This window comes from Balaenoptera ricei, chromosome 14 (genome assembly GCF_028023285.1).
Source record: "Balaenoptera ricei isolate mBalRic1 chromosome 14, mBalRic1.hap2, whole genome shotgun sequence".
NCBI classification, from domain to species: domain Eukaryota; kingdom Metazoa; phylum Chordata; class Mammalia; order Artiodactyla; family Balaenopteridae; genus Balaenoptera; species Balaenoptera ricei.
This window is the reverse complement of record NC_082652.1, coordinates 86,580-230,758: the sequence shown is the minus strand read 5'-3', so window position 1 is coordinate 230,758 and position 144,179 is coordinate 86,580. Positions and strand designations below refer to the sequence as shown.

Below are 144,179 nucleotides of genomic sequence, written 5' to 3'. Positions count from 1 at the left end.
TAAAGTCCCCTACTATTGTTGTGTTACTGTCGATTTCTCCTTTTATGTCTGTTAATATTTGCATTATATATTGAGGTGCTCCTATGTTAGGTGCATATGTATTTACAATTGTTATATCTTCTTTTTGGATTGGTCCCTTGATCATTATGTAGTGTCCTTTTTTGTCTCTTGTAACAGTCTTTATTTTAAAGTCTATTTTGTCTGATATAAGTATTACTACTCTGGCTTTCTTTTGATTTCCATTTGTGTGGAATACCTTTTTTCATCCCCTCACTTTCAGTCTGTGTGTGTCCCTAGATCTGAGGTGGGTCTCTTGTAGACAGCATGTATATGGGTCTTGTATTTTTATCCCTTCAGCCACTCTTTGCCTTTTGATTGGAGCATTTAGTCCATTTACACTTAAGGTAGTTATCAATATGTTTGTTCTTATTGCCATTTTGTTAATTGTTTTGGATTTGTTTTTGTAGGTCTTTTTTTCCCCTTCTTTTGTTCTCATCTCCTGTGATTTGATGACTATCTTTAGTGTTATGCTTGGATTCCTTTTTCTTTTTTGTGTGTATATCTATTATAGATTTTTTGGTTTGCAGTTACCATGAGGTTTTTGTATATCAGACTGTATATATATGTGATTGTTTTAAGTTGCTGATCTTTTAATTTCAAATGCATTTTAAAAACCCTGCATTTGTATTCTCCTCCCCTCACGATTACTGTTGTTGATATCATATTTTACATCTAATTGTTTTATGTATCCCTTAACTGCTTATTGTGGATATAAATGATTTTACTACTTTTGTCTTTTAACCTTCCTACTAGCTTTGTGTGTAGATGATTTCCTACCTTTACTGTGTGTTTGCCTTTACTGGTGAGCTTTTTCATTTCATAATTTTCTTGCTTCCAGTTGTAGCCTTTTCTTTTTCGCCTAGAGATGTTCCTTTTACATTTGTTGTAAAGCTGGTTTGGTGGTGCTGAATTCTTTTAGCTTTTGTTTGTGAAGCTTTTGATTTCTCCATCAAATCTGAACAAGAGTGTTGCTGGGTAGAGTATTCTTGGTTGTAGGTTTTTCCCTTTTATCACTTTAAATATATCATGCCGTATATGGCCTGCTGAAAAATCTGGCCTGCTGAAAAATCAGCTCATGGTCTTACGGGAGTTCCCTTGTATGTTATTTGTTGCTTTTCCCTTAATGCTTTTAATATTCTCTCTTCATCTTTATTTTTTGTCAGTTTGATTACAGTGTGTCTTGGTATGTCCCTTTTTGGGTTCATCCTGTATGGGATTCTCTGCACTTCTTGGCTTAGGTGACTGTTTCTTTTCCCAGGTTAGGGATGTTTTCAGCTGTTATCTTTTCATATATTTTCTCAGGTCCTCTCTCTTCTCTTCTGGGACCATGTACAGGTTTTTGTATGAGCATGTATTTATTTCTCTTGGGTACATACCTAAGAGTGTAATTGCTGGGTTGTATGGTAAAATTATATTTAACTTTTAAAGAAGTTGCCACAGTTCCAGTGTCTGAACGTTTTATATTTCTTCCAGTATGTAGTTCCAGTTTCTCCACAACTTCTTGAACACTTGTTATTTTGTCTTTTTGATTATAGTCATTCTAGTGAACATGAAGTGGTGTCTCATTGTGGTTTTAATGTGCATTTCCTTAATAAGTAATGATGTTGGTCATCATTTCATGTGCATATTAGCCATTTCTGTATCTTCTGTATTAAAATGTATTCAAATATTCTGCCTATTTTTTAATTGGGTTACTTATTTTTTATTATTGAGTTTTTAAAAGAAGCTTTTGGGTCAATTCTTTATCAGAAATAGGATTTACAAATAATTTTTTTCAGTCTGTGGCTTGTCGTTTCATTTTTCAGTTATGTTGGTTGAAGTGCAAAGTTTTAAATTTTATTTTGCCACTTCAATAGGAATGCAGAAACCTCACCACTGTCTAGGCCCCTCACCCTCTTTCCTTTATATCGTAACCGTCTTACACAATTACACCTGCATATGCTGAAAACTCCATCAGAAAACATTATGATTTTTGCTGTCAACCATGAAACATATTTAAAGAACTGAAGAGGAGAATAATGTATTTTATTTGCCCATATATTTGCCATTTCTGTTCTTTCTTCATTCTCGATTTTTTTAAGTTGCCTTCTGGTATCATGTCCATCTGAAGATTTTCCACTAGTAAATCTTCTAGAGCAGGTCTGCTACCCTTGAATTCTCTTAGTTTTTCTTCATAAGAAAATATTTTATCTCACAGTATTCCTTTTTTTTTTTAATAAATTATTTTATTTAAGTTATTTTTGGCTGCATTGCGTCTTCGTTGCTGCATGCAGACTTTCTCTAGTGGTAAGTGGGGGCAACTATTCATTGCGGAGCGCAGGCTTCTCCTTGCGGTGACTTCTCTTGTTGTGGAGCACGGGCTCTAGGTGCGCGGGCTTCAGTAATTGTGGCACACGGGCTCAGTAGTTTTGGCACACGGGCTCAGTAGTTGTGGCTTGCAGGCTCTAGAGCACAGGCTCAGTAGTTGTGGCGCATGGGCTTAGTTGCTACGTGGCATGTGGGATTTTCCTGGACCAGGGATTGAACCCACATCCCCTGCATTGGCAGGTGGATTCTTAACCCCTGCACCACCAGGGGAGTCTCTCTCATACTATTCCTGATGAATATTTAAGCTGGCTACAGAATTCTGGCTTAGCAGATCTTTCCTTTCAGCACTTCCTTCTGGCCTCTTTGCTATTTAATAAGACATTTGCAGTCATTTGAATCACTGTTCCCTATAAGTGATGTGATTTTGTCTTCATTTTGTAGAAGTTTGGTTGTGATGTGTTTGGTCATGGATTTCTTTGTGTTGATCCAGTTGGGGGGTTCACTGAGCTTGTTGAATCTGCAGGCTTATATCTTTTGCCAAATTTGGGGGAGCATTTAGCCATCATTTCTTCAAACTTTTTTTTTCACCATGCTCTTTCTTTTCTCTTTCTGGGACTCCCATGACATGCATTTGCTGTGTCTTGCAGTGACCTGAGCTCTGTTCATTCTCAAGTTTTTCTCTCTTGGTTGCTCAAAATGGGTACTTTCTATGGACTGTCTTTCAGATTCCCTTGCTACTCTCAAAGTGTGTGGTGTGCTGTTTAGGGTCAGGTTTCTTATTTTCTGATGGTATTCTGGATTTTTTAAAAAGTGTGTTTGTGCTTTCTTGTCGTCTTAGGAGACTTTGGGACAGAAATCCATCTTGATCTAAAAATCCAGATACCTTTCTAAAACTTATATTTGGTTATATCACTTCCATCCCGTAAAAGCTCTAGTGGCTAACTGTTAGCAGCAAGAAAGTGGTGTGGTCACCACGTCTGCCCTGCCCCCACTGTGGCCTGCAGTCCAGTCACTACCCCACGCCCTGTGACCTTGTCTGACTGAACTATTTGTACCACCTGAGCCCTGGCAGCGCGGGGCCCCGTATTGGAGCTGCTGTCTCTCAGAATGCTTTTGCACCCCCTTTTCTGTAGAAAGCACTACTAATTTCCTAAAACTCGTTTCAAGCTTCACCTCTTCAGTAGAGGCTGATGTGACCACAGGTGGAGTGCCATGCTCTCTGCTCCTGACCCATGTCATGCCCTCCCTGTCTTTCTGTCTCATCTCTTAAAGCAGTTTCTTTTATTTATAGGTGTACATGTTTGCAGCTGTCTACAAACTGGGCAGTTTTTTAGGATACTATTTTATTATCTTTCTTTCACTGCCATCTCTTCTAGTGCCAAATTTGAGGTTCAGTAAATATTTTGTTGGTGGTTTGGAAGATTTAAAGTCGTGTATTTCAGTTCTCATGTAAGTGGAAGGAGGAAAGAATGCATAATGGCATTTTATCCCACAAAATAAGAGTGCAAAAGTAGGGACCCAGTAGACATTCTGTAACTTGCCTTGGTGAGAATGATGTACTCAAGCTCTGGTACTTCTTTCCCACATCACCTAGTGATACCTGCTTCTGATTCACTGGGATTGTGCTCTTACAGGGGTCGTTCTCATTTGAAGATTTATCTGTGGACTTCACCCAGAAGGAATGGCAGCTACTGGACCCCTATCAGAAGGACTTATACAAGGATGTCATGTTGGAGAACTATAGCAGCCTCGTGTCACTGGGTAAGAGAAGCTGCCTAGGAATTCCCTGGCGGTCCAGCAGTTAGGACTCTGCGCTTCGACTGCAGGGGGCAAAAGTTCGATCCCTGTTTGGGGAACTAAGATCCCGCAAGCTGTGAGTGTGGCCAAAAAAAGAAAAAAAAAAAAAAAAGGAAACTTGCCCAGAGGACCTCATATTGTGTCTAGTACCTGCTGTTCTTTTTTAGTTGCTGAGAGCTCTGGGACTTCCAAAATTTTTAATGATTTTGGACCTAAATTTAGGAGATCAAAGTTTCTGGACTATGACTTCAGGGAAAGTATTTGGATCTCACCTTCCAATAATGAAGTCTTAATTTCATTGTGCGGCCTCTGAAGCTAATAGTAACAGTGGTAGTGGTAGCTCCTGAGGCATGTAATTTACCGTATTTCACATATCGTGCATATATTGGCTCACTTAATCATAAGAGCAATCCTGTGTGGCAGGTGTGTTACCTTCCTTTTTTTTTTTTTTTTTCTAATGAGGAAATTGAGGTAAAGGAGGTTTAGTAACTTTCCCAAGGACTGACAACTACTAAATGAACGAGCCCGAATTTGAACCCCGGCAGACCGTCTACAGAGTCTCTGAACGGTTTATGGTTTTGGACTTGAATTATAGAAGTCAAAGATTCTTAGACCTTATTAGCCACTGGGGAGACCATTACCATTCCTCTGAGAATTACTTACTCTGTTGGTATTCAGATGGGTGGCTTCACTGGGTCAACTAATGCCAAACCTTGCTCATTCTTCAGAGGCCCCAGAGGCCAAGCAGTGGGGGCCAAGGCCTTTGTGATTTCCCCTGAACAGGGTATGAAGTTATGAAACCTGGTGTCATCCTCAAGTTGGAGCACGGAGAAGAGCCGTGGACAGGAGATGGAGAAATTCCAGGTTCAGACTCTCCAGGTGAGTGTGTGAGGACCAGACCGAGGGGAGAAGGTGGAAGTTCCGTCTCAGCTAGGTAGGGGTTGGCATCTTTGAAATGTGCCTTAGAGAGCTCTTCTCAAAATCTCCAGCCTTTGATGGCGATTCAGAACAGTTGATGTGAGCTACTCAGGTAAAGCACATTTACATGTGGCTTCTTTGCTCATAGCTTGAAGTGAAATATTTCCAGTTGGTCTGGGCCATGATGTTATTCCCTGTCTGTCACATCTGAGACTTCGACTTCTCGTTAGGTATTCTGTCCCCTGATGTGCTTAATCTTCTTCTGTCCTCCCTCCTTCTGTGGTCAGAGACACCTGTGCTTGTCCATCAGGGCTTTATTTTCCCTCACTTTGGGCATCTCTGGCATGAAGTGCTCTCTGTTCAGTCTCATTATGTCAGAAAATGGATTTTCGTTCCTCCCAAACCATTGGTCCATTTCTTCCCTTTTTTTTTTTAAAGGAATGTAGCACAATCATTTTTTTTTTATTTTAAAAAGTTTTTTAACAAATTTATTTATTTGTTTATTTTTGTCTGCGTTGGGTCTTCATTGCTGCACACGGGGTTTCTCTAGTTGCGGAGAGCGAGGACTACTCTTCATTGCGGTGTGCAGGCTTCTCATTGCGGTGCGCAGGCTTCTCATTGCGGTGTGCAGGCTTCTCATTGCGGTGGCTTCTCTTGTTGCAGAGCACGGGCTCTAGGTGTGCAGGCTTCAGTAGTTGTGGCATGTGGGCTCAAGAGTTGTGGCTCGCAGGCTCAGGAGTTGTGGCGCACAGGCTTAGTTGCTTAGTTTATCCCACGGCATGGGGGATCGTCCCAGACCAGGGCTCAAACCCGTGTCCCCTGCACTGGCAGGCAGATTCTTAACCACTATGCCACCAGGGAAGTCCCATCTTCCCTTTTTAAATTAGGTTCTGGTGTGCTTTTTCTGTGGCTTAGACACCATGGAGTACCTGGAATTATCTCTTCCTAACATGTTTTCTTATTATTTAAGTTTTTTGCCCTTTGGAAAACATCTTTTTAGACTTCTCAATTCCCACTTAAAACTGGGCCTAATCTTGAACTTCCCAAATTGCTAGATAGATCCAGGTTCTCATTTCCTTTTGTAAGTTGTCTTATGCGACACCACCAAGCATCCAGCAGTGCTCTGATCAGCTGGACCTCCCTCCACTTTCCCTGCTGTGTTATTGACTTACTTCAAGGTCCCTCAAAAGCAGACCCTGAGATACTTATCTGAGTGCAAGAACTTAGTGGGGCTGTGACCCCACAGTGTTAGTGGGAGAAGGGGAAGTGAGATGGGGTGGGGGAAGAATGCACAAAGGGTGTGCTGCTGGGAGCCCTCTGAGGGACCAGGAAGCTGGTATCACCCTAACCCTCCTGTCTCTCAGTGACTGAGCACTGCTGCAGGGAACATTAGGGCTCCAGAGTGTTTAGCATCCCTGCACCCGGCCCAGACATGCACTTGCAGCCCACGAAAGGTCTTGGTGGAGAGATGTGGGCACCTGGGGTGGGCCCCACAGTCAGCCTGAGCTGCAGTGTCCTCTGAGTGTAGCTGAGGGAGCAGGTGAGGCTGAGGACCCACGGAGTGAGCCCATGTGGCCTGTTCAGCTGTTTCTCCCTTTCCCCCAAATTGGTGGTCAACTCCATTCAAACTTAATCTACTGTCGGCTTTCTGTTCTTGTTTACAGTGTTTAAATTTTTTTGCAATGCCTAGAGGATAGACATTGTATTCAGACTGGGAAACTAAGCTTTAAAAGGCATTCATTCCCTCAGATAGCATTTCTAGGTTTCATTCAGCAAGCACAACTATAGAAGGGTTCACAGGGTTTTTTTTTTCCTAGAACAAGTCTTGCAAGTAAATGGTCACATCACTTGGCACAAGGATAACCAAGAGAAGCTTAAAAATATGAAACAAGATCAACAATGTGATGCACTTGGAAAAAATTTCAATCTGAGCATGAACTTTGTTCCTTTAAGGAAATCAAACAGTGAAGATGACATAGGTGGATTAATTTTAAAACATCATATAGATTTACTTATTCCAAAAGCAGATTATGGTAAAACAGAACCAGCTGACTTAAACGTATTTGATAAATTGTTTCTCCATACCAAGACTGAGGAAACTGATACTTGGTTAAAATACTATGAATGTGATAAGTATGATAAAGCTAGCTGTAAGAAGTCACAGATTATCATATATCACAGAACCCGTTTAGGGGAGAAGCTCTATGAATGCAGTGAATGTAGGAAACGCTTCAGTAAGAAGTCAAGTCTCATTAAACATCAGAGCAGACACGTAAGAGAAATAGCCTATGGCTGTGGTAAATGTGGCAGAACCTTTCCCCAGAAGTCACAGTTTATTACACATCACAGAACGCACACAGGAGAGAAACCTTACAGCTGTAGCCAGTGTGGGAAAGCCTTCTCCCAGAAGTCACAGCTGACATCCCATCAGAGGACACATACAGGAGAGAAACCGTATGAATGTGGTGAGTGTGGGAAAGCTTTCTCCCGGAAGTCACACCTCATATCACACTGGAGGACACACACAGGAGAGAAGCCCTATGGATGCACTGAATGTGGGAGAGCCTTTAGTGAAAAGTCAAATCTCATCAATCATCAGAGGACTCACACAGGAGAGAAACCTTTTGAATGCAGAGAATGTGGGAAAGCCTTCAGCAGGAAATCACAGCTCGTCACACATCACAGGACCCACACAGGAACAAAACCCTATGGATGTAGCGATTGTAGAAAAGCCTTCTTTGAGAAATCAGAGCTCATTAGACATCAGACAATTCATACTGGAGAGAAACCCTATGAATGCAGTGAGTGTCAGAAAGCCTTCAGAGAGAGGTCCAGTCTCATTAACCATCAGAGAACCCATACAGGAGAGAAGCCTCATGGGTGTGTCCAGTGTGGGAAAGCCTTCTCCCAGAAGTCACACCTCTTATCACATCAGATGACACACACCGGAGAGAAACCCTTTGTATGCACTAAATGTGGGAAGGCCTTCAGTAGGAAATCCCAGCTTGTCAGACATCAGAGAACTCACACAGGTGAAAAACCCTATGAATGCAGTGAATGTGGGAAGGCTTTCAGTGAAAAATTAAGCCTCACTAATCATCAGAGAATTCATACAGGAGAGAAGCCCTATGTTTGCAGTGAGTGTGGGAAAGCCTTTTGTCAGAAGTCACATCTCATTTCACATCAGAGGACTCACACAGGAGAGAAACCCTATGAATGCAGTGAGTGTGGGAGAGCCTTTGGCGAGAAGTCAAGTCTGGCAACCCATCAGAGAACGCACACAGGAGAAAAACCTTATGAATGCAGGGATTGTGAAAAAGCCTTCTCTCAGAAGTCACAGCTCAACACTCACCAGAGAATTCACACGGGAGAGAAACCTTATGGATGCAGTCTTTGTCAGAAAGCTTTCTTTGAGAAATCAGAACTAATTAGACATCAGAGAACTCATACAGGAGAAAAACCTTATGAGTGCAGTGAATGTAGGAAAGCCTTCAGGGAGAAGTCAAGTCTCATCAATCATCAGAGGACACATACAGGAGAGAAGCCCTTTGAGTGCAGCGACTGTGGCAAAGCCTTCTCTCGGAAGTCACACCTCATACCACATCAGAGAACCCACACAGGAGAGAAACCCTATGGTTGCAGTGAATGTAGGAAGGCCTTCTCTCAGAAGTCACAGCTTGTTAATCATCAGAGAATTCATACCGGAGAGAAACCTTATCAATGCAGTGAATGTGGGAAAGCCTTCTCCCAAAAGTCACAGCTCATTAATCATCGGAGAACTCATACAGTAAAGAAGTCCTAGGAATGGCATTAACACTAGTCTTTGACAGAGATCTTAACCGCATTGTACTTCAGAGGATGCAGTTATGGTAAATCTTCCAGGTAATAGTCGCATCACTTTACATGTCTGAGTCCCTGTTTAGGGTAAGAATTCTAAGTGAGTTTCAGCAGGTTAACATGTTTATTATTACATGTTAAAATGCAAGGAGGAGAATGACCCTATGAAATGCAGTGGATTTCAAAAACCTTTCAGACCATACTCAAACCTTACACAGCAGAGAACTAACAGCAAAGAAGAATGCTGTGAATATCAGGAAGCCTTCCAGAGATCAAATCTCATTAGCTGTCAGAAACATTCCCACTGGGAATGAATCCTAGTCCAGTGAGTTAAGGAAAACTTCATGAACACAGCAAGTGAGGTAATGTTTTCATCAAGAAATGAAGCTTATTGTACACAAAAAGATGCCCTCAGGAATGAAAATCGATGAAAATACTAAATATGGGACAATCTTCAGAAAGTAACCCCACCATATTGTATTCTGTGGGTAAACCTAACAACTTAAAAACATTAGGAATATGTGCCCCTAGAAATAATGCTATAATGGAAAGCCATGCATTCTTTATAGACATGGGTACCAAAAATACCCAATTCTAAATGATATTTAGGCAGAAGTATGACGTTTTAAAAAATATGTGACTAAATTGTGTCACTGGAATATCTAAATAAGAAATTTCTCAGTGGTATGTAATTATGGCTTATTTTCTTGTGTCACATAACGTGTTTTGTATTTAGGAATTGTGTATGGTAATGTAATTGGGAGCATGAGATGCACATGCCTTGTAGTGCCTCTGATGTCTGTCAAGACACACCACATGCCACTGGTTTTTCTATTTTAATGTTAACTATAAAAATGGTAACTCATACATGTTTTGTTGCTCAGTAAGTAGTATGGGTAATATCACCACATTTCCTTTTCCTTATGATTTGTTGGTTTATAAAAGGGTCTATTGTTGTTACTGACCTTTCTCTTTAGTAACAAAAGCCAACATTATATAAAGTCTTTTGCATCTCCAGAGTCTGAGAAGCAGTTTATATAAAACCTGGTTAACAAGTATTCAAGGGCAGAACCGCAGAACAGCACAAGTGACTCGTGAGCAGAGGAGAGGAGGTGTGTGGACTGCGGCTCTGCGCTCACCCTAAATGGCGGGACCCTCTCCTCATGGAGTGCGGTGCCCCCCTGTGTCGTAAGTGCCATGTCACCCAAGTACAACTTGTATTTTAACTTACTGTGATGAAATAGCATGGATACTGTGTGCTGCTATTATGTTTTTGGTGTTCTGTTAAATATCTTGTAAAAAAATTAGATGCAGAAACCAGTTATTTGAGAATTTTGTGGTGAGAAATATATTTTTGATGTATTCAAGGAAGTGTATTTTGCCTTCCTGCAGATTTCTGTGATTAGTGGACAAGTATTAGGAAACAGGTTTTTTATTATTTCATCATTTGAAATATTTGTGTTTCACCGGCCTTTCACCTGTTACATCATGCACACGGGAAAGTTACCATTGCATAAGTGTGGTTCCTTTTGAAAATGCATGAACTATTCCTGAGCTTATTTAGAATTTTGTAGTAATCTCTCTATAATGTTGCTTGACAAAGTTAACTGTATTTTTTGTGTGATGGTGAAATTCAGAAAAGTCCAGGATTGGCCTTGTTTCCAAACTTGGAAAAATCAGGCCTTCTCTCATGCACAAGTTGTTTTATCAGTGTGGTGTATGGTACCTTTGATTCTAGCAGTATTTTTCCCTCTGATTACCAATTTTACATGATGGTTGGAAAATTGGGACTTTTAATGATAGTAATTTTATGAACCATTGTTCCAGAATTTCAACAGCCAGATAATCCTTTTTTTCCACATGGTAATTTTTAAAAGTCCCATTTCCCAAATTTTTATTCATACTCAAATTTATGGACTTCCTACTTTTCTCCCTAATACCTGAAGGTCATTTTACCAGGTGAGGGAAACAGAACTTTGTAAAGGAACAAGTAGTTACAGTGTGGTGTTTTACTTTGTGGTTTTTTCCCATTTTTTCCTTTCCATCTATCCTGGGTCTCTTTCCTCAGCCTAGAGGTTGATTCGTTAGGTCTTTGATTGAGCTCAGGAGTCTGTTGTCTAAACACTTTCTAATTTTGCTCACTCCTATTCTAGATTATTCTATTAACTATTAAGCACTTAAGCTTAGAACTTCCTTTACGAGTTGATGGAACTTCAGCACTAGCCTCTTGATTGAATCCGAAGAGCAAATGCGTTTTCTAAGGGTCTGGTGTTAGTCATCAGGAGGGCTGATGCTGGCAGCAGAGGTTTTGTTTATCAAAATACCTGAGGTGGAGACCCAGGTGTGTTGTGTAGAATTCACTGGGAGCTCTCTCTTCTGAAGGGTCACAAGAGGGCTCTGATTCTGAAATTGGAGATTCTTAGTGTCGCGTTTTAAAATTACCTTGGTAAACCACAAAAAAATGTGTCTCCACATTTCCCTTCATTGATTCCTACCACAAATGCCACATCAAGAAGAAAGCCACTTTTAAAGTTAGACTGGGTTTACTTGCGGTTTCATGAAGCACAGTAAATTACAGTGAGGTTGAATACGTGAGGGGGAGCATCTCCTTTCCTTTCCTCTTTCACCACCCAGTTCCCTCCACTGGCCTGGGGATGATCCTGCAGAGCACAGTTTCTGTTGTATCCCTTTTACTAAGTAGTAGATCTTCTGGAGGTCCCGTCTGTGAATTTTGAGACCTGTCTCAGGACTGCCTTGTGTTCAGCCTTTCTTTGTGGGCTTTGATATCTTCTGACAGTTATCTGTATGGGTCCATGTGTTCCTGACATTTTGGTTTCAAGAACATCACTTGTAGAACCTCGAAATAAAATGAACCTAAAGAATACCAGATTTATCTACCAATACCTGTATTACATAGCAGAATATACATTCATAGACATTTGGATTCTACACTTGAGACCTCAGTCATTTGGTCATTTATTCCAGCAATACGTGCCCAGGTTGTCAATTTCAATGAGGTTGTTAGTCTACAAACATGGTACCAACAAGCTTTCAGATGTTGAGCACCTAGTCCTGGCCTACATGCTGATAAACTAACTCAACCATGACCCTTGCAGCTGTATGCATACTTTTTGCCCCTTTACTTTCATCCTTTTTTAGTCCATTTTTCGCACTTATACATAGTAGTTATTTTAAGATGCAATTCTGATTATATACGCCTGTGCTGAAGTATCGTGTGGCTAATTGTGGACTTAAGGTGTAATATCCTCATGGTACGTGAGGACTTTTACCCATAATTTCTGAATACTTTATCTTTCCTCTTACACAGTAGTTTTTTGGCTTTCTTGAACTACTCGCAGTTCCTTGAGATTTCTACAATCTCATCGTATGCTTTTTGCAAATCTGCTGCCACCGAAATGCCCTTGTTACTTGTTAACACCTATTCAGCATATGTGAACCTGTACATGTATTTGTCACTGGTGATATTATCATTGCATGTTTTATCTTTCCCATTAGAAAGCTTCTGGAAAGCTGGGACTATCTTGTTTGTATAATTATAGCAACTGAAGCTTTAGTACATAACTGTGGGTGGTGTCAGTGGCTGTGTTTTCTACCACATGGGGAAATGTAGTCTGCAATGAGAGAGAAGAGTGAAGCCACCATGGAAGCAAAGTCATGAGCACCCTGGCTGCGCCCCAGGATCTGGTTCTTGTCTTGATGTCCGGGTTCATCTCTGCCCTTTTTCCTGCCTTGGTTGTTGGATTGTTCTGTGAGATATCCCAAATATCCTTCTAATAAATCCCCATGTTTACTTCAGCTGGTTCAAGTTGTGTTTGTTACAACCCAACTAACAGCGAGGTCAGGCCGTGTCGTAAGTTGGGGCTTCTGCAAGCAGATACTGAGATGAAGTTTGGGGTGCAAGATGTTTATTGAGGATCAACATGAAGTGATGGGAGAATAAAAAGGAAAGGCTTGGTCAGAGGAAGAGGTGACACTGCACTGTAGGTTGTGGAGACCTTGGCCAGGCCAGCGGGGGCACTGAAGCAAGCATCACTCGTAAGGGCGTCTCATATTTGGCCAGGATGCTCAGGCCTTTACAGCCCTGAGTGGTCAGTCAGCAGAGGCAGGCTGCCCTGGGAAGGGAGTGACCTCAGGTGAAGCGGCTCTTTTCCCCCTGAGGCCAACTCTGGACACACTGGCGATGGGGGGAGTCCCTGTCTCTGGGCAGAAGGTCATTCCCTGAAGAGGGACCTGGGTGGTGCATCTCCATGACTGCACAGAGCATCCCTTCCCAGTGCTGGGCGTGTCTAAAGAGAGACGAACAAAAGGGAGATCAGGACAAACTACAGCCCTCCTGTTGCAGTTGTTTCCTCTCATCTGTTACCCATTCCAGATTCTCACACAGCTACCACCCATGCTGGCGTCAGCATGAGCCAGATCCTCGAGGATCTGAGTGGGGTCTGAGGCCTGGTCACCGTGCCCTTCTCAGATCCCAGCTGCTGAGTTTCTCCAGGTACCGTTACAAGTGGGCAAGGAAGCCCCAAGAAGCCCCTCGATGGGTCACCCGAGTCCACTCAGACTCCTCCCGGCCCAGCTGTAGCAGCAGCCTGTTCTCCCCGTGGTGTGTCAGACACCCCTGCAGAGACCGTGGCTTCACTCTCCTGATGGTCCCTGGGTACAGGCACACAGTCCCCAGGTCATGGGCTTCTTATAATTAAGTAGAAGATGCTCTGTCCCTGTGAAAAGTGTGTCCCTTTTGGGGTTCAAGACCTCTAACTCTGCAGAGCCCAGAGTGGACAGTACTGGAAGCACAAAGGCCCCTGGAGGGTCGTTGGTAGCGGTGGTAGGTGAGGCCTACCCTCACTTCAGCACCCAGACCCATGGGTTCTTCTACTTTGAGGACACAGCACCATATAAAGGGCTTTTGTCCAGTTCATAGGCTGTACTCTGAAGGGTGGCACCCTGTCCTGACAGAATATTGCTTCTGAGCTGGGGCTTCAGCTGTGCTTTCACTAGGCTGTTGTAAAGCTCTCTTGCACAAGCAGCTATGGGTGCACCCAGTGGGTCCTTTTGTGCTGGGCATAGTCTTGCACACCCTTTGGCTGCAAAGTGGGACCTCTGGTCTGATGCAGTGTATGTGGGATCCCATACCGGCTGATCAGACATTTCATAAGCCTCTGGATAGTGGTGCTGGCTGAGGCCCTGTGGTCAGGAAAGAAAACGCATACCTGGAATATGTGTCTCTCCTGTGAGAAACACACCGGACTTTTGAGGGCCACCATAGTCAAGTGCCAGTTGGTCTCCCCAAGGAATGGTGCTGTACTGGGGCTCAGTCTTGGTCTCTTATTTTAGACATTCCGTAGTGGCCAAATCAGCCATGGTGAGAGAGGCTCTGTGCTGTTGGATGGTGTGGACATTCTTGGCAATTAGAGTAACGCTTGCATTGGATCCCTGGCCTTTGGTTAAGGGCCACCATGGTGGGGAAGGCCAGATGGATGGCTCTGAAACTTACTCCCCAGATAAGATAGTAAATAAAAACAATACTGGGACTTCCCTGGTGGCGCAGTAGTTAAGAATCCGCCTGCCGATGCAGGGGATACGGGTTCGAGCCCTGGTCCAGGAAGATCCCACATGCCGTGGAGCAACTAAGCCCGTGCGCCACAACTACTGAGCCTGCGCTCTAGAGCCTGCAAGCCACAGCTACTGAGCTTGTGCTCTAGAGCCCGCAATCCACAAGTACTGAGCACGCGTGCCACAACTACTGAAGCCCATGCGCCTAGAGCCCGTGCTCCACAACAAGAGAAGCCACCACAATGAGAAGCCCGCGCACCGCAACGAAGAGTAGCCCCCGCTCACAGCAACTAGAGAAAGCCCGTGTGCAGCAGCGAAGACCCAACTCAGCCAAAATAAGTAAATAAGTAAATAAAAATAAAATAAATTTATTAAAAAAAAACACTACTGCCTTCCAGGTAGGGGCTGAGAGGGAGGGTGGCAGAGATTAGTGCTGTTCTTAAAGACCTGAAGGGTGCCTGGGGGGTGTCCCTATCATGTCCCTGTTTGATTCGGTACATAGCCCGGGTAGAAGCCCGACGTATCCTAGAGAATGACTATAGGCTAAACACTAGGCTAGACCATAGCCAAGTAGTGGTCCAACTTGCACACATGGCCTTGTTTCTATAGCAGATTTACGTGCCCTTGGGTACATAGCATGCAGCCTTTGATTTGACAAGAGCACCCTTTTTATCCTGCTCAGGAAAAAGGATCAGAAAATGTTTGCATTACCGTGGAGCAGACAGCATTACACATTCACAGTTTTATCCCAGGGCTGTCATAGTCTGAAGAGATCCAGACTATCTGGACGTGCATAGCATCAGCGTGCTCCACTGAGGCAGTGAAATCACTCCGGTCAAGCAGGATGCACATGAGGTGGCCAGCAGCCTGGGGACCTGATGCACTACACGCATCCCAGAGGCTGGGCGACACCCTGTGAAGGGTTAGCAACTTACCACAAAGGTAGCATAGGACTCACATTGCTGCACACTACTTTATAGATTATTCAGGAAGTTTGGGGAGGCTGGTTTTCTAGTCATTTACACATTTATTGACATCAAGTTATAGATATTTTCTTACTAATTTTGGAATTTTCTCTGTATCTGTAGTTATGTTGATTTTTCTTTTTGAAAAATTCCTCTTTTTTTTTTTTTTGGCTGCGTTGGGTCTTCGTTGCTGCACGCAGGCTTTTTCTAGTAGCGGTGAGCAGGGGTTACTCTTCATTGCGGTGCGTGAGCTTCTCACTGCGGTGGCTTCTCGTATTGCGGAGCACGAGCTCTAGGCGTGTGGGCTTCAGTAGTTGTGGCATGCGGGCTCAGTAGTTGTGGCTCACGGACTCTAGAGCACAGGCTCAGTAGTTGTGGCACACGGGCTTAGTTGCTCTGAGGCATGTGGGATCTTCCTGGACCAGGGATCAAATCTGTGTCCCCTGCACTGGCAGACAGATTCTCAACCACTGAGCCACCAGTGAAGTCCTAAATTTTTCATTAATAATATTAGTGAATTCCCTTTTATTCTTGTTCCATCTTGGCAGAAGTTTATTTATTAGCTTTTAAAATGAACAAGATTTTGATTTTGTTGATATGTCAGTACCTTTGTTTCTGTTCAGTTAACTAGCTGAAAGCTGGACATGGCAGAGGCCAATCCTAAGGCACCAGAAATTCCTTGGCATAAGTATTTAAAGAAATATGATTGTTGATCTAGATTTATCATGAGTAATTCACTCACCAATTCCTCCAATTTTGACCCCCAAGAGGGACCAGAAGACACTTCTTTTACCCGGGCACTGAGACACTACGGGGAGATGGGAGTCTCAGCATCCTATAACAATGTGCTTGTTTTCCAAACTGCCCCCCATACCAGCCTTAACCACGGATCTGCTGGCTTTTACGTTATGCCAGGTCTAGAATTTTTGATAAATTGAATCTTATAAAAGAAAATGTGCTTATTGGCTAAGGGTGAAGAGGGAAGATGCTGCCACTGAAGTGAGACCCCTGCTATCAGAGGGGAGTGTAGGATTCTGGGAGGGAGCAGTCCTGGTAGCAGAATTTAGTTTTGAGAGGCCAGGTGGGCATGGTTACTGTGTTACCGAACGTAAGTCCAGGTACCCAACAGCACAGTGAGACCAAACAATAACAAAATGTCAGAGTTTGGAGCAGAGGAAGGTTTATTGCAGGGCCAAGCAAGGAGACGGGTGGCTCATGCCTTAAAAACCCTGAACTCCTGGAAAGCTTTCCCCAAAGCCCTTTTATAGGAAAGGTGAGGGAGGGGCCTGGGTAGCTGTTGCAAACTTCTTGGTGTCAGATCCTTTGTTCTTGAGGTCAGGTCACCGTCAGGTCATGATGTTCCTGTAAACCTCTAACAAAACAGTTGCTACTCTCTGTTCTGTTTCCAAGCCTCCTGGTGGCTTTTAACACTTAACAAATCCCATAAGCAAAGCAACATCATTACCCCTCGTTTACTTGTTCAAAGGCCCAAGGCTTGACTTTCGCCCCCAAGGTCCAGGTCCTGCCTATGAGCAGAGGGTCCCTGCACGGGCTGGTCACCCTGCCTCGGAGTGCTCGTCCAGCACCCGGTCTGGGTCCTCCCGCCAGTACCCAGGCTCAGCTGAAGAGGCAGATCTCAGCTGGTGGCACCCTCAGGGCCACGTCCCCAGACCCTGCCCAGCCATCATCACTGAGGGAGCCAGGCTCCCAGGACCCAGCCGGCCCTCAGCTCACCCACCAGCCCCAAGGCTGGAGGACCCGGAGGGCCCTGGGGAGAAGGCTGCCATCCACCTCTCACTGCACTCTCTGACCCAGGACCCCTGCGAGTCTGACTGTTGACCCAGTGGGACCTCTAACCGCCAGGCTAACGGTCCCGAGCTAAGGGTCTCTCCGTTACGGTCATTCGCTAATGGCTGCTCACCTGCCCCGCCCCTCTTATAACTGCAGTGGGTTCAGGCCATGATGGTAATCAGAATTGCTGGACCTATAGAGACCTTTGGAAGTGGTTAACTGCTCATGGGATCTTAAGGTCCAAAATAAAGGGACAGCTTATGAAGGTCTTACCTTTGTAATAAAAAATATAGAAGCTGGATATCCTTGAGGATAGACCCTGTCATTGGGTCACAAGTACATACTATAAAACTTAGGAACCGTCTACAGGCCATTTTACTGACTGTTTCTGGGTAAGCAGATAAATGTTAACACCGGTGGACTTACCCATGATCACCATCCCATTATTACACTATCTTTGCTTAAAATGGGTCGTTGGATCTGCACAAGATGAGTCACCCTGTCCCGTTTTCTTTCTCTGCCTCTTCTCGGCATCAGTGTGAAACACAAAACCCCACATGCTTGATGTCCACGAGCAAAGTGCCAAGCTCAACCACATGGCCTTTCCCTCATATTTCCTTGTCCCTGCTGTCCCAGTTTTGTTCCTGTCCGGATTCTAACAACCAGCCAAGTCAGTTACTTCTGCCAAGAAATTGGTCCATATCCGTGTTCCCAGCCACCCCTCCTCCCACATGAAGCAGGGCTCCAAGCGTCCTGCCCACAGCTTTGACCACTGGGAAGGTTTCCCTTAAAACTGTCCTTTAGGGTCTTCACAGAATGGGGGCTGCACATCATTGGTCCCTTCCAGATGGTGCTGATGCATCTGTGAGCCAGGCCTGAGTTGTCTCCTCCTCGGCCAGTGGTCGTAGGGAGCCCCCCACGAGGGACATAGGGGTCTGGACTCCCCATTCAAACATTTTACTTTTGGACTTTCCAGGGCGCGGTCCCAAATAAATCATTTCCACAACACGATGAATTGCAGCAGCAGTCAGCGAACCCGATAATCCACCTGAGGATGGCCGTCACTGGTCAATGACTGCACAGCGGTGAGGCTTGGTCTCTTAGAGCGTGTGGCACACCGGAATCTGTTTCTCCAATGCAGAGTCGTTCTCTGCCACAGAAGTCATGGCCTTGCTACTGAATCCGAGGGCTTTGTAGCTCTATTGGAGACTGAAGTAGGCTCCCCACAGCATCCCATCTGCCTTGGGTCCTAACACAGCAAGAGCTGCGGCATCATGTGGCTTCATCCGGAGGATGAAGCCCTGGGCCTTGCTGCCAAGCTCTTGCTCTGGGCTCCGCTCAAAACTGGAAGCATTCCAAGATACCCACAAATTATTCACAGTAGAATTTCCAAGTGTGTCCCAAACTGCCTTCCAGATTCAAAGTGTTGTACATCTTTGTGGTGTTGGGTGTGAGTTTTAGTACCTCATCCCTTACTTTAGAGGGCTGTCCCAGCATTGCTGGTTCACTAAACTTCGAAAAACGTCATTGATATCAGGCTCCTAAGTCTTTGTGGGGGGGTTTACCTCACACCTTTTGGGGCATGTGTGCATTATCAGGGCATCTTGGGTACTTGCTACCTCTTATAAAACACAATAGATCTGTCCTCCACAGGGCCCAGGCTCTGATCAATTGCTGCTTTCTACGGGGTTAGACCTGCTATTTTAAAGATTGTCCCTTTAACAAATTTTAGTCTATCTATCTTCATTCTTTCTTCAGAACCACATTTTAAAAATAAATTTTACTGATAAAATGTACCTATTTTAATGTAGAGTTCAAGTTCCATGCTTTTTTTTTTTTTTTTGGCTGCACCACACGGCATGCGGGATCTTAGTTCCCCGACCAGGGATCAAACCCGGGCCCCTTGCAGTGGGAGTGTGGAGTTCTAACCACTTGACCACCAGGGAAGTCCCGAGTTCCATGCATTTTGATAAATATCTGTGCCTGTATAACCACCATTCCCACCAAGATGTAGAACATTTCCATCACTCAAAACGTTCCCTTTTGCCTCTTCCCAGTCAGATCTCACTCCCACCGCTGACCCCAACCATTGATCTCTCATCTAACGCTGTAGATTATTTCTATCTTTTCTAGAATTTCATATGAATGGAACTATACAATAAGTAATCCTTTGTGCCAGCCTGATGTTTTTGAAATTTGTGCATGGTGCTGTGTGTATCGGTAGTCTGTTTTGTAATTGCTGAGTAGTCCACTGTATGGTTATGCCAGTTTGTCCATCCATTCACCTATTGATGGACATTCGGATTGTCTCATGTTTTTAGAAGAAACAATTAAGCGGAGATACCACACGACACTCATCAGAATGACCAGACATAAAAGACTCCAGGACAAAGTGTTGGCAATGATGTGAGGAACCAGAACGCTCATACATCGCTGGTGGGAATGTAAAACAATGTACAACCACTTTGGAAAACAGTTTGGCAGTTTCTTAAAAAGTTTAATGTGTACTGACCACAGGATTCAGCAGTACATGCCCAAGGAAAATGAAAACATACGTCCATAAAAACTTGTACACCGTGCTCATAAGGTTTGGTTTGTCTCTTGCTTCTGATCCCTGCTGCTGAAACTGTGGTCATAGAACAGGAAAAAGTTAGTCAATAAAAGGAGAAACCTGAGGGGGATGTATTTATATTCTTATTCTTAAAAAATATGTTCAGAAGTTAGCTTCATGTGACAGAGTCTGGGAGCCCGTTTGAACAGAAGACTTCTGGTTTGTCCCTATGTGATCTCTGGGCCACTGAAGAAATTTGATTTAAAAATTAAGAGCAGGATGTTTTATTCAATACATGTTTTTGGGACCTACAACCAAACATTTTGGACAAAAGAATAACACTGCATCCCTATATCACACTAAAAAATAGAAATTCCAAAAGGGATAATTTTATAATTGCAATATAAGAAACAATAAAAGCATCATATACAATTATATGAATACTTACAATATCATGGGTGAAGAAGATTCTTCTAACATATATTGAGATCAACTATAAAGCATAGATTTCACCTCATAAATTTAATGTTATAGACTATAAAATTGTCTTCTGTTACTTGTCTGTAGTTTTATTTTTAACATTTAAATCTTTTATCTATTTGACTAATTTATGATAAATTGATACAATGCAAGTGTGCATATTTACAAAAAGATACTTACTGAATATATTCAGTTATGCAAAAAATATTTTATGAGCCTATACATACCATGTGCTACCTATCATGTACCACAGTTCTAGGCAATGAGGTAAAGGTCCAAATAATACAGAAAAGGTTTCTGATCTCAGGAGCTTATATTCTAATGAGGGGAGATAGACAATAATCATTAAAAATTTTTTTAAAGAAGAAGATATCTAGTAAAAATAAATACTATGATAAAAACAAAACAGGGCAGTATGATGTAGAATAAGTTGAGTGTGAGAGAAGCTGCAATTGGGTGGGTTCTGAAAGGACTTTGTGAGAAGATAATTTGAGTGGAGACCCTACAGAGTGCTGTAGGCAGAGGAAAGAGTAATCGGTGAGAATTTTTAGTATGTTTGTGAAAGAGAAGGAAAAACAGCAAAAAAAAATATAATCACATCTAAATAGGTGTGTGTACTGTTTTTGTACATAAACATACGTTGGGACTTTTAACATTTTTTGTTCCCTGTTTCTCATACCTCTTTTCCATTTTCTTGCTTTTCTGTGGGTTACTTGAACATTTTTTAGAATTCTATTTTTTTTAAATTAATTAATTATTTATTTTTGGCTGAGTTGGGTCTTGGTTGCTGCGTGCGGGCTTTCTCCAGTTGCAGCGGGGGGGGGGCACTCCTCATTGCGGTGTGCAGGCTTCTCACTGCGGTGGCCTCTCCCGCTGCGGAGCGTGGGCTCCAGGCGTGTGGGCTTCAGCAGTTGTGGCTCACAGGCTCCAGAGCGCAGGCTCAGCAGTTGTGGCACACGGGCCTAGCCGCCCCGCAGTATGTGGGATCCTCCCAGACCAGGGCTTGAACCCGTATCCCCTGCATTGGCAGGCAGACTTCCAACCACTGTGCCACCAGGGAAGCCCAAATTCTATTTTTAATCGTTGAAAGTATTTTTGAGTGTGTCTCTTTATGTATTTTGTGTGTGTGTGTGTGTGTGTGTGGTTTCACTAGGTATTACAATATATACACCCTACTTAACACAGTCTACGGGTATTGACATTTTACCATTTTGACTGACGTGCAGAAACCTTACCTCCATTTAAGTCCCTTTACCCTCCCCATGCATTAATATAACTGTCTTAAGTTCCACATCAGATGGTATTATAATTTTTTGTTTCAACCGTCAAATGTGATTTTGAAAACTCATGAGAAGGACAGTCCATTATGTTTACCCTTATTTCCACTGTTGTTTTTTCTTTTGTTACCAGTTCCTTTATAATTGTAGAACCTCTTTAGCCAGTCTTTTACAGTTAGGCCTTTTGGTGACAAATTCCTAGCTTTCCTTCATCTGAAAGTCTTCATCATCTGGAGGTCTTTATTTTCCCTTCATTTCTGAAGAGCATTTTTGCTAGATAGAGAATTAGGGGTTTACAGTTTTGTTTTTTTTTCAGCACTTGAAAAATGTTGTGCCATCTCTTTCTGGCCACCATGGTTTCAGATGAGAAATCCACCGTCATTCAATTGTCCCCTCATAGGGAATGCATTGTTTCTATCTTCAGATTGAATAGTCACAACTGAATTTCTAGTGAATTTGCCTAGGGAATTAGGCAAGATGATTCTAAAATTTATCCAGAGGCAAACTCATAACACTATCCTAGAAAAATTAAAAAAGAGAAAAAGCGGGTACATGCCCTCCCAGAAAGCTATAGTAATTAAAACCATATTATATGTACAGGAATAGAAGAACAGATCAGTGGGACAAAACAGAGGAAAGAGACGCAGATATAAGGGGATTTAGTATTAGAAGAGTATAGGGTATATTTTAAAATTTGGTATGTGGTTACCCTTTCTAAATGAGAGAAATTCAAAAGTCAGAAGGGAAAAGACTGATAGATTTGACTGCATAAAAATTTCAAAGTACAGCATGTACACACACACACACACACACACACAACCCCAAAGGGAAAATACAAGTAATGACTTTTGAGAATATGCTGTATCTGAAACATACATATGAAAGTTATAAAATCCCATCACACTAAGAACTCCTACAAATCAATAATAAAAACACAGGGATCCTGATGAGGATGAGTATAATTTTTGTGACTTTCTGTCTGAATTAAAAAAAAAAAAAAATTCCACAAGGACTCAGAGGCAAAGAATATACAAATCAATTTTCACTGCAAAGTAAAGGAGCTGTTACAGTGGAGGATTACTGGACTGAATGTCAATACTATGACATAGTATGAGTGTGTTTCATGTTTGGTAATTGCAATCATTGTTGCTTTTGTTGTGGTCATCCATGTACAATGCTTGGTGTCAGTCGATTTATCTCTTGTAAAAATAAAATACAGTGTGTGTGTGTGAAAAAAAAAAAAAAAAAAAACACAGGGATCCTAATGGAAAAATAGGCAAAGGACATGAACAGGTATTTCACACAAGATAAATAAGACCTAGTCAATAAACACAGTTGTTTAGTCTCACAAAAAGTACATTAAAGCAAGATATTTTCACTCACCATGTGACAATATTAAATTTTGATGCTGTCCATTTGTCGTTCAGTGAGCCCTCACTCTGTGGCAAGCAATGTGCTAGTTATGGGCATATCTCATAGTGCTTATAGGCTAGTGAGGAAAATAATTACTAACAAATAATCACAAATACACATAAATAATTACAAATACAATTGCAAATTATTGTAAATGATAAAGAGAATAAGTATAGGATTCAAGGAGAGTTTACAATCAAAGGAACCTTATTTGGTGATCACACTGGGATCAGAGAACACGTCTCTGAGTAAGAGTTGCTTGAGCTGAAATATGAAGGAAAAACTGAAATGTACTAATTATGTTATTGTATGAAGGGATAGATAACCTTTTCAGGGGTAGAGAAAATAAACATGCTCAAAGGTCCTGCAATGTATGGTATATAGGGAAAGAAGGTTAGCACAGTCAGAGAGGAGGGTAATACCATAAGAAGAGCTTGAAAAGACAGGGGTAAGATCATGCAGAGTATTGAGGACCATGTTAAGGACTTTTGCCTTTACTTCAGAGCAATCAAAAGCCATCAAATTATATTAAGCAGAGGAATATATTTGGAATTGCTTTTATAAACATGAGGCTGACTTCTGTATAAAGAAAAGATTTGGAGGAAATTGACGTGAAGTTACAGCAAGATTGCAGGTGAGAAATAATAGTTTGGACAAGATTAGTAGTTAAGATTAAACACGGACACGCCGATCTCAACATGTCCCAAACGAATCCATTTCTTCTATCCTAAATTTGTCTTTTCCTGTGTTTTATCGTCTTAGTGAAATATGATGATTAATCAAAATATCTGGGCAAGTTGTATAAGTGGAAGTTGAAGTCATGAGAGTGGATAACAGTGGTAGAAGCGTTTTTAAAGAATGTACTTCTGGAAGCATTTCACCCAAGCAAGAAACCTAGTTCCTCCATCTATCCAGTTCATTACCAGGTCCTTTACAGTCTTCTTTTAAATTGTTTCCTGAATCAGTCTTCCTTAGCCCCAGCTCCCGGGCCACAGGATACAGAAGCATTGCCTTCAGTGGCCTTCCTGGCTCAAGTCCTTCTTCCTGTTGGTTCACTCTTACCACTCTGCACCACACTGCACATGAGACGTCACAGCCTCTTTAAAACTCTTCATTGTCCTGTCACTTCACAGCATGCACGTTCCTTCACAAGGATGCTTACTTTTTCAGTCTCTTCTCTTTTCAAGCCACCTCTCCTTTGACCTCTTTTCACCAGGCCAGTGAATTTCTTTCTTCCTTTTTTCTCTTCCAGTTTTTATAGTGGACTGTAACCAAGCAGGACCCCATGGGGCCTTCCCAGGACAGACTCTCCCCCAACCTCGTTCTCCACCTGCCTCTTATTTGTAGAAAAACTTTAGCCTCCTAGGTCTTCCCCAAGTTCCAAAGCACAAATTTAATCAGAGAAGTGAGAAAATGCAGAAAGAAAGGAAAATAGTCAAACACGACAAAATAATAATAGTTTAGCCATTAAACAAAGTCAAGGACCTTTAGTTCCTCCTCAAGGGCTGTAGATACTATTCTGAGCCGTGTCCTTTGAGCTGTTTTGCAGCTCTGAAACCCCTACCAGGTGGGAGAAGTAAACTGTAGGCTGCCCGCAAGCACGTAGACCCCAGACCAGCTGGAACCAGAAGGTTGATGATGCCGACTCCCGATTACCTCACCACCAACCAATCAGAAGGTCCACGAGCTGATCACACACCACACAACCCCCCTCCCTCACCCTGTCTTTAAAAACCTTTCCCTGAAAGCCTTCGGGGAGTTCAGGCCTTTTAAGCACTAGTTCCCTGGACTCCTTCTTGGCGCCTGCAATAAACGCTGCGCTTTCCTTCATCACAACCCAGTGTCAGTAGATCGGCTTTACTGCGGGCAGGTGAGTGGACCCAAGTTCTGTTTGATAACACACCATTTTCCTTTGTTGTCTCTAATCTTTTTTTCATAAACTCATAAACTGTTGGCTCCACTTAGAACAATGTTCCCTGATTCAGCGGGCCCACTCTCTCTCCTAACCCTCCCATTTCAATACAAAACTTGCACCCGGCCTCCCATCCCCTGGGCTTGGAGCTCTGTAGGTGCTGAGTCCCGAGACCTCCCCACGTGCTCGGGACCGAGCCACCAGCGCAGGGAGAAAGAAGCCCCCAGGAATCGCGGGCTCCCACGGCAGGGCTGCAGGGGGAGCCCGACTGCCTCCTCTGCTCACGCAGACAGGTCGCCAGTCCAGGCTCAGCGTGCGGGCGGTCGCCGTCCAGGCCGCCATGGCTGGGCCGCCCCGCGGGGCTCCAGGCTCTGGGAGTAGTGACCCCGCGGGGCTGCGGGTCCTACTACTGTCGTGGTCAGGGCTGGAGGTCCTGAATGGAACGGCTGGGGCCGCAGTCGGTTCTGGGAGTTGTAGTCCGAGCGTGTAAGGCTAGGCCGCAGGCTGAGGCCGCGGTGGACCCTGGGAAGTGTAGTTGTCTGAGACCCCCGTTCTCCCTGTCACGGGCGCGGGGCGTCCTGGGAGTTGTAGGGGGGTGGGGCGGGCACTCTGTCCGCGACGCGCCGAGGCCGCGGTGGGTCCTGGGAAGGAGAGCTGTCTGAGGCCCGGGGCCTGGTCGCGGTCGGTCTCTGAGGCTCCGGAAGGCGCAGTTTGCGGGACGCTGGCCCGGGGTCCCCGTCGCAGAGCCGAGAGCCTTGCTTGCGCGGGCCGAGGTAGGGGAAGGGCCCGCCCTGCCCGAGCCTGTCCCCGCCGGGGGCCGGGGGCGGTGGCCCTGCCCCGAGCTCGGGAAACCTTGGTTGCCCGGCCAGCAGCGCGGAGGAGACGCCCCAGCTGCGGCCCTGTTAAAGGCGGGGGCGCGGGGCGCGCCCAGGCTCGGAGCCCCCGCCGCGGCGGGGAGGGAGCTGTCGCGGGCGTCCCTGACCCTCGTGACGAGGGCGGTGGATGCGGAGCCTGGGCGCCGGCCCGCGCGTCAGCTCGTCGCTCTCCCCGCCAGCTCCGCCTTCCACGCTCGGTTCTCCGCGGGCCCTGCCGTGAGCCATGTCTCAGGTGAGCTGGTGTTTCCTTTCTTCTTCAGCGCGGCTGTGTTTTCCGGACGTGGGACACAGGTTTTTCTCCCCCTGCCGCCTTTCTGGCGCCTAAGAGGACGTGGGAGGGCTGGCGGGGCCGGGCGCGGGGCGGGCGCTGACCGGGCGGCCGGGTCTTAGAGCAGGCTGTCCTGCGCCTCCTTTCCCCGGAATTGGAACGAGGAGGGCTTCACTCTGCCCCTCGCCCCTGCTGCCGTTCATTCGCTGACTCCTGCTTCCGTTGGGCGTCTGTTTCCACGCCTGCATCAGTGGTCTCAGTGCGTGATCCTGGATCAGCTCTGTTGGCATCACCTGGTAACCTGCTGGACTTGGGTATTCGCGAGCCCCACCCCAGCCTTGTGAACCCGAACCTGTGCGTGTGCGGGTTGGCAGTCTGCATGTGAACAGTCTCTCCACGTGATTCTCCTGCACGGCGCTTCCTAGGTCCTGGGGATCAGCGGGGAGCAAAACAAAATCTCCGAACTCACCGAGCTCATTTTTCAGGCAAGACGTGAAGTTTCTCTAGCAAGGAACACTGATTGTTGTTGTTTTGGTGGAGGGTAAATGCGTGGCTGGCAGTTGTGCTTCACAGAGGTCGGGGATAAGAAGGCCCGCCCTTCCAAATTAGTCCGTCTGGTTTTAGTGTCACTTCTCTGCCCTACTTTCTGTCGTACTTGTCTCCAAAGCCAGAGGCTCTCCAGCTTTTGCTGGAAGTCCAGTTTCCTTCCGTTCTGTAGAGCCCACTGTTTACATTAGGAAACAGCTTCCTTTATTAGTCAGTAATCTATAACAGATTATAGGCACTTAAAAAATTTTTTTAAACTAAAATATAACTTTGTCATACCTCTGGGGCTGTTACTAGTTTGGGACTTTTAAAAATCCCTCTTCATGCCTAACAGCTATGTGGGTCACTCAAGTGCTGCAAAACCAGGCTGAAAAGCAGGGGCTTATTACTCCTCCTAACCCTGAGGGAAGAAGCTGCAGGTTCCATCCTGGGAGGCCCTTGTACTGTAGCTTTCATCGTCTTGTTCGGCGACATTGCTAAGTATCACAGCTATTTCTTCAGAAACGGGGTTAGCTGTGGTAAACTTGAGTGTGTGCCCCTTAATCGGGAGCTGCTGCTCTCCGCTACAGCCAGTTGTGCCTACGAAGAAATTCTTGGCAGATCATATTAAAATAGGCTGGTATTAAGGAAAATACACTTTCCCTATTAGACATAAAGGGATTGTCTTCATTATTCATAAAGCGTGGTGAGATCTTAAGAATTTTTACAACCAAAGCCAGAAATCCATGTTGTTCACATGTATAGTCCTTTATCGTTCACAAAATTGTAAATTATCTCAGGACAAAGCATGTATTTTTTTTTGTCTTTTCTCCAATTATATAATAAAACAAAACAGCTAGTCTCTTACTTATACTCTTAATAATTACTCAGAATCCTGAAAACTGTCATTGCGCTACTTGTATACAATGTCCACCCTCCACAGTGGGACTCATTTCACTCCTTGATCAGGGCCTTTGGGAGCATGGGTGCTGGTTGTGCAGATGTCTGTGTGTCATTTCAGGGGTCAGTGACATTCAGAGATGTGGCCGTAGACTTCTCCCGGGAGGAGTGGGAATGGCTCCAGCCTGCTCAAAGAGATTTGTACAGACATGTAATGTTGGAGAACTATGGCCACCTGGTCTCACTGGGTAGGTATTTCTTCTCATCTCCCCTCAGTCAGAATTTGACCTTTAGGATGGCTGTTGCGAATCTTGATTACCTGGCTGAACATTCCCAAGGGAGGTAAGTTGTTTTTTTTTTTTTTATAAGCTTTTCTTTTTTTTGGCTGCACTGCATGGCATGGGAACTTCCCTGACCAGGGGATCGAACCTGAGCCCCCTGCAGTGGAAGTGCAGAGTCTTAACCACTGGACAGCCAGGGAAGTCCTTTATTAGTTTTTAAGAGGGGGATTAGAACGTCACCTAATCTTTAGAAATCTTTCATACTTACATCTGGCATTTCTAATAACGGCCCCTCTTTCGTAAGGATCCAGGGACTAATTGTGAATTTATTTCATTTCCGCAAGCAGGTCTTAACATTTCTAAGCCAGATGTGGTTTCCTTACTGGAGCAAGGGAAAGAGCCCTGGCTGGGGAAAGATGTGAGCAGAGGTCTGTTTTCAGGTGAGTGAGTTAGAAGCTGGTGGGGAAGTTTTTAAAAATAACAACCCACCCAGTCAATGAGAAAGCAGTACTTTGTTATATGCTGGATGGAAAGTTTTCCTTTAAAGGTACCAGAGATACAGGGACTGTGAAGTCTTGCCCACAGCAAGGGGACCACTCACACCCACTTACCTGTCTGCCTTCAGTTCTCATCCTTTCCTCACTTTCTCACAGATAGCTGTGTCCCTTCTTTTCATTATTAGCTCTGTCTGGGCTCTGAATTTTATTTCTCTTTGGTTTCTCTTCCCTTTCTTTTTAAAAATTGACATATATGTTTCCATTGTCTAAGTTAAAAGGTATATATGTTTTTCATTATACTGTTGTTCTAAGCCTCTTGAAAGAGTGATTCATTACACTTTGGTTAATTGATGGGCTTATTCCTTCAGTCATATGTTATTCTAACAATTTTTTTAAAAGGTTTATTTATTTATTTATTTATTTTTGGCTGTGTCGGGTCTTAGTTTCGGCACGCGGGATCTTCGTTGAGGCATGTGAGATCTTTCATTGCAGCGCGTGGGATCTTCATTGTGGTGCGTGGGTTCCAGAGCACGTGGGCTCCGTAGTTTGCGGCAGGTGGGCTCTAGTTGAGGCGCGTGAGCTCAGTAGCTGTGGCGCGCAGGCTTAGTTGCCCCGCGGCATGTGGGATCTTGGTTCCCTGACCAGGGATCGAACCTCACGTCCCCTGCATTGTAAGGCGGATTCTTTACCACTGGATCACCAGGGAAGTCCCTATTTTAATGATATTTATCGAAGTTTTAATCTTGTTAAGACTTTCTCTTAGGTGGTATGCCTCAGAGAGTAGAAGGCATGGCATAGTGAGATAAGTTGGGTCTGTAAATAACTTTGTTAGAGGTCCTCAAGTTGGCAGTTCAACGATGAGAAGAAAGGAATTTCCAGTTGGTGTTATAGACCTGGGTAATGTGGATAGGGATAGTAGTAACAGAAATATAAAAGACAGGAAGAGGCTCAGTTTTAAAGAAAACGTGGTGAATTAGTTTGAGATATGCATGGTGTGAGTAGAGGATGGTATTTCCAAGTGAAGAGGTGCAACAAACTATTGGAATATATCTTAGAAAAAAATTCAAGATAGGGATGTAGATGTGGGAATCTTATATTAAGAAAGAAAAACAGAAGCAATGAGGTTGATTGAGAAGGGCTCTGAAAGCCTTCTTCACCTTAGGTTGAAATAAAATTGCTGGTGAAGCTCTTTAAAAATAAATATGGCCATGCACCGCCCTTGAAGATTCTGACATAGAAGATCTTTGGAGCCTAAATTATATGTGTTTATGACAATTTCCGTAAGTTCTATAGTTGATTCTGAAGCAAACCTCTAATGGAAGTATACTGGACTTTAGGGAGTGGTCCTCTTTAGATAACAGGGCGATACTTATGTTTATGGAGAAGCAGCTAATGGAAGGACTAGTGAGGGAACAGAGGATGCCTTGAAAACCAAGCTCTGGCTGTGAGAGCGAGACCTTCAGGAGGAAGGACGTGGAAAGAGCCCTGTGTGAGCTGAAGTCACGAGGTGGGACAAGTGCCCAGAGACTTCCTCGTGAAAGGATGAGTTGAAGAAAAATGTTCTTTTCTAAATGTTTTGAAAGTAATAAAACCCATAAAACTATGTACAAGGGAAGTGAGGTAAAGGGGAAACATGGAAAAATTGCCTCTAATTCCACTACTTTAATATAGCTCTTAGAATTTTTGTGTGTTTCTTCCAGTACCTTTTTTGAAAAGGGAAATAGCTCACAGACAATGCATAAAACATAAACGTGCAGCTTAAATGATTATAAGACACCCATGTAACCACCACTCAGGTCAGTAAACACAGCACTGCCAGGTCCCTAAGAGCTCTTTGGGTGCTCGTCCCAGTCACCCCCCACCCCCACCTCGCCCCCTGCAAAGGTAATCTTCTTTAATGGTAGTAACTTCCTTGATTTTCTTTAGAGCTTTATCAACTGTTGGTGTCTCTAATCACTAGTTTAGGTTTGTACGCTTGTGAACTTTATATAGAGGGGATCATAATGTATATATTGTAATTTGCTTCTCTCAAAATTATTTTTAATATTTATGCATTTTGCATACTCGTCTAGTAGTTTGTATCCATTCTGTTATTGATGGCTTCTTGGGTTGTTTGCGGTTTAGGGCTATTGCAAGCAATGTTGCTCTTGTCCTTGGGTCCTGGTACCTCCTGGCACAGGGTTCCTGTGGTTTATATCTAGGACTGGAATTGCTGAGTCAGAGGATAATGTATCTCTTTCACACATTAGATGATGCCAAAATGTTTTCCAAAGTGCTTTTACTGACTTACACTCCCACAGACACAGTAAGTGGGTTCCTCTTGCTCCCCATGTTTACCAGATGCCCTGTACTGCCAGGCATCATACTCTTCACCCATCAGGAGAGTGTGCAGTGGTAGCTTATTCTGGTTTAAACGTGCATTTCTCCAATTACTAATGAGGTTGACCACCTTTTCATATGTTTATTGAGTATTTAGATACCCTCATTTATGAAGTGCTTCTTGAAGGTTTTTGCTCATTTATCTATTGGATTCTCTGTCTTTTTCTTGTTTTGCAGGAGTTGTATATTTTGGATACAAATCATTGTACTTATATTCACTACAAATGTCTCCTCTTACATGTGGCTTACTTTTCCCCTTTAAAACCTCTTTTAATGAACAGAGATTCTTAATTCTAGTATAGTCAGATTTGTCAGTCTTTTCCTTTATGATTAGTATTCCTTTTTTGCGGCTGCGCTGTGCGGCATGCAGTATCTTGGTTCCCTGATCAGGGATCAAACCCTTGCCCGCTCCAGTGGAAGTGCGGAGTCTTAACCACTGGACTGCCAGGGAAGTCCCAGTATTTTTTTTTTTTTTTGAAAAGAAATCTTTCCCTACCATGAGGTCATGATGACATTTTCCTAGATTTTCTCTTTAAAAAGTCACTTTGCATTCACATTTAGATCCATGGTCCACTTTGGATTTATTTTTGTATGTCATGTGACTTAGTGGTCAATTTTGGTCTCTTCTGCATGGACATCCAGTTCTCGAGGCACCATTTATTGACATGTCTGTCCTTTCCTTCACTGGTTTGTCATAAGTTAAGTGTCAGTTTTTGCATATGTTTCTGGGTTCTCTATTTTTTGTTTTTCTATTTTTCTATCTTTGCATAAATCTATACAGTCTTAGTTATGGGTTTAATAATGGATAACATTTTACTGTATTTGCCTCACCTCATCCCTTTTTTTGCTGAATAATGTAATTTACAGATATCTTGATATTTCACTACACAGTACTTCACTATCATGTATAAAGTATAGGGATATTTTCTACATCATTGAAATATTTTCACATCAAAATAATAGTTTCACTTAATTTCATTTTAATGCACTGTCCATGTATAAATACTCCATAAATGTGTTTTATAATTGGATTGTCTTTTCCCTGTGGGATGATGAAATTCCTGTTTCTCTGTATGTCCTATAGCTTTGACTTGTAACTTTTTTTTTTTTTTTAAATATTAAGACTTTGGGTCTTATTTAAATCCTGTTGAGGTGTTAACTTTATTTAAGCAGGCTGTCGATATGCGTAAGTTGAAGCCACAGTTCTAACCTGTCTTCTATGCATGTGGTTCCAATGACAGTCCAGTTTTCAAAGCCTTCACAGGTCTCTTATTTGTCCCCATATGCACCTCCTAGTGGTGTTAGGCACTGGGTTCCCCTTAGGCAGCGGGTTCCCCTTTGTTTCAGTTCTCACAGCTTTAGGTGTGCTATTCAGGGTCAGATCCATGCATGCACAGCTCAGGGAGGAGCCCAGAATTTCATACACAACTTTATGGGATCACCTTCTTGTGCTCCCTTTTTCACCATCTCCCCTTTCCTTTTTGGCTCCCTGGACCCCCTCTTTCAGGTCTTCTGGATAGAAAGGCAGGCCTGTAGGTTCCCCTCTGCACTTCCTGCAAGTTTGTCTGCCTCTGCAGCCATGCAGCGAGGGGATGGAGAGAAAAAGAAAAAAAGGGGGGTATTACTCCTCTGCTCTTGGGACCATAGATCTTTTTGCTGAGGGAGGAAGGTTACCCTGTCTTAGAGGTTTAATTGCCTGTATGGCCACAGCTGCTGCAACATGCTTTGGGTTTGGGCAGAAGAGAATGGGAAATGAACAAACAATATGATTTCTCTGACCAGTATGGACTCCCCTTTCCCATTCCTAAGACCAGAAATAGAGGCTTCTCATGGAGCTCTTTCTCCTCACACCAGCTGCCCAGTTCTTGCTTTCAGGCTGCATTTGAGTTTAGGCCTGGAGAGACTGGAGTGGGGGAAAAAACCCAAGAAACTCACCACCAGTTCAGTGTTACTTTGTGTTCTGGCTTCCTTCCGCAAGCAGCTTGCTACTGTTTACTTTTTTTTTAAATAGATTTTTAAAATTTTATTTACTTATTTATTTATGGCTGCATTGGGTCTTCACTGCTGCGCACAGGCTTTCTCTAGTTGTGGTGAGCGGGGGCTACTCTTCGATGTGGTGCGCGGGCTTCTCATTGCAGTGGCTTTTCTTGTTACAGAGCACGGGCTCTAGGCACGCAGGCTCAGTAGTTGTGGCACACGGGCCCTAGAGTGCGCTGGCTTCAGTAGTTGCAGTGCGCGGGCTCAGTAGTTGTGGCTCATGGGCTTAGTTGCTCCACAGCATGTGGGATCTTCCCGGACCAGGGCTCGAACCCGTGTCCCCTGCATTGGCAGGTGGATTCTTAACCACTGCGCCACCAGGGAAGTTCCCCGTTTACTTTTTAGAGTTCTCAGCTAGCTGCTTTATGCATTCTGTTCATGGTTTTCACTTGTATTCAGTGGGAGAGCCAGGTTGGAGTGTACTTACTCCACCTTTACAGGACTGGAGCCATTCATATTTTATAACTGAAACAAAACCCAAAGTTACAGCATGTATAAAGATCATACTAATAAAATGAGAGTATGAGGTTCAGTCTAGATTGAGCAAAAGTATAAAGTGTAAGGAGGAAAATGGTGGGAATTAAGGATGGTTAGGGAAAGCACTGGTCAGATCATGCAGGTGTTTTATAGGTCATATTAATGAACTTAGAGTTCATCTGTAGGCTAATCAGGAGTCATCCAAAGATTTCAGGCAGGCAGGCGAGCATTTTAGTAAGGTCATTCTAGCTGCAGTTTGGAAAACAGATTTATTGGAAGCGAGGCTAGGAAACAGCACAGCCATTTAAGAGTTGTTGCCATAACGTAGGCTAGATGTAATCATCACCTTAACCATGGAGGTGTCCAGGGAATGGAAGAAGGTATACAGATGGTAACAAAGTAAGCAAGTGGACTCAGAAAGACCTGGTGATGACTAGATAAAAGACATTAAAGAAGATTGAGGAATTGTGGTTGACACCACTCTTTTTGCTGGTATTATTATCTCAAAAAAAAAAAAAAAGGAAGGATGAGCAAGTTTGAAGGGGAGGGAAAGATTATATCAATTTGTGACTTACTGAGTTTTGGGTCTCTGGGATAGTCGAGTATATAGATTCAGTAAGCAATTGAGTATCATATTCTGGTGCTTAAGAGAGATATCACAGTGCTTCTCAAAGTTTAGTCCTTTGGATCGTTTTAAAATACATATTCCCAGGCCCCACTCCAGAAATTCTAAGTCATTAGGTTTGGGGTGGAACTCAAGAATTTACATTTTAACAAGCTCCCAGGTGATGCTGATGCTGAGCTAAAGTAGGAGTTAGGAGTTATCTGCACAGCTTCTTAAGATTTTGAAATTTTTTTGGTAAAATCCCTGTACATCTGTTGTTGAATTTATTCTTAAGCAACTTTCTTTAGTTTATTTTCTAAGAAGTTATATTGCTTTTCTATAGGAATGCTAGTGAATTTGTATATGTATATCTCTCAGTCTTTACTGTAGCAATGAAAATACTCTAAACCTTCCCTGCAAATACTGTAATGATTTTTTTAAATTAATAAACTTTATTTTCTTTCAAGCAGTTTTGGGTTCACAGCAAAATTGAGTGGAAAGTACAGAGAGTTCCTATATATCCCCCTGCCCACCTCCACCCCTGCCCAGTCTTCGCCACTGTCAACATCCCACACCACAGTGGTACATTTTTCACAATTGATGAACCTACCTTGACACATCATTATCACCCAAAGTCCAGAGTTGACCTTAAGTTTCATTCTTAGTGTCATACATTCTATGGGTTTTGACAAATGTGCAATGACATGTATCCATATGTTAGTATGATACAGGATAGTTTTACTGCCCTAAAAATTCTCTGTGCTCTGCCTATTCATCCCCCTCTCCCCACTAACACCTGGTAACCACTGATCTTTTTACTGTTTCCATAGTTTTTCCTTTTCCAGAATGTCATATAGTTGAATTCATAGGGTATTTACCTTTTTCACATTGGCTTCTTTCACCTCATATTATGCATTTGAGGCTCATTCCTTTATATCTTTTCATGGCTTGATAACTCATTTTTTTTTTTAGTGCTGAGTAATAGCCCATGGTCTGGATGTACCACAGTTTACTTTTCCATTCTCCTACTGAAGGACATCTTGTTGCTTCTAAGTTTTGGCAGTTATGAATAAAGCTGCTATAAACTTCCATGTTCAGGTTTTTGTGTGGATGTAAGTTTTAATTCACTTGGGTAAATATCAAGGAATGTGATTGTTGAATTGTATGGTAAGAGGATGTTCAGTTTTATAAGAAACTGACACACTGTTTTCCAAAGTGGCTGCACCATTCTGCGTCCCCACCAGCAATGATGAGAGCTCCTGCTGCTCTACATCCTCACCAGCGTGTGTTGTTGTCAGTGAATTGGATTTTGGCCATTTTGATAGGTGTGAAGTGGTGTCTCACTTTAATTTACAGTTCCCTAATGACATGATGTTGAAGGTCTTTTCATATTCTTATTTGGATCTGTATATCTTCTTTGGTGAGGTGTCTGTTCATGTCTTTTGCCTGTTTTTAAATTGAATTGTTCATTTTCTTATTGTTGAGTTTTAAGAGTTCTTTGTATATTTTGGGTAATAACTCTTGTCAGATGTGTCTTTTGCAAATATTTTCTCTCAGTCTTCTCATCCTGTCTTCTCATTCTCTTGACATTGGCTTTTTTAAAAATAATTAATTAATTTTATTTATTTTTGGCTGTGTTGGGTCTTTGTTGCTGCATGCGGGCTTTCTCTAGTTGTGGCAAGCAGGGGCTACTCTTCGTTGCGGTGTGTGGGCCTCTCGCCGCGGCGGCCTCTCCTGTTGTGGAGCATGGGCTCCAGGCACTCAGGCTTCAGTAGTTGTGGCACACGGGCTTAGTTGCTCCACGGCATGTGGGATCTTCCCTGACCAGGGCTTGAACCCGTGTGCCCTGCATTGGCAGGTGGATTCTCAACTACTGTGCCACCAGGGAAGCCCTTGACATTGGCTTTTGCAGAGCAGAGGTTTTTAATTTTAATGAAGTCCAGCTTATCAATTATTTCTTTCATGGATTGTGCCTTTGGTGTTATACCCAAAAAGTCATCACTCCCTAACATCATCTAGGTTCTCTCCTTTGTTATCTTCTAGGAGTTTTATAGTTTTTTGTTTTACATTTTTGTCTGTGATCCATTTTGAGTTAATTTTTGTTAAGAGTGTAAATCTGTATCTAGATTCACTTTTATGCATGTGGATGTCTAGTTGTTCCAGTACCATTTGTTGAGAAGACTGTATTTGCTCCCTGGTGTTGTCCTTGCTCCTTTGTCAAAGATGAGTTGACTATAATTATGCAGGTCTGTTCTGAGCTCTGTACTCTGTTCCATTGATCTGCTTGTCTAGTCTTTCACCAGTGCTGCACTGTCTTGATTACTGTAGTGCTACAGAAGTCTTGAAGTCAAGTGTCAGTCCTCTGACTGTTCTTCTCCTTCAGTGTTGTGTTAGGTATTCTAGGTCATTTTCTGTTTTGTATAAACTTTAGAATCGGTTTGTTGAGATCTGTGAAATAACTTGCTGGGATTTTGATTGTGATTTTGTTGAATCTATATACCAAGTTGGAAATAATTTTAAACTTCCAGAAAAGTTGTAAGAATAGTGCAAAAATACCCATATGCCCTTTACTCACATTCACCCATGGCTAATATTTTGCCCTGTTTGTTTTGTCATTTGGTATATGATTTTTTTTCCTGAAACATTTGGGAATAAATTGTATACATCATAGCCTTTAACTCCACATATTTCCTAAGAATAAAGATATGTGAGAATATATGTTTTTTAAACCTTTGTATTATTATAAAACTCTGTTCTCCCAAAATGATAAAATCCGTTACTGAAATTTAGCCTGGAGAAAATCCTGTGTTTATCTGTCAAAAGCATCTGATGGAAAGACACTGTTATCCCTAAATTGAGCTTCACATGTCCGTTTAGAAGGTAGAGGTAGAGTGAGGATGCTGGAAGATATTCAGAGAAACCTTTTTATTCATTCATTCAGAATAAGTTACTGTAAGATGTTCCAAAGGCACTAAGTGAACACAATCTCATTTCTTTGTGGGACCTGAGGGACGCTTGTAGTCTATTAGCAGCACTATGAAATTGTCATTTTCAAGTCATTCTGGCAGCAAATAAAGTTTAAATGGAGGTGAGGAAGATTAACCACCTATCCTTTACAATTACTTATCTTTCTGATAGTTCTGTTTTCCCCTCACCTTCAGTTACTTAATTTTAATCTTCTCCTTATTCACCTACAGCTCTCCTCTGTTTGATGTCTTCTGAATTTCTGGATCTACTGCTCAGATTTCAGAGTCATATATGATAACTGTAAAAGCAATGCAATGCTAAGATTTTTGTTTTCAATGTAATTCTCATTAAAAAATGGAGGAGTGGCTTTTATTTTACTCAACACAGAAAGTAAGAAACATTTGCTTTGTTTTTTCAGCTTCAGAGTCAAATGGTGAGATCAAAGAGTTTTCTCCAAAAAATGTTATATACGAAGATGATTCATCCCAGTATTTGATAATGGAAAGATTTCTAAGCCAAGGCCTTGAGTATTCCAGTTTTAAAGAAGGCTGGAAATGTGAGGGTGATACTGAGATGCTGCAGGGAAATCAGGGATATATCAGGCAAGTGACAGTTTCCCATCAAGAAGCCCTGTCTCAACATATGAATGTTAGTACTGTGGAGAGACCCTATGGATGCCATGAATGTGGAAAAACTTTCAGTCGGCGCTTTTCCCTTGTGTTACATCAGAGAACTCATACTGGAGAGAAACCATATGTATGTAAGGAATGTGGGAAAACCTTTAGCCAGATCTCAAACCTCGTAAAACATCAGATGATACATACGGGAAAGAAACCCCATGAGTGTAAAGACTGTAATAAAACATTCAGTTACCTTTCATTCCTCATTGAACATCAGAGAACGCATACTGGGGAGAAACCCTATGAATGTACCGAATGTGGAAAGGCCTTTAGCCGTGCCTCAAACCTCACTCGACATCAGAGAATTCACATAGGAAAGAAACAGTATGTATGTAGGAGATGTGGGAAGGCCTTTAGCAGTGGCTCTGAACTCATTCGCCATCAGATTACACATACTGGAGAGAAACCTTATGAATGCGTTGAGTGTGGGAAGGCATTTCGCCGTTCTTCACACCTTACCCGGCATCAGAGCGTCCATACCTCCAAAACCCCCTATGAATGTAACGAATGCAGTAAAGCCTTCCGTTGCCACTCATTCCTTATTAAACATCAGAGAATTCATGCTGGAGAAAAGCTCTATGAATGTGATGAATGTGGTAAAGTTTTCACATGGCACGCATCCCTTGCACAACATATGAAAATTCATACTGGAGAAAAGCCCTATGCATGTACTGAATGTGACAAAACCTTTAGTCGGAGCTTTTCCCTCATTCTACATCAGATAACTCATACTGGGGAGAAGCCCTATGTATGTAAGGTATGCAATAAATCCTTCAGCTGGAGCTCAAACCTTGCTAAACATCAGAGAACACATACTCTAGAGAACCCCTATGAATATGAAAATTCATTTAACTACCACTCATTCCTTGCTGAACACCAGGGAATTCACACTGTAGAGAAAACCTAAGAATGTATGGATTTAAAAAAAAAAAAAAAGCAGCTAATGCCTTACTTTGACTTCAGAGAACTCTTGGAAAGAAGCCTTATGTGAATGTGTTGATTGTGATGAAATGTGGTCTCTGCTCTATTCAGTATTCTGGAGAAAAACCCAAGGAATGTATAGGAAAGCCATTAACACCTGCTCATTCTTTTTGTAATACCAGAAGATGAAATCAAACAATACTGAGAAGACTCTTCACCTGGTAGGATTCCCTTAATCTACATTTGTAAATTCCTGCCAGGAAAGGATACATGTCCAATAAATGTGAGAAAACTTTTAGAGATTAGGTCTCATTCTGCATCTGTCAGCTCAGGACAGGACAGAATGCATGGGTAAGGGTGTACTTTTTCCTGGGCACCAGAAAATTCATAATGAAGGAAAGTCATACAAACAGTGATTTGGGAATGCCTTCATGTACCATGCAATATTTATTAAATTTTTAAATACTCTTCTGAGGAGAAAAAGCAACCCTATAAATGAACTTAACATAGGGTGACTTTCTGCAGTATTTCAAACCTACAGAATTATCCTGGGGAAGAACTACCATTGTAATGAGCGTGGCAAAGTCATAAGAGTTCTGAGAAGTTATACTGGAGAGAATCGGTGTGGATTTTTTACAGGGGGATGTTTGTTTGGGTTTTGTTTTTTGTTGTTTTGAAGCAAATTCAGAAAAGCTACGAATAAATCTTTTGATTCATAGTAAATGAATGTAGTACTGGCTGAATTTTTTTCCTACAGCATGTGTGATTCTGAATATGCAGCTATCACAATATTGACAACAATGAGCATGCTTTTGTAAAAACATACAGACATTATTATAGAAACATCTTTAGATATATTATGGTTTTAATTTTGAGACAGAGTTTGGACTTAAGGTTATGCTAACTCATGTTTACCCTTGAATCTGACTAGATGTCTTAGTCTGAAATAAATGTAAATAAGGTACATCACAGGAAAATGTCAAGGTTGTTTTCCTCTTTTGTTCCATTTTCAGTAAGAACATTTCTTTTGTAAGCACATATTTGTCCAAATAAATCAGATTGTTTTCATCTCCATGTACACCTGCCCATCCTTTATTTTCCCATTGTAAAGGTTATCTTTAAAGTGTCTGATTGCCTCCTTTCAGGAACTTCCCTTGCGTTTAGTACATGAAATATGTAATTTAGAACTTGAATGAGTGCCTCATTTAAGCTTATTTTTTCATGCATATATAATTGTTCTTTCACAAAGTGAGAGGCTGGCATATTTCTTTTCCATTCAATGTAACAACAAAACACACAGCTGTTGCCTAATATTTACTTTCCTAGAACCATTCAAAGCCTCAAACTGTCACAACAACTCCACTGTATAAATCCCCTCTTTCCTATAGTGGTGGCCAGTATTATTAATTTCCCTCACACCCTGTGGCAGTCTTTGGTGAACAAGAATGTATGTCATCTCAGAGGTGTGTAACATTCAGAGGTGTGGCCATAGACTTCTCCCAGGAAGAATGGGGCTGATCAGACCCTGCCCCCAGTTTTTTATAAGGGAATGTAATGATGGAGAACTATGGGAATCTGGCCTAAGGAGTTTACCATTCTTCCAAATTCAGAATCTGAATTTAGGTATCTGCCTTCTCCATAGGAAGTATCAGGGGGTGGGCTGTAAGTTGCCTGGCTGAATTTGTACTCCATGTTCTTGAGGGAATGTTTTAAAATAGGCACAAGTAGGAAATGGCATGCATTCTTCTGCTTTGATTCTTCTTGTAATAGCTTCTCTTCCCTATGGTCTAGGAAAACCATAATATTTTGAATTATCTATTTTCTTCTAGTAAGCAGGACTTTTATTTCTAAAGCAAATGTGACCTCCTTAATGGAGCAAGGGAGAGTGAAGAATGATGGAGAAAAAAGTGGGAAGAGGCCTATGATAAGGTGAGTGAGGGGCACGCAGGAAAGGGAGTGCCTTTGCAGGTAGCTCACCAAATATGTTGCTTGAATCATTTTTATCAAAAATAAGAAATTTCCCCTAAAATTCATGCAACATCATTCTGAACTATGTAACTCACCCAAAAAGTCCTCTTGTTCATTTGTGGTAAAATATTTCACAAAATAAGAACTATGCTGCTATTTTTAATTTAATTAAAATACAGATAATGTATTAAATACATTAAATTAAAATACAGTTAATTCCTAGGCTATACAGTAAAAGATATGTCAAAACACTGTTGCCACTGAAAAAACAAAGTGAATAGTTTGTGGATGTTTTCATTTATACAGTATGCTTTCTTTGTCATAGCAAGTCAGTGCTGGCAAGGTTCATAGTTGCTTTCAGTCAATTTTAGCACACAAGTCTGTGTTATATCTTTCAGTATTTAACATTTATAAGGTGTGGCACTTTTCAGAGGCAGCAGAAGGCCAAAAGAAAAGCTTCCTGTTTTTCAAGATGAAATTCAGTAGCAATAGCCAGCCAGACACATTAAGGTATAAAAGCAAACAGTGGGAATAAAGTATATGATGTACTTTAAATTACTTGTATAATACATTATTTCAGTTCCAATTTGTTTGACAGAGATAATGGCGATACATAGTGTGACCATCTCAATACATGTGAAGGGGTAAACATCCAATTTGAACATTTTGACCTAGGAGTTTATAATATAATAAACTTATAAGGAGTTTGTATTACAGACACACAGTTGTCTTAGGTTTGCATATTCAAGTTGTGAAAAGTTTGAAACATAGGAAGGAAACCATTATAGCTCTGAAAGTTATAATTTTATTATCCTGTTGTCATGATTATCTAATTATCCATCCTAAAACAGAGAAGGGAGAAGGGAAAAAAGATGAGTGTAAGACATAGACATTTAGGACAAACTCAAAAGTTCTAATGTGTGTAGTTAGTCTTTTAAGAAGAGGATGACACAGAAGAAATATTTGAGGAGTTAGTCAAGAACCTTGCAAAGAGATGCAAGATATCAGCCCTCAGATTCAGGAAGCTCAGCAAGTTCCAGGCAGGCTAAAGAGGGACATCACTGCAATTATGCACATTGTAACAAAAGATAAAGCCTGGTTATCAGAAGCTGGTACAGAGTAGGGGAGAGACTACTTTCACAGCAGCAACAGAAAGACTGAAAGTTTCCATCTCAAATGAAACAATGGAAGTCAGAAGATAATGAAACAACACCTTTAAAGTGTTGACAAGGAAAAAAACAACTCGACCAATCTAGATTTCTATACCAAGCTAAAAGTCCTTTAGAGATAAAGCTGAAATAAAGATGTTTCAGATAAACAAAAATGGAGGGAACTTGTGTAGCATTCCTGTGCTAAAAGAAACATTATTTAAGATGAGTTCTTCAGGCAGTATGAACTGGTCCTAGATGGAAACCTGGCAGTGCAGAAGGCAGTAAAGAACACAAGGGGTAAATATAAGTCAAGTATTGGGAAACTAAGGCCCATGGGCTATATCAGGGCCTGAAAGCTAAGAATGGTTTTCACATTTTAAATGGCTGTTAAAAAGATGACTCCACAAGAAATATAAATGAATATTGTCAACACAACAATTATTATAATATCAGCTGGAGTTTAAAATATACATGAAACTAAAGAAGCATGACAGTAACACCTGATAGGAGGGGATGAATGGAGTTGAGTGTAAGATTCTAGTAGCATCAGTGAAAGTACTCATTTGGTTCTCTCGATCTAGAGGCCGACTAAATAGGTGTATTCTATTTGGGGAAATTCATTAAGCTGTACACATTTCTCTATGTATTATGCTTCAATAAAAAAAAGTTTTTACAAGTTTCCCGAAAGATTATTACCCTTCAACATTAAAACAAGAAGTTACTATAAATGCAGAAGGATAAGGAGATGGAGCAACAGGTACATTCAGTACTAGTGATGTAAATATTAGTTGTTGCAAGAACAATCAGAATTCTATATTTTCTTAGAAAGCAACAACCGGTGCTTCAGGGGACTTAAAATAAGATACCCACATAGAGTTAAGGCTGGGTCAAGTTTTGTTACTGAGAAATGACCCCAAAGAATTTTCTATTGAATATTATACAATGCATCTCAGGACAGGAAACTTTGTTAAATCCTTCTGAAGAGATGGAAGAAATTTCAAAGCAGAGAGGCAGCAAACCTTGCAGATTGGGTGTGAATGACTTGGAAGAAGAGGCCAAGTTCTCAGTAACACTTTCAAAAAGTCTGCCTTTAAAGGCTGGGAGAGAGAAAAGGTAGTAAAGAAAAGGATAAACAAATTAGTTATCTGATATTTAAAAAAATTTTTTAAGAAATGAATTTTAATTTTTTTTTTAAGTATTAAGAAATACTGCATCACCAGTACTCTCAATATCACAGAGAACAATATTATGTAGGAAAATGGAAATTGATCAGAAAATAGAAATTTCAGATTCAATGTGAAACTTTGCTGACAGGTAAAAAATATAATTTTATCTGTTTGCTATGCCTTTCTTAAATTACAGGTGAGTTTATGTTGTGACATTTATTAGTCTGTGAATTCCCTGTTCATGTTAAGTAAATATTTTATTTGTTGTCTTAAAAGAACTCTGTATGCTAAGGAAATGACAGTTTTCTGTAATCCAAATTTCATACATGAATTGCTACAGTAGCCTCCTAAACTGGTCTCCAAAGATTTTTCTATACAATAGTGTAATTTTCAAAAAAAGAATAATTTTAATCTCTTATGAAAGATTCTTAAAGAGCTTCTGATGGCTCTTCAAATAAAATATAAACTTGTGCCGGAGCTGGTAAGGTGTTTTCTAAATCCGGCCTACTCTCCAGCCTGGTTTCATATATTCTTCTCTTTACCACCTTGCCTGCCCACGTTCCAGCCACTGGCCTAGGACTTCTTTGTTTTTTTTAAACAAACATGTCAAGATCTCAGTGAGGACTTTTGTTCTTGCTGTTCTACTTATAAAGCTCTGTGTCCCTCCACCTCTCCAATCCTCTGTGGATGACTCCTTCAGATTTCAGCTTGAATGTCACCTTCTCATGGAGGCCTTTCCTGACTGCCTTATAGAACATATATGTTCCTCTAATCATAGCACCTTATTTGTTTCCCTCATATTTTGAATTTTGCCTAGAGGTCAATTTAGATGAAGTCTAAAAAGAGCTCAGGGCCTTTAGCAACCTTTTCAAAAAGTGCCTTTAAAAAGCTGTAGATAGAAAAGTTGGCTTAAAAAGTAAAAAAAAATTATCTGATTTTTAAAAATGGCTAGAATCTATATATCTAACAATAGCCTGAGCAAATCTATATAAAACTTTGAAGATATTAAAATCATGCTTTTGAAAACTATTTAAGTAGTTCATGATGGAATTGTTTACTATTTAAAAAAATAGATAACTTAGATCTATTTACTATGTAAACTAGAAAATTTAGCAACAAGTAAAAAAATTACGACTCAGAAATGACCACTGATAACATTTTGGTATATAATCTTCCAGGATATTTCAATGCACACACATACACACACATTTACAATATATATTTTAATAAAAACATGGTTATACTTTGATATAACTGTATTTAAAAATCACAGTACAGTAAGTCCCCTATGTACAAATGAGTTCCATTCCGAGAGCATGTTCCTAAGTCCAATTTGTTCGTTAAGTCCAACAAAGTTAGCCTAGGTACCCAACTAACACAATTTTCTATATAGTACTGTACTGTAATACTTTTCACACAAATACATAAAAAACAAACACAAAAAGTAGAAGTTTTTAACATTATAGTACAGTACCTTGAAAAATACAGTAGTACAAGCTACATCACCGCTGCTTTTATGCTTGCTTCCGGACATCCTGGGCTTGAAATAAAGACACTGTTACTGTATTCTATACAGTACTGTACAGTAAAGTACACAAAAGCACAACCACTTGTAGAGGATGCATGCACGTGACAATGTACACTAGACACATGAACTAACGTGACTGGACATGCGAACGTAGGTTCGCATCTTTGAAAGTTCACAACTGGAAGGTTTGTATGTAGGGGACTTACTGTATATTAGATACATCCCCACTTGTCAATAAATACATAATAACATTTTAATGATCACATTATATTCCATTTTATGGTCATACATAATTTTTAAAAACCAATTTATTATTGGGAATTTAGGAATTTTAGTTTTTCACTAGAGTAGGAAACTCAGATGACTATTGTTACTTATACATGTTTGAATGAAGGGTTCTTTTATAAAAGCTAAGAAAAAATTGCTAGGTTAAAGGTTTAGAATATTCTCGCTTTGGACACATACTGCTTACCTGTCCCCCAGAAAGGTTGTGTGAATTTACGCTTCCATCAGTAGCCTAAAGAACATGGCACCCTCACCAGTACTGGGTCATTTCACTCCTTTTAATGTAATACACACTGTAGCAGCATATGAACAGTGGCCAAACAAGGTATATGAACTTGAGGGTGGTAGAGGCAGGGCAGGGTATATGAATAATTAAACCTCACTTAACAGTCTCAGTTTCTGTGTGCCTGTCAATTATTAGAATATCTTGCTATGCTGAGTGTGACTCCAGCGCTTAGAAAAAAGAAATTTTGATTTTATGCAATGTGTGCCTTATACAATCACTTAAAACCCAATTCTTATTTTAAGTTCAGCCTCCACTGAAATACTAAGTAAACAAAGAAAAGGCACAAAATTTTGGAAAAAACCATAGATGTTTAAATGAGTACCTATTATGGGCCAAGTACTAGGAATAAAACTGAACAATTTAGAGTTCCCACCTCACCAAAGCTTAAAGTTTAGAGGGCAAGACACATACATAATTAACCAGGCAATACTGTGAAGGTATGAAAAGCATGTTAAAGCAGATGTAGGATACAATACCTAAAGGATGAAACAGGCCAGGTTAAGGTCCAGAGAGAGTGAAGAGATGGAGCAGCAAGGGCTGTGGCCTGAAAAGACAGGTAAGAGTTTAGCATGAAGGGTCTTGTAGAACATTTAAGGTAAAAGGAGGGAAGTCCAGTTGAGGATTTAAAAGTGAGATGTAATATAACCAGATTAGTACTTGAGACGAATCACCCTGGGAGCAGTATGGAGAACAGATGAAAGGAAAGCAAAATATATTAACAATATTGCTCATGCAGTGTTGGTTGTTATTATGAAACATCTGGAGGGGAAAATGGATTAAATGTACATTATAGTCCATCCACATAATCAAATACTAAACTATTTCAATGAAATGAATGAAAGAATGAAACAGAACGACATATACTGACATAGATATGATTAAAAAAAGATATGGAATGAAAGTTATGACTCAATTTCTGTACAAAGAAATCTATATTTGTATGTACATGGAATGTACAGAAAGTGCACTCATCCACAATATTAAATTTCTAAGGCAGGAGGATCTGTGAAGGAGGAGGACTTTCTCTTGTATAGGGCTGATGTTGTTTACATTTTTTCTCATATGCATGTATTACTTTTATAATAAAAAACCACCGAGAGTAATAAATAATAAAAAATAATAGAAGGATACTGAGCTAGCTGCACAGGAAACATACTGGAACAAAGTAAGGTTTGAGTCAGAGAAACCCATAACGAGGCTGCTGCAGTAAAATCCAGGTGAGACGCCGGGTGAGACTGCCTGAGCCCACAGCTGCTGGTGTGCCAAGTCACTGGCGAGCCAAAACTAGTGCATAAATGCCAGCACCCAACCAAGCAGAGCACGCCCCGTTCCTGAATGCCACTCAAGATGATCTTCTCGTGGAAACGCCACACGCATTTGGGATCCTTCTCTAACTGCTGCTTGCTACTGCTGTACCCTGGAGGGCCACAAACACCTAATGAACAACGGGAATATTTGGTGCCATAGCATGACTGCACGTGCTCCTTTCCAAGCTACGTGTGAATCTGACTAGACAAAGAATCTAGCATCTTAGAACCTCCTGGGATTTAATCTAGGCTCCCTCTAAATTTTTTTTCACTGGTCACAGCCTAGTCTCAGCCCACCCTCAGCTCTGATCTTATGTTCTCTGTCAGTACTGCCATCGTAACAATGTTCTGTATTCCTCATGCCCCAGCCACAAACCCCATGGAAACTGTTTCCATGGTGCCCTCTGAGATTTCCCTGAGTGACAAACTCCTTTATGTCCTCAACAACTTCCCTAAAAATTCCCTTCATTTCTTTGCACTAACTTAAACTTGGCTACCCCTGGAAAAAACCTACTCGACAATAGTCACATCAAACAAGGGCTGTCTATTCGCATGCACTCCATATCTATAGGTTGGCATGTAGGATCAATGTCCCCCTTGCTTACCAATATTGCCTCTAACCAATTGCAGCCTCTTGTAAAAACAAACAAACAAAAAGCTTCTTTGAGGCTCATACCAGCTAGTTTCGACTTTCCAACTCTCTTCTTTGTTGCTATCTTCTATTCAACTGGACTCTCCTTATTCATTCACTTAGACTTTGCTATTTGCTTTGCTGTCTTCACAGGAGGCCCTACCAGTAACGTGGGGGGACTTTCACATGCATAGAGTCTTCTCCAGTAAAACCTCTGACCAGTCTTTCATCCATCTTACTCTTGGCAGATAATCTTAGCACGAAACCTACAGTCTCATGTCTATATTCTGTTGGCCAAGAACAGGGGGGATGACTAATCTTGGCCATGGAGCCTGCCTGGGATAAAGAGTTTTGTAACTAGACACACTGCTACTCTAAGCAAAACTGAGGTACTATTAGTAAAAGAGAAGGAGGGAACATGTATTAGGTTAGCAACTAGCAGTATCTGCCACACTGGGCCAGAAAGTAGCTCTTAAGAAACCAAACAGGGACTTCCCTAGTGGCTCAGCGGTTAAGAATCCGCCTGCCAATGCAGGGGACACGGGTTCGAGCCCTGGTCCGGGAAGATCCCACATGCCATGGAGCAACTAAGCCCGTGCACCACAACTACTGAGCCTGCATTCTAGAGCCTGCGAGCCACAACTACTGAAGCCTGCGCACTTACAGCCTGTGCTCTGCAACAAGAGAAGCCACTGCAATGAGAAGCCCTTGCATCGCAACGTAGAGTGGCCCCTGCTTGCTGCAACTAGAGAAAGCCCGCGCGCAGCAACAAAAGACCCAACGCAGCCAAAAATAAATAAATAAATAATTTATATTAAAAAACAAAAGAAACCAATCAGTATTGTATAGCTCAGATACTCTTAGCTCAAGTAACTTAGATATAAGTAAATAAAGAGGTAATTAAAACCAACCCACACAGTCCTCCTTTCCTTCTGAGAGAATGGTGGAAGTATCCCTTCTTGCAGCAAACATCAGTCCTTCTATTTGTGCTCCAGATACCTCCATCCCCTTCTCAGGAACTTTATGGTACTGACTGTCCCTCTTCTTATGCCTGCACATTTAATCTCTCCATACTGGATACATCACGTTAGGATTTAAACATGTTCTAGTTTCTCATTATTTAAAAAATATTTTCCCTTGACCAAATCTTTCTCCAGCTACTTCCCCATCTTTCTCCTACTATTCAAGCTTGTCTGTATTCACTCTTTACTTCCTCGTCCTTTATTATGAAACTCATCCCAACCTACCACCAATCCTCAACATATCATTATCTCCACCTAAGGTCAACAATAACCTTCACGTTGCCATGTTTGCTTTTGAAGACTTCATCTAATTTGACCTCATAGTAGCATTTAAAACAACCGATTTTACCTTCCTTCTTCAAACACTAGTTTGTCTTGGTTTAGTAAAACTCCATTTTTACTTACTTTAAATATAGGAGGTCTCCATGATCAGTGGTAGACATTCTCTTTTCACACCATCCATTTTCCCTATACAATCTTACTCACCTCCACAAAACCCAGTACACTCTATCTCCTGATGTTGCTAAAAATTATATCTCTGTCCTAGACACCTCTTCAGGTTCAAAACTACACATCAGCCCGTTCATCTAGATATCTCACAACTCTATAAACTTAACAGGACTAAAACTACGACTATTGCCTCTTTCTTCCATCATAGTTTCCTCCTTCCATGTTTTGTTTCTTAATAAATTAGAGCTAATCTGCTCAGTATCTGTAAAACCAAGTAGCAAAATCTCAAGGGCTTCATTCAGCATTTAAAATTGGTAACTTCCCCTCTACCTGAAGACTCTTTGGTTTTCTCATGCTGAAATGTTGGGATTTCCCTCCTTCTTCTCTGACACCTGCTTTCAGTGACCTCAGCTCCATCCTCTCTAGCCTAAGCACAGAAGTTCTATCAATATTCCTCTTCCATTCCTCCCTTTTCCATGTTCTTATCCAAATTTGTACGTCCAACATAAAATATTTAAGTCTACATACCTTGTGATCTTTTTCTTTTTTAAAACGAGGTTACTGTATTGACTATTTACATACTGTTTTTAAAAAATCAAGAAGCTTATTTTTCTCACATAAAAAGATGCACAGATATAAGCAGTGCAGTGCTGGTACAGTTATTTGAAGATATCTTTGGGAAACCAGGATCTCTTTGACACCATCCTTGTCATCCTCATGGTCACAAGATGGCTCATTCAGATCTATGAATGCAAAATCCAAAGGGAGAAGACTGGGGAAGGCAGAAAGACAAAGTGCAAAAGGCAAAGAGAAAACACTAGATAGGTCTGTTCCCAGTGATACTGTCCGTTCCCTACAGGGAGGAATGAACTGGATGTTCGATTGGCTACTAACAATATCTGTCACACCAGATCAGAAAGCAACTCTCAAGAAAATAATAGAATAAATTAAGATTCTTACAAATAAATTGTAAAATTGAGTAGCATTTAAAAAAAAAGAAAAAAGAAAATAATAAAGTAATATCATATTGTCCAGATAATGCAATTAACTTAGAAATCAATAAGGTAACTGAAAACGTATTTAAAATAACTAACTCTAAACAGCTATGGATCTGAAAGTCATAAAGTCATAATAAATATTAGACAACACTTAGAGTTAAAACAAAATACATTATCATACACCAAATGTGTTATATAACTAAAGGGGTGTTTATAGGACTATTTATAGCCTTAAATGCTTATTTTAGAGAACACAGACTGAAATAATGAGCTTGGAATCCACCTTAAGACAATGAAAAAGGCAACTCCATGTTCTTAATAGTTACAAGGTTTCTCTCCCAGTATGAATTCTCTTGTGTATAGTAAGTGAAGAATTCTGACTGAAGGTTTTTCCACATTGAATACAGCCATAGGGTTTCTCTCCAGTGTGAGTTCTCACATGTCTCCTAAGGGAAGAGGAAACACTGAAGGTTTTCCTGCATTCCTTACATTCGTAGGGTTTCTCCCCAGTATGAGTTCTCACATGCATTCTAAGAGATGAGAGACCACTAAAAACCTTCCCACAGTCAGTGCATTCATAAAGGTTCTCTCCAGTGTGTGTTTTCTTGTGAACTTTAAGGTGAGAGCTTGTGTTGAAGGCTTTTCCACAGTCACTGCATTCATAGAGTTTCTCCCCACTGTGTATTCTCTTGTGCACTGTAAGGTAAGAACTTGTGCCAAAGGATTTTCCACAATGATTACACTCATAAGGTTTCTCTCCAGTGTGAGTTCTCATGTGAACCTTAAGAGATGTTTTTTGACTGAAAGCTTTTCCACATTGATTACATTCATAGGGTTTCTCACCAGTGTGAGTTCTTACATGTCTCCTTGGGGTTGAGGAATCATTGAAGACTTTCCTACATTCTTTACATTCATATTGTTTCTCACCCATGTGACTTCTCTTGTGCAAAATAAGATTAGAAATCCTTTTGAAGGCTTTTCCACGCTGATTACATTCATGCTTCTCTTCAGTAGGAGTTTGCTCCTGTTGCTTAAGGGATGAATGATGACAAAAGGTTTTGTTTTTATTACACTCATAGGAATTCTCCCCCATATGATAATTGTTGCATATAGGAAGCATATTATTATGTTTAAAGTGTATGCCATGTTTGGAGCATGTGTACTCTTTTTGTGCTGTTTGAGTTCTTTCAAGATGCCACAGAGCTCTGTCATATTCATGACTTTCACAGACCCTCTCACTTACAGAGTTTTTTTCATAATTGTTTAGGATTGAATTATGCTTCAAACACTCAATATCTAAGTAACACTTATGGCAATGTTTACTGATGGAAACTCTCTTTGAAAAAACAAGTTTTGATCTGAGTTTAGAGTCCTCCTCTAATTCATGATAGTCATACAATCTCTCCTGAGATGCTCCCTTCTTTTGAGTAAATCCCCTCTGGGATCTTGTGCTGTTTTCTGATTTTATGGCATTCCCAGTCTGCTCTTAATGTGGGAGACCAATCATCCATTGTGAATCTTATCATTTTCTTGCCACTAGATGATTTTCCCCAAAAAATATTCCAGTTAGAAGTTGATTCTTTGGTTTTCAGTTGAATCTCCCAGTCTGGACAGGTGCCTTGGGGAATTCTCCTTTTCACAGTTCTTATGTCTTCTTGACCCAACAGGGAGATCACAGGCTTGCATAATTGATATTCCACTAAGGTGAGATTTACATAGTTTTCCAACATTACATCTCTGTACATACTTCTCTGAGCAGAGTCCAACATCATCCACTCCTCCTGGGTGAACTCCACAGCCACATCCTTAAAGGACACTGGTCCCTGTAACCAGGTTGCTGGGAATCCAGGCACTATCCTTTCCCCCTCAGTATTTCTCACATAGAAACAGGCAGAGTCTTGTGTAGGCAGAGCCCATATCGGGCATAGGTCAATGGCTGCCATCTTGAGAGCCTGAACGTGACATCCGCCTGCACAATAGGGCTGAGAGAGCTGGATACTTCTTTTCTTGTTTTTCTGATCCAATCAAGTCAGGGATGCATTTCACTGGGTGTCCTTCCTGTAGCCAAAGAGGCAGGTTCAGGTAAAAGAAGAAAGGTGAAAATAGGGTCCCTTTGGAGGCAAGGTTAAAAAAAAAATTGTAGACCCTCTCTTGTACCTTCCAGCAAGGTCTCACCTGCTTAAAATATTTATTGGGATTTGTACTGACATGCAATATAGTCATCCTTGGCCCTCTACTGTTATCTTGGTTATTTATACTGGCTTCTCCTGTAGACTACTACTCAGCCCTGGGTAGAAAAAGCATGCATTATTTTTAAAAATTAAAGTCAAAGAACCAGTTTAAAAAGGCATAGTTGTTTGAATTTCATGCGTACTTTGCTTTTTTAGTTTACTTTTTAGAATAAAAAATTTTTTTTCTGCTAATTACAACTGTTTTAGGTAAATTTATTTATTGTATATGTAACTTGGTATTTACCCAAATAACCTCACATATAATTAATAGGACTGATGATTTGCCTGCTACCCTACTTAGGAATTTTATTGGAGTTGTTAAAGGTAAATATGTGACTTTGAAACAAACGTTCATTTGATTACCTCCAATTTAATCTCTATCCTCAAAGTCTGTATTTCCTTATGATGATTCATTCTATCTAAAACTTGAATGGGATCAACAAAGAGGCATGAGCTAAGTTCTAAGCTTTGAGACTGAGGCCTTTACAATTTTAGATGGTATAATACTTTCCTGAATAATTTTCATAATGGCTTTAATATAAATATCAAAACAATTGACACAGTGTGAAACAAAAGAGGAATGCTTGGAGACTTTAAGGACTACAACAAATCACGCAATAATGTATTATGCTAATATTTTTACAGATCTCAATTTTTTAAGATTAGTTGATAACCTTCAATATAAGACTTCTATCTCAGTATTATACTTCAATAGAGTTCAGGTTTAATGGACAAAATTAGAGAATTGGCATTCTTTTTTTTAAAATTTCTGGCCTATTTACACATAGCCTTTTTTTTAAAAGATTGATTGATTGATTGATTGCTATGTTGGGTCTTCGTTTCTGTGCTAGGGCTTTCTCTAGTTGCGGCAAGCGGGGGCCACTCTTCATCGCGGTGCGCAGGCCTCTATCATGGCCTCTCTTGTTGCAGAGCACAGGCTCCAGACGCGCAGGCTCAGCAGTTGTGGCTCACGGGCCTAATTGCTCCGCGGCATGTGGGATCTTCCCAGACCAGGGCTTGAACCCGTGTCCCCTGCATTAGCAGGCAGATTCTCAACCACTGCGCCACCAGGGAAGCCCCGAGAATTGGCATTTTTATTTAGAGAAAGATCTTCAACAGATTTTATGCCCCTAATGCAGAAGTGTATATAAGCCTGCCACTTAGTGTAAATCAGATGGAAATATTTGTCTGATTTGTCCATTGCATGTATTCTGAATACCTAGAACACTCCCCAGCACATGGCAGACACCCAAAAAATGTTTATTGAATAAATTGAATGACTCTATAGCAATTAAGGTTTTGTGGAAGAAGTATTTTTTTCACATCTATACTCTTCTTATAGAAAACAAACCCCCACAAAATCAGAAAGTTAGGCTTCCTCTTCAAAAAAGAACATTAGTTTGCCTTCTGGTTAAAACTGTTAAGCTGAGAATTGTACTCTGGGTTCATTTCTTCATTCCTCATAGTTTTATTTCTTTCCTAGTTACAGAACTAATAAAAAAACTAAACAACTTTACCAAACAACAGGAAAAAATATCTGAATAAATGGAGAGATTCACTATTTTAATACCATTCAGTATTAAAAGATTTAAATTTTTCTCAAACTAGAATTGCACTGGGATTTTCATTAAATTCATTCCTACATGTTCAATAGGAACTTCTTGAAACATGACAATTTGTTTTATAACTTTTATAGAAAAATTAAGACATGAATAACAAGGCAGTTATTAAAGTAATGCTTTGCTGTACTATATTATTTCAAAATGCATTACAAATCTCTGTTAACTTAAACAGAATGATAATAGGGCAAAAAGAGAAAATAAAACAGAATAACTTCAGGGACTTCCCTGGTGGTGCAGTGGTTAAGACTCCACGCTCCCAATGCAGGGGGCCTGGTTTCGATCCCTGGTCAGGGAGCCAGATCCCACATGCATGCCACAACTAAGAGTTCACATGTCACAACTAAAGAGCCCACATGCCACAACGAAGGAGTCAGCGAGCCACAACTAAGACCCAATGCAAACAAACAAAAAAAACCAGAATAACTTCAGAAACAGATTCATGTGTAGCTAGACATTTAGTGCATGATAAAGGCAGCACTATTAATCAGTGGGGGAAAGGATAAACTAGTCATTAAATGGCATCAGGACAAATGGCTGTTAGGGAAAAGCATAAACCCTACTTCACACATTCACATTCCCAGATGGATGAAAGACATAAATATGTACCTGACAGGAATTCTAGAAGAGGAAGATAGAGAGAATACAAAAAAAAAAAAAAAAAACCAATATTAGAGAAAATGGTTGTTTTTATCCAAAGCTGAAAGATAGAAGTCCTTGTTCTGCAAGTGTATACACCACATGCCACACTGAATAAATATTTTAAATCCACCAGATACACGAGCAAAAGCTGCAGAATACCAGGGATAATGAGTAAATATTTAAAGTTACTGGAAAGAGAAGGCAAATTACCTACAAAGGAATACCAATTATACTGACTACAGACTTCTAAGCTGAAAAGATAGAGGCCAGAAGACCACACAGTAATATATTCAAAGTACTAAAGGAAAACAATATAAACCCAGAATTCAATAGTGTGCTAAAGAGTGAGAACAATAAAAAGACACTGACATATTTCAAAGTAACAATAGCATCCTCAAAAGATGCTCATAATAAGAGAAATGCAAACTGAAACACTGAGACATAATCTAAGGCACACTTTAAATTAAAAGAGGTCTAAATTTGCATAAGCCTTATTTGGACCATGATTCAAAGAAATTGTTTTTAAAAAAAGCTTTGCTGAAATAATAGAAAAATTTGAACACTATCTATATATTTGATATTAAGGAATTAATTCTAATTTTGTAGGTGTGATAATGATATCCTGGTTATGATTTTTTTAATATATATATATTTTTAATTTTATTTATTTATTTATTCATTTATTTATTTATTTCTTGGCTGTGTTGGGTCTTCATTTCTGTGCGAGGGCTTCCTCTAGCAGCGGCAAGCGGGGACTCCTCCTCATCGCGGTGCGCGGGCCTCTCACCATCGTGGCCTCTCCTGTTGCGGAGCGCAGGCTCCAGACGCGCAGGCTCAGTAGTTGTGGCGCACGGGCTTAGTTGCTCCGCGGCATGTGGGATCTTCCCAGACCAGGGCTCGAACCCGTGTCCCCTGCATTGGCAGGCAGACTCTCAACCACTGCGCCACCAGGGAAGCCCCTGGTTATGATTTTTAAAGGAGTACTTATCATTCAGAAATAAATTCTGAAATATTTACAAATAATGAATCATGTCCTAGATTTACTTCAACATACAGTGACAGGTACAAATGTGGTCATTGTACTATTCTGATTTTCTATGTTTTGAAACTTTCATAACATAAATTTTAAAATCACCAGGGAAATATTTCATTTGTAAAACATGATGTTTTAAGATGTTACAGTTTTTTAAATCACAAAATGAGAGGTCTTAGGAAATTTTAGAAAATTTAAAAATTTTTTAATTTATTTTTTTGGCTGCGTTGGGTCTCCAGCTGCTGTGTGCAAGCTTTCTCTAGTTGCAGTGAGCGGGGGCTACTCTTCGTTGCAGTGCGCGGGCTTCTCATTGCGGTGGCTTTTCTTGTTGTGGAGCATGGGCTCTAGGTGCGTGGGCTCCAGTCGTTGTGACGCACGGACTCCACGGCACGTGGGATTTTCCCGGACTAGGGATCGAACCCGTGCCCCATGCATTGGCAGGCGGATTCTTAACTACTGTGCCACCAGGGAAGTCCCAGAAATTTAAAATTTTAATAACAAAAACCAAAAAAGGTTGAAGGTTTAAGGATAAAGTTGAAGAACTTTTCCAGAAAGCCGACCTCCCCTCCTAAAAAAAAAAAGATAAGCAATGAGACAGAAAGGATAAGAAAATTATATGAACAATTTCAAAGGTTCAACACCAGATTATTCAGAGCTCAAGAAAGAAAAGAGAAAATGGGAAGAAAACAGAATCAAACAAAGAGAAAATTCTTAAAAATAACACTATCCAGGGACTGATCCATCAAATGGGTAATTTCTTAAAAAGACTGGGAGTAAACATATCATCATGAAAAATTTGAATACCAAAGATAAACTGATGAATGTAAAGGTTTCAATGATGATAAACAGGTTACATACAAAAGAACAATGGAATGGGATTTCTCAACAGTAACACTACTCCATTTTCTACCTAGCTTTGCCAGATTTCAAAGTTCTGAGGGAAAATAATTTCTTATCCAGGAAATTATACTAGTCCAAAATACCATGCAAATATGAGGACAAAGTAAAATAATTTCTAGTCATACACAACCTTACTATAGACCCCTTTTCGGGAAGGTAATAAGGTTATCATCCATTAAAAAGGGAAAAAAGAAGTTTCCAGGAAACAAGAGATCCAACACAGAGATGAGATGAGGGAATTGGCGAGGATAAAGGGAAGTCCCAGCCTGCCAGTGTGCTGTAGCCTAGAGAATAACTGATCAGTCTACACTGCAGCATGATGGAGGGCTCCTGGGGATGTGTGTTCAGGAAAAGAGAAAAATGATTAGATTGTGTGACAGGTTTGATCTTGAGGAAAACGGAATTGAGAGACATTTTACATAGGTTTAGGGAAAACAAAGCAAATAAATAAAAAGGCAATTATTCAAAACAGGAAAAGTAAAATTTATACAAGAAAGAAACTTATTATGGCTCAGCAATAAAGAATACTTATATAGTCATCACAATGAAAACACTGAACATGAATTTAGCCAAAATTTTTGAGAGGAACTACATTACAATACTTGCAACATAATCACATTGATTTAAGGATGTAGGAAGGAAGGCAGGTATAATAGTCAAGATTCTCATTTAATGCCTAAGGAACTAAAAAATGTCTCAAATTGACAAACTGCTTAAAAATTTTAAACTGTTTGCCACCATAAAATTAATAAACAGAAACATGAATTAAATAGAGTTGGGAGACCAGAAGCGGGAGCTCTCACGTCCTGTGATCATAGCAGAGCCCAACAGGAAGAAGACAGACTCCTCTTCTTTCCTGGTGAGGACTCAGTCAATGAAAAGCCACAGACTGATTGTTTACTATCACCCTCCCAACTTCCTTTTTCCTCTCTATAAAAGCGCTCTTCTTCCCTTGCTGTGGGGGATTTCTATGGTAGCTGACCTTGAATTGCAATTCTCCGCTGATCCCCAAAAAGCCATTTTTGCTGGAGAAATACATGGCAGTCTATTTATTTCAGGTCAACACTACTGAGAAGAAACACTCCTGTTTTTATTATGAGCCTTTTAATATATGAGACTTTTTAAAATGTATATACACATTTTTCAGAAAGTAAATAAATTACAGAGAAAGTAAAGCAATCAAATCAAGAAGTAGAAAAATAGCAAAAAGGAAAGGAAAATTTAAAAAGAGAGCAAATGTTACTCTAACTGAAAACCAAAAACAAGGAACATAAGACAAAACCAAAACACAGCACAGATTACCAAAACAACCCAAATCTGCTTCTTTGAAAAGATTAATGTAGATGTATATCTTGCAGAGCCAATCAAGAAAAAAGATGGCCCTAATAAATATTAAACTCAAAAAAGAAAAAATAGCTACAATTAGAGCAATGATTTTAAAATATCACTAACAAACAGCAATTTAAAGAATCACCAAAAGGGAATTCCCTGGTGGTCCAGTGGTTAAGATTTTCCGCTTCTAATGCAGGGGGCATGGGTTCAATCCCTGGTCGGGGAACTAAGATCCCGCATGCTGCACAGCGAGGCCAAAAAAAGCAAAAACAAAAACAAAACACCAAAAAAAAAAATCACTAAAGAATAGTATGAACAACTTTGTGTCAACAAACTTGAAAACTTAGATGAGATGAACAATTTTCTAGAAAAACATGTGCCCCAAATTGACTCAATTAAGAACTACAAACTGAAATTAATCACTACCATTTAAAATGGAATCAGAAGTCAAATATCCACCCTGAAAGATTTTGAGCCCAAAACTTTCAAGGGAAAAATTATTTTACCAGGTAGAAGAAAAAAAGTTATGCTTCTCAAATTACTCATGAGACTTGTAAACTCTTGCAAGGATAGTACAAAGAAAGATTAAGGTGCAATCTTAAGTCTGAACACTGAAAAAGTCCTAAGTAAAATATGAGTAAATTGAGTATGGCAGAGTATCAAAGTAATAATACAATGTCACATTCAAGCAAGGTTTAACCAGGAATGCAGGATGGTTAAAAAGCAGAAAAACTATTACTGTTATTATAATGTCATGGTATGATGAACACTCTTGTATCCATCACTCTATTTTGAAGCAGATCTGGGAATGATGTATTAAGGTTTGCCTTAGAGAAATGATATCTCGTTACTGTGATGCAATCCATTACCAGATTAAGGGGTGCAGACCAAGAATGTCGCCTGCCGTATCAGTAAAGGATGTTGTGGCCTTCAAGCCACCAGCCACTGCAGCCACTCCGGACTGTGCACCCTGAGGGGATTCAGGATGGAGAAAAGCAGAATATGGCCGTAGATAGTTAAGATGTGTATCAAAGGAATGATTTCAATGAGCCCAGACTCTTGCATCTTCCCACACATAGAAAAGTGCTAAACTCATTAATCTGAGATGCCTGGTTCTCTTTAATGAACAGTCATCTCTCGATGTTGTGACCACCTGGTCTTTGCTGCAAAAACTCCTGTATATCCTGGCTCCCCCCTTATGGTTTCAGAGCCGTCCCTCAGAGCTATTCAGAAAGTCCACTGAATAAAACATAATTCTCAACTTTCAGGTTGTGCATTTTTTTTCAGTCGACAGTTTTGGCAAACAATGAAGGGACCCAGAGCTGACTTTCCTCCTTCGCATGAACTCTACAATGAAAGAGCCTTGGTAGAGGCCTCCTGTGTCCGTCTGCCTCCTCAGAGAGTTCAGATGAATTTGGGTGAGTCTCTCCTGGTTCTTGGATCTCCCAACTATTGGTTGATGATCCTGTGTTTTATTTGGTGGTGTATAACAGGTGCTTGGCTCCCCAGGTGACAGATTCTGGGAAAATGAACCCCCTTGCAACAGTTGAAAGACACTGAGCGGTCTGGGCTGAGTGGTTAGGTAGGAGGCTGACCTGGCATTCTTCCTCAAATGGCTATCTTAACAAGAATTTGTCGGGATAAAAGTGAAAATATTACATGAGAGCTTTCAGCACTGAAGAAGGGAATCTCATGGCCAGCAACGGCTTTTTCTCAGGCAACTGAGAAACTTGCAGGACTGGTAAAGGCAAGTCCTCATACCATGCAGACATCCCTATAAGGAAGCCCACTCAATTTAACTTAAAAAAACTTGCTCTGCTTGGGACACAGATAAGAACTGGCCACTCTGATCCAAGCACCCACGATGGTCTTATACTACCAGAGGGAGAACCTAGACACATAAGACGAGCTGAAAAGACTCTAGGGTAAAAACCTAGAGCAGTCAAGCTCACAAGCAGCACACTGGGCCACCATGCAATTTCACTAGTAAATTTTATCTCCAACGAATTCAACTTTAAAATCGGAAATAGATTCTCTCAGATAAACTAGGGGCATCAGAAAGCCAACCTCCGACTAACACCCCAGCCAGATGCATGTACGTATAGAGCTCATACTTGCAAGGATCGACTTAATTGGGAATTAAAGGAAATCTCACCCAGAAAATGACTAAGATGGGGCTCTTTTACTGCATACACAGTTAAGTTAGAGAAAGCTAGCTTGATAAAACATCTTTTCAGAATTCTGATCTCAAAGAAACAAAAGCCCTTCTAGGGGTAACTTGCCTTTCTCTTCCTGTGTCTTTGATATGTTAATGTTCTATCTGATCTCCTTGGGTATTCTGTGTGTGTGTGTGTGTGTGTGTGTGGTTTGAGAACTTGGTCTCTGCCATCCAAAAGGTACACATATTGTGTACATTTGGAGGCAATCGAATAGACTGGGATTCTGAGCAGTCATTTGTCTGACTGTACCAATTCGCAGGGGCTTTTTGCCACCTTAACCTTCATTGTGTCAGCCTGTACAATGAAGGCCTTTACTTTCTTGAACTATTTTTGGGAGTAAACTTTCTGGGTCTTGTTTAGGTGGTATCCTTCACACTGTCTTGTGGGGAAGCCCCTTGCATCTTATTGGTTTGAGTCACTATTATGATATATCTCATTAATGGCCAGATGATGGATCCTTCAAATGGGAGAAACTTCTAAATTGGTAAATTTTTAGAGAGCACTCATTATAAACAGCTGTTTTGTTGGTACCTATGGGGCGGAAAAACACATTAAACAGTGGAAAAAATATATATATAATGGTTAATCTAAGAACTCCTTTAATTTAAAACAAACAAAAAACTGGCTTGGGAAGTCTTATTTGTGGTCTATGCTTCCCCTCAATGGGTCTTACAGATGCTAATAAAAACATTGGAATAATTAATGTTAATTAGGTTGATTAATAGGGAAATTAAAAATAAAACTGAAAGTTTAGAGATTTTTTCCCAACCAGGTGGAAATTTTAAAGTGACTTATCTCCAAAAGATAAAGAAATCTCTAGATGGTTATTAAGAAATGGGATAAATAAAACAGATGTTAATGGGATTAAAACAAAAGGTTTTGGTACAATACTACCTAAGGTTGGATGGGCCAAAGGGACCCATACAAGTCCACCCTATTTACCCCAGTTAAAATATATATGTTTAAAGAGCTCAGCCATCCCTGGTGGCGCAGTGGATAAGAATCTGCCTGACAGTGCAGGAGACATGGGTTCGAACCCCGGTCCAGGAAGATCCCACATGCCGTGGAGCAACTAAGCCCATGTGCCACAACTACTGAGCCTGCACTCTAGAACCCGGAAGCCACAACTACTGAGCCCGTGTGCCACAACTACTGAAGCCCATGTGCCTAGAGCCCATGCTCCGCAACAAGAGAAGCCACCTTAGTGAGAAGCCCGCGCACCGCAACGAAGACTAGCCCCCGCTCACCGCAACTAGAGAAAAGCCCGTGCACAGCAATGAAGACCCAATGCAGCCAAAAACAAATTAATTAATTTTAAAAAAACTTGTTTAAAAAAAATAAAGTAAAGGGGTGGAAGAAAATTACACTGAGATAGCTGACCAACAATTACTTGGGGCAACAGTTAGGCCAATTAATCAAGTTAAAAGATTGACAAAAGGGCCTGAGTCCCTTGGTTCAACCCCTCACTGGGGACCCCAGAGCATTTTATACAAAATAGATTAAATAGTTGAGGGATAAATGAAAGGAAAGTTTCTAGGACTCCTTATAAGACCCAACCTTGTTGATAGGGGTCCTTTAATGTTGGTGACCAATGAGTAATGCTTCCCCTGCTTGGTATTGGTATTATAAGACAAGGCATGTAGATGTGCCCCTCAGGAAATATTAATTAAACATACAAAAGGAGGGCTTCCCTGGTGGCACAGTGGTTAAGGGAGCCCTGAAAAAGTAGTTTTGTACATGGTTAGGATTGGATTAGATTAAATTTAATTAGGTAAATGGATTTTGTTATTAAAAGTAGGCTGGTGCGAGACTTGATTTGGTTCCTCTCTGTTAAGAGAACAAAGTTTTCTTGGAATAGTGCTTTTGGTAACACATTGCGTGAATTTCTTTGCCTTTAAGTGATCTGTATTTGTTTTTGAAATCTTTTGTCACTTTGGTTAAGTGAATAAGCATTGTTTCACAGTGTCCTATGATCCTATTTGACCAAGTGCTTTGAAACCTTTTTGATATTTTGACAAACTTCTCAAATATCAAATTCTAACTAAAGTTCTTTGGACCTTCCGCCAACTCTGGGATGCTTCAAAGGAGCCCTGAGACATCTCAGAGAGGAATATTAAACTAATTAGTCTTATTTGGTATGTTAAATTACTTGAGAAGCATTGTCAAGTGTTTGGAGATAAACCTTAGGTTATATTGTATGGGTAAATGTCATTAATATAGATATTCCAAAATTTATATGGAATTCCTAAAAATGTGGTATGTCCTGGTATAATGTTATCAGTCATAATTCTAGTTATTATCTTAAAATGTTGTATGTCACAGAAATATCCAAGTTTCTTGTCAACTGCCTTGGAATCAGATCTTTGACCATGTCATTTTAAGTCTTTTGTCATTTATAGACAATCATTATTTTACACTGATGCTTTTATAAAATGAAGATCTTCAAGAAGATTCATAAAAAGGATTTTTTGACAAATACAAGTATAACTTTTAAATCATACCACTGAAATGGGTAAGAAATTACAAAACTCTAATGGAAAACCTGATGGCTTCATCCAGAATAACAGGAATTAATTACATGGGACTGAATGAACTGATAAATATGATTCATAATTTTATGACATTTTAATGAAATATACTGGCTTTCAATCTTCGTTTTCCAGAAAAAACTTTCCTCTTATGCTATGACCTACAAGTTGATAAAGTATGCCTTTGTAAACAAAGATGAAACATTTATCTTTTTCTTTCTACCTGATCCTTCCAGAATTTGGCTTCTCCAGCTGGCTGCACTGTGGACTTGATGGCCTACTGTGACCAGATTACAACTAGTTATACTAATCATTGTTTTAATTTGCTCTCTCTCGTTTTCAAATTATTTATGCATTGTGTCTCTCTCCGCTACACTATAACTTTATTAATGTTACCAGCTGTCTTATATTCTGTTTGTTTTCTAAGATTGTTGTCTCTTGAATTACCCAATGTGTTAGCAGGCCTCCAACAAAATTAATGATGTCTCAAGAAGTTAACCATATACTTAACTCTACATAGAATAATTGTAATAGTACAACTCTAAATACGGTTAGAAGCAACAAGGGAAAACATCTACTGGATCATATAAACTAGTAAGACAAGCAATCCAGAGAATTTTAGATTCTCAACAGGGCCTAATCCAAAAAACAAACAAAAAACAAACACAAAAAACCCAGCGCATCGAATGGCCTATCAACAGAAACTTTGCCTGATCTAGGAATGAGCCTTCCTAGTGCCATGGGACAAAACTGGTCATGGGGACTTCCCTGGCGGTCCAGTGGTTAAGACTCCGCGCTCCCACTGCATAGGACACGGGTTCAATCCCTGGTTGGGGAACTAAGATCCCGCATGCTGCAGCGCAGCCAAAAAACCCCCCCAAACCAAAAAATTGGTCATGAAATGCCTCCCAAATATTAAACAAATTTATGACCAAGAGGAGGCACTGTGGAAGAATGTCACCTGCCACATCAGCAAACAAAGGATGTTTGCAGCCTTCAAGTCCTCAGCCACTGCAGCCGTCCTGACTACACCCTGAGGGGATTCAGGGTGGAGACAGGCAGGATACTAGGCCCTGGAGAGTTAAGATCCTTATCAAAGGAATGACTTCAATGAGCCCAAGCTCTTGCATCTTCCCACACAGAAAAGTGCTAAGGTCATTAACTTGAGGTGTTTGGTTCTCGTTAATTGACAGAAATCTTCCGAGGTTCTGATTACCTGGCTTCTGTTGCAAGCCTCCTGTATACCCTGCTCCCCCTTTACCTCTGGGGAGCGGTCCCTCAGAGCTCTCGGAGAGGCTGAGCCCGGGCTACGGCCTCAGAAAGTACACGCAACGTAACGGAATGGTCAACTCCTGGGTTGTGCTTTTTTTTTTTTTTCAATAGCCCGGAGTTAAGACAGATGGAAGAACAGGTCCTGGATAAAGTAAGACGTACATGCAGGACATCCCTGCTCCTCTCACTCACGGGGTAGAGTCAGATTCCCTACCTGCGCCTGGCCTGCTCACCCCTCGGCGCCCGCTCCGCCCCAGGGAACCCAGGGCCCCAGGAACGCAGCCTCCCGCCTCCGCCCGCTAGCCCGGCGCTCCCGGCAGCCCCCGCCCCCCAGCTGGGGAGAACTCCGAGGAGGGCCCACCGCTCGGGTGCACGCGCCCCTCACCCTCCCCCCTCCCGCGTCTCCTCAACGTCCGCGCGCTTGCGCGCTCACCTGTCCTCGGGTTGCCTGCCTCTCGCGTGGGAACGACCGGGCTGCAGTGGGAAGGGAGGCGAGAGCGCGCGGAGCAGGCGGCGGCGCCGAGGGCCCTCAGCTGGGAGGCGAGAAGCAGAGCCGCGCGCTCCCCAGGCCCGCGGAGCCAGGGCCGGGACTCCACTTCCCAGGAGCCCCCGCGCCGCCCCGCGGAGCGATTCTGGGCTTTGCGTCCAGCTGCGCTTCTCGGCGGGTCGTGAGTGGACGTGGAGCGCGTGCGCGTGCGCGAGGGCCCGGGGCGCGGCGTGGGCTGTGGGGGCCGGGCGGGCGCAGGAGGCCGGGAGGGGACCGAGCTGCCGCCGCCCGCCCTGCGGACCCGCGCGGGACGCGGAGGCCCGGATGTGAGCGCGCTCGCCGAGCCGCTGCCTTTGTGACGGTGCAGCCCCGCCGGCGACGCTCCCGGTGCTGCGCCTGCAGGTGCCGATCGCAGGTACACGCGAGAGGGCTGGATGTGGTTTCTTCCTAGCGGGAGGCGGCGCCGCCGTTTCCTCGTCTCCTCGCCGAGGCGGACGGTTTTCACCAACAAATGGTTTTTCTTCCCTGTGGTCTCCCGGCCTGAGTGACCCCCGCTGCCACTTGGATTAGCGCGCCTTCGCGTTGGTGGGACGGGACCCTGACGCCCGGACGCGCCGGGCGGTGGTGGGGCGTTTGAACCACATATTCTCAGCGATGCAAAATAAGATTTCGTCTGTTCCTGTTTCTTTTTTTTTTTTTCCTTCCCAACTGGGGCTAGATGTTTAAAACTTTGCATATGGCCTTTCCAGCATCTGTTAAACGTGATCATGCTCTTTTTTGTTAGAATGGGAAATTTCTTTACAGTAAATGTCCTAACGTTCCTAAAAGACATCCAACGTGGTTATACTGGTTTTAAAAAATATATACTTCTGGATTCTATTCGTGGATATTGTAGAAGTTATATGCTGCAAACATTGATGAAGTAGGTCTACTTTTAAGAAGTTTGGTGGCAGAAAGGGCTGGATCGATTTCTATTTCTTGCTCCAGTCTAAAAATATTCATTAAAAAAACTTTTTACTTATTGAGACTTATTTTGGCAGTTATTTTCCTCAGAATTGCCTGTCTTATCAGTGTTTAAGATCCAGCAGGTTCGGCATCTCTAGCTCCTGGCTTCTTGATCTTCAGTTGTTGGGTTTTCTTTTTTAATCAAATAGATTAATTGAGGGTGTGTATGTGTTTAACCTAGTTTTACTTTTCAGAGATAGCTCATAATTATTATATTTTTATTTTCCCTTGACAGTTAAACGAATCAAATTTGTACATAAACTAACACCTGGTATGAATGTGAAAGATGAGGTTGACATCAGAATTACATAGATCCCACCCAAAGTATATGGAGAAGGTGAAGAATTTAAGTTCTATCTTTACTTCATATACAGAATATACTGTTAAAAAAAAAAAAAAGAAGTAAAAGGGAAGACAGGTTGTCATCCAAAGTGCTAGCTAAAAAATATTAGTCACCTTAGCGGTGTTGACTAAAGTTAACCTGGGACATAAATAGCACAACCCCTCCCTGCCCCTTTTTAAACTACCTCAACGCTGCAGTAATTTTCTTCGGTGACCTAACTAATCGCCTCTTCTCTTGTTTCATTAAAATTGTCCCTCTCTTACAAAGCCTCCTGGACAGTGGATGGCACACATTCCTGCCCTTCTTGAAAATTGTTCATTTGTTCTTTCATTCCCTCTCTCAACACATATTTCTTGAGCTCTTAGCATGTGCCAGTCACAGGGCCAGTATTTGAGATATATATCATAAGTTAAATTATGAAGTCTGCTTCTCAGTATTTTATATAAACATCTCAAACTTTTGTTTAGGAAAAGATATTAATAGTATTTACATAGATACAAGGTGTACCTTCTGGGAAAGAGATGACACAGTATCTTATTAATTAACTACATCCCCAGCATGTACAAGAGATTTAGTTAATATCAATGAGTTTAGTAAAGGGACTGGAAAGAGCATATAAACAGATTGCTTAACTGTCCTCAGTAACAAATTTGCAAATACCTTTGTAAAAGAAAGTCTGTTCACAACAGGAAGAAGATACCTAGTAATTTTAACTAGAAATGTATCTGAATAATAAGAGAAAAATTTAAAATAATACTAGGAGTCATAAATAAGAATAAAGGATGAGTAGGAATGAGAACAGTTCTGTTCATGGCTTAAATGCACTTGCCAAGAAAATATTACTAGGATTGTTTTTTTAAAGAACCCCATGCAATTTTTTCTTTCTTTTATATCTCCATCTTCTTAAAAATGTTATGAAAGTGACTCATTCCTTTTCCTTTTAATTAGATGAGAAAATGTTTCTGTTAAAGGAAAAATACTCCTAGAAATGATGAGTTCCCTTGGTTTTCATCACATAATTCAAGCACTGAAGGCTTAGTAGCATATAGTTTAAAAAAATTTTAGTTTTTTAAAATTTTTGTTTTAAGGAAAAAGGAGTTTCATTGTGTGATATCTCCGTTTTGCTTACAATAGACTTTCACCTGTACTTTTCCTTATAGCATGACTCAGATCAGCCAGGGTCTTAAATCTTCTGGCTCTGAAGCAAGGTCAGGACTGGTGTGTCACCGGCTGTATATGCATCTCTGGCTTAGAACCAACACCAGGAGCATAATTTTTGCCTCTTTCCACACAATACCTTTCTGCTGTCTCATCCTTACCTTTTCTGGTCAATATTTTATTATGAAACATTTTGAACATACAGCTAAACTGAAAGAAGTTTACAGTGAATACTTGTAACCTCCCCTCCTAGACTCTACCATTAACATTTTACTATACTAATTTGAACATATATCTGTCTGTCCCTTTCTTCATCAGTCCCTCTTTTTTGGGATGCATTTCAAAGTAAATTGCAGCCATCAGTATGCTTTCCTGAAATACTTCTGAATGCATGTGCATTGTTAACCAGAATTTAATGTTTGTTTCACTTTTGCTTTTGATGTGAAATTTACATAAAAAGAAATGCACAACCTGAGAGTGTCCATTTGTTGAGTTTTCACAGATGCACAATCTTTGCCTTTTGTATCTTTGAGTATGTCTTTGCTGTCTCTGCTGCTGTGTCCTTTTGCTGATGATCCCTTGTCCTTCACAGATGCCAAATACCAGTGAACTTATTCAGAACCTTAAGAGATCTGTTCTCTTTTATTAAGAATTACATACTCCATATGCCCAAGCGAAACGCTATCCCCGAGAAGGTCTCGCCGGTCCATGGGCGCTGGTCCTCAAGCACTGGGTATTCCAGTCTCCATTGCCTGCCCTGAGGGCAGACATATGTACAAACCACAAGTTATTGCCTAGTGTTTGACAAATGCTGAGTGAACAAATACGAGGCACAAAGCACTGTGCTGGCCTCTTTCCAGGTTTTAGAGTGAGGTTATCCCAGTTCTCAAGTGGTTCTTCATCTTACAGGGAGGTGGACAAATGAGCCAAGTGTTGAAGTGCTAGGAGCGTGGGCAAAAGGCTCCAGGGATTTTCTCTGGGACGATGGGAAGGTTTTTGGAAAAGGTGGCATGTGAATGAGGCTTAGAGAACATGGGGCAAGTGCAGTAGGATTGAAGGTTGAAAGGTTGTCAGGGCCCAGAATGTGGATGGTTGTGATCAGAGCTGTGCATGGAACCTCTGTACCTCAGATCGTAACTTCCATAGCCTTCTTGCTGGTGCTGGAAGCTTCTTTCAGGCCATCTCTGCCCTGGTGGTGGTCAGAATAGCAGCTCTCAAAAGACATCTGCGTCCTAACTGCCAGAAGCTGTGGCTACATCAGCTTATTGGCAACAGGAACCGTGTAGATGTGATTCAGCTGAGGACCTTGGAACGGGGAGCCTGCCCTGGGTTATGTGGGTAGGACAGGGGGACAGAGGGTGAGGGTCGGAGGACTTGTGACAGCGGAGGCAGCAGGGCACAGAGGGCAGTGACCTTGCTGCTGCGGGCTTCCTGCCTGCAAGCCTGGTCCCTCCCTCCCAGCTGTTGAGCCCACCCCTGCCCTGCTTCACGCCCACAGACACGCCCAGGTCCCCATTTGATCCTACCACCTCTTCTAGCTCCGCCCTTTCGTTGCTGTTCTCGCCTCCAAACTTTTCAGCCCTATTGTGGAATTTGTCTGCTGTTCCCGCTTTAGTGAACCCTCATCTAGCCAGTCAGGGCACTAGAATGCCTAATTCATCTGAACTCTGTTAATCCTCCCTTCCTTGAAATTCTCTCTTCTGGCTTCTGATATACATCTCTACAGCTCTTCTATAGATCTGTCTGTAGATCTTCTCATTCTCTGGTGGATCTTTCTCTGCTTCCTTTTTGGGATTCCTTTTCTCCTCTGTTTTCTTCCTAGATGCTAATTTATCCCACAATTTTTATTCCTTTTAGATCCCCATGATTTTAAATAATTAATTAATTAATTAATTAATTTTTGGCTGCATTGGGTCTTTGTTGCTGCGTGCGGGCTTTCTCTAGTTGCGGCAAGCGGGGGCTGCTCTTCGTTGTGGTGCGCGGGCTTCTCATTGTGGTGGCTTCTCTTGTTGCGGAGCACAGGCTCTAGGCGCGCGGCCTTCAGTAGTTGTGGCACGCGGGCTTCAGTAGTTGTGGCTCGCGGGCTCTAGAGCACAGGCTCAGTAGTTGTGGTGCATGGGCTTAGTTGCTCCACGGCATGTGAGATCTTCCCGGACCAGGGCTCGAACCCATGTCCCCTGCATTGGCAGGCGGATTCTTAACCACTGCGCCACCAGGGAAGTCCCTATCCCACAATTTTCTGGTCCTACAGTTTATTTTACTCTCCATGGTATCTTTGGTTGATTTTATACACTGCCATGGTGTCATCTGATAATGCCATTACCCAGCTTTACCAGATATTCTGTCTCCTGGTGGGCTTTATAGGAATCATGTCCCAGGGATGTATAATCTCCCTTAGACCCCATCTGTCTCCTTCACCCGCATCAGAGTAGATGAATACATCACCCCCAAATCTGTGACTAAAGATCCACCCCCACTCCCCCTCAAGAAGTTGTCCTGTTTGAGAATATAGCTGTGCAGCTTGAGTAGATCCAGGTAGAACAGAAATGTGGATGGCGGGTGATACAGCTGGATAACCCTCACATCTAAACATGTCCTTCTCCCTCTTCCTTCTCTGGCTCATGCACCGTGTGCACAGCCAGTCCTACCCCCAGACATTATTGTCCATTCTGTCACCCAGAAACCTGGGGTCACCTTGAACCCTTAACCTGTATTCCCATCCACATCTAATCAATTCCATTGCTGCCCTCCTTTGTGTTCCTGTCTTCTAGATCACAGTTTCCCTCCTGCCTGGTTTTGCAGGTGTTTCATCCCCCTCTAGTCCATCACACAACTACCTCAAAGGCAGACACATCTGTTGTCATTGCCCAGCTGACAGCATGTAGGCAAGAGTCTGTGTTTCTGAGGATGGCACTTTGGGCCTCTGTGACCTCGACCTGGCCTGTTTCTGGCTGCTCCCTGCCCTGCCCCACATTCGACGGCCACACGTCGAGCTTCTCCCCCCACGTCACTGTCGAAGGCCCTGCCTTTGTTCATGGTTCCCCACCCTCGCTTATCTGCCTGAACTCAGACGCGCTCTGGACTCAGCCTTAGACCCCCAGCTCGTGCTAGACTAAGCCTTGAGGCTCCCAGCTCGTGCTCTGGACTCAGCCTTGAGACCCCCAGCTCGTGCTGGACTCAGCCTTGAGACCCCCAGCTCGTGCTCTGGACTCTGCCTTGAGACCCCCAACTCGTGCTGGACTCAGCCTTGAGACCCCCAGCTCGTGCTCTGGACTCAGCCTTGAGACCCCCAGCTCGTGCTGGACTCAGCCTTGAGACCCCCAGCTCGTGCTCTGGACTCAGCCTTGAGACCCCCAGCTCGTGCTAGACTCAGCCTTGAGACCCCCAGCTCGTGCTGGCTGCCGTCTGTGCTCCATGGGGGTCGGTTTCTTCAGCTCGACTTAGCTGCTGAGGGCAGGGATAAATGCTTCACTCACGTTTTATCCCCTGGGCCTGGGACACAGCCGGGATCATAGTAAAGTGTTCAGGAATGATTTAGAAAAATGACAGAAGATCACAATAGTTATCAGCTTACCTGCTGTTTCCCTAAATACAAATGAAAACTCATTCCGGTGTCCCTCCCCTGGCAATATCTGTTGTTACGTTAGAGAAGTCAGTTTTGGTCAGTTGCATAAGAAGATCCTTTGTAAATCTGGTGTCTGATGAAAGGATCTGATTACCCCCAAGAAATGGTAGAAACTGAGAATTAAATAGACTCCATGACAGCTTGGATCAGTGGCTCTCAACCATGGTGCACGTCAGAACCACCTGGAGTGCTCCCTCCCCAGAAAATTAAATGAGACTCTCTTGGTGGGGAAGGGTGGCATGGGACCCAAGTATTAATAATTTATTAATATAGGGGGAAAGTCCAGTGTGCAGTCAGGGCTATAAACCGCCAGTTTAGATAAAGTTTTAAATAAATTATCTAGAAGTGGGCGTTAAGGAAAATTAGGGTGACATAAGACTATTTGCTTTAAATCATAAAACAGGAGAGTCACTGGAATGAACCTTAGATGTCCATGTAAACTGGAGGCTGTATATAGTTTTTTTTTTTTTTTCTTTTTAAATAAGATCCTATTGAAAGTTTATCAGTGACTAGAAATTTCCTGCCTCTGTCCGTGACCTGATCTGTTACCAGGTGTCGTTTGATTAATGGTGTCTTATTATATTGACTTGTAATTGACTTCTTTGTGACTCCACACATTTTTCCAAATTCTGCCCTCTGGAACAACTCATAATAAATATTATCCCTGTGGACTTCCCTGGTGGTGCAGTGGTTAGGAATCTGCCTGCCAATGCAGGGAACATGGGTTCGATCCCTGGTCTGGGAATATCCCACATGCCGCAGAGCAACTAAGCCCATGCACCACAACTACTGAGCCTGAGCTCTAGAGCCCGTGAGCCACAACTACTGAGCCTGCAAGCCACAACTACTGAGCCTGTGCTCTAGAGCCCACGAGCCACAACTACTGAGCCCGCAAGCCACAACTACTGAGCCTGTGCTCTAGAGCCCACGAGCCACAACTACTGAGCCCGTGTGCAACAACTACTGAAGCCCGTGCGCCTAGAGCCCGTGCTCCACAACAAGAGAAGCCACCGCAATGAGAAGCCTGTGCACCGCAACGAAGAGTAGCCCCTGCTCGCCACAACTAGAGAAAGCCCACACACAGCAACGAAGACCCAACGTACCCAAAAAAATAAAACACAAAATGTTTAAAAATATATATATTATCCCTGTTCCACAGGATCTGTAAATGTGTGAAGACCATTCTCTTGCTTCACCCAAGTAATTTCTTATGCAGGCTGGACGTCCCTGGTTATTTCAGCCTTTACTCACCTGAGCTCAGTGAGGGAGGGGCCTGTCTGAACAGCTACTGCTCTGGGCTCAGCCCCTGGAATAGTACTTGGCATGTGGTTCGTGAGCCCTTGGTAAACATCTGGAGCAAGAAGGTGTGAACAAGGAACACATGCGTTCATCCCACCTTTCCATCCTGCTGACTGGATTCTGACTCCTGGAAATGAGCCTGTGCTCCTCTGATGATACCCCACAGAGAACACGTGTCCGCTTCTGTGTCTTAACTCCCACAGCTGGTGTGTTCAGCTAAAGTTACTCAAGTTTCTGGGGAAGGGTTAAAAGCAGTAAGGACAGACCTGTGCCTGGCATCAGTGACCTCACCCCAAGCAGACATGACCTTGGGCAGGTAGCTGTGCTCTCTGGCTGTACTTTTGTTCAGTTCATGTTGCTTCCTGTCCTAGGGACTGTGGGAGCACAGAGGCGAAAGAACACTAAACCTTCCTGGAGAAATTAGGGAATGACATAGGAAAGGGTGATGTTTGATCTTGCAGGATGGGTAGGATTTTACCAAGCGGCATGAAAGGGCAGAGCCTTCCTGGCCTAGGACTAGGGCATGTGAAGAGGTTGGGCAGTTCAGGTGGTGCAGCATGGATGTGGGGGGGTGGGTGGTAGTTTGATGGGACATTTAGGGCTAGTGAGGGAGAAAAGGGCCCGCCACAAAGAACCCTAAATCCTTGCTGAGGACTTGGTCCATTTTCCTGTGAGTACTGGGAGATCAGCAGAGAATTCTAATCAAGAAGCGCAACTTACGTGTTTTACAGAGATGATGCTGATGTGGACACTCATCGGAGTGAGAAAGACCAGAGGCGGGGAAGCCAAGCCTGAGCCAAGGCCGTGGGATCTGGAGGGGTGGGCTAGAGAAACGTCTAGGAGGGGATTTACAGGTTGTAATAACTGATTGGATGTTAAGAGGACAGAGTCCAGAAAGATACTTGCATTACTTGTCCCTAGATGTCGTGTATGTTTTTAATTAACAAGCAGATAATCCTTACCGTGTGTCAGGCACTGTTTTCTGTGTTTTACAAATATGGACTCATTTAATTCTCGTAATAACCCTATGGTAGGCACTATTTAGTCCCCACTGTACAGATGAAGAGACCGAGATACTGAAAGGTTAAGAAGCCACCTGTGAGCAGTGGAGTGGGGTCTGAACCCAGGCTGTCTGGCTGCAGAAGCCATGCTGTTAACCACAGTTGGGAATATGCACTTGAGGTTGGGGAAGACATAGGGGCAGAGGACAGAGTGATCTGTTCATTCTAGCCCAACACTGAGACTGTCGTGAGCCAACAATGGGATGGACCATGGGGTAAAACAAGTAGGTGTGCTCCGTGCCCTGGAAGTGCCCAGGGGGCCATTGATACGGCGGAGACTGAGAAAGACGGAGAAGCAACAAAGGGTGACCTACATTTAAGCTAATCATAATTTTTAATTTTTATTAGTATTTTTAATTTTTAAAAATGGATGTATAGTTGATTTACAATGTTGTGTTAATTACTGCTGTACAGGGAATTCCCTGCTGGTCCAGTGGTTAGGACTCTGTGCTTTCATTGCTGAGGATGTGGGTTCAATCCCTGGTCGGGGAACTAAGATCCCGCAAGCCGTGCGATGTGGCTAAAAGAAAAAAAAAAAAGTTACTGCTGTACAGCAAAGTGATTCAGTTATATGTGTGTATGTGTGTGTGTGTGTGTGTGTGTGTACATTCTCTTTTTTCATATTCTTTTCCTTTATGGTTTATCATAGGCTATTGAGTATAATTCCCTGTGCTATACAGTAGGACCTTGTTGTCTGTCCATTCTATATATAATAGTTTGCATCTGCTAACCCCAAACTCCCAATCCTCCCCTCCCCCTCGGCCACTACAAGTCTGTTTTCTATGTCTGTGGGTCTTTTTCTGTTTCATAGATAAGTTCATTTGTGTCATATTTTAGATTCCACACATAAGTAATATCGTATGGTATTTGTCTTTCTTTTTCTGACTTACTTAGTATGGTAGTCTCTAGTTGCATCTAATCATAATTTTTTAAGTCATTAGAGAAGACTAAAAAGTACCAAGATATATAGAGGAAAACTAGGTGAGGGGCTAGCAAAGTCAATAAAGAGGTTCAAGAACAATTGAGAGGCCAGCAGTGCCTCTATAACAGGTGTCATTGGTGAAAACCAGTTTAGCACTGGTGAGGGGTCAGAAACCCTAGTGCTTTTGTTCATGTACAATAAGTATGGGTAGAATTGAAATGGAAATCCTTAAGATCTCCAGAAGACAAAGGGGGCAAACAATGTAAAAGGAAGCAAATACAAAAGAGCCATAAACATAAACATATGGAAAATATTCAAACCTAGTATTCAAAGGGTGGAAATTAAAGATACAATCTAAATTTAAAACAAGTTAAAAGTGCAGTGTTTATAGACTTCTACTTCTGTCCAAGATGGAGTAACAGGGAGGGGATTTACCTATCCTCTTGCCCAAACAAACAGCAACAACAACAAAAAGACAAAATACATGAAACAATCGTTTAAAGACATTCGATATCAGACCACAAAGGACAGTTATCCCTGAGAGATGGAAAACCAAGCAGGTTAGCCCTCTGACTGCCCTGGTTTATTGCCTTGAGAGGGTTTCCAGGTTACAGCAGAGGAAGGGGAAGCTGAGAGCGGCTGAGCAGACCCTGAGTCCAGAATGCAGAGCTGAGGCTGCGAAGGGCAGGGCAGCAGCCTTCACAGAGTGCAGAGGGTGCCCCTGAGTGATCACACAAAGCACACAAGGGGGAGGAAGCTGCAGGGAACAGCATGTGGCGTTCACATGGGGGTTGTGGCCATTACTGCTGGCCAGGCTGGAAAGCTCTTCTGATTCCTGGAGCACTGGGAGTGGAGCTATATGAAGCACTGAAAGGAAAAATACCTGTCTGCTTAGGATTCTATATTTGGCAAAAGTATATTTCAACAACAAAGGCAAGACAACCTCCAGAATGGGAGAAAATATTTGGAAGTTATATTATCTGATAAGGGTTTACTATCCAGAATAGATAAAAAACTACAATTCAACAACTAAAAGACAAATGACCCAATTTAAAAATAGGTAAAGGACTTGAACATACATTTCTCCAAAGAAGATATACAAATGGCCAGTAAGCACACGAAAATAATGCAAATCAAAAGCACAGTGAGATACCACTTCACCCCTACTAAGATGGCTATATAATTTAAAAGATGGCACAACACGTGTTGGCAAGCATGTGGGGAAGTTGGAACCCTTGTACATTACTTGTGTGAAAGTAAAATGGTGCAGCCACTATGGAAAACAGTTTGGTGGGTCCTCAAAAAGCTAAACGTAAAATTACCAGATGAGCCAGCAATTCCACTCCTAGGTATACCCGTCAGCAGATGAGTGGATAAACAAAATGTGGTGGGTCCATACAATGGAGTATTATTCAGCCATTAGAGTGAACTACTGATACGGGCTACAACATGCATGAACCTTGAAAGCATGATGCTGAGTGAAATAAGCCTGACATGAAAGGGCAAATATCGTATGATTCCCTTTTCACCTATAAGGGAAAAGAATCTGAAAAAGAATATATATATATATATATGTGAAACTGAGTCACTTTGCTGTACACCTGGAACTACCACAACATTGTAAATCAGCTATACTTCAGTAATAAAAAGGATTTTTAAAAAATAAGAGGATTTGATGTATTAGAACCATTCAGTTCCAAATGAAATTTAGCGTGGAACTGTAGAGATTGCAGGGTGCGGGAGAGGCAGTCTTCGGAGCTCTTTTCTTCCTACTCCTGGGGATTTCGGGCACTATAGGTGTATTTCTGGAACAGTCAGATGTCGTCTGGATGTGTGGATGTATAAGTACAGCAGTTGGTCTGAGGGAATCTAGGGTCGCGATTAATGACCCCCAGGTCACAGCACCTTTCCTCAAGTTTCTGCCTTTTCCGCAGCTTCACCTGCTCGGGATCTCCTGCTACTCAGGAAGCGTCAGGAACGAGGAGGGCATGGAGGCCGAGTTGCTAACTGCCCGGTCTCACGTAAGTTGGGCTGCCTTCTTTCTTCTTTGTTTTCCGGCTGAGAATCCCTTTTTAGTTAAGGGTTCTTAAGGGGTCCGTATCTCAGACACTTCCTCCAGTAGACTAGCACTGTTTATTTGCTTTATTTATAGCTGTAGTTTTATTTCCTTTCATATCAAAGAAACACAACTGTAACAGAAATGTGTGAAATATTGAGGACTCTGATGAGATGCTCTTTCGTCCACAGTGAGGAATGAGCACACAGCAAGCTTTCTCCCTTCAAGATGATGACAGAACTGGGATGTTGGTGCCTTTCTGAGGGATTCCCTGGTCCCTGGTGGTCTTGGGTGTGGGTCTGGTGTGTTAATTCCTCCCTGGGGACTGCCTGTGGAGGAGCTTGGGTACAAGTTAGGTAATTATCCAGGAGTAACTGCAACCAAGACAGGAAGAGCCCCGGGGGAGGGTGGGTCTTCTGGGGACAGAGAGATGGGTGGGGGACCCTCCTTCAGACTCACTGAGCTTTGCCCCTAGATGATCCCTCATACTTTACTTCTACGTGTATTCAAAACCCCACCAGAAAGCATAGTCTTTGCTTTTGGCTGTCCTACATATTTTGAAGGATTTAAGAGAAGAAAAGTAGTCTATTGTATTTACCCAGATATTTACTCTTTTTCTTTCTCATTCATCATTCCTGAGATTTAAAGTTTCTCTCTTGTATCATTTCCCTTCTGCCTGAAGAATTACCTTTAGCATTCTTTTTAGAGCAGGTCTGCTGGTAACAAATCCTGTTTCTTTAACTTTTTTGAGAATGTATTTTTCATCATTCCTGAAAGATATTTTCACCTAATAATTGAAATTCTAGCATGACAGTTCTTTTCTTTCAGCATTAAAAAATCCCCACTATTCCACTGTCGTTTTACCTTCACAGTCTTTGGTGAGAAATGCTCAGTTATTCAAATGGGTTTTTTTCTGTGTGTCATCTATAGATCCTTTTGATGTATCTAATAAAGGCCTTGCTTCTGTATCTATTGTCTTGTTACTATTAAAATATAATCTCTTCTCCATTTTTTAAATGCCTACCAATATTTAGGAAAAATGTTTTGGAAATTTATTTTAGGTCATAAAACATGACTAGGTTGGTCTCTTAAGTGTAAAGTTGCACTTGAGCTCAAGACTGTTTTTCCCTTCTTCTCCTGACTTGTATTAGGTTCTAATTATTTCACATAAGTGTAGATTAACTGATTCTCCTTGCTTTAGCCGTTTACAACATACTTGATTTAAATGAAAGTGTTTCTGACAGTTTCTAAACTGAAAGCATAACATGGAACTGGTTTCTAGACAGTACGTACTTAATACCATTCCTTTTAGGACTTGTCCAGAATTCAACGTAAATACTACTCATTCCTAGAATTAATTCTGTTCTATCCTGTTTCCCTACCCAAGTGCTATCTGCCTAATCTCTCTTTCTGTCAATATTCGGGAAAGGGAGAGCAGAGATATACATCAGGCTCAAATTTGCTTTGTGTTGTAGACACTGGTGACCTTCAAGGACATACTTGTGAACTTCACGAGGGAGGAGTGGAAGCTGCTGGACCCTGCTCAGCAGCTCATGTACAAAGATGTGATGTTGGAGAACTACAGAAACCTGATGTCCTTGGGTGAGATGGACCTCTGTTTGGGGGGTTTGGGTTCCTCATTGATCAAAAGGTATGGAGAGCCTGAAGCATACATTGGAGTGTGAGCTTGGGGCCAGGGACCTAATTTCTTTGGGGCATGGAACAGGGTTTTCGTGCTCCTTCTGCTTTTATGAAAAAAAAAATTGGTTTGTTGAATTTTAAGAAATGTGTATTTTGCTGCCTCTGTAGCCCTACCTTGTCTACTCTTCAGAGCCTCCCAGGACTATTGAAGGGGCCGGGGGTTGGGGCTGAACTGGGATGCTTCTTTGTGTCCAGCCCAGAGCGCCCAACCCTCGCCCAGTTCTTTATCTTTCACTGGGAACAGGGCATCAGCTTCCCAAGCCAGAGGTGATCCTGCAGTTGGAGAAGGGGGAGGAGCCGTGGCTGGTGGAGAGAGGGATTCACCAAGAGACCCATCCAGGTGAGGACCAGACCGCCCGTTCCGGGCAGGAGTCCCTGGCGAGAGTGGTCACTAGTTCTCCGCATTTCGAAGGTGAGGACTGGGTTTATTTAGCTTCGGTTTCCCCATTGCTAGTCTGCTTTCTACAGTCTTGTCACACTTCCATTTGCATTCATGAAAATTATCTTTCTGTTTCAGTGCTTGGTTCCAGCCCTGTTCATATTGCTTTCCTGATAATTACTACTAACTCAAGCATCTGCGTTCTCTTATCTTTCATAGAATTATTCTGTTATCTTTGCCTGTCTTTTCCCTGTCCTGTGTCCCTTCCCACAGCCTTTGATCTGCTGCTCTGTGTAAGCTCTGCCATGGGACCCCATCGCCTGCCCCTGCTCTGAGTTTGTTTTTTGCCGGTTAGCAAATTGCAGCAGAGGCCTCACGAATCCCTGTTGACTTAACCCTCCTTCCTTTCCAGAATTGCTGCTCTCAAAAACACCTGTTTTCTCATTATAATCTAGCTCTTTATTTAATTTTTTTTCATTTTAATCTTAATATCTGTAAAATGCAGACCACTGTGTGCATTCCTAGCATCAGTCCTTTCCCCAGCTTCCCTGTGTAGAGAAGATCATCCTTCTGGGTTAAGAAACGAAGGCAGTGCTTCATCTTCCTCCTGCTCTGTTCTCTCTGAGCAATGCTCTCTCTGACCCCTGTCTCTAAGCTCAGTGCTCTGATGTCTTTCTCCTTAGCCCAGCCATCTGGGGGGTTGCTGTCTGGATCTTGCTGCCGATGGCCGACTCCATGTGCTAGTGACCCACGTGGGCTCCTGGGGACACATGGCCTCCCAGGCCCAGTGCAGTCTAGGCACCTCGTAATCCTCTGGCACTCACGTCCACTCATGTCAGGCATTTCCCTGCACCTCAGGCTGTGAGTGTGATGTGAATGAAGTCGCCAGTGTCTCAGTCGTCCTCTGTGTTTCGCCTCCAGTCCTTTTTTGTGAAACCTTTTGGCTTATTAAGTGCAGGTTCCTTCTTTTTCTGAGCTTCCACTTTGTTTCTACTTTTAAATGTCATAAATTTTGTTTTTGACTTTTTTTACATTGGGCCTCGTAGGTGACTGTAGCCAGTACCTGTCTCAGGGCAGGTCCCTCAGACACTGGGAAGTACTTGATCAGTCAGCTGCTTTGGGGCCATGGCAGGAAAGACTGTTCTCTGTTTCCTTTCATTTCCCTATTTCTTCCTGTCCTTATTTTTTCCATTCATGTGTTCAGTTTAGCAGGCTTTCCTGGATGTCTGTTGACAAGTATCCAAAAATAACTGACTATAACCAGCAGTTTACATTTTTAATGGGAAATTTGTTGTCAGAAGAAATACTGAAATTCCATGTATGTGCTTAATCGACTGGAATTTAAGGGAATCTACAAGCTATGGGAACTTCATTATCAAAATGAAAAGTATAACGGGTGATGGCCTTAAAAACTCAGATGATGAATTGATTAATGGATGCTGCAGATTTTGAAGATAACGCACCTGAGTTATCTTCCACGTTACAGAACACATGGAAGATTTTTAGGACTTTAACGCGTCCGTGTTTTCTGTCGCTTTCTCCAGACTTGTCTTTCCATATCCATCCCTACCCCTCATCACACATGTTCATTCTAGAATTTTCCAGTTGGCATTAGTAGTTTGAAAAACTTCTCCATGGGATTCTGATGCACTGGGTGGAGGAGAGGGAAAAGATGGTATACGTCCTGTCAAAACTCATCAAGGTAGAGGTGTGTGTATATGTAATGGAGTATTATTTATCCTTAAAAAGGAAGGAAATACTGCAGTTTGCTACAACGTAGATGAACTTTGAGGACATTATGCTGGGTGAAATAAGCCAGTCTCAGAAGGAGAAATAGTGTATGTTTCCACGTATGTAAGGTACTTGAAGTAGCCAAAATTATAAAGACACAAAGTATAATGGTGATTGCTGGGAGCTGGGTTGAGGGGAGATTGGGTCCTTATTGTTTAATAGGTATGGAGTTTCAGTTTTACAAGATGAAAATGGATGGTGGTGATGGCTGTACAACAATGTGAATATACTTAATACTTGAACTGTGCACTTAAAAATGGTTAAGATGGTGCATTTTATGTTATATGTATTGTTTTAATCACAATTTTTTAAAAAAGAAATCAGGATGGGGAAGAAACTAGCAACTAACAGAGCTGGGAATGAAAATGAGGACTGGGAAAGGGGTTTGGGTTGTACAAAGGAGGCAGTTAGGAGCCTGGCACAGGGATTGTTTACCAGGGATTGTTTCCTGTGGCAGCCAAAACAGAGTTCCACAAACTGGGTGGCTTAAATCAACACATTTATTGTCTCACAGTTCTAGAGGTCAGAAGTCTCTAGAACTGTGTGGGCAGGCCGTGTGCCCTCTGGGGCTCCAGAGGAGGGTCCTTCCTGCCTCTTCCAGCTCTGGTGCCCCAGGTGCCCCTTGGCTTGTAGACACATCACCTCACCCAGCCTCCATCTTCACATGGCCGCCTCCCCTGTGTGTCTGCCTCTGTATCTTCTCTTCTCTTCTTGTAAGGACACCAGTCAGACTGGATTAGGGCCCTCCTACACCAGTACTACTGCATCTTAACTAATTACATCTGCAATGATCCTATTTCCAAATAAGGTCATAACCTGTGATATTGGGGGTTAAGACTTCAGCATATCTTCTTTGGGGAACACAATTCACCTCATACACCAAGTAAGAGTAGAGTATTGCCCCACTTATGTAGGAAGAGGTGGTATTGGGTAAATAGTGGATTTTTTTCTAGATTTCAGAACCAAACATTTTAGCTGAAAGGCATTGAGAAACAAACGCAGGCTTTGAACCAGGGAAAATAATTTGCAGTAATATGCATGCATATAAACAGAAGGGCGAAAAGTCCAGGAGAATGTGAGTTAAGGTTCAGGTTCTGAGTTAGTGTCCTGTGTTAGTCCTGTCAGTTTTAATTAAGTCTTGGTGTCTCAGAACAAAGGAATCAAAGTAGAAGACGGGGATGATGATAACAGTGAGCATATCGGTTATGAGCTCCCACCTTATATGATACTTAGGATAACCTTATAGGTCCTTAGATGACAGAGAAGCAATATGATTTTTGAAAAGTTTAGCAACTTGTCTAAATTCACCACTAGTAGTAGCAAAGCATAGGTTAGAACCTGTATCTGGGTCCCTTCTGTGCAGTCGCCCTGCCAGCCGACCCCATGGCCTTTCTGAGAGGTTTGCTCTGTCAGTCACATGTAATCATTCTGTACTGCTTTGGTGACATAGATAGAAGCCATTTCCTGCCACATGGCTGCTTTCATGGTTTAGGAATGTGAAGAATTCATGTGGGGGAAGGGCCTGGCAGCAAGGAGACATGTCAGGTTCTTGTATCATTAATAGTTGGGTTACATCGTGGCAGTGCAGCGCTTTCTGGGTTTCCTTAATTGCCACCCCAGCACTGAACATCGTGATCCCATGTGTCGTAGCCAGTCCTGTGGCTTCTCTTACCCTCTTTGCTCCTTTTATGTGCATATTATAGCCCGGCCCATTTCCTGTTAATGGGCCTTCCTTCCCTTTCTCACTCTCTGTCAAGCTTACAAAACCATATTTAAAAGCAACTCTGCATGACTTACATACTTTTTTCTACATACATCCTACCATTCTGACCTTAATACTGTTTTTAGTTATGCAAAGTTTTTCCATTTCTTTCAGATTTGGAGACTGCAGTTGAAGTTAAATCATCAACTTCCAGTAAGAGCATTTCTAAAGATAAACACTCCTGTGATGTTAAAATGAAAAGAATGGCAAAGAGTGATCTCTGGTATTTGTCATTGGAAGAAGTCTGGACACATGAAGGTCAGTTGGACAGGCCCCAGGACAGCCAGGAGAGACATCTGAGGCAAGTGGCATTCACCCAAAAGAAAGCACTTCGTCAGGAGAGAGTCTGTGAAAATGGGAAATATGGGGGAAACTGTCTTCTTCCTTCTCAGCTAGCACTGCGAGAGTATTTCCATAAACATGACTCACATCCTAAAAGTTTAAAACATGATTTGGTTTTCAGTGGTCATCAGGAAAGTTATGCAAGCAACAGTAAAGACTCTGGTCAAACCTTCTGTCAAAACATTCACCTTCTTCAATTTGCAAGAACTCAAGCAGGAGATAAATCGTACAGATGCCCTGATAACAACTCTCTTACTCATGGTACATCCCTTGGTATATCAAAGGGTACGCATAGAGAGAAACCCTATGAATGTAAGGAATGTGGAAAATTCTTCAGCTGGCGCTCTAATCTTACCAGGCACCGGCTTATTCATACTGGAGAAAAACCCTATGAATGTAAAGAATGTGGAAAATCTTTCAGCCGGAGTTCTCACCTCATTGGACATCAAAAGACTCATACTGGTGAGGAACCCTATGAATGTAAAGAATGTGGGAAGTCTTTCAGCTGGTTCTCTCACCTTGTTACCCATCAGAGGACTCACACAGGAGATAAACTGTACACATGTAATCAGTGTGGAAAGTCTTTTGTTCACAGCTCCAGGCTTATTCGGCACCAGAGAACTCATACTGGAGAGAAACCATATGAGTGTGCCGAATGTGGGAAGTCTTTCAGACAGAGCACGCATCTCATTCTGCACCAGAGAACCCATGTTAGGGTGCGGCCCTACGAATGCAGTGACTGTGGGAAGTCTTACAGCCAGAGGTCTCACCTTGTTGTCCATCATAGAACTCACACTGGACTGAAACCCTTTGAGTGCAAAGATTGCGGAAAATGCTTCAGTCGAAGCTCTCACCTTTTCTCACATCAGAGAACCCATACTGGGGAGAAACCATATGCATGCCATGACTGTGGAAAATCCTTCAGCCAGAGTTCTGCCCTCATTGTGCACCAGAGAATTCATACTGGAGAGAAACCATATGAATGCTGTCAGTGTGGGAAAGCCTTCATTCGGAAGAATGACCTTATTAAGCACCAGAGGGTTCATGTTGGAGAAGAGACCTATAAATGTAATCAGTGTGAGATCATCTTCAGCCAGAACTCTCCACGTATAGTATATCAAATAGCTCACACTGGAGAGCAGTTCCTAACATGTAATCAGTGTGGGACAGCACTTGTTAATAGCCCTAACCTTATTAGATACCAGACAAATCATATTAGAGAAAATGCATATTAATGTAATAAATATGGAATTCTTCACAAAGAGCAATAACTTTTTTTAGTATTGGAGAACTCCTTCTGGAGAAGAGCTGCTTTCAGTCTTGTTACTACCCTTTCTTGCACTAGAGAATTGGTCCTGGAGGGGGAAAAACACACAAATTTCACCTTAGTATATCAGATTGTCTTCTTTTCCCAAATTCCCGCAGAAGTAGTTGGCCTGGGAGCCTTCTTCACCCAGCGTTAAATGCTAAAATCTGAGAAGGAACCATTAAGTAAGTGAGTTATTGATAGATGATCCAGCTTTGTTTCCTTCAAAAAAATAAATGAGAGCGCTACCTTAAAAAGGCAAATAAATGAGAGTTGCTGCTGAGGGGAATAAAAAATGGGTATAGTTATTGTAACAAACAATGGAAAATGATATTGCAGTGAGTTAAGATGCCATTTTTTACTTGATTGTCCCTCTCTCCTGGGACACTTTGTAGTGTTTAGTCTGTTTTATGTGTCTGATATAAACCACATTTTGGCTAGCAGCAGGGAAAATCTTATCATGTGAGGCAGAGAAGGAAGAACACATTTACTACTATTAGTACCCAGTTTAAATATATTTGCATGTGGGTAACAATTGAAAACGTATCTATGGATAAATGAACAGAATTGACTTGTTAGATAAGTGAATTATGAGTGAGTTTTATAGTCTATTAGGTGTCACTGTAATAATTATTTGAAGACGCTTTTAAATATTAAAAAAGGATATCCAGTTTCTCCTATTCTACCATCAAGAAAGCTTGAGAACCTCCTGCTAGCAAACTTTCCCATTAATTCTAAGTTGTTTGGGGTCATAGAGTTGTGCTTCTTGGGACAGGCTGCTAAAGACTCTTGGGAGGTTAAACACAATGATCCTCTGGCTGTTGGGACCTAAAGGAGCATTGGGTACTTGAACACGCCAGGGAGAGGCTCCATTTGAGCGGGAGCAGGTACCCGGGCAATACTTGGAGCAAGTATGCTCCTAAAATAGACACAGCACTGCTGTATCTTTATGAAGAAAACAGTGGTTAATAGTATACGTCTGAGCTGGGCTCCCCAAGTTGAACTCCCACCTCTGTCCTTCCCTTGCTGGGTGAACTTGGGCATGCTGCCTAGCTGCTCTGTGCCTAACTTACAGATGTCCTCCTCTGCAAATTAGGGATAACATTACTTACCTCATGGGATCGTGGTGAGGAGCAAACAAGTAAACACATAAAGAGCTTAGAACATGCCTCATATGTATGAATTGCTTTATTACATTAGGTGTGATTGTTAACATTACATTATTGCCCCACCCTAGTGTCTGTCATTCACTTTAAACTGATCAATTGCCAGTAAGAACTGATGGAGTTCTCACTTCCCTTCCAGTCACACATGTCTTCCCTTTTACCTGCGTCAGAACTTACCAACCAAGGAAATCACTGACCCATAGTGGGTATATGGATGCATTCTGAGGATCAGTAAACAGCTTTTAATATTGCATGCAAAAGCATTCTCTTTGTATGGAGGTTTTCCCTTTAAGAGAGAGGAACCTAATCTTCAGATTCTCTGGTAAGTCCATGACCCAAAAAAGATTTAGAAAGAGAATCTGTTTTAACTCTCTGTTTCATTCTGTAAATGGATCTTGTGTGTGTAGGGACTGACCATTATTTGCCACTTTCCAGCAAACAATGTGTATACGTTAGATGCTCACTGATTGTTGAATGATATAAAGATTGTTGAGAATAACAGGACGACGACCTTGCTGTCTCTCCCAGGACTAATCTAGAAATGCTTGTTAGACTCGAGAGACCTGAGAACTGCAGGAGCAAGAGGCCACAGCTCACTCTTCTGGCACAGTTGGGATGAAGGCCTCACGTTTTGAGAACCTCCTGGCGCCTCAGTTATGGCTGAGTAACTCCTCAGTGATTACACACCATTCACGTATGTAACGTACTCCTACCAGAAGTGGTTTTCATTACAAGCAGTGGTTCTCTGTGGGCGTAAAAGAGGAGCCCCGTAGCTGGGCCTCTTAGAATTTCCGATAACCTATGGCTCAGTTTTCCTGAACTGCGTAGTGGAGATACTGCTGGTACCTCTGTCCGAGGATAGTTGTGTGGATTAAGTGAGATACTGTGTAAAGTACTTGAAACAGTGCCTGGTACATAGGAAGTACTGTATGTCTTAGCTATTAATAATAATAATATTACTATTATTAACACCCTAAGGAATGTACGTCTGTGGATGATCACTGAAACAGTATAATACTGCAAAATTTGCAATATTAAAAATGTATAATAGAAAATTTTTTATTTATAGACATTAAGGTTACACAAACAGAAAGCTTGGTAACATGAAAAATGTCCTTGTGGTATACAAAAAAAGCATGATAAATAATTGTCAATACCGAGTAAGCTCAGATATGTATAAATAAATGAATTTCAAAAAACGGAAATGAATCTTGCTCAAAACTCTAAGGAGATTTGTCAAAAGATCAATAGCAATTAACCTACATATTGGGAGAATTGGTGTTTGCTTTTCTTTTCTTTTCTTTTCTTTTTTTTTTTGTACTTTTCAAAGTCTCTTCGGAGAATATGTATTACTTTTAGGATCAGGAAAACAATCTTTTCAGTGATGGAATATTTTCTCTTCAAAAGTTCTTGTCTACAAATAAGCTACTGGAACTTTAATAAGGGAATTTGGCAAGGTTGCAGGATACAAGATCAATATACAAAAATTGATATGTACAAGCAGTGAACAATTTGTAAATGAAATCAGAAATACAATCTCACAATGATACAAAAATATGAAATACTTAGATGTGTTTAATGAATTGAGCAAGATCTGTACAGTGAAAGTATAAAACATTGCTGAAAGAAATTCAAGAACACATCATAGAGAGCATGTAATAAATATTATAAGTGAAGAAATACACCATGGTCAAGGATGGACAAACTCAATATAGTAGGAGAGCAATTCTCCGCAAACTAATCTTTAAGTTCAGGGGCATTTGTGTGGAAACTGACAAGCTAATCAGGAAGTTATATGGAAATGCAAATGACCTAGAATAACTGAAGAAATTTTTTTAAAAGGATAAGGTTGTAGGGCCTACAATACCTAATTTCAAAGTTTACTATAGAACTATACTAATAAAATGCTGGCATGAGGGTGGATATAGATCAATAAAACAGGATAGAGAGTTCAGAAATTGACCTACACATATACTGTCAATTAAATTTTGACATGAGAGCCAAAATAACTCAATGTGGAAAAGACATTCTTTTAAATGAAGGGTGGTGTGACAACTGGATATTTGTATGGAAAAAACCCTCCCCTTATCTCACATCACATCCATAAATAACTCAAAATGCATTGCAAACCTAAATGCAAAAGCTAGAATTTTTCAATATCTGGAAGAAAACATAGGAGAAAATGATTATGACCCTGGGCTAAGCAAAGATAGAACAAAACGCATGAATCATAAAAGAAAAATGATAAATTGGACTTAATAAAAATTTTAAAACTTCTGCTCTTTTGAAAAGAACATGAAAAGGCAATCCATAGACTGGTATATTAACAATATGTATATCTGACAAGGGCTTGTATCCAGAATACAAAGGATGCTCATAACTAACTCATAAATTATACAGTAAGAAGGTGAACAAAAAAATGTGCAAAATGATTTGCCAGATGCTTCACAAAAGAATGTGTATAGATGGCCAGTAAACCCTTGTAAAAATGCTCGACAGCGTCAGTCATAGGGAAATGCAAGTCAAAACCAGGAGGAGATAGGACTTCACATCTAGTAGCATGACTAAGATAAATAAGATAAGGCTAGTTATTGAAGATTGGAGAGATTGGAACCCTCACACGTTGCTGGTGGGATTACAGAATAGTACAGCCACTTTGGAGAACAGTTTGGCTTGTCTTCAAAAGGCTAAACATACAGTTACCACGTGACCCATCAATTCCATTCCTAGGTAAATAACCAAGAGAAGTGAAAATATGTCCATGCAAAAATGTGTGCCTGAATGTTAAGCACTGTGATCGCCTAAAACCAGAACAAACACAAATACAGTAAACTCAACAGATGTCATGTATAATAATTCACAGCATGTGAGTAGATAAACACATTGTAATCTAGCCCTGCAAGGCTAAATGGTTAAATCTTAAAAGCATTCTAAGAATTCAGACACAAAGGAGTACATACTATATGACTCCCATGTATAAAATTCTAGAAAGCGTAATAGATAAAGGAGAGAGGTCAGGGGTCACCTGTGGCCCGGGTGGGAGAGCAATTGACTTTAAACAGGACCATAAGGGGACCACTGGGAGTGACCTGTGTCTTGGTTGTGGTAGTGGTTCCATGACTGTCTTCATTTGTTAAATTCATTGAACTGGACACTTTAGCTGGATCCAGGTGTTGTGTGTAACCTTTAACCGCAATAAAGTTGTTTTTAAAAAATCGGAAAACCAAGGATTTCTGGGAAACAAGAAAACCTGCAGCTCCAAACGAACGCTAATAACGAATGTGTGGTGGTTTTTATTTTTGTAACGCATCTTCATCATAGACAGCTTGATATGAGATAGCCAATCTGTGAAGCCCCTTAATGCGTTAAGTTATTTCTCTCTATAGTCCTATGAGGAGCATAATATTATTCCCCTACAGTTAAGAGCACTAGAGTTTGGAAATTTTAAGTAATTTGCCCCAAATCATGTAGCTAGTAAATGGTAGAGCTTCATTTGAAAAACAGCCAACAGGGACTTCCCTGGTGGCACAGTGGTTAAGAATCCACCTGCCAATGCAGGGGGCACGGGTTCTAGCCCTGGTCCGGGAAGATCCCACATGCCAGGGAGCAACTAAGCCTGTGCGCCACAACTACTGAGCCTGTGCTCTAGAGCCCGCACGCCACAACTACTGAAGCCCACATTCCTAGAGCCCATGCTCTGCAACAAGAGAAGCCACTGCAATGAGAAGCCCGCACACTGCAACAAAGAGTAGCCCCCACTCACCATAACTAGCGAAAGCCTGCGTGCAGCAACAAAGACCCAATGCAGCCAAAAAACAAAAAAAGAAAGAAAAACAACCAGCAACTGTGGCAGATCTGAAATAAGATAGTCTGACATAGCAGAGGTTTTTATAAAATCAGCTATTCTAATGTAAAACACAAATACGCACTACCATTGTTGTCCTCTCCTGAGACAAATTCACTCAGACCCTGCTCAAACAACGACCTCTGGAGGTCTCCCTCTTTATACTGTCACTGTGTTAGTGACGTGATATCTTAAAATGACACAGCTACTAAGTGGAAACCAGGTCCTAACGGGAAGAAAGTAAACTAATTATGTTAAAGTGTCGTGTGGCACATGAGTTACAGGCACCCTCTCATTTGGTTTTCACACCAGTTCTGTTAATGCGTCTCCTTCCTTCCATCTCATGAGTTCAGAGTGACTTGTCCCGGTGGCCCAGTAAGACGTGGAGGCGCCTAGATCACTTGGGCTCCAGCGTCTGCTGGTTTCCTGCCGCTCCTACTGCCTGCACATCTGGCTAAGGGTCCTGGCGCTCTCCTAAGGGTAATGGGAAACCACTGGGGAATCTTAAGAAAGGCCCAGCATCTCAGTCACCAACGCTATAGGCCATGGGGAATCAGAAAATATTTTCTTTATATTCATCCATGAATTAAGCACATATTGATTAAATCTGTTTTCTTGTTAATGGCAAGAAGTGAAAAAAATTGACTTAGTTACCTTTGTCCGTAAATAAGTTGCAAGGTGGCCATGTGTCTAGTGTCTCAGCAGCTGTACTGGTTGAAAAGAAAGCAATGGTGTGTATAAACAGCTAGTGGTTGAGGTCGGCAAGACGTTCCAATTATGAGATAAATTTAGGTGACAGATGGAAGGGAACAGAGATTCCAAAGATGTGGGCCTTCAGAGGGCTGGAAAAGCCAACTGCCTATGGCTCCATATGTTAGGAATTAAGTTTTAGATATTTTTAGTGACAAAGTTCCCTTGTCACACAGCCCTGTGGAAGGAGATTAGATTTAGAGGGTATTGCCTTACAAATTAGTCCTACCTAGACTGCCTGTTATGGATTGAACTGTGTCCTCCCAAAATTCATGTGTTGAAGTCGTAATCCCCAGTATCAGAATGTGACCTTACTTTGAGGAAGGGTCTTTACAGAGGTAGTCAAGTTAAAGTGAGGTCGTTAGGGTGGACCCTGATCCAGTATCACTAGTGTCCTTATTTAGAAAAGGGGGAAATTTGGGCACAGAGATACAGATCGAGGGAAGGTGATGTGAAGAGACACAGGTGGCAGAAGGGTCTACAAGTCCAGGAGTGAGGCCTGCAACAGGTCCTTCCCTCACAGTCCTCAGAAGGAACCGATCCCACCAACACCTTGATTTTGGACTTCTAGGGTCCAGAACTGTGAGACAATAAATTTCTGTGGTTTAAGCCCACACTCTGTGGTGCTTTGTTACAGCAGGCCTAGGAATCTAAGATGCTGCTTTATTTAAACGTGCAGCCACCCCACGGGCACTGCTAATCCCCTTTACCCTGTTCTTTTCATTTTTTCCACAGTGCTTGTAACCTTTCAATCTACCTACCTACCTACCTGTTTACTATCTGTCTTCCCCACCAGAATGAATGCTTCACTTTTTTTTTTTTTTTAATTTTTTTTTTTTAATTTTTATTTATTTATGGCTGTGTTGGGTCTTCGTTTCTGTGCAAGGGCTTTCTCCAGTTGTGGCAAGTGGGGGCCACTCTTCATCGCGGTGCGCGGGCCTCTCACTATTGCGGCCTCTCTTGTTGCGGAGCACAGGCTCCAGACGCGCAGGCTCAGTAATTGTGGCTCACGGGCCCAGTTGCTCCGCGGCATGTGGGATCTTCCCAGACCAGGGCTCGAACCCGTGTCCCCTGCATTGGCAGGCAGATTCCCAACCACTGCGCCACCAGGGAAGCCCCTGAATGCTTCACTTTAATGAGTGAAGTATGGCTCATAGTGGGCGTTCAGTGAATATTAGTTGAATGAATTGATGAAGAAACCAACACCCACCCACTGAACCACAAACGTACGGCCAACCAGCACCTGAGCATATACAGTGTTCTTTCAGCAAAGAAGGTGGGAGGAGTGTTGTACAGTGAAGTGGCAGTGCCTGCCCCGTGGAGATACAGCTTGGCACGTATCACCCTTTATTATGAAGGCTTTTACATGGAACTTGGCAAGCAAAGCCTACAATGTACATGCAAGACCAAAGGAGGAAAAATAACCGAGACCTTTTTGAAGAATGACAATAAAAAAGGGCTTTGACCCACTACTTGTCAAGGCTTGCTGTGATGACATAACAAGACAATGATGGATTCCCATAGTGTGGACCAGGAGGCCAAATCTGGCCTGCTGTCCAAGCTTTACTGGAACACAGCCATGTTCATTTTATGTAATATCTATAGCTGCTTTTGTGCTACAATGGCAGAGTTCAGTAGTTATGACCGACTATGGCCCAGAAAACCTAAAATATTTACTAACTGATTGTTATGGGCTGAATTATGTCCCCCAAAATTCCTTTGTTGAAGTCCTAATCCCCAGTAACTCAGAATGTCACTGTTTAGGGCCTTTAAAGTTTAAACATTTTAAGTCAAAATGAGAATATTAGGTCGGGCCCTAATCCAATATGACTGCTGGCGTCCTTACAAAGAAGAGGAGATTAGGACACAGACCTGCACAGAGGGACGGCCTGTGAGGACACAGGGAGAAGATGGCCATCTACAAGCCAAGGAGAGAGGCCTCAGCAGAAACCAACTCTGCTGACACATTTATCTCAGACTTTCAGCCTCCAGAACTGTGAGAAAATTAATTCCTGTTGTTTAAGCCACCCTCTGGTACATTATAATGGCAGCTCTAGAAAACTAATACACCGGCCTTTTACAGAGAAAGTTTGCAGACCCCCATTATAGGCAAATATCAATGGAACAAAATAAAGAGACGAGAAACGGAACAGCAGACTAATGGCTCCTGGAAGACGTCCACATCCCAATCCTGGAACCTATGAATGTATTACCTTGCAGGACAAAGGGCAACCAAGTTTGCTATCGGCCGACCTTAAAATAGAAAGATTATCCTGGATTGTTGTGTGGGCCTAATGTCATCACACGAGTCCTTAAAGGTGGAAGAGGGAGACAGAAAAGGAGACCAGAGCGATGCAGCACGAGGAGGACTCAGCCCTCTGTTGCTGGTTCTGAAGGTGGAAGACGGGAGCTTGAGCCAAGAAATGCTCATGGCCTCTAAAATCTGGAAAAGGCAAGGAGAGGGTTTTCCCCAGCAGCCTCCAGAAGGGCATGCAGCCCTGCCAATGCCTTGCTTTAGCCCAGGAAGACCTGTGTCGGACCTTCGACCTTCAGAACTGTAAGATAATAAATGTGTGTGGTTTTAAGCCACCAAGTTTGTGGTGTTTTGTTACAGCAGCACAGAAAACTAACACAACATGAGAACTTAGCAGATAACAGGGATTGGTTAACAAATCAGTGGGCAAAGGATGCTAACTCTACATTTCAACCTAAAACCTGTAGAGCCTTCCTTTCCACGTTTAATATTTAATCTACTTTTAAAAAATAAATTTATTTATTTTTATTTTTGGCTGCATTGGGTCTTTGTTTGTGCACGCGGGCTTTCTCTAGCTGCAGGGAGCTGGGGCTATTCTTTGTTGTGGTGCGCGGGCTTCTCATGCAGTGGCTTCTCTTGTTGCGGAGCACGGGCTCTAGGTGCGCAGGCTTCAGTAGTTGTGGCACACGGGCTCAGTAGTTGTGGTGCACGGGCTTAGTTGCTCCACCGTGTGTGGGATCTTCCTGGACCAGGGCTTGAACCGATGTCCCCTGCATTGGCAGGAGGATTCTTAACCACTGCGCCACCAGGGAAGTCCCATATTTAATCTATTTAGAATTGACTTTAAATATATTGTGAGACAGCAGTTTTTTTTCTATTCTTGTATAGCTATCTCATTGTTCCTGCACAATTTTTATTTATTTATTTATTTTTGGCTTGCACAATTTATTGAAAAGTTTGTCTCTTCCACAATATTTTCCTCCAATATTTTATTATGAAAAATTTCAAACATACAGAAATGTTGAAAGAATTTTACAGCGAGTACTGATATTCCAAACTCAAGATGTTGCCTACTGTGTTGAACTTGCTCTGATGGTGCAAAAGCCATAGGGGTACCACTGTGGGCACTCCCCATGCATCTAGGAAGTGGCACCAAAGACATTTATTAGTCGCCATTATGTTCTTCATCATCACATTCACAGTTAAAAAAAGAAGAGAAAAGGACCAATTTCACTTCTGGATGTCCTTGATGGAGCAGTGAAAACTAATTTTATTAAATATCAACTCTTGAGTCTGTATCTTTTTAGTATCTATGCAACAAATATTCTGTGCTGCGTCCTGAAGTTCCATAACTGTCTTCAGAAAATGCACTTGTGTGATTATGTGAGTCGGGAGCTGAACTTTGCGTGAAAGTAGGACTGAAAGGTGAGGCAAACGTGGGTGAGGCAGACACATTCTCAACTGCCAACCAAGTGAGCTGTCACACAAGGGGAACAAGTGCCAGCATTGTCTGCCAATACAAAGCTAGAGTTTTCAAGTGCAAACAGAATTTTGGAAATCTTGTATCTGCCACTGTGAACTTCACAGATTCCCAGTACTTAAGATCAATGATGATACTGATGAATACGAGCTTTCATGTTGTATAAGGAGAGGTGTCAGTGTTTGGAAGAGCTGCATTAGTCAGTGAACCAATATTTTCCAAATGACCAATGCATGTTGTTACAAAATCATGCCTGATAAAACTATGCATTCAAAGTGCAAGACAGACCAATGGGTTTTAATAGAGTAGAAAAAGCTCACCTCTCTGGTTTCAGATCGTACACTGAAACTGACCTATTCCTTGTTCAACTTTTACTACAAAGAATATGCAGTTATCTAAGTATATTGAAATACCCTGTCCTTTTCCAACTATTGACACATACCTATGTGAGGCCAGATTTTTTTATATGTTGATACTTCCACATAAGCAACACATGCAACAGAGTGAACGCAGAAGCACATATGAGACTCCAGCTGTTTTAGATTAAGCCAGACATTTAAAGGATTCACCCACCCCCATCCCCAAAGGAAGACAATGCCACTCCTAATTTTCCTGGAAAATAAATGTCACTTATACAACGGAACGAATCTTTGCGTTATTAAAGTATAAATTAGGACTTTTACCATTTGGAAAAGCAGGAACCTTAGAACACTTTTAACTGAACTTATACGCCTCCCGCCTTTGCGCTAGTGCTATCAATTATTTTAATCCTCTGTATCACTGAAAGTCTGCGCGCCCGCGCCCGGGGGTGTGGCGGGAAGGGCCTGCGCTTCGCGGCCGCAGCGCCCCGTCCCGGCGGCCCTCGGCTGGAGCCGCCCCGCGCAGGAGGAACGCCCGCAGAGGCTTCCGGGAGTTGTAGTTCGTCCTGCCCTCGGGTCGCCCTGACGCATTTCCTGTGCGTCCCTAGCGGCCGCCGTCGGCTCGGCCCCAGCCGGGAGAGCACTGGTGGGCGGTGTGCGTCCGCTGCTCGTCGTGGGGACCTGAGCTGGAGCGCGCCGACCTCGTCTGCCCGAGGGCCGTCGCCGAAGCACCGGAGCGGGCGCCGCACAGTCGAGAGCGAGGACCGAGTGGTTCTGGCTGCAGATCCGGGAGGTCGGCTGCGGAGCCGGTCTCCCCCGCATCCCCCGCTGCCGGTTCAGGGCTTGGGGGAAGCGCGCGCGCCGAGTCCCTCCCGTGTCAGGGCGGCGGGACCGTGCAGACTAGTCTGGCCTCCCCCGCGCCTGCCCTGAGCCGATCGCGTGTGTGTAGGTGGGGGCGGAGCTGGGGAACCCCGCCGCTGCGTGAGGGAAGGAGGCCCGGCCGTGGGAAGGGAGGGGCGGGTCCTCGGGGGGGCAGGAGGGTCCCGCGTGGGCGTGGGAGCGGCGGGGAGACCGGTTCCCGGTTCCCTCACGGTTCTCTTCTCCCGCAGCCGTCGGGTCCTGCCACCCCCCGCAGGGCGCACAAAACTGGCCGTGAGGATGGCCACCAGGGTCCGGACGGCTGCCGTCTGGGTGAGTCGGGGGTTTTTCTCTCGTTTCTGAAAAGCGCCCTGAACACCGACGTGTGCTCATCCATCTTTTCCAGGGTCGGAGCTTGCGTGGGGCTTCCAAGCCACTGCACCTCCTTTAGATGACGTTGGGCCGTCCAGAAGTGCTTCTTGTCGTCAGACTGTTACTTTACTCTTTCTTTCAGTCTCTTTCCTGCCAATTCTGTACCTTGAGCCTTGACTTAAACGACGGGTCATCATCCATTTTCCAGTTTCTTCGACAAATATTTTCTTAGTTTTGGGGCCTCATTTGGGAAGTTACGCATTTGTCCCTTCGGTTATTCAACAGCTTTGTTTATTGTCTTTTGTTTGCTGGACCCTGGGGCAGGTGCTAAAGGTGCGAAGATAGGTCGTTCCTGCTTTGGAAGAGCCATGGTCTGGTGGGAATTGTGGGCAAGAAAATGTATGAGCACAGTGACACGTTAGGGGTCCTCCGAGAGCCGGCCGTGGAAGTGTATGGAGAAACACAGCACAGGGCCAGTTTTGGAAGTAAGGACACCCCAAGAAATGCTTCAGGGATTAATAAGGGAGTCTTGAACTGAGATTTGAAAGGTGAATGAGGTGAACAAGGGACTGAAGGTCATCCTAGGGAAAGGAAGCAACGTGCAAATTTGAGAGGCTTGAAGTGATGTTGTATGTTGGTGACCTTGGAACACTTTACAGTTGCTGAAATGTAGAGTTTATGGTTTTGTAGGTGATGGTGGTGGTGGAGTGTGTATTAAGAAATGAGGCCAGAGCCACAGGCAGAGATTGGATCGTAGAGGGCTTTGAGGATCACATTAAAAACTTGGATTTGGGGACTTCCCTGGTGGTCCAGTGGTTGGGACTCGGTGCTTTCACTGCCATGGCCCCGGGTTCAATCCCTGGTCGGGGAACTAAAATCCCGCAAGCTGCACGGCACGGCCAAAAAAAAAAAAAAAAAAAGAAAAAAAAAAACACTTGGATTTTATCCTCTAGGGAGAAAGACGGTAGGGTCAGAAGCAACTGGACTTGGTAACTAGTTGGGTGCTGGTGGTGAGCAAGCCAGAAGAGCCAGGCATAACTGCTGGAGGTCTGCTCTGTGGGCCTGGGTTGGGAGTGGTACCATTCCCTGAGTCAGGGAAGGCCATCAGAGTTGTTACGGAGGGCTGGTGGACATTTCCTTTAGATATGGTGGGACCCTGCAGGTGCTGGTGGGCAGGTGGGTAGGTATCTGTCTCGAGAGAAAGGTCTGGACAGGTATCACTGAGTAGGTATAGCCAGATTAGCTCAAGGAGCACATGTTTCCTGGGAAGAGCACTGAGGGCAGTGGTCAGGGGATGGACAAGGGAAGGTGGTGGAGGAGGGGCTGAAGGTTGAGCAGCCCCATAGAAATGAGAGAAATGGAGAGACTTGTGTTTCAGAGTCAAAGAAAAAGAAACCTCAAAAATGGTTGCCATGTGAGATGCCCCAGGGAGGTCAAGTGCTGTTATGTCACAGAAGTTCAAATCGGACTTGGTGGTGATGGTAGTGGTGGGTTTCGCTGTGATATTTCCAGAGCAGAGTGTGAGTGTGGGTGTTTGTTGGGCAGGAGAGGAAGGAGTGGGGTAGAGGGAGCAGCGGTTGGTTGCAGAAATGGGAATGAGGCAGGAAGACAGCCATGTGGACTGAATCAGTGTGCCCTGTGGTTGTGGGAAGAGAGTGGTAGCTTGAGGAGAATCCAGTAAGATTCCTTGGTACAAAATCAGTCTAAAAGTCAGTACGTTTCCTGTTTATAAATTGTATCTGTTTAGAAGTTATAATGAGGGAAATTAGCCTATTTACAATGGCAGTAAAACAGGTGAAAGTACTATAAACCTGAGCAATGCAGAGGACTTGTATAAAGAAAACTTTACAACTTCAGTAATACTAGTTAACATTTCTACAGTGTCTACTCTCCCTAGCCCTGGGTCTCAGCACTTTACAGATACAAACTGATCCTCACAGCAGCCTCATAGGAAGGTAGGACTCTTAGCCCCATTTAAAGACAAGGAAAGGTGACAAAGAGAGGCAGGCGGTCTGCCAGGATCACTCAGCAGAAGACAGAATTCAAACCCAGGGGCTCACGCTCCCTGCTCTGCGTTCTTTTATTTATTTATTTATAATTTATTTTTGGCTGCGTTGGGTCTTTGTTGCTGCACACGGGCTTTCTCTAGTTGTGGTGAGGGGGGGCTACTCTTTGTTGCTGTGCACGGGCTCTAGGCGCGTGGGCTTCAATAGTTGTGGCATGTGGGCTCAGTAGTTGTGGCTCACGGGCTCTAGAGCTCAGGCTCAGTACTTGTGGCACACGGGCTTAGTTGCTCCGCGGCATGTGGGATCTTCCCGGCCCAGGGCTGGAACCCATGTGCCCTGCATTGGCAGGCAGATTCTTAACCACTGCGTCACCAGGGAAGCCCTCCCTGCTCTGAGTTCTTAACAGGACAGCATATACCCTCTGGGGCGGAAGAGTGAACTGATAGATGCAAATCCCAGGCTTTGGTCTTTGAAGTGTTCATCATGTTTTCAGTCTCCAGGTATTTATTGAGCACCCACTATGTGCCAGGCCCCCTTCCAGGTCCAGGCATGTGGTGGTGAATGAGACTGACAGGATCCATGCTTTGGGGAGTTTGCACTCTGGTGGAGGAAGGCAGATGCCATGTAAATGATGGAGAAACTACTTACAAGTGAACAGGAAATGTCGTTATCGTGTTGTACATGGAATTAATATTGGTTGATGTGAAAGATTGGGTGTTTGGGGAAGGTCCCATGGAGGAGGTGACGTTTGCAGGTCTGAGTTACCAGAGTAGCCGGCCTTGGGAAGAGCAGGTGCATGAACATGCAGGGTGGGAACAGCCATCGCCAAGGGCCCGAGGTGGGGGAGGGTCCGTGCCTTTGTAGCAGGGAAGGAAGGCCTGTGTGGCCCGGGTTGGCGGGGAGGGGAGGGGAGCAGACAGACACGGAGGGGGCCAGAGGCTCGATCAGGCTGGGAAGCTGCTGTGTTAGGAAAGGGGGTTGGGCTTTTCAGAGACCCTCTGGCTGCTCAGTGGAGAATGGGCGACTGCAGGGGCGCAGACGAGAGGCGGAGGAGGTGTTGCCTGGAGCAGTGGAAACGGAGAGACTAGACAGAATTGGCGGTGTTTGGAAGGTGAGTCCTCTTTTCTGACAGCCAACTTATGCTTTTCACCTAGTCCGTGGTCACTGTTTATTTTGTGTAAGTAGTCCCGTACTTCTTACCATTCCAGCCCAGCGTGAATGCTCAGCGCTCACGGTGCGTGGGGTTCTGAGCTGCGTCTGCTGTAGGTATTCATCAGTGCCTCTTCTTGGGACCAGGTTACACTGCTGGTTTGTGCAGAGTCAGGATTTGAACCTGGATGGGATGGCCCTACACCTGCTTCCCTGGCCAGTGTACTCTACTGCCTCAGGGTGTAGCCTGAGAATTTCTCAAGAGACAGAGATTCTAGACTCCTGGGCCCTAATAGTAGTTATTGTTTACCCACAATAGGTCACTTATCAGCTGCTTCTTGGACTCAGGAGCAGTTAAGTCCCTTGCCGTGCCCTGGACGCAGTGGGTGTGTGTGGCCCAGTCCCTGGGGAATGATAGGATGTGGATGACCCCACTCAGGGGTGCCCTGAAAGCGGAAAGGATATCATATGCAAGACATTTTAAAACTGTGCAACACAGGAGTCCCTTTCCCGTGGCCGGTGACATCCTCGACCCATATTCTGGGTGTCCCCTCCTGGGTATCCAGGGTGATACCTAGTAATTAGAAGGCTGTAGATGAGTGTGAATTCAGAACAGAGGGAGGTGGTCCTCGGCGGTGACGTAGCACTGAGGCCTGTGAGCCCCTAAGTCTCTGTTTCTTTCCTCGGAGGATGCTGGGCACTTACTGGCAGGTTTTGTTTTTTCAGTTTGGCTGCTTTCTGCTGTTGACACTTCCCTCCCTTAAATGTGTCATTACAAATTCACTTCAGGGAGTCTGCATTCCTAGGGGCTTGGAAAGATTTTCCGTGTCCTCCTCTCATGTAGGAGTTGACTTATTTTAAACCAGGGAACCTTGTTTCCCTTTTTCTCCGGCGTTGGGCAGGGCCTCTGCTCCCATGGACCACCGCCAAACACCGTCACCATGGTCACCACCACGACATGCTAATAGCATAGTTTGCAGTGCAGTGAGTTGGGGCTTCAAGACTGACACGAGGGGGTGTGGGAGAGAGAAGGGAATTCTGCCTGACGGGGCCTTTCAGAGGAAGGTTGGCCAGCGCTCCCGTGCATACCAGGCTGAATGTCTTCAGCTGCGCCCAGACTGACCCTCTTGGCGAATTAAAGGTTAAAATGATAATTCCCAGGTTTTTTTTAATATGTAAATTTTTATTTATTTATTTTTGGCTGCGTTGGGTCTTCGTTGCCGTGCGCGGGCTTTCTCTAGTTGTGGCGAGCGGGGGCTACTCTTTGTTGCGGTGCGCGGGCTTCTCACTGCGGTGGCTTCTCTTGTTGCGGAGCACGGGCTCTAGGCACGCGGGCTTCAGTAGTTGTGGCTCGCGGGCTCAGTAGTTGTGGTGCACGGGCTTAGTTGCTCTGCGGCATGTGGGATACTCCCGGACCAGGGATTGAACCCGTGTCCCCTGCACTGGCAGGCGGATTCTTAACCACGGCACCACCAAGGAAGCCCCGATAATTTCCTGTTAAAATGTGGCAGTGTTCATGAAATACTCTTTCAAAACTAACAACCCTCATGCACCCTTGTTTATATATTCCAGGTACCTGTTAGGCACTGAGGATACACGGGTCAAAGGCAGCCCTGGGAGTTGAGAGAGGGGACAGAGGGCAGGCCAGGTGGCCACGGAATTCGCGCTGGGGCAGAGGGAAGCCCAGGAAGTGACCTTGGCAGCTGCTCTCAAAGGACCTGTGGAATTAGCCGTGCGAAGGCGAGGGAGAAGGAGGCTGCGGGCAGAGGCAGCCCCTGTGCGCTGCCAGCAGTGGGCGGGGAGTGGCCGGCCGCCATCAGGCCTCTGGAGCCGGCTCAGCGCTCAGCTGTCGGGCTAGGTGGCGGCCAGGTAATGCGGCGGCCTGTCACCCGCTTGGCTGTCTTTGAGCAGGCTGCTCACCCCTTCCAGACAAGCTGAAAACTACATTCTCCTTGTGACTCGAGGCTTTGATGATTGTGGAGTCACCTTATGTCCAGGAATCCTTTTTTTGTCTTAAAGTCTGTTTTATATTTTTATAGGTGTAGGAGCCTCCTTTTGGTTAATTGCTTGTCATATATTTTTCTTTAGCTTTTTTTTTTTTTCTTCAGCTTTTGATTTTTTTGTATCTTTATCTTTTAGATGTGTCTTTTTTAAATAGCATCATTTTTTTAAATCAGTCTGTCAATCTTTGTACTTAACTTAGACACTTTGTCCGTTATGATTAACGTAATTACTGTTATATTTGAGTTTAAATCTACCATCTTACTGTGTTTTTTCTATACTGTGTTTGCTGTACCTGATCTGTTTTTTTTTTTTTTTTTCTCTTGGCCCTTTTTTGACTGACAATTTTTATTCTTTTTCTTTCTGTAGAGGTGTTTGGGCATTATACACATTATTTATGCTGTGAAGTTTTTTTAATTTAAGTTTTTATTTTGACATAATTTTAGATCTTAAAAAAGTTGCAGGAATAATACAAAAGTTCTTCTATACCTTCATCCAGATTCCTCAATTAGTAATATTTTACTGCACTTGCTTTATCATTTTCTCTCTCACTCTCTGTTCCCAGCTCCTCTCCTCTTTCTCTCTCCTCATACATACACATTTTTTTTTCTTAACTGAAACTAATTTGCAGACATGATGTTCCTTTACCCCTAAATACTGCAGTACATCTCACAAACAAGAACAGTTTTTTACATAACCACTGAATCAGAAAATTGACATCAATACAATGCTGTTATTTCATTTACAGGTCTTATTGCGATTTTGCCAATTGTTTCTTTGTAGAAATTTTGGAAATACTGTCCTTTATGGGGAAAGAGTAACTTGAATCATGTGTTGCGATGGGCTGTGCTGGCTCTTTCGTCTAACCTGGAGCAGTTCCTCAGTCTTTTTTGGCATGACGTGTTTCTGGAGTCCAGGGCATCCTGTGGAGTATCCCTCAGTTTGGGGTTGTTTGCTCCTCCTCCTGATCCGTTTCAGAAGTGATGCATTCTTCCCTGCGTCACGTCAGGGGCACTCGTGGCTGCTGATGTGAACTTGCCTCACTTGGTGAACGTGGTGTCTGTGTTCCCTCCCCTGTAGTCACTCTCTCTTCCCTTTGTAAGTCAGTATCTGTTGGGAGATACTGGGATGAAATAAACACCTTTTAGTCCTCAAACTTTCACCCACTCATTTAGCCTGCATGGGTGATTCTTGTGTGCGTTTTTATTATGCTAGTTGACAAATGAGTTTTATCTAATTTCATTATTCTTTCTACGTTCATTAGATACCTGCCTGCTGTCAGAAAGCTGTGCCCCACCCCCCATTTTAAAATTTGCTCTGTTGTTTCCTTTTAGACTCTAGTGCAGCTTATGATAGACCTTCTCAGTCTGTGTGTCACTGCTCTCCTCTCTTGCCCATCTGTCTCTCCATACTACTTTCTAGATAATTTCTTCTGGTTAGTCCTTTCGTTTACTAATTCTTCCTAACCTGCTATTAAAGAGACTTCAGTTGATGTGTTTTTATCATTCCTATAAATTCTTTCTAGTTCTTTTTCAAATGTGCTTGCTAAGTTATTTGTCCAAGTCCTTGCCAAGTCATAAGGCTTGCCTTTCTCTCCTTGAATATAATATTTGATTTATAACCAGTGTCCATCAATTGCACTGTCTGTTGGCTACAAGGTTTTCTTTCTGTTGTTTGTTGATTTTCATTGGTTCTTGTTCATGTTGTCTTGTTTTCTGAAAGCTTTATTTTCTTGTGTGGTGGTCACTGTTCTCGAAAAATTCTTCAAAGGAAAAATTTAAGGCGTAGGATAAAGGTACCTTACTCCAAAATACTCTGAAGTATTTTGAAGCAGATTCAGTTCTCATGTTATTTCATCCGTACATCACTAGGCATTAAAAGACATACATTTTCTAATATAATTATAATACCACTATTACACCTAACAGAATAATTCCTTGGTATCATGGAATTATTCCATGTTCAGATTTCATTTTCCTTTTTAACGTTGGCAAGTTCAAATCAAAATCCAAACAAGGTACACACTTCTTACTGTTACATACTTTAAGTCTCTTTTAATCCAGAGTAACCCATCCTTCTTTCTTTTTTTTCCCCCATTGACTTTTTAAAGATGCTGGGCCATTTGTCCTTTAGAATGTCCTTCATTTTAGATTTATCTCTGTTTCCTTGTGGTCACATTTAACATGTTTCCTGTCACCAGTATTTCTGGTAAACTGAAATTTATCTTTAGAGACTTTAGATTCATTTATTAATGTTTTTGGCAAGAATACTTGATAGTGCTTTGTCTTGTCACCTCAGGAGGCACATATGTCTGGTTGACTCGCTCTAGGTGATGCAAAGATCGATTGGTGGGGTCAGGGGTGACGGTGTGGTATTGTTGTTGTGAAGTTTCCCATCAGCCTTTTCTAACGGTTTCATCAATTATGACCTTCCCCTCAGCCAGTTATTTCACAGCATCTACAAAGTGGTGACTTTCTAACTCTATCATTCTTTCCATTTTTGTAGCAGGAATTTTCTGAAAGAATTTACAGAATGCTTCTCTAAAAAAGAACATTTCTTCATCAACAGAACTGTTTGGTTACCCAGAGACACGATTTGTATAGGGATGGCAGATCCATGCTTAACTCTTTCCCTTTAATTGCCAGTTTTCACTAAGGAGATGATGCCCTAGTTACATCCATTGATGACAGCAGTGAGTTTTTCATTTGATTTTTTTTTCTTTTTGTTAATTTGAGTATGATTAAGAAACTCGTAAATCTTAATACTGTTCACAGTTAGTTTCAATCAGTTGCAGTCAGTATTCTTTTAGAGGGTTTCATTGTCCCAGCCTTAGCCAAAGGGAGCCTTTCAGCTTGGCTCTGAGGCTTTTTGGAAAGACTCTGTTAGTCTTAGCTGGCTTCCTGGCTTCCTTGCTTTTGGGCCCAAGAAGGTATTCTCCGCTCATTTGCGTATTTCCCGTCCCAGATCTGGAATCAACCTTTTCTCCAGGAGCCTGTGTCTTTTCGTAGGGAGTGTGCTCAGGGACCACTGTTGATACTGGAATGTCATTACTTCTGGGCTGTTTCAGTAGGCAGACCTAGGGATCTTTGGAAAGGAAAAAAATTATGATTCATTTTGATATTTCCAATTCAAATTACAGAGTTTAAAAGATTTATTTTTTTGAAATTACTCTTTTTTGGGTGGAAGTAACCCAGTTGTTCACTAAGAGATGAATGGATAAACAAAATGGGGTGTGGGTGTGTATGTGTATATTCAGTCTTAAAAAGAAATGAATTCTGACACATGCTACAACATGGGTGAACCTTGAGGACATTGTTTTCAGTGAAATAAGCCAGTCACAAAAGGACAAATACTGTAAGATTCTACTTACGTGAGGTTCTGTTACTGAACCAGGTTTGTTCGCCCAACACGCAGCAAGCCAAACGCTGAGGCGCTGCAGTTTGTAGCAGAGAAAGAGTTTATTCACGAGACAGCCAAGTGAGGAGATGGGAGAACAAATGTCAGATCTGTCTCCTCGCAGGTGAGGGACTTGAGATATTCACGGGATAAAGAAGTAGGGAAGTCTTAGGTGTGGGGAAGTGATTGGAAGTAGGGAAAAGGTGAGGTAATCTGTGTTCTGTGCAGGCGTATCGGGGTACATGCTTCTTCGTGGGATACGTGTTCAAAAATGTAGACACTTAGCATGATCCGAGGGTGGAGGTTTTGGCCCTCTGACATCAGGCGGTCATTCATCAGACATGTGTGCAGGCCCGGTTTTTAGGGTCAGCGGTCCCAACCGGTCTTGGCTGCCTTGCACTGGACAAGAGCTGACTCTAGGTTTCTGGAAAACCGCTTAAGTGCCCATTGATATAGTGACCCATACGTCAGAGGTGTTACCTCTAGGGGACAGTTAGTCATTCAGGCAAGCTTAGTCACTGAGGGCGGGTTCAGGTAGGGGGTTTAACAAGCTGCCCCTTGGCTGCTGCTCTGTAAGACGAGCTCGAGAATTTCTGTTAGTCGCCACTGTTTGTTAACCCTGTGGAGCATGGTTTCAGTTCCTAGAGTAGTCAAGAGCATAGAAAGTGTGGTCCACGCTGGTTGTCAGGGAGCCGTGGTAGGAGGAGAATGGGAAGTTACTGCTCAGAGGATACAGAGTTTCAATTTTGCAAGATGAAGAGTTCTGGAGATGAATGTGACCTGCTGGGAATGGTTACACAGCACTGTGAAGGTACTAAATTCCAATGAACTGTACACTTGAAAATGGTTAAGATGCTAAGTTTATGTTATGTATTTTATGTTTTCACAAGTAAAAATCTTCTAAGAAGATGAGCTGTGACTCTTAGCTCACCCAATACCAGAAGATGACCTCCAGTTGGAGCGTAGACTTCAAGAGCAAAAGCTATAAAATTCCTGGGAGAAATCATAGGGGAAAATATTCATGACCTTCTCTTAGGCTAAAGTTCTTAGAAAGCTCTTTTATAGGTTGTGCTTTTCAAGATAGAAATTGGGCCACATCAAGATAAAAACTTTTGAACTTCAAAGTTACCATTCAGAAAATGAAAACACAAGTCCCAGACCGGGACTTTAAGTATTTAAAGTCCAGGAGATAGTATTTGCAAATCATGTACCTGATAACAAGGATATATCCAGAATATATGAAGAATGCTTACAACTCAGTAGGAAGACAGACAACCCAATTTAAAACATGGGCAAAGGATTTGAACAGACACTTCACCAAAGAAGATGTATAGATGGCAAGTAAGCACCGGAAAAGATGTTTAACATCATGAGTCACTAGGGAAATAAGATTAATATCATAATGAAGTCCCACTTTATACCCAATGGCTATAACCAAAAAGGCAGACAGTAAGTGTTGACAAGGATGTAGAGAAATTGGAACCACTGTAGACTGCTGGTGGGAATATAAAGTGGTACAGTAGCTTTGTAAAGGTTTTGGCAGTTTCTTTAAAAGGTTAAATATAAACTTACTGTACAGTGCAGCAGTTTTACTTCTAGGAATTTACCCAAGATAAAGGAAGACATGTTCACACAAAGACTTGTATAGTAGCTCAAAACTAAAAAGAATCTAAATGTGGATTAAGTGGTGAACGTATGGACAAAATGGAACACTATTCAGCAATAAAGGAGCAAACCTCTGGTGTGTGCTGTAACAAGAATAAACCTCCAAAGTATTGTGCTGAGCGGAAGAAGCCAGACGCAGTACCTCGTGTGGTCCCAGTCGTGTGAAATGTCCGGAACAGGCAGATCTGTGCACAGGAGCAGAGCAGTGGTTGTCTGGGCGTCGGGGGTGAGCGTGGGCCTCGCCTCCGGAGGAATGTCTGAGGCAGTAGGAACGCTGTAAACCTGCATGAGCGGACTGTTGCTAAACTTTCAATTTATTAAAAATCATTGAAGTTAAAAAAAATTACTCTTTATATAGAAGCATTATTGAGGTATAATTTATATACCATAAAATTTACCCTTTTAAGGTGTGCCTTCAGTCATTTTTAGTATTCACAGAGTTGCCTAAATATCACCGTATCCAATTTCAGAACATTATCATTACTTCCAGAAGAAACCCTGTCCCCATTCACAAGCCACTCTCCATCCCCTCCTTCCCCTATCCCCTTACAGCCATTTAATCTACTTGGTGTGTTCAAGAATTTCCCTATCCTAGACATTTGTGTAAACAGAATCATGTCAGAAGTGGCCCTGTGTATCTGGCTTCTTTCATTTAGCGTAGTGTTTTCAAGGTAGCTTTGTGTTGGTCTCAGCCTGGCAGGAATGATGCTGTGACGCAGAGCGCCTGGGGCGGGGCTCGCTGGGACCCGTGCTGCTTGTGGCAGCCCCACAGACGGTTCCCTGACTGGAGCCAGCGTCATGGCTGGGCCAGCCCTTGTGGTTCTTACTGTGACTGCAAGGCGCATCTCCTCAGCAACCGTCGGGAACTCTGAAAACTTAAGGTTTATTACTCACAGACCCTGCGGGGTACGTGGCACACGGGGGGCCACACAGCAGAGAGACGGAGAGGACGAGACTGTGGACCTGGGGTTCTGCCTTTACTGGGGTCAAGGGGGGTTGAGGTTCTGCCTTTATTATTGGGGTCAAGGGGGGGTTGCAGGTTCATTATTTATTGGTGAATTTAAATAAGGCTGAGAATTCAGGCACTGGAAGGGAAGAGCGGGGTCACTCCAGTGAGCAGTTACCTAGGTCACCCAGGGCTTTCTGGGAGGGGAACGTCAGGTGGGGCGGCCTGACTCCTCATCCCGCCGTGTGGCTGGCAGTGCGCTCATCTAAGATGGATGTCTTTGAAGTGGCGCCTCAGAAATCAGAAGCTTTCAGTACGATCAGGCACTTGCATTACAGTCAAAAGAAGCTAATTGTCAGGTACCTATAGTACAAAGGTTCATAATGTAGTAGCATTTTTTGGTGCTTCATTCCTTCTTATGGCTAAATAACGTGCCTTTGTATGTATAGATCACATATGGTTTATCCCTTCATCTGTTGACGGGTATTTGGCTATTAGGAATCAGGCTGTTAGAGCCATTCGTGTGCAAGCGTTTCTGTGATGTAGGCTTTTAATTCTGTTGAGCGGATACCTAGGACTGGGATCGCCGGGTAATACAGTAATTCTGGGTTTAACACTGAGGAACTGCCAAGCTGGGTCCAAAGTGGCTGCTCCATTTTATATTCCCACCAGCTGTGCGTGAGGGTTAAAAACTTTATTCTTGCAACTTTTTGTCATGTGTTAGATATCTTGGTTCTTAAAAAGAGTGATATAACTGTCATGTCCTATAGCATACGTAAGACGGTTTTAAAACAACAATTTGTTACCATTAACAAGGGTACTAAATGTGGTTCAGTCTGTCTTTGTAGCCCATTTTATCCAAAGAATACACAGTTAAATACCGCATGTTAAGTCAGTTGGTAGAATGGTTGTCCGTTGTAGTTTTGTTTCCAATTGTATAAATAAATGTATTTGTTGACATTTATTTTCAGCGTTAGGGATTGCCCTCCCTCCTCTTTTAGATCATGTGAAATATTTACATGATTCAAAGTAGAAAGTACGTAGTGTCATTCAGACAAGCCTCCATCCCTCCTGCTCTGTTCCTTCCCTCCCTCCCCTGGAGGGAACCATTTTTACAGTTTCTAGTTCATCCTCTCAGTGATTCTTTTGGAAATATAAGCAAACACACATACACACATATCTGACCTGACTCAACGCTAAGCCTTGTCAGGAAGCCTTTTTTCTGCCTCTAGCCCTGTGTTTCCTAGAGTTCAGCATGCCTTGTATCCTAACATGTTTCTCTCAGTTTTACCCCTTGTATTTTGTTGTTATAATAGCTTCTGGAATGAGCATCCTCTGGACCCTTCCCCCTGACTGCCGAGTGCCTTTCTCTCTTCCCTTTTCTCTCCTTCCCCTCTCATTCTCAGAATCTCCTTTCTCTTGTCCCTCTCTTTGCCTGAATCTTTTTTTTCTCACTTGTGCTGATAAATTTGGGCTCCATTTCCAGCAGCTTTCCCTCGCAGTGAAGACCCGTCCTTGTAGAAGGGACGGTTTGCCCATTATTTCTCAGACCTTTGTGTTCCTAGGTGGCCACAGCACTGTTAGGTCACTTAGCGACTTTGGGAACGTCTTTTTTAGTCACCTGCACCTCTGAGCCTGAGAGGCTCAGATTCCCCTCGGGAGGTGCTCTCCTGTCGGGGGTGACTTTGGAGATCGGCAGCATGTGGCCCCCGGTCCCCCGCCCCAGTTCTGCAGTTAGGTCACATCTGCCTGGATCCTAGGTTTGTGAGGAGCCCTGTCACCTGGGTCCATTTGTCTGTCTGTGGACATCTCTGGGCTTCTTCTCTTGCTATTCTGGTAGGCCTCTTTTGTTTTTATTGGGAGATTAAAAGACTACACTGTTCCCCTGATCTCATCCTACTCTCAATGTTTAACAACAAAAATAAGACTCAGTGAGAGAGACGAAGTGAATTGTTCATGGACATCCAGATATTGAGAGAAGAAGCTCTACTGAAACAGACTGTTTCGTCCACAGCCTATTTCTCGTGTGCATCGCCTCCAGCAGGGTCGTTCCCTCCTTACCATCTGGCATCATGTTCTTCTTGAGTGTCTGCCCGAAGTTGTTTAAATCTCTGGGTGGTTGCTGCACTTCCAGGGTTTCTGGGGGCCTGTGCAGAGTCTTGGCGGTGGGGGGTGGCCGTGGTCGTGTGCTGGGTTCCCCATTTCCGTTTCCTCTCACTTGTGCCCCCCCCCCCCCAACCGCACTGACCACAGTCTGCAGAGCCCCCAGCCCAGCCTGGGTGAGCGCGTTCACCAGCAAAGGAGACCAAGGTCGGGGCCCAGAGGAAAAGTGCTCGCAAAAGTGAGCTTGCTCTTGGGTCTGCAGGTCCCACCTCTCCAGGAGCGAGACAGCACGCACGATGGCATCAGAAAGCTCCAAGGGGAGGGATCCATCCTGGGTCAAGAGACCCCTGACCAGAGGCCTCTCCCTGGAGGACCCCGGCAGAGGCACAAGAGTCCCGGGACGGAGCAGGTCCTAGAGTGGCTGTTTATTTCCCAGGAGCAGCCGAAAGCGAAGAAGACCTGGGTGAGTTACTGCTTTGTTCATTTCCACTTCTTTTCTTTATTTCTTTTTCATTTTTTTGGTGGGAGAGGGATGGAGGTCCTCAGGTGGGAGGTCGTGTAAGGTCTCTGAGGTCCCTGTTTCCTGGTTTCCCCAGACTCAATTTTCAGCTCCTTTTCCACGCCCCCCCACAAATTTTTTAATGGATATTGTTCTGTTTATATGTGTTTACAAACTGTGTATTGTTTCTGGTGTGAATGCATTTTTAATTTATGTTGGTGGCGTGTACACATGTGTATCCTGCTGTATTGCTTATATTTTTCATTAAGCACCGTCCTCTTGTACGGCCATCAGCAGTGTCTGCGTGTCCACTTGCCTCATGTTCTCTGCCAGCTCTTAATTACTGTTGTTCTTTTTATTTGAGCCATTCTGGTATGGTGGTGTTTCTGTATGGGCTTACTTTGCATTTCCTGCTAGCATGCTTTTTGGACATTTTGTTACCTTTTGTGGGTGTTTTCTGTCTGTTTCTTATTGACTGAAAGGAGTTATTTATTTTCTGGAAGCTTGTTAGAAATGCTGAGTTTCAGGCCGCACCTCAGTCCTGTTATATCAAGACTTCATCTTAACAAGATTCAGTGATTCATGCACATTGAAGTTTAAAGCAAACTTGATACCAAATCCATACTCAGGTTTTACCTGGGGTGCTTCTCTTACCTCCAGTATTTTGTTATGATGGTTTTCAAACGCAGGGCAAAGTCGAAAGGATTTTTCTGTGAACATCTGTATACTCATCACCTTGAATTTACCTTTAACATTTTACTGTACTTGCTTTATCACATGATCCATCTTTCCATCCCTCTGCATCTCTTACCGCATCTTATTTTTGCTGTATTTCTTAATATATTTTAGACATCAGCATGCTTCCCTCTAAATACTTCAGTATGCACAGCATTAACTGTTGTTCAGTATTTGTTTACAAGCTGGGTTTTTTTTCCTGTCTTGCCTTTTCATTCTGTTAATTAATGCTGCCTTTTGATGAACAGCTATTTCTAATTTTAACTTAATTTAGTTTATAAATTTTTTCTTTTATTACTGGTGTTTTTTGTGTCCAATCTAAGAACTTTTTTGTTATCCAAAGCTCATGAGGACAGTTTTCATTGTTCACATTTACCTTTCACATGTAGATTCACAATACATCTAGAATTAATATTTATGTTTAGTGTGAGTAGGAGTCAAGCTTTATTTTTTTCATCAAGTTGCCTAATTGCCCCAGTGCCACTGAAGTGATTGACCCTCTACCTATGGCTCTGCGGTGCCACCTTGTCATATATCAGGCGTCCATAAATATAGTTTGGTTTCACAACTCTTTATTCTGTTCCATTGGCCTACTTTTCTATCCTTATGCCAGTTTCACGCTATCTTGATTTATAATAAGTCTTGATATCTGGATGCTTCCAGTTTTGGGTGATTATGAATGCTATCAACATTCACATGTGGGTTTTTGTGTGGACATGAGTTTTCAGATCAGTTGGGTAAATACCTAGGAGCATGATTGCTGGATTGTATGGCGATTCTATGTTTAGCTTTTTAAGAGACTGTCTTCCAGAGTGCCTTGCAGTTTTGCATTCCCACTTGCAGTGAATGAGCGTCCCTGTTCCTCATCCTGACCAGTTCTAGGTATTGTCAGGTTGTTAAAAATTTTGCCATTCTAATAGATGTGAGGTGATATTTTACTGTGGTTTTAAGTTGCATTTCCCTAATGGCTAGCTAGTGTTATTGAGTATATTTCTATATGTGTTTTATTCTTTCTGTATCTTTGGTGAAGTATCTGTTTTCTTGTCATTGATTTTTTTTTAATTTAATATTAAAAAAAATTTTTTATTGGAGTATAGTTGATTTACAATGTTGTGTTAGTATCAGGTGTACAGCAAAGTGAATCAGTTATACATATATCTACTTTTTTAATTTAATTTTTTTTTTTAAGGTTTTTTTTTTGATGTGGACCATTTTTTTTTAAAGTCTGTTGAATTTGTTACAATATTGCTTCTGTTTTATGTTTTGGTTTTTTTTTTTTTTTGGCCCTAGGCATGTGGGATCTTAGCTCCCCAACCGGGGATTGAACCCGCACCCCCTGCATTAGAAGGTGAAGTCTTAACCACTGGACCCCCAGGGAAGTCCCGCCATTCTTTTTTAGATTCTTTTCACATATAGGCCACTACAGAGTATTAAGTAGAGTTCCCTGTGCAGTAGGTTCTTATTAGTTATCTATTTTATATATACTAGTGTGTATATGTCAATCCCAATCTCCCAGTTTATCCTTCCTCCCATCCCCTGGTACCATAAGTTTATTTTCTACATCTGTGACTCTGTCTCTGTTTTGTAGATAAGTTCATTACTACCATTTTTTTAGATTCCATATATAAGCAATATCATATGACATTTGTCTTTCTTGCTTCACTGAGTATGACAATCTCTGGGTCCATCCATGTTGCTGCAAATGGCATTATTTTGTTCTTTTTTATGGCTGAGTAATATTCCATTGTATATATGTACCGCATCATTAAAAAAAATTTTTTTTTTATTCTTTAACTTATTTATTTTGTCTTGAGAGGGCAGAAGCCAAACTTACTGAGTTTGATGGGCATGACATTAAGATATTACATACGGCTCTTCAGGATTTGGGGCTACAAAATCATGCTTTCTTATTCTTTTTTTTTTTTTGATATCTTTATTGAAGTATAATTGCTTTACAGTGTTGTGTTAGTTTCTGCTGTATAACAAAGTGAATCAGCTATATGTATACATATATCCCCATATCCCCTCCCTCTTGAGCCTCCCTCCCACCCTCCCTATCCCACCCCTCTAGGTTGTCACAAAACATTGAGCTGCTCTCCCTGTGCTATGTAGCAGCTTCCCACTAGCCATCCATTTTACATTTGGTAGTGTATATATGTCAGTGCTACTCTCTCACTTCATCCCAGCTCCCCCTTACCCCCGCTGCGTCCTCAAGTCCGTTCTCTGTCTGCGTCTTTATTCCTGCCCTGCCACTAGGTTCATTGATACCATTTTTTAAGATTCCATATATGTGTGTTAGCATGCGGTATTTGTTTTTCTCTTTCTGACTTACTTAACTCTGTATAACAGTCTCTAGGTCCATCCACCTCACTGCAAATAACTCAATTTGTTCCTTTTTATGGCCAAGTAATATTCCATTGTATATATGTGCCACATCTTCTTTATCCATTCATCTGTCAGTAGACATTTAGGTTGCTTCCATGTCCTGGCTATTGTAAGTAGTGATGTAGTGAACATTGTGGTACATATGTCTTTTTGAATTATGGTTTTCTCAGGGTATATGCCCAGTAGTGGGATTGCTGGGTCATATGGTAGTTCTGTTTTTAGTTTTTTAAGGAACCTCCATAGTGTTCTCCATAGTGGCTGTATCAATTTACATTCCCACCAACAGTGCAGGAGGGTTCCCTTTTCTCCACACCCTCTTGAGCATTTATTGTTTGTAGATTTTTTGATGATGGCCATTCTGACCAGTGTGAGGTGATACGTCATTGTGGTTTTGATTTGCATTTCTCTAATGATTAGTGATGTTGAGTATCTTTTCATGTGTTTGATGGCAATCTGTATGTCTTCTTTGGAGAAATGTCTGTTTAGGTCTTCTGCCCATTTTTGGATTGGGTTGTTTGTTTTTTTGATATTGAGCTGCATGAGCTGCTTGTATATTTTGGAGACTAATCCTTTGTCAGTTGCTTTGTTTGCAGATATTTTCTCCCATTCTGAGGGTTGTCTTTTCGTCTTGTTTACGGTTTCCTTTGCTGTGCAAAAGCTTTTAAGTTTCATTAGGTCCCATTTGTTTATTTTTGTTCTTATTTCCATTACTCTAGGAGGTGGGTCAAAAAGGATCTTGCTGTGATTTATGTCATAGAGGTACCACACCTCCTTTATCCATTCCTCTGTTGATGGACACATAGGTTGCTTCCATGTCCTGGCTATTGTAAATAGTGCTGCAGTGAACATTAGGGTGCGTGTATCTTTTCAAATTGTGGTTTTCTCTGGGTATATGCCTAGGAGTGGGATTGCTGGGTCATATGGTAGTTCTATTTTTAGTTTTTTAAGGAACCTCCATACTGTTCTCCATAGTGGTTGTACCAATTTCCATTCCCACCAACAGTGTAGGAGGGTTCCCTTTTCTCCACATCTTCTCCAGCATTTATTGTTTATAGATTTTTTGATGATGGCCATTCTGTGACTGGTGGGAGGTGATACCTCATTGCAGTTTTGATTTGTATTCTCTAGTAATTAGTGATGTTGAGCATCTTTTCATGTGCTTTTTGGCCATCTGTTGTCATGGATTTTTAAGAATTCTGTGTTATTCTAGATTTAAATCCTTTATAAGAAAAGTGATTTTCAGATATTTTCTCCCAGTCTCTGGTTTGTGTTTTCATTTCCATGACACCAACTTTCACAGAGCAAAATGTTTTAATTTTGATAAAGTTTATTTTCTGAATTTTAATTTTTTAAAATGGGTTTTGCTTTTGGTGTCATATCTAAAATTTCATTGCCCAAACAAAAGTGCACAAATTAAAAATTTTTTTTCTCTGGAATTTGTAAAGTTTTAGCTTTCACATTTAAGTCTGTGATCCATTTTTAGTTAATTTTTGTATAGAGTGTGGGGTATGTGTTGAGGTTCATTTTTTTTGTGTATGGATGTGCAAGGGTTCCAGCACCATTTATTGAAAAGGTGATCCTTTCTCCATTGAATTGCTTTTGTGTGTTTATGAAAAAAAGAATTTTTTTTTCAAGAGACAGTGTTTATGTGGGTCTATTTCTAGGCTCTCTTTTGTGTTCCGTTGATTTTTGTGTCTAATCTTTTACCGGCATCATGCTATCTTGCTTTTATAGGAAGTCTTAAAGTGGGCTAGTGGGAGTGCTGCACCTTTGTTCTTCAGAATTGTTTTGGCTGTTCTAGTTTTTTGCCTTTCCGTATTAATTATAGAAGAGCTTGTGGATAGCTACAAAAAAACTTGTTAGGACTTTGATTGGAATTACAGTGAATCCATGAGTCAAATTAGGGAAAATTTACATCTTAACAATACTGAGTTTTCCAATCCGTGAACACCCTATATTGTTCCATGTTTTAGATCTTTGATTTTTTAAACCACTGTTTGTATTTTGGAGCATACGTATTTCTGCACACATATTTTCTTTTATCATCTTAACCATTTTAAGTGACAATTCAGTGGTATTAAATACATTCATAACACTGGCAATCATAACCACCATATCTGTCTCCACAATGCTCTTCCTCTTGAAAAACTGAAGCTCTATACCATTAAACAATAACTCCCCCACCCCCCCCATAACCCCTGGCAAGCACCATTCTACTTTCCGTCTCTATGATTTTGACTACGCTAGTTACCTCATATAAGTGGAGTCATACAGTAATTGTCTTTTTGTGACTGGCTTATCTCCCTTGACATAATGTTCACAAGGTTCATCCTTGTTATAGCATACTGCAGAACTTTCTTCCTTTTTAAAGCTGAATAATAATTTGTTGTATGTATATACTTCATTTTGCTTATCCATTCATCCATCCATGGACACTTGGATTGCTTTCACGTTTTAGCTACTGTGAATATTAATGCTGCTGTGAACATGGATGTAGAAATATCTCTTTAAGACCCTGCTTTCACTTCCTTTGGGGATATACCCAGAGATGAAATTGCTGGACCATATGGTAATAATAATTTTTAATTTTTTGAGGAGCCACCAAACTGTTTTTCACAGCAGCTACACCATGTTGTATCCCCACCAGCAGTGTACACGCATTCCAGTTATTGCACATCCTTGCCAACCCTTGTTATTTTCATGGTTTTTGATAGCCATCCTAATGAGTGTGAGCGGACTCTCATAGGTTTTTTTTAAAAATTAATTAATTAATTAATTTGGCTGTGTTGGGTCTTCGCTGCTGCATGGGCTTTCTCTAGTTGTGACGAGCTGGGGCCACTCCTCGTTTCAGTGTATGGGCGTCTCACTGTGGTGGCCTCTCTCGTTGCAGAGCATGGGCTCTAGGCATGCGGGCTTCAGTAATTGTGGCACACGGGCTCAGTAGTTGTGGTTTCTGGGCTCTAGAGCACAGGCTCAGTAGTGGTGGTGCACAGGCTTAGTTGCTCCGTGGCATGTGGGATCTTCCTGACCCAGGGCTCGAACCTGTGTCCCCTGCATTGGCAGGCGGATTCTTAACCACTGCGCCACCAGGGAAGTCCCTCATTGTAGTTTTGATTTGCATTTTTGTTATGATGAGTGATGTTCAGCATCTTCATGTGCTTATTGGCCATTTGTATATCTTCTTTGGGGAAATGTCTATTCAAATCCTTTGATTACTTTTGAATAGGTTGTTTTTTGTTGTTGAGTTTTAGTTCTTTATATATTCTAGATATTAATCCCTTATAAGGTATATGACTTGCAGATATTTTCTCCCATTTTGGGAGTTGCCTTTTTACTATGTTGATGTTGTGTTTTGACACAAAAAATTTTTTAATTTTCATGAAGTCCAATTGGTTGGTTTTTTCTTTTGTTGCTTGTACCTTTTGTGTCATTTTCAAGAAATCATTGCCAAATCTAACATTGTGAAGCTTTTGCCCTATGTTTTCTTCTAAGGGTTTATATAGTTTTAGGTCTTACATTTAGGTCTTTGATCCATTCTGAGTTAATTTTTATATAATGTTAGATGAGGGTCCAACTTCATTTTTTTCATGTGGATATCCAGTTTTCCCAGTAGTATTTGTTGGAAAGACTTTCCCCATAAATGGTCTTGGAACCATTGTCAAAAATCATTTGACCATATATGCAGGGGTTTATTTCTGGACTCTGTTCTATTCCATTGTCACCTTTATGCCAATACCACATTGTTTTGATTAATGTAGCTTTGTAGTAAGTTTTTTTAAAAATATTTATTTATTTATTTGGCTGCATTGGATCTTAGTTGCGGCATGCAGGATCTTCGTTGTGACATACAGGATCTTTTTGTTGTGGCATGCAGTCTTCTCCAGTTGCGGTGTACAGGCTTCTCTCTAGTTGTGGTGCGTGGGCTCCAGAGTGTGCAGGCTCAGTAGTTGTGGTGTGCTGGCCTTGTTGCCCTGCAGCATGTGGGATCTTAGTTCCCTGACCAGGGATCGAACCCGCATCCCCTGCATTGGAAGGAGGATTCTTAACCACTGCACTGCCAGGGAAGTCCCGTGTAGTAAGTTTTGAAATCAGGAAGTATGAGTCCTCCAGCTTTGTTCTTTTTCAAGATTGTTTTGGCTATTCAGGGTCCCTTGAGCTTCCATATGCATTTTAGGGTGGGTTTTTCTATTTTTGCAAAAAACATCATTGGAATTTTATTAGCAATTGCATTGAATATGTAGATCACTTTGGGCAGTGTTAACATTTTAATATTAAGGAACATAGGGTATGTTTCTATTTATTTATGTGCTCTTTAATTTCTTTCAGCAAGATTTTCAGTTTTCATTCTACAAGTCATTTATCTCCTAGGTTCAGTTATTACTTTTTGATGATTCTATAAATGGAATCATTTTCATAATTTGTTTTTCAGATTGATCATTGTTAGTGTATAGAAATGCACCTGATTTTGGTGTGTGACTTTGTATCCTGTTATTTGCTGAATTCATTTGTTCTAACTAGGTTTTGTGTGTGTGTGTGTGTGTGTGTATGTATGTGTGTGGAATCTAAGATTTTCTATATAATATAGGAAGATATTGTCCATGAACAGAGATAATTTTACTCCTTTTCTAATTTAGATGCCTTTTATTTCTTTTTCTTGTCCAATGGCTTTGGCAAGAACTTGAAGCACTATGTTGAATAGAAGTGGAGAAAGAAGGCATTCCTTTTTTTAAAAAAAAAGTTATTTATTTATTTGGCTGCATTGGGTCTTAGTTGCAGCACGTGGGATCTTTCACCGTGGCGCGCAGGCTTCTCTCTAGTTGTGGTGCGTGGACTCTAGAGTGCATGGGCTTAGTTGCCTTGTGGCATGCGGGATCTTAGTTCCCTGAACAGGGATTGAACCCATGTCTCCTGCATTGGAAGGCAGATTCTTAACCACTGGACCACCAGGGAAGTCTAGAAAGCAGGCATTCTTGCCTCATTCCTGATCTTAGAAGAAAAGCTTTTAGTCTTTCATCATTGAGTATGATGTTCACTATGGGTTTTTAAGATGTGGGTTTTATTATGTTGAGGTACTTTCCTTCTATTTCTACTTTGTTGAGTGTTTTTATCATGAAAGAGTGTTGAATTTTGTCACATGCTTCAATTGAGATAATCTGCATTGAGATAATCATTTTTTTAACTTCATTCTGTTAGTGTGATGTATTGCATTGAGCAGTTTTCAAATGTTGAACCATCCTTGCATTCCAAGAATAAATCCCATTGGTCATGGTGTATGATCTTTTTAATAAGCTGCTGAATTTGATTTGCTATTATTTTGAAGATTTTTGCATCTATGTTCATGAGGAATATTAGTTTGTAGTTTTCTTACAGTGGCTTTGTCTGGATTTGGTATCAGAGCCTTAGGAAGTGTTCCCTCCTCTTTAGGTTTTTGGAAAAGCTTGAGAAAGATTGATGTTATTACTTCTTTAAATATTTGTTAAAATTCACCAGTGAAGCCTGGGCTTTTCTTCTTTGGGGGGAGATTTTTGATTACAGACCCAATCTCCTTACTAGTTATAGATCTATTCATATTTCCTATTTCTTTGTGATTTGATCTTGATAGAAACACAAATGGAATTCATTCCTTTCAACTAAGTTATCCAATTTGTTGGCATACAATTGTTTATAGTACTTTCCAATAATCATTTTTATTTTTGTAGAATCAGTACTAATTTCCCCACTTTCATTCTTGATTTTAGTAATTCTAGTCTTCTCTTTTTTTTCCCTCAGTCTAGCTACCTGAAGGTTTATCAAATTTTGTTGATCTTTTCAAAGAACTAAGCTCTGGTTTCATTGATTTTTTTTTCCTATTGTTTTTCTAGTTTCTATTTTATTTGTATTCTAATCTTATTTCCTTCTTTTTGCTACCTTTGTGTTTAATTTGTTCTTTTTCTGTTTCCTTAAGTTGTAAAGTTAGATTATTGATTTGAGATATTTCTTGTTTTAAATGTGTGTTTTTAACTGTAAAATTTCCCCTTAACACTGCTTTTACTGCATCCCAACAACTTTATGCTGTGTTTTGTTTTCATTCATGTCTAAGTATTTACTAATTTCCCTTTTGATTTGTTTGATACATTGGTTGTTTAAGACCATATTGTTTAATTCCCACAAATTTGTGAATTTTCCTTTTTTTCTGCTGCTTTTAGTGATTTTTAACTTCATCCTGTGTGGTCAGAGAAGATACTTTGTATGATATTTATCTTTTAAATCTATTGAGATTTAATTTGTGGCCTAACATATGGTCTGTCCTGGAAAATGTCTCATGTGTACTTGAGAAGAATGTGTATTTTGTTCTTGGGTAGAATATTCTGTATATGTCTGTTAGAGTTAGTTTATTTAAATTCTGTTTCCTTACTTATTTTCTTTCTGATTGTTCTATCCATTATTGGGAGTGGGATATTGAAGTTTCCAACTATTATTATAAAACTATTTCTCCCTTTAATTATGTCAGTTTTTGTTTCATATATTTTGATGATCTGTTATTAGGTATAACTGTTTATAATTGTCTATCTTCTAGCTGTACTGAAACTTTAATAATATGTAATTTCCTTCTTTGTCTCTTATAACCTTTTTGATTTGTCTGATGTTAGTATAGCCACCCCTGCTCTACTTCGGTTACTACTTGCATGGAATATCTTTATCCATCTTTTTACTTTTGATCTGTTTGTGTCTTTGGATCTAAAGTGAGTTTCTTATAGACAGCATATTTGAGTCATGTTTCTTAATCCATTTTGCCAAACTGTCTTTTCACTGGAGAGTTTTATTGATATACACTTACAGTAATTACTCATAAGGAGGGATTTATTTCTGTCATTTTGCTATTTTCTATATATCTTATTGCTTTTTGGTCCTTCAGTTCCTGCAGTCACTGTCTTTTGTGATTAGTTGAATTTTTGTAGTGAAATGTCTAAATTCCTTTCTCATTTGCTTTTTGTGTAAGTTTTATAACTATTTTCTTTGTGGTTGTCATGGGATTACATTTAACTTCCTAAAGTTATAGCATTCTGATTTGAATTTATACCAGCTTAACTTCAATAACATACAAACACTATGCTCCTTTACAGCTCTGTCCCACCCCTTTTGATTGCTGATGTCACAGAATTACATCTTTATACATTGTGTGCCCCGAAATGTAAACTAATAATTATTTCAAATGCATTTGTCTCTTATAATTATGTAGAGAATGAAATGTAGAGGCACAAATATACTACCATTATAATTGCCCAGATATTTACCTTTATTCAGATCTTTATTTCTTCAAACAGCTTCAAGATATTGTCTAGTGTTCTTTAATTTCATGTGCATGACTCCCTCGAGCATCTCTTGCCAAGCAGGTCTAGTGGTAGCAAACTACCTTTTGTTCTTCTGGGAATGTCTTCATTTCTACCTCACTTATTTATTTATTTATTTATTTATTTATTTATTTATTTATTTATTTTTGGCTGCATTGGGTCTTCGTTGATACATGTGGGCTTTCTCTAGTTGTGGCGAGTGGGGGCTACTCTTCATTGCAGTGCCCATGCTTCTCATTGCGGTGGCTTCTCTTGTTGCAGGGCATGGGTTCTAGAGCACAGGCTCAGTAGTTGTGGCCCACGGGCTTAGTTGCTCTACGGCATGTGGGATCTTCCCGGGCCAGGGCTCGATCCTGTGCCCCCTGCATTGGCAGGCGGATTCTTAACCACGGCGCCACCAGGGAAGCCCTCTACCTCACTTTTTTTTTAATTTATTTATTTATTTATTTATTTATTTATTTATTTATGGCTGTGTTGGGTCTTCGTTTCTGTGCGAGGGCTTTCTCTAGTTGCGGCAAGTGGAGGCCACTCTTCATCGCGGTGCGCGGGCCTCTCATTATCGCGGCCTCTCTCGTTGCGGAGCACAGGCTCCAGACGCGCAGGCTCAGTAATTGTGGCTCACGGGCCTAGTTGCTCCGCGGCATGTGGGATCTTCCCAGACCAGGGCTCGAACCCATGTCCCCTGCATTGGCAGGCAGATTCTCAACCACTGCACCACCAGGGAAGCCCTCTACCTCACTTTTGAAGCACAGTTTTGTCAGATACAGGATTCTTGGCTGGTAGTTTTTTTTTCTTTTAGCTCGTTGAATATATGGGTTTATTGCCTTTTGGTCTCCAAAGGTTCTGGTGAGAAATCTACTTATAATCTTACTGAGGAGCCCTTGTAGGAAACAAGTCATTGCTTTCTTGATGCTTTCAAGGTTCTCTTTGTCTATTGAAAATTTGAGCATGTGTGTTTCTTTGAGTTCATCGTTTTTGGAGTTTGTTCAGATTCTTGGATGTTTATATTCATGGCTTCATCAAATTTGGAATTTCATTTTCAAAGTTGGTGTCCATTTTTGAAAATCTTAGCCATTCTAGATGTGTAATGGTGTCTCACTGTTTTAATTTGCAATTCCCTAATGATATATGATGTTGAGCATCTTTTCATATGCTGATTTACCATCTGTGTATCTTCATGTTCAGATCTGTCACCCCACAACGTGGCTGCTCCTTACAGCTGTTGCCTTTTTTATTTAACGAAATTTTAACGTCTTCTCTTCAGTGGTAGCTCCTGGTGCATTCAAGCAGCATTGCTTGCTTCCCCCTTTGTGCCCATGTTCTCTGCATGTTCTTTTGTCATAGCATCTTTGACTGCCTGTTACATTTTTATGGGTTTAATCTTTGCTGTTCCCTGCAATGCTGAACACTTCTGTCTTTCATCCATTTTATATTACTTGCACCTCGTTGAATACCTGGCACATGGTGTTCTTATATGTTGCATGAGAGGTTGACTGATTTAATGTATATTGATGGGATATTTTCAGTAAACGTTTGCTTTTCTCCCAAAGTAGAATGTAAATAATGGACACCCTTAGCAGCCTTTTGTTTACTGCAAACTCAGTAAAATGATTTGCAATTCAATGGGGATCTGCTGTTTCAGGGACCATTGTCATTCATGGATGTGTTTGTGGACTTTACCTGGGAGGAGTGGCAGCTGCTGGACCCAGCTCAGAAGCACCTGTACAGGAGTGTGATGTTGGAGAACTATAGCAACCTGGTGTCCCTGGGTAAGTACCACTTCCCTGAAAGGAGTGTGTGTCATGTCCAGGCTCCCCTTGTTAGTTGCTGAAAGCTGGGGCACTTTTGTAAAATGCTTGGTGATTTCGGGCTTATATTTAGAGGCCAGATTTTCTTATTCCCCCTTTGGCATCAGAATCTGCTGGTTGAATGGTGTTTACTTTGCCAAAGTGCAAAAGGGCAGCTTCATCACGCTGCCTCTAAACCGAGTCTTCCCCATTCTGCTGAATCCCTGGGTCCTAGGCAGTTTTGGGCCAGGTTGTCTGTGATTTTCTATTCACAGGGTATCAACACACCAAACCGAATATCATTTTCCAGTTGGAACAAGAAGAGCTGTGGATGATGCAAATTCCAAGTGAGGGCCATCCGGGTGAGTGGTCAGGACATTTAGATCTTTTCCTTCTTACTCAGAATTGGTGTGAGTTCTGACATGATGTTCCCTTCGTGTTTGTACTTTTGGGTCATTTGTAACCATTTTCTCTTAGTTAATCTCCTCTGTGGCATTCTCAGCTTCCTTCTTACTTTCCCGTGGTGTTAGACTCATTTCATTATGCAATTAAGCAAGCTTTTCCTCTTTACCTCTTTTCATGTGACTTTCACACCCCTTCTACTTTTTTTCTATTTTTAAAAAATTACTTCCATTCGTATTCAACAACCACAGTTTCGATTTCCTTCTCCTTGAAACCTATGTGTTAGGAGATTCTACCCTTTCTGCTTCTCCTTCCTAATGGCTTTGTCATCACTGTTCTTTCTGAGTGTATTCCTGCATCATTTGATAATATCAGTTCTCTTGCCTGAAGCCTTTCCCCCACGCCTTACTCAAGTGAACCCCATGGAACCCACTCTCACACTGCACGACACAGTGCTTATTCTCCTCATGCTTTACTGCCCTCGCATGCTCTTTCCTCTGAGTGCAAAGGGGTCTTTCCTATATTCCCCACTTTCCTCGTATGTTATAAGTTTTAAAAGACTTCCACTCTGAAGATTTAAGCTTTTTCTTTCTGTATTGGTGACTGACAGCCCCATCCCTCTTTAATCTGGCCTTTGGTACTGGGTTTGATTGGTCCACAGGGCATCTTCCCTGCATGGGCCACTCCCTTGTCTCATTTTTCAGAAACTGGAATTGGAATGTCTCTTCTGCTGCCCTGTAGCTGTATGATAACTTCTTCTCACCTTCCTGTTTGTTAGTTCTGCTATGCTCCTGCTTCTTCTTCCTGGCACTGGGGCGTGAGCCTAAATCTCCTTTTTATGCAGTTCTCTTCACTAGTCTTGCTATAATCTGTTAGTATTTTGGTCCTTCAAAAATAACTCTTTTAAGGCCTCCATCTTCTCAATTCCCACCTCCTTCTCATTGGGAATGAGATAATTCCCAATATTATCTTTTTTTTCTTTTTTTTTTTTGGATACACCACACGGCTTATGGAATCTTAGTTCCCTGACCAGGGATTGAACCTGGGCCCTTGGCAGTGAAAGCATGGAGTCCTAACCACTGGACCACCAGGGAATTCCATTATTTCATTTCTTGCTTGTTCTACTTATTAGCCAAATTTATACATTTTACTCTTTTTATACTGTTAGTTCATCCTGATGTTACTGTCAGATATATTTCCCTAAGCAACTATGTATTCCATCATAAGTGTGGCAGGATAAATCAACAGTTAATCTTTGTATTATTAGGATTGTTTCAGCTGCAATTTTTGATTAATCCTAAATCAAACTATTTAGGCAGAAGTGATTTATTACCACACATCACAAAATGTCCTGATGTGGGACTGATTGACTTACTAAATCCCCAAACGTCTATCAATGCCTTGCCATTCTAACTATGTCAGTATTTCTCAGATTTCCTCCCCTCATGATCATCAGATGGCTCTTACAGTTCCAGCCAACACCTGCAGATATACCAGTGGGCAGTGAAATAAGAAAGACTGTTTCTTCCCACATGGCCCTTTTAATCAGGCATTAAAATCTATTTCAGGAAGCCCCAGCAGACTTACCATGTTGAGCAGGCTAGATTCTTATCACATATCCCTGTGTAAAGAAGACTCTGGTGAGGGAAACGGGGCTATCACGGTTGGCTCAGCTATATCATGCTTCACTCTCGGCAGGGGTATGGAGGTGGGTCCCCATTTTCCCAACTGCAGCACATGGCCTTACAAGTGGAGGTAGGAAATAAAATCAGGTTTCTGCCAGCCACGAAAAGGGCAGCAGAACGGCTTGGTAGGCAGCACTGTTCACCTCCATCTACCTCTTTGGTTAGCCATCATCCAGTCACACCCTTCTTTCCATCCATTCATCTTCAAAAATATTCTATCACCCCTCTTGTTATTCTTCTAGTATATTAATGCAAGTCTAGGATCTTTGCTTCTAATCAGACGTGGTGGTTCTTCATGGTCTGGTGATCTATAATTAAAGATAAGTTATCCACGTACAACCAGCCAGACAGGTAGAGTGGTAGAGAGAAGTATAGGGTGGGTACAACAGGAATGTCGTTCTGGGAGTGCAGCAGCAGTGGCACCACAGAGAAGCATTGGAACCCGGGCTGGGCAGGCTGTGCTGGGGCTTCCTGCCGTGGCGTGGTGAGCCTGGGTTCTGCTGTCTTAGCATGATTTCCTCTTCCATTGTTTTCTGTGGCTAAACTCAAGATGGGCCACAGCCAGTAATCATGTTTAATACAGTCTTGAATCATGTTTAAATAATCTTTAATCTTGTGAATTCCTGTCTTCTACTCACTGGCTCTGGTATTCTGTCCTTATTTCTTGAATTCTTTGTGCTCTCCCTTGAGATACCAGCAATGATCTAATTTCCCGCAATTATTGTTGTAAAGAAAATGCTCAACAGCAAATACATTAGATTTCCTGGGAAATCAAATGAAGGAAGCCAGAGATGTGGGAACCAAGGGAAAATAAGCAGGAGTGTGGTGGCAGCAACAGAAAAATTGGAAGGGTGAAGTACAGAAATTGACAGATTCAGTATCCATGAACTTTCAGAGTCTACAGGGACAACACTGACAGCCAAACATGAGCAAATATGATTTGAGGGCAAAGGTTAATTACTCACTGGCCTGTTGTCTTCTTGATGGAAACACTTCTGACTTTAAGACCATGTATTGGGTTGGCCAAAAGGTTCATTCGGTTTTTTCCGTAAGATGGCTCTAGTAGCGCTTAGTTGTCTTTAACTTCATTCGAAACAGTTTTGTTAGATTGTATTGTGACAGTTGTCATATCAGTGTGCACTAAAAAAAAATTATCAAAATTGGTGAATATTTGTGTAGCCATTTTAATATTGAAGATGGAAGAAAGCAACATTTTTGGCCTATTATACTGTATTATTTCAAGAAAGGTAAAAACGCAACTGAAATGCAGAAAAGGATTTGGGCAGTATATGGAGAAAGGGCTGTGACTGATCTAACATGTCAAAAGTGGTTTGCGAAGTTTCATGCTGAAGATTTCTCTCTGGACGATGCTCCACGGTCAGGTAGACCAGTTGAAGTTGATAGCAATCGAATTGAGACATTAATTGAGGACAATTAACGTTATATCACAAGGGAGACAGCCGACATATGCAAAATCCAAATCCAAATCAAGTGTTGAAAATCATTTGCACCAGCTTGGTTATGTTAATTGCTTAGATGTTTGGGTTCCATATAAGTTAAGGGAAAAAAACCTTCTTGACCATATTTCCAAATGCGATTCTCTACTTAAACGTAATGAAAACGTTCCGTTTTTAAAACGAATTGTGACGGGCAAATGAAAAGTGGATACTGTACAATAATGTGGAACGGAAGAGATCGTGGAGCAAGCGAAATGAACCACTACCAACCACACCAATGGCTGGTCTTCATCCAAAGAAGGTAATGTTGTGTATATGGTGGGATTGGAAGGGAGTCCTCTATTATTAGCTTCTTCTGGAAAACCAAATGGTTACTTCCAACAAGTACTGCTCCCAATTAGACCAACTCTAAGCAGCACTCGAGAATAAACATCCAGAATTACTCAACGGAAAACACATAATCTTCCATCAGGATAATGCAAGACCACATGTTTTTTTGATGACCAGGCAAAAACCATTACAGCTTGGCTGGGAAGTTCTGATTCATCTGCCATATTCACGAGACAATGCACCTTTGGATTTCCATTTATTTCGGTCTTTACAAAATTCTCTTAATGGAAAAAATTTTAATTCCCTGGAAGATGGTAAAAGGTGCCTGGAACAGTTCTTTGCTCAAAAAGATAAAAAGTTTTGGGAAGATGGAATTATGAAGTTGCCTGAAAAATGGCAGAAGGTGGTGGAACAAAATGGTGAGTATGTTGTTCAGTAAAGTTCTTGGTGAAAATGAAAAATGTATCTTTTATGTTTACTTAAAAACCGAAGGAACTTTTTGGCCAACCCAGTAATAGCCAGTAATACTCCCTCCAGAGCCACTGTAATAGTTAAACATGCTCATGTTCATTTCTCACTGCATGGGGGTGGGTACTATCCCAGTTGGGAACTGATGTTTGGGAAAATATAATTTGGAGGTTGTGTACAAAATAAATAAGAGGGTTCAGATTTAGGATGTAGGGAAACCTGAAGTGAGGTATTAAGATCCTGTGATGTTGCTGTCTTCAAACCTGACCTGCTTCTGTGTTCTCTTAATACTCTTTTCTGTCCATTGCCTTGGTCAGCATATTACTTTGGGACATCTAGGTCAACTCTACCCATTCTCTCTTCTGTTCAACCTCTAAATATTTGTTATTATGACTGAGGACTTATTCCTGTGTCTAGTTCCCTATCTACTTTGTATTTTTGGAATTTGGTTGGGGGGTGGGAGTTGGGTTGGGTTTATGTTTAAACAGCATTCTGGCCACCCTGCCCCGTCTGTTTTTCATTCCCCTCAGAGAAAAACAATTGTATCTCTTTAGCTCTTTCTTATGGTATTTACCTCCATGTTTTCTAAATAACCAGCTTATTCTCTTGCACCTTGATTTTCTCCTAATTGCTAGTGTGAAGGGTAAAGATTTAATTCTCTTTCATCCTCCTCTCCTCATACTCCCCATGATATACACACTGTCTCTTCCCATACCTCCATCATCCTAATCAAGCTGTTTCATACTTAGATCAGTCTTCAGTTTTTATATCTTTACGACCATGTAATTTCTGTTCACAGGTAAATCATGCAATTGTACAATGGTTAGTTTTCGTTCATAAATCATTTTTTTCTCTTGAGTTGTTTTACTTCCCTGCCCAGTTTTCGGTGTTATCATTAATGTATTTATAATTAATTTAACCCCAGACTCTTCTTCACATGTCTAAATATTCTTTTGGTACATTCAGCTAAATTAGTGATTCTGTCAATTTCATCTTCCTGGTGACATCACTCCCATGTCGTTTGACTTGCTCCAGTGTAACCTGATTTTTCTCAAGACCTGGTTGTACAGTTTTTAACCTGGAATCTCCTTTCAGATTTTCTTTTCTATTTTTTTGTGTCATCTTTTTTCTTGGTTTGTTTGCATAGTAGCTTCCCGTGAAAGGAACACCTTTCATAGTCGCTTCCTGTGAAAGGGTGCATTTGATATAAAATTTGAGACCTGTGCCTCTGAAAATGTTTATACTTTACTCCTGAATGCTCTGTTTTTTCTCTCCTAGTGATGCTAATGAGAAGTCAGATCCATTCTAAATTTTGACCCATTATATGAAACTTTTTTGGTTTCTCTGGAAGCTTTATTAGCTGCTGCTTGTCAGTGTTCTGAAACATCTCGATGATGTTTCTTGTGAGTTTATTTTCATCTATTTGGGTATTCAGTGGAACTTTATTCCCAAGAGGACTGTAAACCAATCTGCAGTGGTTCTGCTTTCTCCTGAGCTCAGCACAGTGTTTGGCGCATAATAGATATTTAATGATTATTTGTCGAATGAGGCTAATGCTCAGAGATCCTTTCCCACCTCTTTATATATATATTTTAAAATAAATAAATAAATAAATTTATTTATTTTTGGCGGCATTGCATCTTTGTTGCTGCACGCAGGCTTTCTCTAGTTGTGGCGAGCGGGGGCTACTGTTCCTTATGGTGCGTGGGCTTCTCATTGCAGTAGCTTCTCTTTTTGCGGAGCATGGGCTCTAGGTGCACGGGCTTCAGTAGTTAGTTGTGGCACATGGGCTTCAGTAGTTGTGGCTCACAGGCTCTAGAGCGCAGGCTCAGTAGTTGTGGCACATGGGCTTAGTTGCTTTGCAGCATGTGGGATCTTCTTGGACCAGGGCTCGAACCCATGTCCCCTGCATTGGCAGGTGGATTCTTATCCACTGTGCTACCAGGGAAGACCCCACGTCTTCATATTTTGCTCATTTTTCTTTGTGCTTTCTGAAGAAGGCATTTTGCAAAATTTTGAAACTCAAGACTACCTTTATTTATTGTCAGTTCCCTTTGCCTATTTTCATGTTTTGATTTGCTTTGTTTTCCCCAGTGCCCAGGAGTTTGGGTACATTTACACTTGAGATTTTATTTATATTCAGAACTGATATCTGAAACTAAGGAAAACCTCATGATATGGCATTTTTAAGGCAAATTTTATGCTGTACTAGAATCATTTTACTATTTATAACATGAGTATTTTCATTTCTAGACGAAGTCTGGGAAATTGATGGTCGTATGGAATGGCATAAGGAAAATCAAGGCAAGCTAAGAAGTATGTCAAAAGGCTATCAGTGTACTGCATTTGGAAAACTATGTCTTCTTAGTACAGATTATGTTTCTTCAAAACAAAAACTTCATAAATGTGTCACAAATGGAAAGAGTTTGAAATATAATACAGATTTCGGTAATAATTATGCCAGAAAGAATCCTAATGGGTTTCACGCACATAGGGAATCGTCCTTCCATTCTAAACATGAGCAAGCTGTTATTGGGATAAAATACTGTGAAAGTAATGAATCTGGAAAAACTGCCAACAGAAAGTCACAGCTCATATGCCAACAAATACATATGGGAGGAAAACCCTTTGAATGCAGTTACTGTGGGAGGGTCTTCAGCAGCAAGTCATACCTTGTGGTGCATCAGCGAACTCATGCAAAAGAAAAACCCTACAAATGTAATGGATGTGGGAAAGACTTCAGCAGCAAGTCCTACCTCATTGTTCATCAGAGAACTCACACAGGAGAGAAACTGCATGAATGCAGTGTTTGTCAGAAAACTTTCAGTTTCAATTCACAACTTGTTATACATAAGAGAATTCACACACGGGAGAATCCCTATGAATGCTGTGAATGTGGGAAAGTCTTCAGTAGGAAAGACCAGCTTGTTTCACACCAGAGAATTCATTCAGGACAGAAACCCTATGGGTGTCATGACTGTGGGAAAGCTTTTGGTTTGAAATCACAACTCATTATACATCAAAGAATTCATACAGGGGAGAAACCCTATGAATGCAGTGATTGTCGGAAAGCCTTTAATACAAAGTCTAACCTCATGGTACATCAGAGAACCCACACGGGGGAGAAACCCTATGGTTGTAGTGAATGTGGGAAAGCCTTTACTTTCAAGTCACAGCTCATTGTACATCAGGGAGCACACACTGGGGTAAAACCCTATGGGTGTAATCAGTGTGGAAAAGCCTTCAGTTTGAAGTCACAACTCATTGTACATCAGAGAAGTCACACAGGAGTGAAACCCTATGGATGCATTGAATGTGGGAAAGCTTTTAGGAGCAAGTCCTACCTCATCATACATATGAGGACTCACACAGGAGAGAAACCACATGAATGCAGTGAATGCGGGAAATCCTTCAGTTTCAATTCACAACTTATTGTACATCAGAGAATTCACACAGGGGAGAATCCCTATGAATGCAGTGAATGTGGGAAAGCCTTCAGTCGGAAATACCAGCTCATTTCACATCAGAGAACTCATGCAGGGGAGAAGCCCTATGAATGCAGTGACTGTGGGAAAACTTTTGGTTTGAAGTCACAGCTCGTGATACATCAGAGAACTCATACAGGAGAGAAACCCTTTGAATGCAGTGAATGTCAGAAAGCTTTTAATACAAAGTCGAATCTTATTGTACATCAGAGAACCCACACAGGAGAGAAACCCTATGGTTGTAGTGACTGTGGGAAATCCTTTACTTTCAAGTCACAGCTTATTGTACATCAGGGAGCACACACTGGGGTGAAACCCTATGGGTGTAATCAGTGTGGAAAAGCCTTCAGTTTGAAGTCACAGCTCATTGTACATCAGAGAAGTCACACAGGATTGAAACCCTATGGATGCATTGAATGTGGGAAAGCTTTTAGGAGCAAGTCCTACCTCATTATACATATGAGGACTCACACAGGAGAGAAACCACATGAATGCAGTGAATGCGGGAAATCCTTCAGTTTCAATTCACAACTTATTGTACATCAGAGAATTCACACAGGGGAGAATCCCTATGAATGCAGTGAATGTGGGAAAGCCTTTAATAGAAAAGATCAGCTCATCTCACATCAGCGAACTCATGCTGGGGAAAAACCTTATGGGTGCAGTGAGTGTGGGAAAGCCTTTAGTAGCAAATCATACCTCATTATACACATGAGAACTCATTCTGGAGAGAAACCATATGAATGCCACAAATGCGGGAAAGCCTTCATTTGGAAGTCGCTACTCATTGTACACGAGCGCACTCATGCAGGGGAAAACCCTTATAAATGCAGTCAATGTGAGAAGTCCTTCAGTGGAAAATTACGGCTCATTGTACATCAGAGAATGCACACAAGAGAGAAGCCCTATGAATGCAATGAGTGTGAAAAAGCCTTCATTAGGAAGTCTCAGCTCATTGTACATCAGAGGACTCATTCAGGGGAGAAACCCTATGGATGCAGTGAATGTGGAAAAACCTTCTCTCAGAAATCAATTCTCAGTGCACATCAGAGGACTCATACAGGAGAGAAACCCTGTAAGTGCAGTGAATGTGGGAAGGCCTTTTGTTGGAAGTCACAGCTCATTATGCATCAGAGAACTCACGCAGATGAGAACCATGTTGGTGAAGTAAATGTAAGAAACTTTCTCTCAAAAGTCAATTCACAGGAATTCCCAGAATTGTACAAGAGAGAAACTCTGTAAATGGAATCATCTCATTGTACACCATGTATATGTGGCATGTGGAGGGGCATCCACAGAACACTTTTTTATACACACAAAAAATATCAGTACATGTGCACAAGGGACTCTATGAATTCAGTGAACCCTATGAAAGTTCTTAGCAGAAAGTCTTGTAGGTTTGTGCAGGTGAGGAACATTATGAATGAAATGAATGTCAGAAAGTCATTTTTTAATATGCTAACATCCACAAAGAGGAAATTCCATAATGCAAATGAATATAGAATATAGTCCTTTGAAATTCATAATTTATTAAGAATTAGGATTTTAATGAAAGAAAACATAAATGAATGAATTGCAGGTATCATAAGCTCATACCTTGGAGAAACCATGCTATAAGTTAGGGAAATTTGTCATCTAGGAATGACAAACTTCTAGTAAAAAAAAAAAAAAAAAAAAAATATTTGAATGAATGAAGATCTATGAATATTTCAGATGGGGTAAAGCCTCAGCAGGAAGGTTTATTTACTATTATTTTGATTCATTTGGAAAAAAATAATTTCCTTTACAAATTAAGGGAAATTATGTTCCAAATGGTCCAAACTTTTAGGAAACGATTGGAGAAAGTATTCAACTATCAATGATAGGCATGTTCATAGTAGAACATAAAGATTTTTTAACCTGTGTAAATAAATGTAATAATCAGGATAACAATAAGGATTACATCATAAGACCTGCAGGGATGTTTAGCTGTTATCTTCCTTTCTATACTATAAAATATGTTTTTTGTAGTTTTGCATATTCTTGTGAATGCCACATTTGATAGATAAATTAGCTAGATAACGATACCATTTTCCAGGGGTTTCTACTCTGCATAGCAACATTCTTATTTAAAAATACAACTTCTTACTAGAACAATATGGCATTAAAAATGCATTTCAATACTTTAAACCTTTTTTATTATTTTGTACCCTTTGTAAATGGTACTGAAAGCTACCTCTTTAGTTATATAATCAATATAGTGCACGTTTCATGTGATTGTGTATCTGCAATCTGTTCTGCCCTCTCTGGTTAGAACACCTTGATTTCCTTTAAGAGAATTCACAGTGTATGCAGTCATGATGGGATCATCATTCAAGGTGCCCTGCCAGGAGTTGGCTGAGATAGTCCAGAATATAAATTTTTAATGGACTCCTTAGTACAGAAAATCAAACTTAGCTTTTGTTCTCAGGTAGCATCTTACTGTTAGTATTAATTAGTTCCTTCTATATAGATTACCCAGAATAGATTTAGGTGTTGTCCCTTTTTAATCCTAGTTCACTTCTCTGTTAATTTGAACTATCTTGTATCCTCTCAGTACATTTAAGTGATACCTTTAAGTGATGCTGCTGAAGTGTGTATGTATAGCTATAGATTCAGGATGGTGAAAAGTCATTCTACCAGTTGCTTACTTACAACGTCAGTTTTTTTCACAGCCTCACCAATTACCTTATGTGAATGAGCATTAATCTGAAAATTAGGTTAGGCCATCTTGGAGGAATATGAGGCTTCAAAACTGCAAATATTTCTGAAACACCCACTACTTTGTGCTCTTTACTTCAGTGGGGAATCCCATCTCTTACCCAAAGAAACTGCATCTTCCTTGAAGGACGTAGTCAATGATTTCTGAATCCCAAGTCCTTATGTGTTCAGCTCATTATTATTATCCAATGTCAAGAGACCTGGGGTGAAGAATGATGATTTACAGAAGGGAAGAGAAGGCTTGCATAAGGAAAGAATTTCAGATATCTGCTTCAGTCTATCCCCTAAACCTGGAAAATATCATAAATATGTATTTTGTCATTGATGTTTCAAGGAAGATACATACACAAAATAAAGAATAAACATATATTCTGTTTACCACTATCCAGGGTCAATTAGATTTTAAAGGTGCTGTATTGTGTGACGCAAATCCACATTCAGCCTCTCCCAGTAGAAGCCAGAGATGTCAACATAATGTTGAAGGCATAAATCAAATACTGTGTGAAAGGATAATGCTGGATTGGGTCTGATTTTAAATGAAATGGAAAATTTTCCAGATAAATGAAACAACAAAAATCAATAGATCAGCAACCAGTAAACAAAATAGGAAAGTTAAAATTGAATTTCTGGCTTGAAAATCTACCCAGTTCCTCTAACTCTGCCCCAGCCCCAGAAAAGAAAGAGGTTCCAGAGACTTTCAGTAATAGTTGATAATTTTCAGGAAAGTTAAAGGAAAGATAATTCTAACATTTTACAATATTTCACAGGAAGTAGACATTTTGGGGGAAAATGACAAAGTCATTTGTGAACATAGATTTAAAAATCCTAAATGGAATTATAGCAAAAATGCATCTAGTAATGTAGAGTTTTTATTTTTTTAAGTCATGACATTATTAAGTGTAGCAGACTGTTAGTAGTGAACCCAGTATTTCTTCATTACCAACAGTATCACTGTATTTTTCATAATGGTGATGTGCCCGGCTAAAAAGCTGCATTTCTCCATTCTGTTTGTAGCTAAATGTGATCATGCTGCTAATTCTGAGTAATGAAATGGACATAGAAGTTACCGAGAGGGATAATGGGAAGGTTTTTCAAAAGGAAAACAAGTGGGGAAAGCCCCCTAGTGTGCTTTCATCTTTTCTTTTTAATATGCAACACGCTGGATGTCCGGAGACTCAGCAGCCATCTTAGAATCTGAATTCCTCCTGAGGGTGGAAGCTGTCTGCTGGAGTGCAGTAGAGAGATAAGATTGATGTATGGCTCTCTGGTAATGATGGAGCTGCTGTGCCAGCCCTAGACTACCAAGTCTGGGTATATTTTTACACAAAAGAGAGATGGACTGTCTTGTTCACGGCATCTTTTCCTTTTGGGAGGAGAGTTGGTTCTGTTATGTGCACCTGAATCTGATCCTAATTAAAACACATTAGGGTGTTTGGAAGATTTAATATTAGAAAATCTTTTTGTAAAATTAACCACACTACCAGAAAAAAGCCATATGAGTATCTCAGTATGTGTAGATAAATCATTTGATGGGCTATAATACCCATAGATGATTTTAAAATGTTATTAGAGATAGAAATTAACTTCTTTAACTTTGCAAGGAGTATGTTCCAAAAACTGACAAATGTCATATTTAATGATAAAACATTAGATGTATACCTTTAAGAAAAAGAATGCTCATCAATTTTATTGAGCAATATAATGGCAGTTCTAGCCAATATGTGAGAACAGAATGTTGTAAGGAATTGGGGTTTGGGGCAGAAACAAAAATCCTATTGTTTGCACATGTGATTGTCTATTTAGAAAAACCAAAATAAACTACAGGCAAATATTTAAACTACAGGCTGTAAGGCAAGGAGTTGTTTTGCACAGCTCTGAGAGCTGGCAGCTTGGCTGTGAGCACAAGCAAATCTCTACAATGTCTCCATGCTCAGATTCCAGGCCCTGCTGAGGGAAACATTCTGATTTGCCCTCAAAATATCTGAAGGCAGTTTTGCACTAACTCAACCAAAAGCTTCAACAAAGCTCAGTCAGCTGAAATACAGATCAGATTGATTCAGCTCCACCTTATCTCCCAGCCTAAGAGCTGACATTAGAAAATATGTACCCTTTTCTGGAAGTAAATATATATTCAAAGAGCAAAGAAAATTATCAGGAATATATAGGTACCTTATATAATGAAAAGCATCATTTTACCAAAAAGACAATCCTAAATGTGCATGTACTTAACAAGAAAGCTTCAAAATCATGCAAAAACAGAGCTGAAATGAGAAATATACTCTACCATTTTAGTTGGACACTTCAACAGTTATTTCTCAGTAACATAACTTGGAGACCAAAAATCAGCAAGGCTATAGAAGCACTGAATAATGCCATCAATAAACTAGACCTGGTAGACATGTCTAGAATATCCAACAGCACAGTATGTATTCTTTTCAATTACCTGTGAAACATTCATCAATACAGGTCATGTCCTAAGTCATTAATCTTAACATTTTTTAAATAATTGAAACCATTAAAAATTTCTTCCATCTGTAGTGCAGTTTAACAAGAAACCAATTGCAACAAGAACAGAAAAATCTCCAAACACTTGGAAATTGAGCAGCACAATTCTAAGTAATTCATGGCTCCAAGAAATTTCAAGAAAAATATGGGAAATATTTTGAATTATTATATACAACATGTACAAATTAAAATACAACATCGAATTTTTTGAGATGCAGAAAAAGTGTGTAGAGGGAAATTAATGGCACTAAATGCTTACATTAGAAAAGAATAAGGGTCTCACATCAATAATCTAAAGTCCTACCTTAAGGAACTAGGAAAAGAAGAGTAAAGCCCAGTGTAAATAGGAATGAAATAGTAAGGATAAGACCAGAAACCAGTGAAACAAAAACAGTGGAAGGGGTAAGCAACACAAAACGCAAATTTGACAACTTTGATGGACTAAATTCTTGAAAGACACAAACCACCAAAACAATGTGAAATGGGTAACCTGAATAGTGCTACATGTATTAAAGATATTAAATTCATAGTTAAAATTCTCCCAACAAAGAAAAATCCAGGCTCAGATCATTTCACTGGTGATTTCTATCAAACATTTAAGAAAGAAGTAATAGCCATTCTATACTAACTCTTCCAGAAAATAGATGACAAATACTTCTTAACCGATTTTATGAAATCAGTGTCACACTGATTAAAAGAAAAAACTACAAATTTTTAAAAAACTACAAATGTTCTTCATGAACATAGACGTAAAAAGCCTCAATATTAGTTAATTAAATCCAGTAATATACAAAAGGGTAATACATGAAGGCAAATTTGAGTTTATCTTGGGTATACAAAGCTGAGGCTGATTCAATATTCAAAATCCAATCACTAATTCATACCTGACCAACTAAAAAATAAAAATCATGTGGTCACATCAACAGGTGTAGTAAAAGCATTTGTTCAAATTCCACAGCACTCATGATAAAAAACCTCAGAAAACTGGGAATAGGAAGTAGCTTCCTCAAACTAATAAAGCACATCTGAAAAATGTCTACAGCAGGGGTCCCCAACCCCCAGGGGGCACCATAGTACTGGTACTGGTCTGCAGCATGTTAGGAACTGGGCCACACAAGAGGTGAGCAGCAGGCGAGTGAGCGTAGCTTCATCTGCTGCTCCCCATCACTCCCCATCAATCACATTACCTCCTGAACCATCCCCCGGCCCCCTGGTCCATGGAAAAATTGTCATCCGTGAAACTGGTCCCTGGTGCCAAAAAGGTTGGGGACCGCTGGTCTACAATTAATGTCATAATGGTGAAAGAGTGAATAGCTTCCCTTAAGATTGAGAACAAGTCAATTATATCCACTCTCACCACTCTTTCAGCATTGTACTGGAAGACTTAGCTGACTGCATAAGGTAAGAAAAAGAAATTAAAAAGATACAGATTGGAAAGGAAGAACGACAACTATTCAGAGACAGCATGACTGCCTTCACTCAAACACCATTTAAAACTTTACACACACACTAAAAAAGCCAACATAACAAGTCAATTTAGCAAGACAGCAAAATGTAAAATCAATATTCAAAAATCAGTTCTATTTTTACATACTTGCAATATACAATGGAAAATTAGGGTTAAAATGCACAGCTATTTATGATAGCACCAAAAACCATGGAATAGTTAAATGTGAGTGACATGAAATGTATGCTGAGAACAACAATGAAGAAGGGAATAATAATGACCTGGACAATGGGAGGAGATGCCCTGTTAATGGATTGGAAGATTCAATGTCGTTAAAGTGTCAGTGTTCTCCACACGGATTTTTAGACTCAATCCCATTCCAATAAAATGCCCAGGAAGATTTTCTGTGAAAACTGACAAACTGATTCTAAAATTTATGTGGAATAGCAAAGGAACTAGAATACTCAAAATTTTGAATAGGAAAAACAAAGTTGCAAGACATATACTCTTTGATTTCCAGGCCTGTCATTAAGCTACAGCAGCTATGACTGTGGTATTGTGAAAGGACAGACATATAGATTAGTGAAACAGAAGAGAGTCCTGAATAAAACTACACACTACATAGTGAACTGATTTTTGTCAAAATTACAAAATCAATTCGTTGGAAAGAGAATAGTCTTTACAAAGAAAATGGTGCTGAAACACTTGCACATCTGTTTGAGAAAAATATGTGTCTTGGTCTATACTTACACCATATACAAAAATTAATTTTTTGAGGAATATACTAGAGGTTGAGCTTCCAGCTAAAGGGCTGATGGTGAGCATTTAATATATTTAATTTTACATCTAAGACTAAAATGAGGGTTGAGCAAAGATGGAAGAATACTTTATAAAGATATTTTCTGGTAAAGTAAGAATATGAAGTGAGCATAAGAAGAGGAAAGAGAGGGTTGGGGGAAGTAAGATACTGCCATTGATATTAGGAGGAAAGCAAAGGATACCACTTTAACTGTTAGGCTGATAATAAAAGATGGAGAAAAGTGGGATTCAGGGCACTATAAGAAGATATAAAAGTAACAACTGGAACAATATGAAGCCTAAATTACAAAAGAAATTATTTGAAAGAACAAAGAACCACACAGAAGAAAAAATAAATATAAATAGGTTGCACTGAAATAATGGAGGGGGCTGGAGAAAAACCATTTATGGCAGGAGAATTCCAACTGATAAATGTAGAAGAAATGATGAAATTAGAAAATTGTCATTAGGCAGCCACTATAGTAAAGATTGTTTCAGGCAGGAATTAATGAATACTGAAACTTGTAAGCAAGAATATTATGAGGAACAAATATTAGTCTCAAAGTATTTTCCTCTCAGATACTTCTTAATTACAAAAATAGTAATGTTAGATTGAGAAATTTCAGAAATTAGGAAATATTTTTACATAAATGATGGTAAAATACAATGGTAAAAAGTGAAGGAAAATGTATAGCTTTAATGTATTAAGAAAAAGGTTGAAAACCAATTATCTAGCCTTCTATTTCAGGAAGCCACAAAAGAAAAGCAAATTAAACTCAGAGAAAGTAGCAGGAAGGCAATAATGAAGAGCAGAAATTGATTAAATAGGAACCAAATGTACAAAAGAGAAATTGCCACTGAAAGTTGATTCTTTGATTAATAAAATTCACTTCTGATCAAGAAAAAGCAAGACAGGGAAGCAGCCGCATAGCACAGGGAGATCAGCTTGGTGCTTTGTGACCACCTAGAGGGGTGGGATAGGGAGGGTGGGAGGGAGATGCAAGAGGGAGATATGGGGATATATGTATATGTATAGCTGATGCACTTTGATATAGAGCAGAAACTAACACACCATTGTAAAGCAATTTTACTCCAATAAAGATGTTAAAATACTGGGAAAAAAAAGAAAAAGAAAAAGCAAGAAAGAGGAAAAAAGTACATTGCCAGTATCCAATATGAAATGGGATATCACAACAGATTTTACATGAAAGTAAATAGAGTAAATGTAAAAGAAGGTTATGCAATAGGCAAACACATTTGACAGTTTAGATAGTAAGGACAAATTCCTTAGAAATCACAACTTAAATTGGATATAAGAAGAAGTAAAAAACAAATCAGTCCTAAATCTATTGAAGAAATTGAATCCAAAATTAAAAACCTTTCCACAAAGAAAGCTTGAAGTCTAGATGCCTTCCCTAGTGAATTCTTCTGAAATTTAAAGAAGAAATAATTCCAATTCTATAAAATTTTCCAGGGAACAGAAAAAGTGAGAGAATGCGTCCCAATACTTTTTTTGAGACCTGCATAACTTTGGTGCCAAAATTCAACAAACACACTAGAAAAAAATGAAAATGTGGACATTTATTTCTCATGAACAGAGATGCAAAAATCCTAAACAATGAATTAACAGATGGAATCTAGTGATATATAAAAATTATATCATGATCAAGTATGGTTTATTGTATCCATGCAAGGATGGTTTATTGTTAAAAAAAACAAACAAACCCCAAAAATGGGATTTCCCTGGTGGTCCAGTGGTTAAGACTCCATGCTTCCAGTGCAGGGGGCACGGGTTTGATCCCTGTTCGGGGAACTAAGATCCCACATGCCGCGTGGTACAGCCAAAATAAACAAACAAACAACCCACACACACTGAGATCCATCACAGTTACAGAATAAGGGAGAAAAACCAACCCGAGACGCAGAAAAAAAGTAAGTGATGAAATTAAACAGGTATTTATAGCAAAAGCTCTTAAATCTAGTAATAGAGAGGAACTTCCTTAATCTGATAAAGCATATTTACAAAAGAAATCTATCACAGACACTTCATGTTGCAAACACATCATTTCATTTCAGGTGAAATACTTAATGCTCTCTCCTTGCATATAAGAATAGAAAAAATTACAACTATTACCTCTTTAATTCAACATTGGAAAGAAAGAAAGAAAACTTAGCCATTCCTATACAGTATGTTTATGTACTTAGAAAACCAAAAAAACCCTGAAGATAAACTGTTAGAATTACGTGAATTTAGCAGAGTGGCTAGGTAGAATGTCAGTATACAAAAGTCAACTGTATTTCTGTATATTATAAAACAAGTAGATAATTGAACTAAAAGTACCATGACAATAGTATCAAAAATATTAAATGATTAGAAATAAGTCTAAAGAAAGGTGTGAAAAGCCTCTGTACAGAAAACTGCAAAATATTGCTTGAAATTTCATAAACGAGATCTATTTTGTATTTGTGGATTGGGAGACTCAATATTGTTCTCAAACATTTCCCAGGGACTTCCCAGTGCAGTGGTTGAGAATCTGCCTGCCAATGCAGGGGACACGGGTTCGAGCCCTGGTCTGGGGAGATCCCACATGCTGCGGAGCAACTAAGCCCGTGCACCACAACTACTGAGCCTGCGCTCTAGAGCCCGCAAGCCACAACTACTGAGCACGTGTGCCACAACTACTGAAGCCCACGTGCCTAGAACCCATGCTCCACAAGAGAACCACCACAATGAGAAACCCGCAGAGCACAACGAAGAGTAGCCCACACTCACTGCAACTAGAGAAAGCCCGTGCACAACAACGAAGAACCAAGGCAGCCAAAACTAACTAAATTTATATAAAAAAAAATTTCCCAAATTGATCTATAAATTCAGTGCCATCTCAAAGTCTTAGTAGATGCATTTTTGTCAAAATTAACCAGCTGATTCTGAAATTCCTGTGAAGATGCAAAGCGTGAAGCATAGCAAAGACAAAGAGGAGGAAAACTGAAGGATACACACTGAATATCGACATATCCCATGATTAAAATAGTATGGTTTTGTGTAAAGTTGGACAAACAGACCAATGGAACAACAGATCAGAGAGCCCAGAAGCAGACCCACACATGTACCATCATCTGATTTAAGACAAAAAGTGCCACTGTAGTGCAATAGTGAAGACTCTTCAATAAATCAGGTAAATTGGATGTCCTATTGAGGGGGGGGGGAGTTGACACACCCATACCTCGTACCATAAGTTAAAATTATTTCCAGATTAATTGTACACCTGAATGTAAAGGGGAAAAAAATAGACCTTCTAGAAGGTTACATGGGGGAAATTTTGTAGCATTTGAGAAGGCAGATCAAGTGCAAAAACAGGCAAAGCTAACATTTGGTGACTTAAGTCCAGGGTGGTCACCGTTGGGGGGTAGTGACTGGAAACCAGCACGAGAGAGCCTTGAAGCGTGCTGGAAATGGTGAGGACACAGTATCTGCACGTATGGAAAAATCAGAGGTAAACCCTGAAGATCTGTGCACTTTATGTAACTTACAAGGATAGAAAATCAAAATCATCAAGAACTTTCACAATGTGCTTTCATTTTCTTGGACTTGTATGTCTGTGCAAGTTTTCACATGTAATATTATGTTAATTTAAAATGCTTTTGGTTAAATATCTATTTAGGCTTTTTTCAACGACAAAAATAGATAGATTGATTTTTTCCTGCTCTGCACAGAGTAGGCAATCAACAGGTCCTGAGAGGATGGATTCCTCAAACGCAGGGACACTCACTCATCTGTGATGTCAGTGTCCAGCCTGGGCCTGGAGTGTAACAAGCACGGTTACTGAGTAACGAGAATGTAGTGCGCAGCGAGGCTTCCCTCCTTCTCTCCCACCCTCCGAGTCAGTGTGCTGCTGGGTGACGTGAAAACCAACACTTGGGGACCAGATGGGAGTGGGCTAACCTCAAACCCACCCCCTACCAGTTCTGTGAGTACACCAGTGACTTAACCTCTCTGATGGGCATCTTGTCACATGGGAATGGTGGCAAAATACGCACCTCACAGAGTCCCGTATGCTCAGTAAATAGACCTTGGGCTCTGAGTCCCTGTCCCCACCCTGCACCTGACCTACCACCAGAGGGAAAGGAGGTTTGTAGCAGGTGAAGAGGGCCTTGTTTGGGCACAGCACCACTGCCCAGCCACCTTTGACCCTGAAGCAGAAGGAAAAATCGGTAATACTCATCTCATCTTTAAAAACATTTTAGGGCTTCCCTGGTGCCACAGTGGTTGAGAATCTGCCTGCTAATGCAGGGGACATGGGTTCGAGCCCTGGTCTGGGAAGATCCCACATGCCGTGGAGCAACTGGGCCCGTGAGCCACAACTGCTGAGCCTGCACGTCTGGAGCCTGTGCCCCACAACGGGAGGGGCCGCGATAGTGAGAGGCCCGCGCACCGCGATGAAGAGTGGCCCCCGCACCACGATGAAGAGTGGCCCCCACTTGCCGCAACTAGAGAAAGCCCTCGCACGAAACGAAGACCCAACAAAGCTAAAAATAAATAAATAAATAAATAGAGTAGCTATTAATTTAAAAAAATTTTTTTTAAAAATATTTTCTCTAGCAAAAAAAAAGAAAAAAAAGAAGCATTCCTAGTGCCTCTGGGTCAGTATGTTGGGAGGGTTTTCCTGTTCCCTACCCCACCTGCACCTGCCATCTTCCAAGAAAGGAAGGACAGCTGAGTCACTCTTTCAAGCTCTTGTTTACGTTCCCTCTGTCCTTCTCAGCATTCTACCCAGGACGTCAAACATCCCCTCTCTTTTTCTGTCAGGCATTGGTTTCCCAAGGGTGTTCCCTAGACGGCCTGCTCCCCGTAGTTCTGTGAACCCAACGAACGGCCCAAAGGACTGGTCTCCAATGGCTACAAGCACCCCAATATACAGACAGATTAGACAAATCTGACAAATCTGCCAGGGGGTACTTACCCTGGGGCTTCGAGAAGGCTTCATGGGGCAGTGCAGGTGGGCGAGGAACTCCCTCAGGGGGACCTCTGGGAATGAAGGTAATTCCCTGGAGGGAAGAGGGGTTCAGGGTGAAGTAGAGGTTCTTAGGAGGCTGTATCTAGATGGGCTTGCAGCTTTCCGTGGATCAGGGATTTTAAAAAATGTGTTCAGCTACTCACTATGGGGGAAAGTACATGAATGGCCAGGACATTTCTGAAAAGGAGAAGTCCTAAGGCGGAAGTTCCCTTACCAGATTTTGAATGTGTTAAAAGTGAACAACACCGGTAAGAAACAAAATGGTAAAGAAGATAGCGCGTGTAGAGTACTGACTCATTTAAGATCTCAAACCAAAGAGGAAAGAGGGCCTGTTATTATTACAAATCATAAACTTTACCAAGAGGAGAGAAGGTACAGGATCAGTACCTTGTCCAAAGTCACACAGCTATTAAGCAATTGAACTGGGAGTCCGCCCCAGGTAGCCTGGGTCCAGAAGAGAATAGAAAATAAGGAAATAGCAGGTAAGTATGCCTTAGGTTGCGTTATGTGGTAATGATTGCATTTCAGACTAGTGAGCATGGAAGAGAGAGGCAGCCTCTATTTACAGTGGGTGTTGGATAATTACCTTTTGGCCTACCTTTTGTTGGAAGATCAGACTTCTATTAAAAATGAAGCTTACGAAGAGTTTGCCCTGATTTAGAATACTTGAAATTATTATGTGCTTCAGTTAAGAATGTATGCTTTTGAGTCTGACAGTTAAAGGAGGCCACTTACTGGTTGGAAGTGTTTTAAATGCACTGGGACCTATTTCCTTTTTAGTAACAAGGGAACATAACTCGCTCAGAGGGGGCTTGGGAGGCTCAAATAAGACAATGTTTGTAAACAATAACTTCTCACCTGGCAGCCAAAAAAAGTAACTGATTTTATAACAATGAATTAGAATCATAAAATTTGTTGAACTACATTTAAATTTAATAACGTAGGTACCTGGACATTTTGGTTTCCATTGAGGTTTTAACTTCACTGATGCTTCGCGGGTGGAGCGCAACCAGGAATATCCTCACTGAGCACCAGCCGGTCCTGGAGAAAGGGCCTGTGATCGCATTCCCACGACAGGAGGGTTTCCTGCAGCAAATCTCCAATTTCCTCTCTGTTCACCCACGTCCGCCTTAGTATATTTGGACGGTGGGGATTGCTTCCCCCAACCCTGCTGTCTATGTTTTTTCTCTCACTTCTTGAAAAGAACCTTAAAACGAGAAAAACAGAAGATTATCTTTTTATAAAAATTAGAAAACATGGATAAGCAAAAGGAGAAAATTTAAAAGCCAAATAAAAGTAATAAAACAATAATTTTGTCACCCGGTGGCAACCAGGGTTTAACAATGTGGCATACATCATTTTGTGACTGTACTTTTCAAATGGACTCGTCTCACTCACACTGCTTTGTAACAGCGATTTTTATTGTACAATGTATCACTAGTCGGGTCAGGAAGCATTCTTTCTCCGCGCCAACTACTAATTACCCTCCAGGAGCCCATCCTGTTTGTGAAGTGTGATGTGTTTAGCAATAGTCCACCAGGCGCTTGGGTCGTCTCCAGATTTTCAAGTGAACAAACGCTGAAATGTTTCTCTTTCTGCCGAAGTCTTTTGCGTAAGTTTAGGCATGAGCTTTGATGTCAGAGAATTTTTGCCCTGACCACCCTTTAAAAAGCAACTCGAAACCCTCCTGGTCTCCTCTCTTAGAGCGCCTTCCAGCTCGCTGTGTGTGCAACATCTCCCCAAACTAAACTGCACAGGGGAGAGGCCAGACCGTGTCCGAGCCAGGACGGCGGCACTTCAGAGGCTTCCCCTGCGTGGCTGACCAGGGTCACCGAGAACTCGGGCCCCCAGGCCCCCACCGTCGCGAAGGCCTCTCCGCTGCGCGCAGCTGCGCCCCAGGGTCACGCGGGGGTGGGATCGCCGGGGGCCTCCGGCTGGGGGTGCGGAGGCACGGGAGGGGCGGGGATGTCTGCCCCCCCGGGCTGCAACCCCAGCCGGGCTTTGTCTCCGCAGAGCTCCAGGGCGGTGGCGTGGGGTTAATCCAGGGTCACAGCTTCCTCCTGCTGCAGAGGCGGGGGTCGTGGCGCCCTCTCCTCCACCCCAGCCCAGCACCCCCAGGACCCGGGCTCCGCTCCTTCTGGGACCTGAAGACGCGCAGAAGCAGGCTGGGTGGCGCCTCCGACGCCCCCCCTCGCCCCCCAACCTGTCGGCTCCCGTGCAGCCCCCCGAATGCCACGGACCCCCGAGAACCTCTCGGCTCCCCGAGAACCACCGGAACGCCCCAAACCCAGGCTGGCGGACCCGCAGGCCCCGCGGACTTACGGGGCGCAGGGCACGGGCGGGGGTCGTCGGGCGGGGCCCTCGCAGGGATTGGCGGAGGCCTCGATACACTGTAGCGACCGCGCCTTCCCGCCGCCTCCCCGGACGTGCGGGCGGAGCACGTGCGCGCCGAGCGTGGAAGCGGCCCCGGGCGCCTGGCGCGGGTAGTTGGGGGCGTGCGGATGAAGGTGAGTGAACGATGGGGGCGTCCGGGCGACGGTGACTGAGTCCGGCGGCGCGGCGGACCGCCGGGGAGGCTTCTCGGGCCCCGCGGGGAGAAGGGCGCCGGGAGAGGTCCGGCGGCGCAGGGCCACGGCCAGACGGAGGTGTCCGGGCAGGACGCAGGGCAGAGCCGCCTGCCCCCCGCCCCCTCTGTGCCCGCCGGGCCGGGTCCCCTCAGTGTTCGGGGTGCCCCCCGAGCCCACTTCCTTCCCGAACTCCAGGACCCTCTCCATGAGCTCGGCCCTTAGCTTCCTTCCCGCCCTTCCTGGAGCCGGGTGGGGCGGGCTGTCGGCGCTGGGGGACACCCGGGTCCCTCGAAGGGTGCGGGGTCGCGGGCCTCCTGCCAGTCGCGACGGGAAGAAACGTGGGGCCCCGAGGCAGGAGCTCGTGACAAGGCGCTGAGGCCCGGAAGCGGCGGCGAGAGCGCGTCCCCTGGCGGGCGCCCTGGAGGCCCTGTCGGGAGGAAAGAGCTGGAAGCAGGCCAGATCCTCTGCCGGGAGCGCGGCACTTCTCTGCAGGTTCCCTCAACCCGTGCGGACAGCGGTTTGGCAGCATCGACTAAAAACGCGTCCTTTACGCTCGCTTCCAGGAGCCTGTTCCACAGAAGTGAGGTAGTTGTGAACACAGGTCTGCACGTGCTGTTTGAAAAAGCGATCGCCAGCTGCGTCAGCGGCCGCGGCTGGGAAGCTGCCGCTGCACGTTACACGTTACGCTGCGCCTCGCACGGGTGCTTTGCAGGACCCGGCGCAGACCGGGAGTCATGCCTGCGGCGCGGGCCCGATTGAGTATCGCCACAAGCAAACTCTCTCTGCTGTTAAAACTTGGTGTCTGTTTGCATAGTTAGACGGTAATTTTTTAGAACAATGCAAAGTCTTCGGTCCAGCTTGCCGTGGCTCACCTGTTTGCGTCGGGGTGGGAGGGCGGCAGAGCGGGCTTTTGGGGTGCAACGGGCCACACGGAAGCCAGCCTGGCCGGGCCCCCGCCCTCGGGCCTTTGCAGGTTACCTCAGCTCTCAGCCTGTGCCCTCACCGGGCAGAGCGGGAAGCTTGGTGCCTGTCCCACCCGCCGCCTGCTGCGCACGGAGGGGCGTCGCTCCGGGACTTTGCTTCGCACGTGTGAGATCCCCGAGCCAGTAAACCACGTAGGTCTCTGCAGTGGTCGCTGACTCCAGGCTTGCTCTTTGGTATTGAGGCTGGGCAGGCCCAGGGCTTGCAGGCCTTCAGAGTGCAGCCCAGCGGTTTGTTTACAAAGCCTTTGCTTTTCCATCTCCGTGTGAATTGCCTTCCTCCCCTTTGAGGTCGCGAATCACCCTCCCCCACAGGCTCTCTGGTCTTTAGCCGAGGATGGTATTTAGGGTGAGGGCCTGGGCCTGGGCCACCGCTGCAGGAGATCAGGAGAGATGTGTTTGCGCATCATGTGTTGTGTCAGGTGTGGTTCCAGCGTGTAGGCCCGGCTGTAGACGGCACAGGTGTACACCTTGCTTCACGGTGTGCGTGGACAGGGGCGTCTCCAGCGAGGTTGTGTCGCAGCGTGCCCGGTGACAGCTGTGGCCCTGGCAGGGTTTACCTTTGTTGCGCCGTGGCCTGTGGGACTGCGGGTTCGAGCTGTGTGGAGGTGTTCTCCCAGCCTGGCTGTGCACACCTGCGTGTCCCGGTGTGGATGCGGGCGTGCGGCTGGAGTGAGAGAGCTGCCGGAAAGACTTCTCACAGAAGTTACATCTCTGGGCTTGGCCCCTGAGTGGATACGCGTGTGCTGGGCCAGGTAGCAGCTGCTGGCGAAGGGCTGCAACAGCGTGGGCACTTGTGGGGCTTGGTCTCAGTGTGTGACCTGGAGTGCATCCGCATCTCCGCCTTCGAGTAGAAGGTCAGGGAGCATGTCCGGCTCTCTCTGATGGTCGTCATCATCGTTAGGGGAGAGGGCAGAGGGAGCCCTGATTCCAGCATCCGCTTCTTTTCTCGGCCCCAGTGGTTCTTAGCGGCCACGGTGCCACCTCCATCCCCACCACCACCTCCTTCCTCTGTGAGGGTCAATGCTGTCTTCTCAGAGAGGTCAGGGACCACCCGCAGGGCTTGTGAGCAGGGGAAGAGCTGAGACACTCATGGGAGCTGAAGCTGGGGAGGTCTGAG

At 42.0% G+C, this 144,179-nt stretch overlaps 3 protein-coding genes across 19 annotated transcripts in view; 2 read left to right on the top strand and 1 right to left on the bottom strand.

Annotated features, from left to right (window-relative positions):
• ZNF84 (zinc finger protein 84) overlaps positions 1-12,735 on the top strand; it is a 25,249-nt gene extending 12,514 nt beyond the window's left edge. For 7 of the 8 annotated variants that reach the window (XM_059894886.1, XM_059894885.1, XM_059894888.1 and 4 more), the window contains 3 exons: positions 4,002-4,128; positions 4,948-5,043; positions 6,900-12,735. In XM_059894886.1, the coding sequence (XP_059750869.1) occupies positions 4,002-4,128; positions 4,948-5,043; positions 6,900-8,884 (2,208 nt within the window). In that variant the 3' untranslated portion in view covers positions 8,885-12,735. Of the gene's footprint in view, positions 1-4,001; positions 4,129-4,892; positions 5,044-6,899 lie in introns of those variants that run through there. The other variant, XM_059894889.1, reaches the window with a different exon arrangement.
• A 12,742-nt stretch (positions 12,736-25,477) lies between these two features.
• Positions 25,478-130,125, top strand: ZNF10 (zinc finger protein 10). 10 transcript variants are annotated; one of them, XM_059894881.1, is made up of 14 exons: positions 25,478-25,986; positions 27,724-27,789; positions 28,076-28,168; positions 58,127-58,257; positions 74,693-74,779; positions 76,290-76,416; positions 76,760-76,927; positions 80,562-80,748; positions 84,914-84,916; positions 93,058-93,139; positions 106,707-106,907; positions 119,037-119,163; positions 119,457-119,543; positions 125,777-130,125. In XM_059894881.1, exons 5-14 carry the CDS (start codon positions 74,747-74,749, stop codon positions 128,248-128,250), a joined length of 3,489 nt encoding a protein of 1,162 aa, XP_059750864.1. In that variant the 5' UTR covers positions 25,478-25,986; positions 27,724-27,789; positions 28,076-28,168; positions 58,127-58,257; positions 74,693-74,746; the 3' UTR covers positions 128,251-130,125. The 10 variants fall into 10 exon arrangements, with proteins under 10 accessions (XP_059750864.1, XP_059750858.1, XP_059750859.1 ...); XM_059894875.1 differs by lacking the exons at positions 84,914-84,916; positions 93,058-93,139; positions 106,707-106,907; ... (1 more) ...; positions 119,457-119,543; positions 125,777-130,125 and having other exon boundaries at positions 25,478-25,652; positions 25,934-25,986; positions 80,562-82,051; XM_059894876.1 differs by lacking the exons at positions 84,914-84,916; positions 93,058-93,139; positions 106,707-106,907; ... (1 more) ...; positions 119,457-119,543; positions 125,777-130,125 and having other exon boundaries at positions 28,073-28,168; positions 80,562-82,051.
• On the bottom strand, positions 49,335-63,515 carry ZNF891 (zinc finger protein 891). Its single transcript, XM_059894903.1, is given in 3 exon segments — positions 49,335-50,515; positions 50,517-51,140; positions 63,292-63,515. Coding segments are annotated over 2 exon segments (1,620 nt in total). The 5' UTR covers positions 51,026-51,140; positions 63,292-63,515; the 3' UTR covers positions 49,335-49,404.
• Positions 130,126-144,179: the final 14,054 nt, after the last annotated feature.

Coding starts and splice junctions, on each gene's coding strand:
- ZNF10 (XM_059894881.1), top strand. CDS start 74,747: ATGGAGGCCGAGTTGCTAACTGCCCGGTCTCAC. Junction 76,417..76,759: donor CAGAAACCTGATGTCCTTGG/GTGAGATGGACC, acceptor CACTGGGAACAG/GGCATCAGCTTCCCAAGCCA. Junction 106,908..119,036: donor CGAAAGCGAAGAAGACCTGG/GTGAGTTACTGC, acceptor CTGCTGTTTCAG/GGACCATTGTCATTCATGGA.